The following is a 144,179-nucleotide window of genomic DNA, read 5'->3' as shown; positions in this document are numbered from 1 at the left end:
TAAAGAGGGAAGAAGTTGGAGATTGGCAACCTTACCATGTAATTGATTGACTTAGAGTTGAGTCAAAGTTGTGCTAGGTGGATTGTTCCAAAATTGTCTGCTTCGGTCACAAATATCCATGGTTGTTAGGAGGAACTATAGAAATTTCGGACACGACTATTTCCTAGGCTTACTGGACAAAGGGGAAAAATATAGATGATCCACGAAGGTCCATCTAAAAATGTCCAATTGGGGGGCAGCTGGGTAGCTCAATGGATTGAGAGCTAGGCCTAGAGACAGGAGGTCCTAGGTTCAAATCTAGCCTCAGACACTTCCCAGCTGTGTGACCCTGGGCAAGTCACTTGACCCCCATTGCCTAGTCCTTACTACTCTTCTGCCTTGGAGTCAGTACGCAGTATTGACTCCAAGACCTGTGATTGGGAAAATCACCTTGAAGATTGATATAATATTAATTTATGGTCACCAAGGAATTTACTTATGAAATCCCTAAAATGAAACACTCAAGTCAGAATGGAGTTTATGGTGGTTTAATCACAACGGGAGTAAGAAGGAAGGAGAGGGAGAGGAGGAGAGAGAGGGAAAGGGAAAAAGGTTAACTCAACCTTCTGGCAGAGCCAGAGGGAGTTTAGGCCCGAAAGGCCAAGGTGGCGAAGAGAATCAGTCCTTGACTCACGTGACAGATCTGAAGGAAAGTTGTCTGTGGGCCTCCTCCCTGCTCAAGCTCCTAGCAGGGATTGGCCCCTAGCTCTGTCCCCAGGAAGTGAGCAAACTCCGGAGGCTGTTCTCTACGTCACTTCCTCTGCCTCACAAGTGCCAATGATGGCTCAAGCTTGGCTTAGGACGGCCCATGTGGGCAGTTAGTTATTTCTGCTTTGTCATTGCCTAGCACATGCCGGGTGTGCACAATTTTTGGTGCTAGACCAAGCAAGATGGAGATTTAAAAATGACAGAGGGAAGGGAAGGGTTTTAAAAAATAATAATAATAAAATAAAAATGTCCAATTGTTTACTGACTCTATTAGTTATGTATTTGGACTGTTTAAGTCAAGATTCTGTAGTTCATCCTAACCACTCTACCTAACCCATCTGGGTTTTTGTTCTGGCCCCAACCCTGGCTCTCCCTTACCATATAGGCCATCTGGTTCACTGAAAAAGGATATAATTCCACTACAGACATCATTATATACCTAGAAAGGTGAAGGGATTTGCAATATACTAGCTCATGAACTTGGGCAAATCCCTTCACGTTTTAGCACCCCTACCCCAGTGATGGACTTGCAAAAGTGCATGAATAAGAGTCACTCATTAAATCAAGGAGTTGCAATTGATTAACATCTACATAGATCCACTGGAATATGACCTTCACTCAGAGATATGCTGGTGAATATTTAATGACTATCTCTCCAGGAAAAACAGTAACAACAGGGAAAAACAAAACTAGAAGCACCACCTAATTTATGGTTAACTACATTGTTAGCCTTCTCTCTATCACTTTCTTAAGTCTCAACAATCAATGAAACAGTAAATCAAGCCCTGATTTTGTAGCATTTCTGAGGAGTTCACACTGCAAATTAAACAATGTGTTGGAGTTGAGGGGACTTTGGGCAGATGAGTCAAGTTGTCTTTCCTTCAGGCTCCTCGGGGAACCGGCAGTAGGTGCTCCTTTCTGAACCAGGCTACTCTAGTTCCTGACTTCAGGACAGAGGTACACTCTTATCTACTGGTCAAATCAGTCATTTTTTGCTTCCATCAACTTAACTCCTTATCTCCCAGCTCTTAAGTATGCTTCAACAATCAACTCTATCCAACTCATTTTTAGAAGTTTTGGAAAACATTTCATGAAACCAGTATAAGAATGCAAACATCAATATCTATCCCTTTGGTGTCTCAACACAATTCAAGTTCCAGGTCGAACAGGAGCAGTACCAGTTGTCCCTGGGGATCCAGGAGCTTTACCTCTCTGGAACACACCCTACTGCATATAAAATGTGTTGATTGTAAATGATCTCAAAGGTCCCTTTCAGGTCTGCCATTCTAGATCTATACCATTCTGGCCTTGGATACAATAATTTTTATTTTCTCCTACACTCAGGTTCATAATTTCCATAGCGAGACAAAAAAAATGCTTCATAAAGAATTCCAGAAAAAAATTTACCAACAAGGGAAAATCCTAAAAAATAATCATATTAATAGTTGCATTTATGCAGTGCTTTGATGTTTGCAAAGTACTCCAGATGCTATCATTTGCTCTTTACAACGATTACTCCCATTTAACATTGAAACTACTGAGTTTGAGAGAGTGACTTGCTCATGATCATGCAGGAAGTAAATGCCACAGGTAAGATTTGAATAATGGCCTTGTACTTTACGTAATGTTTTAGTGATATTGGTTTGTGGAAAATTTTCTGCTTTTATTTAATGGCCAATGATTGCCTTATGCATCTATTGGCCAAGATAGTCCATCAAGATTCAGGATGTAAGGGGGCAGCAGGGTGGTTCAGTGGATTGATAGCCAGGCTCAAAGATGGGTTCAAATGTGACCTCAGGCTCTTCTTAGCTGTGTGACCCTGGGCAAGTCACTTAACCTCCACTGCCTAGCCCTTACTGCTCTTCTGCCTTAGAACCAATAGAACCAACCAATATTGTTCTAAGACAGAAGGTAAGGGTTTAAAAAAAAGAAAAAATTCAGGATGAAAATTTATCTTAATAAATCTTGATCATAAAGTTCATGTTCTGGGAAATGGTCTCATGCTAAGGAGTGAGCACATTTCTCCTGAGATGATGGATACCACTGATTGGCCAGAGAGCTCTGCCATGCACTGTAAAAAGAAAGAAGTCTTGGATCCAGTGGTGCTTCTTTTGCCTCCATGATAGGTGCTATTGAGAATGTAATAAGGACTCACAGGCTCCTGTCTATAGGTCTGGAAAACACCCTGGAGGTGCATTTTAATGCTTTAGCTACCAAGTTCTTTGTGAAATTGCCTAAAGGGAAGGAAGATTGCCCTTGGACTTGATGAGAGTAGAAAGCAGATGTTTCCAATCAAGAATTGTTTCATAGGATCATAGAGACATCAGAAGCCAGCTAGTCCAACCCTTTCATTTTTCAAATGGGGAAACTGAGGCTAAAACAATTTACACAGTCTGCCCAAGTTGGCACAGATCCTATATAGTAGAGATGGGATTTGAACTCAGTTCCTCAAATGCCAAATCCAATGTACTTTCTATCCCACAGCTACCTCCCCTTTATTAGACACTCCTGATGGGGCTGTAATATTTTCTTTCCCTCCTAACCTAGCTCTCTGCTCCCAGCCCAACTTCCAGTCCTGAAGCACTGGTAAGATCTCACTGATTTAAAAGCAAGATTCAAAGCAGGTGGAAGAGCTATTAAAAATGAAGGCTCAAGCAAGCGTTGGGGCCAGGAGAAGGATCATTGAGAATTCCTAGTAAAACTTTACAATTTCCTTATTCCTCTCTCTTCTCCATCTCTCCATGAAGCCCATATATCTGTGGGGGCGTTGTGGATGATTGCTCTTCTATGGGGAAACCTATTAGACTTCCCCAGTGGGAAGGCTGCTCCGGCCTACAGAAGGACCTTTCTATCCTCATTAGAGCCTGGCCCCAGCTACTGCACTCCCCTGCCCCAGGCTGCTAATTGTGCAGGGGAATCCAAGGGAATGTTTAGCAACACAGAGAAAGACTCCAAGCCGCCCTGACTATCCCATCCAATGCCAAGAGTCTTCCACAAGTGGCTTGGTTGAGAAGAGAGAAACCAGTTAGTTCAAAGATGGGCTAACTTTAGCTGCCTCCAGTTTACTAGTTACTGGCTTTGCACTTGCTGGGCCATACATGCTTGTAGGATCCCCGGTTGTTGGACCTTTCCTGTGTATTGACTTAGCAGAGTGCAAACATGTTAAAAGTTCACTCTCTCCTTTATAGGAGTCTATAAAAAAGCTCTTAAACCGAAGTCATAGAGTTTCAATGAGACAAACGAATGAGCGGCTCCCCGAAGCCATCCTTTCCAAAGACTCAGCCCAGTAGGTGTGAGCAGTTTTAAGATGTTGCTTCAGCTTGAAGACTTGGTTTGGCTGTGGGGCTGCTGGCAGTGGGCTCTGGCCACCAGGAGGCAGGATGGGAGGTCCAGGGAGGTGTGAAGGAGCTGCCTCTGTGCAATGGCAAGGCAGGGCATGGTGAGCTCATGGAGAGAGCCCCAGCTGGCCTGAAGCATGGGTGGACTAGGTACTTTGTCACCTTCAAGGTATGATGAAGGCTTCTTGCCTCAGCATAAGAATTTTTACATAGTGGCATAGTGGAGAGAGACGAGGACTTAGAGCTAGAAAGCCTGGGGTTCAAATCTGATCCCTGACACGAAAGTAGCTTTAAAATCTGCACAATCTCAGACAAGTCATCAAGCCTCTTGGTACTCTCCTGGGAAACTCTCTAAGGCAACAAACGTGTCCATTTACATTGGGAGAGGGAGTTCCCTCATCAGGATGGTGACACAGTCAGATTTATACTTTAGGAAAATCACCTGCACAGAGAAATGAAGTTTGGGTTGGAAGAAGAGAGGCTCAAGGCACAGAAGCCAGCTTAAAGGCTGATTCAGAAATGCAAGCAAGAAGTAATAAAGGCCTGGTGTAGGTCTGAACATGGTGGCCCTGAGTCATACTTCCTTTAAACACAACCACCTCTGGAAGAGGACATCTGCTCATTTACTTATTAGGACAGAACAAAACAGCAGAAGAGTATTAGCATCTTAGGGGACTTTCCTGTCCACTGGGGAAAAAAGGTACTAGGAAGGAGACTCCTTAAAAAGACAAATTTGGTCTATACCACCATTTCACCTGGGTGCTGTAGTGGTCTCCACAGGTTTACAGAAAGCATATGAGCCAGCATTTCCCAGGATGGAGTTACAGAAGACAGTTCTTGGAATTATGGATCTTATTTACGGGTCTAGTTTATATTTCAAAGGAGCCTCGATATTTTGACCATTATGGTGTATGTGGAAGTCAATGATATCCTGGAAAGAATATTTAATTTGGAATCAGAGGACCTAAGTACAAATTCCAATTCTGTCACTCTCTGTGTGACCTGAGTCAATCCACTTCATGTACACTTATGTATACACGCATACAAAGGATCATAGAGGTTATCTATTATTATTAAATTTTTATTTAATATTATTTTATAGAATTATTTTTATTTTATAATATTTATAGTATTATTTCATATTAATAATATTGCATTGATCAATGCTTAATATTAAATTAACAAATAAACTTATATTAATCAATATTATTATAATTCTAATCTCATTTTATAGATGAAGAAACTGAGCTCCAGAGAAGTCCTACAACTTGCCTTTAGTCACACAGGTAATTAAATTGCAAGGCTGGAATTTGAAGATAGGTCCTTTTAATTCAAATCCAGAATTTTTTTCATTATTTTCTCTTCTTTCTTAGTGTCCATTCCAACTTTGCTTAATTAATGACTTGGTATAGTGCCAATGATACCTATTCTAAATAATGTGAATTAATTTATTTTACATTAGAAAATATAATAATAATTGTATTTATATATCTCTTTAAGGTTTACAAAGTATTTAGATGTACAATCTCATTTAATCCTCACAGAAATCCTGGGAAGTAGGTTCTATTATCCCCATTTTATAGATAAGAAAACTGAAGCTGAGACAGGGTAAGTAATTTACATAAGTCACATACTAAGTGTCTGAAGCAGGATTCAAACTCATGTCTTCCTAACTCCAAGTCTATTCACTCCATCATTTAGATGCAGGAAGACAAAAAAAGTAAGACATAAGTAAGACATAAAATTAATTTCAGCACCTGGGAGACAGGAAAGAGATTTTGGTAGTAAGGAAATCTAAGTCAATAACTAGTTAAGTGACCCTTCTGGCACTTCCAATGGAAAGAAGGGTGGATCTGGTGCCAGAGCTACTTTTGTTTTTGTTTTTATACCCGTACCTTCCACCTAAGCACAAATACTACATATTGGTTACAAAGCAGAAAAGCAGCAAGGGCTAGGCAATGGGGGTTAAGTGACTTGCCTAAGGTCTCACAGCTGGGAAGTGTCTGGGTACCTGGTTTTGAATCCTGTCTTGGTCACTTTCTGCCCATGTGCATTTGGACAAATCCTTTACCCTCTTGGTAATTTCCTTCTCTGTAAAATGAGGTAGGAGGGAAGTAAGGAATGGGGATAGATAGATAGATAGATAGATAGATAGATAGATAGATAGATAGATAGATTGATAGAGTGCCAACTGTCAAGCATTGGGCTAAATGTTTCTTACACATATTATCTCATTTGGTAATGGTGGATTGGACTATATGACTCCTAATGTCCCCTCTGACTCATATCTATAATCCTAGCTCATCTAGTCAGAATGGATGAGGGAGATGCTTCCTTGGCAGGGTAACCCTTGGAGCCAGCTGTGTCTGAGCACTTCTGTCTCATTCCTTTCCTGGATCCCAACGATCAAAGAGCACTTTCATTTCTTGGAGGCTGGTCTCCCAGTGTTTCAAAGTGAGGTTTTCCATTCTGATCAGGGACCAGTGAATGAAAAGAATGCTACATGGTCCTTAGTGAGAAGAAGCAAAGAGGGTATGAGTATGGCCATCCCACCAATTAAAAAAAATGTATTCAAGCAATACAAAAATGTAAGTGGAAAGAAGGGCCAGGAAACAATTGAAACTTGAATGTTACAAAATTATAAAAACCAATATTGTTCCCAAAGAGAACATTTGAGAAGAAAACTCTGTTAATACCCCCATCTCTTCCATCCCTGGCCTAGCTTTACAGAGGTAATACTTCATGAGTGTACACACACTGAACCTCTATAGATTTTTTTTTACTTCTTGTGTGTATCCTTTTATTTATGTGTTAATATTATAGAAGTATAAAACAATATATTTCATCACGGCTGTCCTTATGTGTCGATGATGTTGAGAACACCTGTATTGTATAGTGCCTGTGGGACACAGAGCAAGCAGGGAATCTAGATTCCTCCCCAAACTGGTGCTTGAGAATAACCCTGCATGGTGAGCAATAAACATGAAGCAGAATGAACCCAAATCCAGGTTTCACTATACTGGAATTATGTGCTATTTATGCAGAATCTAAGCTTTCTGAAACTTCTCTAAGACCACATCTGTACTTCACAATATCCAAAGCCTCTTTTCTCAGCCACATAGTCAGTACATATTTGCTGAACACTCACTATGTGGAGTTTTACTGGATTGTTGTTGGGTTTTTTGTTTGTTTGTTTGTTTGTTTGTTTTGGTTCTCATTCTTTTTTTCTCTTAAGAAAATATTATTTTGCAGCTTTTCTTGTAAATGATAATCATAGACAAAAGAATGTGATAAAGTTCCTCTTCCTGCATGGTTGCAACCACATCCTTATCTTAGGATGCTGTACAAATGCATTATTAGATTATTAGATATAAGATTGGATTTAGTTCTCCCTTGATTGAAACAATGGAGGTACTTAGCTCTTCCTTTATTGTGAAGATTAAATTGTAATCCCCTGTCTATTTTTAAATTCTAATCCCCAAGGTGTAAACCCAGTACTAAAAGTAGATCTACCCATTTTAACCACAAAAAGGTATAAACTAACTACAAAAAGGTGAGAACTGACCACAAAAAGTTATGAACACCCATTTCATACATTGAGTGGGAGGTCTGTGACCCACCTGTGAAACAGTGGGCAGTCCTGGAGAAGAGTGTCTGCTGTGATTGGTAGATGTAAAATTTAGGGAAGGTGACACAAGAGAAAAAGATCTTTAAATAGTGGAAAGCAGAGACACACAGGATCATCCTTGATCAGTCACTTGGGCTTAGAGTGAAGATCATCAGTCACTTGGAGTTGGACTGGAAGACAGTCACTCGGACTTGGAGTGAAGACAGTAACTCAGAACTGGAGGAAAGAGAGACGCTTGAGGAGAGACTGGAAGACAGACACTCAGACTTGGAGTGAAGATATTTGGCTGTGGAACTGGACCCCTGGAGGAGCTTGTGCAGGAAACTCAGACTGCTTTCCTTTTAGACAGTCACCTTGGTAAGTGTAAAGGCTGACTTAGTTCCTTACCTTTCTGAAGGTGTGAACCTCCTAGAAAGGCCCATCATCCTTTCCCCTGACTGGTGTTATAGAATTTCTAAATGGTTCCAAGGAAGCCAGAGCTCGTTCTCTCTCTCTCTCTCTCTCTCTCTCTCTCTCTCTCTCTCTCTCTCTCTCTCTCTCTCTCTCTCTCTCTCTCTCTCTCTCTCTCTCTCTCTCTCTTTTGTAAAATAAACTACCACAAATTTCATTTACTTGAGTGATTCATTTTGAGATTTAGTAATTAAATCCCTGGCAACCACCAATCAAATATTTCAGTCCAAACTATAAATTTAACATATTTGGCAACCATGAAGGGACTTTTTGAGGTGCTCCTGATACACCTACTGCATTTAGAGAGCCAATAGAGTCACATTTTGCATCTGGTTTGGTTACCAAGACTGACCTAGAGGCTTCAGTGTCTAATAGACAATCATAGTATGAATTCCCCACCTTTAAGGTGACATAAGGGATTGGGGATGTACAGAGATAATTGGTATTAAAATATCAGGGTCTGGAAAATCAAAGGTTTCATTCTTTGGTTCCAAGGCCCTTCTCCCCGCCCCCCATCACACCATCAGAAAGATGATTGGGCAGTTTTCTGGGATTCTCCATGCTGATGGGGATTTTTACCCTGGGTGTAGCATGGACAAGCTCCATTTTTTATATATTGTTTGGTATTTTGTTGTGTATGTTCTTTTGTCTCAGTTTGAGCACTGTCATTCTTATTTTAATTATGATTCCTATCATTATCATAATTATTTCTATTACTCCTAAAGTTGTGATTTCTATGATCATTATTATAGTCATTTCTATAGTTATTATTTCTAAAGTTGTTATTATTTCTTTTTTCCCATAGCCAGTTCTTATAGACCATCACTACATGGCCTCTTTTTCCACAGTAAAAGCATGTTATTGATTTATCTGTGGATTCCTGCAAAGGGGTTATTGTCTCTCCATGATTTTTCAGTTTTCTTTTTAACATATCAATTTCTTTCTGTAAGTCTTCCACTGATTTACTGTTTTCCCCATGTTTTTTTGTATGGCCCTTATAAATGTAGACTGCTACTCCTCTCAATTCTTTGAGGTCCATAGAGTCCCAGTTCGGGCAGCTAGTTTTAAAGTAGTCTTTTACCACTGAACAACAATTCTTAACAAATTGTCTACATATTTTTCTACTGTTTCTTTCTCTAGATCAGGGGTTCTCAACCTCTCAATTTGTAGCAATGAGAATACATAATGCATATCAGGTATTTACATTTCTAATCATAACTGTAGCAAAATTACAGTTTTGAAGTAGACACCAAAATAATTTTTTGGTTTGGGGTCACTGCAACATGAGGAACTGTATTGGGGGGCCATGGCATTAGAAAGGTTGAGAACCACTGCTCTAGATAGATCAAAGTCCATATATATGTTCCCCACATCAGTAAGTCTGTCCATAAACTGGGAGGGAGTCTCATCTATTTCTTGTTTGGTGCTTTCGAATTTAGACCATGAATGTGGTTTATCAGAGCACGCTCTCATGGTTGTCAATAATGCTTCTCTGGCCTGGTATAGTTTTGTATAATCTGGTTCAACATTGGGGTTCCAATGTGGATTTTCCATTGGCCAATAATTTGCTCCCCTACCTTGCTTCTGATTAGCCAAAGAGATGACTTTATTTTTCTCTCTGTTTGTCAGAAATTTTTCTAATAAATGTTCGATATCTATCCAAGTGAGGTCAAAAGTTTTGAATATGTTCTCCAATCTTTTTATAATTAACATTGGATCTTCCTCGATTGAGGGAAGGTCTTCCTTGAATTTATTTAAATCCTCAGGACTGAAAGGTGTATGTTGTCTTATAGATACCAAGTTCCCATTTTTATTGAAAGTTGGAATTTCCCTTAAAGGGAATAAACTTCTATCTGAATTTTCTCATGTTTCTGTCTCTAGGCTTCTTGCTCCATTTTCAATGGGGTAGGTAAGAGAAGGGGAAGGGGTGGGCAAACTGAGGGGGGGAGGTTGTGGGCTCATAGTGCCAGAAGGATGAGAATTAGGAGCAGTATGGGAAATAAATTGGGCAGGGTGGGAAAAAGGGGAAAAGGAAGAAGGGGAAGGGCCTGGGGGGGGGGAGGGTGCAGAGGAGGCAGGGCAGGAGGCATGGGGAGGAGGAGGGGTTATGGTAGAGGGGGTACAGTAGTCAGCATGGGTTGGGGGAGGACTGGATTGGGTAGTAGGAGTAAGTTGTGTATGGAAGGGGATAGTTTGCAAACTAGGAGCCATACTGTGTAGAGCAGGGTGGGACAGAGATTCTGATAATGAGGAAGTTTGGAGAGATAAGTCACTCCTACTCTGGGGTGGTTTTAAATTCATTTCATTGTTTTTTTATAAAAGCCATGATCTCCCCCAAACTTTCCTCTATAAACTCAAGTTGAGTTTTTAGTTCCACATTTTGTTGAGTAGTAGAAGAAACAATTGGTTGGTTTGACTGGGAAATGGGTTTTTCAAGGGGAGACTGACATAATTCTCCTATCTGATTCTCTAGCTTATGTATGGTATTTTCCAGGTTTCTCTTAGAGAAAAATAGATACGATATTACAGTTCCAAAAATTAAAATCACAACCAGGAACAGTGTGGAGTATAGCCATTGCCATACATTCTCTGGGATTATGAAATAGATAAAGAACAATGTTTGTCCAATTTTGGTTATTTTACTGAAAAGCCAGTTGTTAATTAAGTTGTATTCTGGCTCTAACCACATTTTTATGGGTTGGGTGTGGTCCTTTTAAAAGTTTTAATCCAATTAACTCTTCTGGGTGAAAGGGCAGAGGGATATAAGGCTAAAACTTTAATACAATCACTCTCTCTAGCAGAGCTCCTTTCTCCAGTTTTTTATCACAGCTAGTTAGATTAAAACAGCTGTGTTCTTTCTAATTTAAGGGGGAAAAAAGAAAAAAATTGAAATTACCTCTACAGCTGATCAAAATAAGCTATTAAAAAGTTGACTTAGGGATAGTCACAGTAAAAGAAAAGTTTAGGAAAGTTCAGAAGATTGAGGGTATTTTGTCACAACTGATGTTGTCAGCCAAATATGTTAAATTTATAGTTTGAATTGAAATATTTGATTGGTGGTTGCCAGGGATTACATCCTCAGTGACAAATTATTTCCTTGTTATACATTTTCATCCTTTTAGAATTATTTCATTATAAAATGAATAATCATTTAAAACAAACTTCCAAATAAAACAAATAGGATTTTTAAAAATGAAGTTATACCTGGCTCAAAATATCAGATCATTATGGTCCTGAATTCTTTGTTTTGGAGAACTTCCAAGTTAACACAGATGATCTGAGCTTATCTCTTTTTTTAGGCATGTATTATCTGTGTAACTTTAGCCAACATTTCTCCCCTGTCTAAGACTCACTATATACTCATCTTTCCAATGAGGAGGTTGGACCAGATGGATTCTTGAGTCACATCTGCACCTGGAACTAGGTTCTTATTAATTTATTAACACCTATAGTCTTAGAGAGTTACCATGGGACAATGAGAGTTTAATCAGTTTTTTTCATGACCAGCCTGTGTCAGAGACAGAAGTAAGACTTCTGTCTTCCTTACACCAGGTTTGACTCTCAGCCCAATCTGATACAATGCATTATTTTCATTTAAGAAAAAAAATCAACTCTATTACCACCAATAAAATTTGACAAGAAAGTGACTTTTGCTTACATCATCATTCTTATTATTGTTTGATAGTTATTTTAGTCATATCCAAATCTTCATAACCCCACTGGTTTTCTTGGCAAAGAAACCAAAGTAGTTTATCATTTTCTTCTACAGATCATTTTATAAATGAGGAAACTGAGGCAAGAAGGGTTAATTGAATTTCTCAGGGTCACACAGTTGGGAAATATCAAGGCCAGATGTGAACTCAGGAAGATGAGTTTTGCTGACTCCAGTACTGGCATTCTATCCACTAAGAAACATAGCTAAACTTTGTTTACATATTCCCAAATTATTATTTCTACTTTGTATTTTTTCAGATTTTTTTTTTTTGCTAAGGCAATTTGGTATGACGAATAGAGCACTGGCTTTAGAACTAAGAAAATATGGGTTCAAATAGGATGTTGGATAAATGATTTCTCTTCATATTCACTTAGTCTATGGGTTGCAGATCTAAATTGGTAAAAGGAAAATGTTTTCTTCCTCATCTAGAAGCTTTCTTTGACAATGAAGATTTGAATCCAGTTCTTATTCCTTATTTTTTGTGTGATGTGATGCAAATGCTTATTTAGTGATACCTCCAGCTTAGACATATTTCTACAAAGTCTGGATACAAGTTCCTTTAAAGAAGCTAATTTTCTTTTAACACCTGTAAGGTCTTCAATATCCTCATTGTATTTTTCTCTTCACATTTGCTTCTTTTTGAGTAGGTCTATGAACACCAGATGACATAGTTTATTATCAGGATATTTTTATAATCCTTCTATTTCTTTTTAGAGATTCAAAGTCAATAAATACATCTTCGCTTCAGAGCATTGCCCATTTTTATGTGAAGAAAATTTCTGGATCAGCTATTTCACTCCTTACTATCACTGTGATAAGAGAAAGGGTTTGGTGGGAAAGCAATATTAGCTCAGAATTCTTGCCAACATACTTTAGAATACCTTTCCTTACTGACCTTACTATTCTTCATTGAACAAAATCCAAAGCATTTTTTACTGAGAAATGTCCAGTGTCCAGACAGAGGAAGGCAGAAACGAACAAATTCATCAGGTCAAATTCAAATGAATTTAAATTCAAAGAAACATGATAAAGATAACAAATTGATAAAAGATTTAGTGAATCAATTTAGTATCTGATCAAATCGTGCCAACTTACCTTTGCTATAAAATTTAAAATACATATTATTTTTAATAACTTTTGTAACTTAAAGATAGATTCACTATATAAGTAGTATTAGTTTTCTCTATTTTTCTCTGTTCAATGTTTAATGATATCTAGTACATTCACAGAGTGGTTCACATTAAGGATGATTTGGAGAAGATGGCATCTTACCATTTGGGAGGGGCTCAGGAGATGCTTCTAGGAGAAGTGTGATGACATATAAGAGAAGCACTTTGGAGAGATAGAATGTGGAGCATGACTAGTCATTTTGTCATTGGTTCCAGTTAACTAACCATGTGATAAAGAAGGAAATCTTCAATTAGCTACAGGATCATTTACAAAGACCTCCAATTTCCTTGTTTTCACTCTGATCAGCAGTTGAGAAGTCTGTGAAGGGTAAAGGGAGTGAAGGCTATGATCTTGTGAGTTAAGTCCAGAAAAGTCTTTAGTATCTTATCATTCCAAAGTTTGTTTCTAGTTGATGTCAACAGCTCCAAGTATGAAGAGAACGAGAATGGAGTCTTCCTCAGCATCCCTTCGTTCTCACACTTGGCTTTCACACATCACCTTCCCTTGCTCTTTTGGTTATTCTCTTGAGTTCTGTGTTTGGGCATCAAATTTTCTGTTCAGGTCCAGTCTTTTCTTTACAAATGCTTTGAAGTCTTCTATTTTATTAAATGACCATACTTTTCCCTATAAGAATATAGTCGGTTTTGATGGGTAGTTGATTCTTGTTCCCTTGATTTATGGAATATCATATTCCATGCCTTTCAGTCCTTCAGTGTAGATGCAGCCAGATCCTGTGTTATTCTAACTGTAGTTCCATGGTATCTGAATGACTTCTTCTTAGCAGCTTGTAATATTTTTTCCTTGGCCTGGTAATTCTTGAATTTGGCTATAACATGCCTGGGTGTTGTCATTTGGGGATTAAATACAGGAAGTGATATGTGGATTCTTTCAATCGTGACTTTTCTCTCTTGATCTAGATCTTGATCTTGATCTAGAATGTTGAGGCAGTTTTCTTGGATAATTTCCTGTAGAATGATGTCCAGGCTTTTTTTCTTTTGTTATGATCTTCTGGTAGACCAATGATTCTTAAGTTGCTTCTCCTGGGCCGGTTTTCTAAATCTTCTGTTTTGTAGATGAAGTGTTTCATATTTTTCTCAATTTTTTCATTCTTTTGATTTTGTTTTATAGTTTCCTGCTGCTTTGTGAAGTCATTTGCTTCTAGTTGTTAGTTTCTAGTTTTTGAAGACTGAATTTCATTCCTGGCTTTTTGGTCATCCTTCTCCTTCATCTTTCATCTTCTTTGCCTCATTTTCTAGCTGATTAATTTTGGCTTTCAAGACACTATTTTCTGTTTCCAGATGATTTATTTTGCTTTTTAAGTTCTTTTCCCAGTTGTCTTCAGCCTCTCTTAATTGTTTTTTGAATTGTATTTTGATTTCTTCCAAACCCTGTGTCCAATTTGCTGGAGTTTCTATGCTTTTGCTTGGTGTTCCTTGATCCTCCTCTGTTCCATTTGCTCTTTGTTCATTGCCTGGCTAGAAGCTGTCAATTGTAATTTCTTTTTTCTTTTTCTGTTGTTTACTCATATTTTTCCCTTCTTTCCCCCCTGTAGTTGCCTGTAGTCTTGCTCCTCTCATTTTGTGCTGGATCTGTGAGTTTGTACTGTTCTGTCCTGAAGGGGCTTCTTCTCTGTTCTGCTATTTGATCAGGTTGGTCTGATCTTCCCTGGCTGACAGCAGAAGCTGAAAAGGTGAACCTCTATAGATATTGATCATTTTTCTCTTCATTTTTATTCTTTGCTCTACAAGAGATGACTCTCTGGGATGGGAGAAGGATACAAGATAAAATTTTGGTATTTAAAAGCAAAATAAATCAATGATTTCTATTTTAAGGTATACAGTATTACACAACAAACCTAGGAATAATATTTATACCACCTACTGTAAGGAAAACTCTTTGTAACTGTGATGAGCTATATAAATGTCAGATAGGGGTGGAATGGGGGACAGAGACTGGATCCATGATTTCATGAATAAGAGAAACTCCTTGGTTTAGAAGCTCTAATTACCTATCTAAGACTATTATCTCACATATAGTTTATAACCTATGTAGTTTTAGAGAGTTGCTTAGGGCACTGAAATATTAAATAACTTGTTCATGACCAATGGCATAACTTAGCTGTCATAAATTTTAAGAGAGCTTGACAAAAGGGGTACCATCTACCTCTTATTTTGGAATGCTATTAGGGAGCTAAAAGAAGATAAGAGAAATTGTAGGCTGAAAAAGTCAATTGAATAAAATTACAAAAAATCAATATATATTATAAGGAAATAAAATGACATTTAAGTGATAACAGAAGGACTTCATTTTATGTGATCAACACATCTGAGTACCCTTCCTGGAAGTTGAAAAATAGCTAAGAGTGAACCCCATTAGTTAATAACTATTTCTTATGCAAACATACCTATACATTTTACAATTTTTCTTAGGTTTGTCACTATTCTCGTACTTTGAGGCTATTATTAATAATTAAATAGTATTAATGAAACAAAGAGAAACACTGCTCTGATGAAGACATGACCTGTTAAAAATGAGAATTCCAGACAATGACTGAGGCAGGAGCTAATGTGTGATGCAAAACAATGCCATGGCTCCCACTAATGGAGTGAAAATGAGTGTAATTGGGTAGGCTGCTGTAAGACTTTATACCAGTTGAGCAAATGGCACAGATTTAGCAATTATTTTTTTAAAATTTATTTTATGGGGTTTTTTCCTGCTTTTGGTTTTTTTTTTTGATTGCTAGTTGTATATACCTGAGTTCACATATGTTGGCTTTGCATAAATCAAGGTCCTACAATGTTATTATTTATGCATTCTGATTAAGTAGTTGGTACAAAGAATCCTGTGTAATTAATCAAGTTTAACTTATAATTTAAGGCCCTGAATATAGATAGTCACTATATGGTAACTTCAAAAAAATTTTTTATCTTTGCATCCTTGTTATTTAACATAGGACCTTAAACATATTAGGTGCCTTTAATAAATGTTGAATTGAAGTTGTTTTGCTAATTTATTAATGCTGAAGACCAGCTTTGCCTATAGAGAAAAAGGGAAGATGATTTGAAGAAGCTGAATGTCAGCTGTATCTAAAGGTATTTTTACTGGTGCTTTTTTGGTGGCTTTTTTTTTTGGTTGTTTGTTTTTGGTGGCCTCTGGAATTGTTATCTCTGGTAGAGATTTATACCTAGGCACCAGAGGGCAGAATGAGAACAGAGAGTGTATATTCCATGGAAGAAAGTTTCATCTTACTATAAGGAAGAACTTTCTGACAATTGGTGCTTCTCAGTAATAGAAAAGGTTGATAGTGAGCTTCCTGGTACTGGCAATGTCTAAGGGGAGCCTGGTTAACACTATGTCAAGAATAGACAGAGGAGATTCCCACCTTATGTTGGGAGATCAGACTTATTTGGTTCTTTTTCCAGCTCTGAGATTCAGCATTTTATAATTATGAGAATCTTAATTAATTTCTGCTTGATGAAATCCTGGATAGGTCAGCTTTCACTTTTCTCCTTCATTTCCATGGGTAACAAAAAGAGAGGGATTTTCAAATTATTGTTTTACAAATAATATTTTTAGTTGATAGAATGGGAGGTATTAAAACCTAAGAGAGCACAGAGACTTAGTGAATTCGGTTGTTCTTACTGAGCATTCCATGTGGAAATCGAGCTTGGATCCATGGCAGAAATGATAGAACAATTTTAGGCACAAGTATACTGGAGTTAGCTCTAACCAGTTCAGGAGAGCTGATGGTTAGATTTTGTGTGAACATTTATACTTTTGATTTATTATTTTACTGATTGTCTAGACTTAAAAGGGTGGCCTCAGACACTTCCTAGCTATGTGACCTTGGGCAAGTCACTTAACCCCCATTGCCTTTTAAAAAAAAGATAAAAGGGTGTTGTACAACAACAGAAAGAATCTTATTTGGAAGTAGAGCTACTAATTAAGACCACACAATCACTATCAATTGTTATTGTCTCAATACTTAAGTTAGATCATGGCCTGCTGAGTTTGGGATTGGGGAACAGGGAAGGATGGGCCTAGAACAGTAGGGCCTACAGTGGGGAAAGTCCTGAATTGAAGGAGAGAAGGGATTAGAGCCTTTGTGGGCTGAAAAGTGTCAATGAGGATAGGGCCTAGACTCATGATATGATATAAAGATTTCTCAGATGAGAAATTCCTTCTACCAATGCAAATTAGCTCGTTCTTTGTACCTTATAGCCTAAGAGAGTTGCCCAGAATACTAAGAGGTTAAGACACACTGTTATGATGCTTTTTTCTCTGGGTGGAAAGTGGGAAGTTGGTGGGAAGCAGGACAATGCCCAAGACCAATGTTTTCAATTTATATCTTTAGCTAGGACTGATCATACTGCTATAGCTGGCAAAACTTCTGTCCTTTCCTGTGATAGTCTAGAGCTAGAGAGAAGAAAAGACCAAATCCATTGGCTCACCTCTCATTGCAACTAAATTTAGTTTGGCACAGAGAAATCAGCTTTCTTCTCTATTGGGCTACCCAGAGAAAGTATATATCTGGGGTAGCCTGTTTTCCAGTATTCCCAGCTAAGCTGCAGACAGACAGATAGACAGAGGGAGAGAGGAGAGACAGAGACTGAGAGAGAGGGAGAGAGAGGAAAAAAGGGTAAGAGAGAGGGGGAAGAGAGGACAGAGAGAGAGAGAGAGAGAGAGAGAGAGAGAGAGAGAGAGAGAGAGAGAGAGAGAGAGAGAGAGGTGGAAGAGGAGGAGGAGATAACCTGGGGGTAGAGGCTGGCTTTGCTGTGTGGGGTATGGAGTGTGTGGGGATTTGGATGAGGAGGCAACTGGGGTAAAACGTATCTCAGACATGGGGCACTCGTTTCTTCCAGTTGTTTGGATTTGCCCATAATTAAATCCTGGTGGAGCTGTCAGTGGCTGTTGACAAATATATTACAAGCACATTGAGTTAAGTGAAAGTTACTTAAAATTAATCCCGCCCTTACACAATATTCCTATTTTCCCTTCAGAAGAATGTGTTGGGCAGCCCGAGTACAATTTCTGTCAAGGTTCTGAGAGACAGAACCACCTAAAGGTGGAAATTTGCAAATCAGGCTCCTGTAGAACCTAATGAGAAGCTGCAAAGGTTTCAATTATCCTCCCCAGCCTCTCTCTTTGCAGCCTGACTGACAGCTAATTACGCTGGTGCCATTTTTTGGCAGTGGAATTTAATCTCCCAGATGGTAAAGCAAATCAATTTGCCCATCCACTGCAGCTGAGCCTACTTGGGCTCAGTTTTAATTTATTCTCCTAAGCCTAAGAAGACCAGTCATTTCGAGTACAAAAATATCATATTTCTCCCACTTAGCCTGGGCAGTGGAAACATGGGGCTAGAATGGTCGGGGATGGACAGTAAAGGCCATAGGAGGTTATCAAGGCTGGCCATGGTGATGGCTAGTGGTGGTATCCTCAGTGAGGCCTTGGGGAAGGCTCCAGGGAAGGCCAATGTCACTAAGGGGCAGGCTGCTGGAATAATGGTTACACATGAGTCAGAGAGGCATTAAGTCGGATTCTAAGGAAGAGCAAAGTAAATCTCTAAAGGACATAAGACAGAAAGGAATTGGTGGCAATTTCCAAATCTTTGAGCCTGCCACCTCCCAGCAGGGATGTAAATTCAATCCTCTCCCTACCTGCATTCTTTGGGCCTAGCAATTATGCTACCACTGTGACATATTTGAGCACTACAACTTTTGTTATGGGAATGTTATGGAGGAACAGGGTATTTTTACTCTGAGACTTGAATTCCCTCAGTCCTTTTCTTCTTTCTGTTAAGTCTGGGACCCACTGGCTGCAAATCATCTGTAACACTCTCTCATGCAAGGCTGTCTTGCTACTGATATGAGAACAGCCTTCCTTCCCCTTAGGTGTAGGTCAAATCAGGTCATCAAGCATTCATTAAATGTGTACTATGGGCCAGGCACTAGGCCAAGTTTTAGGGATACAAAGAAAAGCAAGAACAGTCCCTGGGGTAACAAGGACACTTGGGGACATTGTTAACAGAAGTATTATTCATCTGAAGCTCTTTGCACCCTTGTCTGGTCAGGCCAGTTCATTTCCAAATGGGCCAAAGCAATATTCATGGAGTTTAGGTTGTGATTCCACAAAATCACAGAACCTCACACTCGGAGGTAACTCCAAGGCTTTCTAGTCTAACCTCTCTCTGTTTGAGAATTGCCTCTATGACATCCCAAATAAATGGCCTTCCGTCTTTCACTTCCACTGATGTTCCAGTGAGGGTCCACAACTTCTTGAGATGATTCCTCGATTTGGGGACAGATCTAATGATTAGAATTTTTTTCTTTCTCCTTTACCTTGAGGTCTGCCTCTATACAACTTTCAATCATTCACCTAATTCTGCCCTCTGAGACCAAACAGAAAAAAGTTAATCTCTCTTCTATGTGAGAGTTCTTCAAAAGCTTAAAGACAATTATGACATGCCACCCAAGTTTTCTTATTCCCCAGCTAAATATCCCCAGTTCCTTCAACTAATCCTCTCTGGCATTTCTAATTTCCTCACAGTGTCTGGCTTATCAACAGTTTTCTTAAAAAGGGGCACAGAACTAAATAGAATTCTCTAGCGTGGTCTTATCAGGGAAATCTACTAATCTTAATGAGTTACCTAGAGCACAGGAAGCTAAATGATTTGCTCAGGTACATAACTAGCATGTACAAAAGGTAGAAATTGAGTGCACATGGCTTCAAAGCAAGTTTAACCACTACACCAAACTGTATAAATAGATAAGAGATGGAGATATTTTAGGCATCAATATTGATATTCATGTGTGAAGATGGGATTAACTCTCCATTTATTCTTTAGATTTTAGCCACCAGGAATGTATACACCCCCACTTAATCCTTAAGTGGGGTTGGGGAGGGGATCCCCTTAAGAGGGGATGGGAGGAGATCCATGTGTGCTAGTGAGTGACAAATCAAAAATAACTGACTTCCCCCTGGGCAGTCTGAAGCAAAGTTAAAGCTGCCATTGGTCCATGTAAAGTGGACCAAAGGCACAGGAAGTGATGCAAAGAACTGTCTTTAAATATGGTGGCAACTTCCTGCAAGAGGTTCTTCCCCTTTGAATTTGGCCTTGAGGAGCTCAGGCTTGAGATTTCAGACTGCTTCCCTTTGGACCGACATGTGGGTGAGTGAAAAAGGCTGATTCGCTTTCCTTGGCTTTTCTGGAGGCACCAGCCTCTGGTGGAGCCTCTGAAGCCCTGCCTAGTTTGGACCAGACCAGAGTAGTTCTCTGTTCTCTCTCACTGTTCTCTCTCTCTCTCTCTCTCTCTCTCTCTCTCTCTCTCTCTCTCTCTCTCTCTCTCTCTCTCTCTCTCTCTCTCACTTTCCTTACTTCCACTCTCTCTATTTGTAAACTACCATAAAAGTCATTCTGAATTGAGTAATTCATTTGGAATTAAGTAATTAATTCCTGGTGGCCATACTTTTAAATATTCCGTCCAACCATAATTTTACCTTTACACATATTCATGTATAATTTTCATTTCCATTGTCCTGGTCATCTGTTAGCATTGTCCTAAAGACACTTCTAGTGACTCCACAGAAGATGAGTCTGCATCTCAATTTGTTGTTGTTTAGTCATTTTTTCTTGACTCCTCCCAACCCCATTTGGGGTTTTCTTGGCAAAGATATCAGAATGTTTGCAAATTGCAGACTTTAATATGCAATACCTGAAATAATCCTTATATCCTATCCCAGGCTAGAGTTTAGAGAGCCCAGAAGAAAAGAGATCTTCAATATGGAGCCATGGTTTGGAGGGAAGGTATTCCCAAGAATCTTCTCAAAAAACCTCACCAGCTGGAGTCAGGGAAAAATATTATTAAATATTCGGTCCAACATGTCTTACTAAGCAGCAGAGAAGTAGATAAATGAGAACTTGTACTGTGGGACTTGTGTATAGGTAGGTTCCTGTGATATTATTTTGATGCCAAAGACAATCCACACAGGTTATAAAAAGAAAAAAAGATGATCACAAACTATCCCATATAGAGCTAGCTTTCTTTTTTATTCTTTTCTTTTTCTACTTTTTTTACTCTTCTTTTTCTTCTCTTTTCTCCCAATCTATTTCCTTTCCTTTTTGCCTCTTCCTTTGCTTGTCCTTGTCCTTCCCCTTCTCTTCTTTCCCACCATCTTTTTCCCCCTCCCTCCTTCCTTTCCTTCTTTCTTTCTTTTCTTGCCTAGATGGTATTTCTTTTCTTTCCTTAGATAACTACCACAGTGGTATATAGTCCAGAAAAAAGATAACCCATATCCAAATATAAGTATAGGTTTTCCTTTCACTTTTTCCCCAAACCTTTATCTTAGAATCAATACTGTATATTGGTTCTAAAACAGAAGAGCTGTAAGGGCTAATCAAAAAAGAAGGCTAAGTAATTTGCCCAGGGTCACAGAGCTAGGAAGTATTAAGATCAGATTTGAACCCAGGACCTCCTGGCTCTAGTCCTGGTTCTCAATCCACAGAGCCACTTAGCTGCCTCCTTTCCTTCCACTCTTAAGAAAGTCTGAATGTTAAAAATGCCAACTTTGCAAACTAGAATCCACAACTTTGGTGTTTATTAGCCCTGGAGAAAACTGGAATTTATTTAATTCCTTCCCTCCCTACTTTCCTTCTCCTTCCTGCCCTTCTTCATTCTGTCTTGTAAAATTATATTTCTGTTGATAACTAAATGCAGGTGGGATCCAGTAGTGGAGTCTGGCCATGAATGTGATGGAGTAATTTTATAAGATAAACAAATCACATGGATGGACAACCCAGAAGGTGAAAGAATTCTGGTAGGAGCTGGACTGGAAAATAAGGCAGATCTAAAGTTACACATGTCAGGATGCATCTGAGAGACTGCTGACTCATGGCTCTCACATGGTGCAGAATTCATTCTATCCTCATTTAATGTCTAATCATAAATACAAAAAGGAAATTTGACCACTTAACATCAGCCTGGAAATGTCTTCCTGGCTCAGCCCCTCAACCTGGGCCTTTTTGGTCTCTTGCCTTGACACCTTTGCTCAGTTTTTCCCACTCCTCTCCATTATCCAAATCAGATTTCAAATATTCTCTCAAATTTTTCCTGACTAATCCAGCCCTTCCTCTTTTCTCTGAGTTTACAGAACTTACCTATGCCACTCATTTAGTATGATTTCCTCTAACTTCACTTTCAAACTATTTCTGTGTGTTTCTCATCTGCAAAATACTTGCTTTATTTATTTCCCTATGATTTGAGGAAAATTTCATAACCTTAAAATGCTCTGTAAGTAAAGCTGATCATGAATATTAATAATCATTTTGTGTGTGTGGATCCATTATTAGAGAGGATACCCTCTGAAAGCAGGAATCTTGCCATGTATAAAGCTCCAATTAGAAGACACTCAGTAATGCCTGTGTCTTTAAAAGATAAGATGCTACTTTTCTTCCTTCAGGACAGTAGTTCTTAGTCATAGAATCTGTATTGGCAACAGTTATCCAGCTTATCAAACTTAGACGTTATCGAGGCCAGGTGCTTCTCTGGGTCAAGTTGACACCAAAGAAGGAAATGTTGCTTCTCTGATTAAATCATAGCCAGAACGTATTAGTTAAGATAAATTAAGGGAGGTAACAGAGACAACCAACTTTTACCCAGATAATTTAGGGTAAAAAAGACCTTGCCATTACAGGAAAAAGTATTATTGATATCTGATATTTATTTATTCCTTTAAGGGTTATAAAATATTTAGCATATAACATTTTATCCTCACAATGGAGTAGAAATAGGTACTACAGGCATTATTCTCCTCAGTTTGTAGGTAGGAAAGTTGAAATTGGAGATAAGTCAATGGTCACGTAGCTATTATCAAAGGCAGAATTGAAACCCAGATTTCTCTCAGTTCCAAGTACATCTTTTGATTCTTTCCCCCCAGTATTATCCAGATGAACTGATTACCTCATCAATTCTGTTCTTCAGAGTATAGTGTAACCCATAGCCTGTAGGACTTTCATTCACGAGGCAAACTTTCTACAATCTGGATTCTAATCCTCTCTACCTCTTGCACTTAGATATGATTGTAAAGCAAAAATAGGCACCTACTATGGCATTAAACCTCTGTAGAGTTCAGTAACAATCTACATGCTGTATGTCTATTTCCTGACTGTTCATTTGGATGTGGCATTACATACAACCTGCCATAGGCACATTGGCACAAGTTATTCTTTTGAATGCACAGGATTTTTTCCTTCCCCATCCAATTCAAATGACTTTTGTGGTATATTTCTTTGGTATGAGTTAGTCTCCTAGCTAGAAAAAAATATCTATGTATGAGAATTTCCTTGCAGTGGTGTAGGTTTGTTGTTGTTGTTGTTTTTATAGGGAAGAAATATTTTTCTCAAACCCTCAGCCATAAATCAGGTAACTGTGTTTGACTCATTTTGGCAAATAATTCTAATTGCTATGTAGAGATCAGCATGGAATACAGGCAAGACTACTGGATTTGGAGTTGAAAACCTGGATTTTAATCCTCTATACCACTAACTACCTGTAAAGCATTTGGCCTCTGTGGGTCAGAGTTTCTTAATTTGGCTGGCATTTACAATCCGTCCCAAATCTAAATCTGTGATCCTGAGTACAGACTCTAATAGACAGAAATGCTTACAATTTAGGATCGCAGATTTAGAACAGGCAGGAATCCTAGAGACCTTCTAGTTCAACCCCACATATTACAGATGAAGAAGGTGAGGTCAGAGGGCTTGTCCATGCTCACACAGGTTGCAAGGGGTGATTCAAACAACTATCTTCTGGCACTCAGTTCTGAACACCATTTTCTTTAAAAAGTATGCTACAGACGAGAGAATCCATCTTCACACCTGGAGTAAATATACTTTATTTTGCATTTTCCTGAAACTTCAGAGATATTCTGGTAATTATGGTCAATAATTAATGAAAACTTCACTGGATCCACACAATTTATGCCTTTGTGTGAACACATGGACAAATCATTGATTTTCCAGTCCTTTTAGCGACATCTAGTGGAATCTTTGCAAAATACAGATTTTGTTTTGCTCAGAAGATTGCCATGTCATTCCAGGATGACATTGACCTCAGACCTAACTATACATTTTCAAACTAAGTTTTAGAAATCCTGTTCAGTCCAATCCCTCCCCCCACCAACTGGCAAAATTATATTGATTAGATTCCTAAAAAGTCATTTCATCTGCCCAATTGTTGGCTGCACAAAAGTAACATCTAATTGGTTGAAGTTTTTGTCATCTGAAAACTACATCTTAATAAAGAATAGGGAAAAATCTGAAGGTTTGGTACCAGGGTTACAAAGCTTAGACACAAAGAAACCCCAGCAGAGACCATGGAAAAACAACGAATGTGTCTAATAGTACTAAACTGGCTACTTAAAGAACGACTCAGTAAGCTGCATTTCTAGTTTGAACATGAAGTCAAAATGCTACACTTGGTTAGTTGTTTTGGGAAGGAAACTGCCAGAGCTGGGTGAATCCCTAAAGATTATCTAGTCCAAAGCCCTTATATTAAACAAAATGTAATTTTTAAGAGTCCTAGTTATTGGTGAATTTTTACCTATCCGGGGGTGTAGCTGTTTGTTACATGAACAGAATAAAAAGAGGCTGGAAAGGACCTCAGAGCCTCCAGACCAACTCTTTCATTTTACAAAAGTGAGAGATTTAAGTGGCAAGATTACAAAGGTGTAGTTAAGGGGCAAAGCTGGGAGAACATGTATTCCAGGCTAGGTTAGGGCAGGACAAAGAGGCCTGGGTTTAAAAAAAATAACTGTTGTTGCGTGGTTCTTTAATTGTGACCTTTGTGTCGCCATGGACCAGAGACGCCAGGCCATCCTATCCTACAACTATCTCCTGAAGTCTATCCAAACTCATGCTCATTGTTTCCATGACACCATCTACTCATCTCATTCTCTGCCAACCTTTTTTCCTTTTGTTTTTAATATCTCCCAACATCAGGATCTTTTCCAATGAAAAACAAATAATAGAAGCAATAAAACTGTTCCAAGAGTTTTTTTTTTCAAATTCAAGCATTCATTATTATTTTTATAAAATATTCTAATGGACATGAAAATAGGGTTTTTTTGAGGGGGGCAGGGTTGAGGGTACAAAACTGAGATTTTTTTGAGAATACTCTCTTGATGAGTATTCATATTCTCTTACCAATACATTTTAGCAACTGCTCTTCAATTTGCAGCTTTGGAGAGTTGCCTAAACGTCTGAGAAGTCTGAGAAGTTCAACTTGCCCAGTGTTAAAAAATGTGTATGGGCCAGGGGCAAGACTTGAAGCCCAACCTTCTGGATATGGACAGTAACTCTACATTAGAAGTATCAAAAAGGCAACCCAGTACTGCCCCAGCCAGATCAAAATGTAATTGGAAAATATTTAACAAAATAAATAAAAATACTAGAGAACATCGATAATATGATGGTTTTAATGATTCTCCAAGTCAACATGGAGCAAGGATCTTTATATATACTGTTTAGTGGCCCCTCTTTCTAATTAATTTGATATCACTGCTCTAAACTGCCTCTCAGCTGAAAATTATACTATACACCTTTTATGAAGTCACATGCCAAAGGGTTCCTTCACATACATGATCAGGATGAGGTATAATATGCAGCTAAGACAAGAGTCCATCCTCTGATCATGCAGGTGGAATGTGAGCTTCAGTGCCCGAAGATGTGAATGATAATGAACAGACCACTCTGGGACCTGAGGTAGGAAAAGGGAATTTAACTCTGCACACTCCATTTCTCTATACAAGCAAGATCTGAGCTGTCCTAGAGCCATCCATCCTTTCCAAGTTGTAATGGGAAAAGGACAGAGATAGGATAAGATTTAAGAAAAGTGGAGGGCTATCTTTAATGCATAGGCTAGGAACTCAAGGGAAAGGATTTTGGCAGGCAGAAGGCAGAGGAGGAACAGTTTGGAAGTGACAACTGCTAGAGTTGTCCTGGTAGGAAACTTGGCTCTTCCTGTCCGGAAAGGTGGAAGAAAGGCAGCTTGTCAGAGCTTAGCTACCTCAACCTGATTGTGGAGAAGGAAAAACCCCTAAATCATCTTTGGAGGTACTCTTGTTTGACTGGGGATCATCTAGAAAAGGATCTGGCCATACCTGCTGTGCTTTCCAGAAGGTTTTTATCTAAAAATCCTGGCAGATCAGCTTTGAGGTTTTTACCTCAGGGGTCAGACCCCCTGGGGTGGACTTGGTTGTTTGAAAGCAATCAAAACAGGTTTTGGAGACAGCTTTTGAACCAAATCTAACCAACTACTGAGGGTCATAGACAGGTAGCTTAGTCAGCTTTTGGAGAGCACTTAGATAGAAATAGGGAGCTGGTAAGTTAACTAGAAGACCAGAAGGCTCCCTCTTGTGAGGGACATAGAGGGTTATTGGGTGAATAGCTAGATCTCTTAGAGTTAAGGACTCCTTATTCTGATCCTCAGTTTGTATCCCCTCTTATAATAAAAGAGATACTGATTTTATACATCAATTGTCTCCAAGGTGTTTGTGCAACTGGCCCAGTGAGAGAAAGTGATTCTGCTTGACACTCTAACTAACTGGAGGTTAGAATACCTGGAGATCGCAGCTTGAGTATTCAGGGGACCCTAAGTGAAAAGTACTCTATCCCCTTTGGGTCTCTTTCTCCCTTACAGTTTTTTTTACAGCCACTGTGAGAAGTAAGCCATGACTCTCTCTGATATAGTTACCCAAAAACACACGAGGCACAGAAACAGTTTAACATTTTACTAAATCAATTCACACAAATTCCAAATTGCAAATATAATTAAGGACAACAGGCTTCTCTTTTTTCCCCATTTCCAGATCCATCATTAAGACAATAAGTAAACAGAAATTAGATGTGATTTTTTTTTCTTTTTGTTGTTGTTTTAGGAAAAAAATGAGAACAATGTGATGAGAAGGAAACGTCACGCAATGTAGGATTACGTACCACAACACAGTTACAAAATAGGGCTTCCTGGTTTCTTCCACATGTAAAAGACAATGTACTTCCCACTACTGTCTGCATCAATCCGGTTTTCATTAAAATAAAACTATAAAATCTCCTAGATTACACTAACCTCATAAAAGGGCTGAAACAGTGCATTAACAGCAGTAACGCCAACTATCAGTGCTAACATAAAAACATTTTAGAAGGTCAAAAAAAATTAACCCGAAAAACAAACAACAACAAAAAAACATTTCCCTAGATGAGCAAAATTGAAAATAAAGGGAGTTGCCTCACAATTAGGAGTTAAGGACTTTTTTTTTTCCTTTTTAATTTTAAATTGGAGAAAGGGACCAAGTGAGTTTGGGCTGCTTCTGTAGTTCCTTCAACTCAGTTAGCATCTAGTTTTGCCATTTCCTGCACATATATCCCTATACTCTCACTGTCAAAGAGCACGAAATAAACCGTTTTGATTGACGAGGACATCGTGGATACAAAGTAGCTGGAGATGGCTCTCAGGATCAGCTGTGCTGCCGTCTGTTTGGGGAAACCATTTCTGTAGAGGGAGAAAGCACACCAGTTAGCTTATGATTATCCCAAACCCAGGGGGTAGTGTTGGGGTCAAAAGTAGCAGCTGCTGCTCCTGTCTCCCAGTGGCTAGTTATATATATGTCCTCTGGGCTGTCCTCTCAGCTCTGACCCTCTGATTAATGGTCCAATAGGCTATGATGTCATTTTTTCATACTGTTTCATGCAAAGGTGCCAGACTAAGATCTGAAACACCAGGGCTAGACCATTTACTTCTGCCTCCTATACTTGGCCCCTACCTACAGTAGGCACTCTGTTTGCTGAATAAATGGGATAGAAAATGAACAGTGATGATGTAAGTGCTGCTCCTCCAAAAAAGTCTAGACTTTATCCTATTATTTACCAAAGGGACATTGAAGTGATTTAGAACCTTCTAGATACAGAGTGTGAAGGGCTATTTAATCCAAACTTTCTGTTTTATAAATAAATAATTGGTCTAGAGAGGAAGCACTTTGCCTCAGATCACACAGGTCCTAAGTAGCAGAACCAGGATTCTAACTCAAGACGTCTGCAAACGTTTGCTCTATTTCCATTATACCACACTAGTCTCTTATGGCTCCCTAAATAGAGTCCAGATGCCCAGAAATAGAAGTATTGGAAGCCTGTGATTCCAAAAGCACAGGGATTTCTGGTAGGGGAATTCCCTCTATAAATGCAAATACCTGAATCACAGAGTTTAAGTGACTTGCTTGGGGTCACAGAGCTTCTGCAGGATTGGAAGCAGGATACAATCTTAGATCTAACTTCAAGCCCTGAAGTCTACTCAGTAAGTCATAGCCTCTATTACACCACTACCATACCTATACAGAATACTATTAGGCATACATCTCAATGATATTATATATTTACATGTACAAGGCCAACTCAGGTCTTGAAGGATCTATGCATTCGCGAACTCTAAAACAACCTAAATGCCTAATCTCAGGGTATATCATTCAATTCTTAACACAAAAGTCCTTTTAATTCAATTTAATTTTTAGCAAAATAAACATACTCCATAGAGCATGTTCAAGAGTGGTAGAGCAGAAGCACAGAACAGGAAAGGCTGGAAGCCACAAGCCTACACCCTGTGGATGGGTGAGTCTCTGTGCATTTTTTCAAATGCCATTCACAAGTACAAGGACCTGAAACAGAACGGGTAGACAATTTGGCTCCTAATTCACCAACGCCTGATTTTTGTCTCAATGGGGACCTTCTTAGAGTGGAGCATCTTTGAATTACTCCTACTGGCATGTGCCAAGATGGACTGAAAATTAAGATGTTAGCTTCCCAGGTAATTTGTTCTTCTACATGTGTTCTGTGTATGACTCATATACCAAGGTAACTAAAATCATAGTTGGGCAAGAATCCTATCATAAAAGGTGGAGGACAAAAACAGATTTAAACATAAATCCTGTTAGGGTCAAGCTGACCGAGTATTGGGAGAAAAAGCTAAATGGACGTGCCAGAAGAAAACAGGGATGACAATTTTAATGACACCTAGGCAAGCCATCCTAGGGTCTGCAGATAACTTTCTCTTTAGTGCCTACTCCTCACACTTTTCTCCCTGGTCTCCTAGCAGTAACTAGCATTTTTAGTACCATGCCAAATAGTAATGGTGACAGCGTACATCCTTGTTCACTCCTGATTAGGAAACGTCCAGTTTCTTCATTTATTCAGCAAGTACTTGATAAATACTACTATAACTGTACCTTGAAAGGCATCAGACCCATTCATGTGGGAAAAGGCCAGATGAGGAAATTCCCTGTACCAATGCAGGTTGTCACCTCCTCTTCAACTTAAGTCTTAAAAAGTGCCCAGGACGCCAAGGGCTCAAATTAATTTGCTCAGGGTCATGTAGCTAGGATTTAGTAGAGGCAGGATTTGAACCAGATCTCAGATGTCTTATAGGCATTGGGGATACAAAGACAAAAAAGGAAATAATACCTATCCTCAAAAAGCCTATATTCTATTGCAATGCCAATAATGCCAGACCTTGCTTTTCCTCATATTAAGGCAAGCTATTTTCATCCCTATGCTTTTTATTTTAACAAATATGTCTCCTGACCCTTTCAAAGTAACTATCCCTCCTTCCTTCCCCCTCCTCCCCTATCCCAATTTGGTCTTGGAAGTTACATTTACTTTGTATATCTTTTCTATTTATTTATCTGTGTACACATTGCTTCCCTCAAGCAGGATAGAAGTTCCTCAAGAGCTGAAAATGTTTCCATTTCTAGTACCCAGAACAGTGCCTGGCATACCATAATTACTTATTTGTTGAATTACACTGAATGCCAATTATCTAATCTAGGCCTGGTTTTCATGTGTTCAACTGCAAATACATGTTTATATGCCTGGAGTCAGGAAGACCTGAGTTTGAATCTGACCTCTGACACTTACTAGCTATGTGAGTCTTGGCAAATCACTTAACCTAGGTCTCAGTTTATTCAACTCTTAAATGGGAATAACAATAGTCTGTAGGTTACCTAGGGCTATAGTGAAGATAAAATGAGATAATTTGTAACAAAGGCTAGCATGATTCCTGGCACATAATAGGCGCTCTATAAATGCTTATTTCCTTCTCTCCCTTTCCTTCTGTGACACTCAGGATGATGGTTGACTTTTCTGTAAAACGCTGCGGGAGAGCATAGGCTTAGTGCAATCAGTCCCAAATGGGTTGTATGTGACTAAAGCTTTGATTATCTTCTAACACATCAAAATCTGTATATCCAAAAAGTGTTGGAGAATCTCCTTGAGGGCAGGTCCTATTTTCTTTTATTCTCTGAATTCTCCAATATTCAGGCGCAAGTGCTTGCCACAGAGGGAGAGAAGCTAGGCCAGTGATTTCATTGATATGGGGAGATCTCTCTCCCCAGGCAATAGCTTCTCTGCTGCTTCTAGTCCTAGAGAGCTGCCTTGGGCACTAACTTACCCACGGTCACACAGCTAGTATGTTTCAGAAGACAGATTGGAGCCCAGGTCTTCTTGATTCCAATGCCTCCTCTCTTACCACTATGATACCTCTTTTGGGTCTAGCATATAGTAGAGGCAAAAATAAATGTTGAACTTTTTCCTTATGATGTTCCCTGTGGGGGTGGCTAGGGAGCATAGTAGATAAAGTGCCAGGCCTGGAGTTGGAAGGACCTGGGTTCAAATCTGGCCTCAGACACTTCCTAGCAGTATAAAACCTGGGCAAGTCACTTAATCCCAACTGGTTAGCCCTTAATGCTCATCTGCTTAGCCCTTACTGCTCTTTGTCACAGATATTTACTATCCATTCTAAGACAGAAGTTAAGGGTTAAAAAACCACCACCACCAACAAAAAACGATGTACACTCGGAAGACTGTGAACTCATTCCAAAAAATGCTGCTACAGCCCAAAACATTTTTGGACTCCCCTTTAGGGACTCATACATTCATTCATAACTAGTTGGCAAGTCCTCTCATTTATTAGTAGTTTTACTTCCATGTTAGACTGAAACCCTTATTACAAGCATACTGGACTTGGCTAACTCCTTTTTTGGCTTTTGACTTTTGGGCTTTTGACTATATCCAGAAATCAAATCCAGCCACAAAGGAGAAATATTTGCCACTACGGAAGATTCAAAAGCCTGAGTTCCAGACCCTGATGGCAGTTCCCAAAAGGAAGCAGCATTGCTGGATTAAGAAGTATGTCATCTCCCAAGAGAACTACTTTGAAGAGAATGGTGCTCATTTGGATGGAGAAGCTATGGCAGATTTTGAAAAGGAACACCACTCCTGACTGGGGCAATGCAGCATGGGGCAGCAGGGAGAATGCTGGTTTTGGAGTCAGAAGTCTTGGGTTTGAATCCTGGCTCTGTTACCTGTGTGTCTGTTTTCTGAGAGGTTTGGATAGGTGACTTCCATGGCTCCTCCCAACCCTCAATCTATGATTCTATAATTATGACACAGAGAAGGTAATACAGAGAAGTCCTAGAAAGCCAAGTGGGGAAACTAATTGGCATATACCATGAGCTAGTATTCTGGGGATGGAAAAGACATATCCAGAAATAGGATAGCAATGATTTCTTTTTTTCCTTTCACTAGATACCCATTTCTGCTCAAGTATTTCCAGGCATGTATACTATAACAGCCTAATTTTAACCAAATGGGAAAAAAGATGATACATTCAATTCCTGCCTCATTTTAACATGAGATAATGCAAATCACTTTAAATTTAGAAAGGTAAAGTTTGTGACATATATCTAAGTCAGCCCAATTATCTACTTTCCCTGGGATTTCTTTTCTCCATTTTGTCATTTAAACATAGCCTCAAGCTTTTAACTTTAAAGATACTACCATATGTGATGGTAGGAATCCAATGCAAAAGATTCATCCTGAGTGTAGGTTTCAGTAGTAAGCAATGGCAGAGGTTAGGAAAAGGTTGCATGTAGCTAAGCTCTCTGTCACAGAATCATCATTTTGGAGTTGGATGGGACCTTCAAGGTTCTCCAGTCTAACCATCTCATTTTATAGGAACAAAATGAGGCCTAAAAAGAAGAAATGATTTGTCCAAAACCACAGAGATAATGAATAAGCAGAGTTGGAACTTGACTCCTGGATTCTGATTCCAAATTGGGCTCTCTTTCTCCTGTCCCATAGTGCCTCCTCTCATTTCCATGGACTGTCCATAGCTGAGGACTTGGCAGAATCACAGCAGATCTACATAGACCACTCCTGAGCTAAGCTAAAGTAGGCATGGGGGTAGGATGGGTGGTGCTGAGGGTCAGGTAGAGACCATTTGGATAAGAGATCATTTAAATGTCACACAAAGAATGAAAGATTATTTTCATGCTGTAAGTACAGCTGCTGCTTGGAGTACCTGATCAGGTTACAATGATTCCATTAATTTTCCCAGCTGTGAGAACAACCCAAGGAGAGCGGGCTAGTAGGGAGTGGGAAGCCTTCCCAGGACTACAGACATAAATGGACCAACTAGCAGCCAAGTAACTCTAGAAACACATGCCTGAAGAGAAAACTGTTCACTGTGGGAGTCAGTCTGGGTTCCTGTTGAGTCTCAAAATACCTCCTTGATTAAGGGGGAAACTGTTGGCTGTGACTTCAGTGCCCAGCAGGGGCCTTGGCTGATGGGAGAACAGGATTTCACCCCATTATGCCCTGGTTTATTTGGTTTTCCCTGATACACTCGGCTTTTAAAAGGGTGTGTGGTTCTCACTATAGCAGGAGGGCCATCTAGATTTTTAATTCATCTGGCATATGCCATCGTATAGGACAGAAAAAAAAAAAGCCAAATAACACAGCAAGCTTTCATTAAGTGCCCATGTATACACCAGGCACTGTGGACAAAAACTGCAGTCCTTCCTGCCTTCAAGAAGCTTCCATTCTACTGGAGGAGATCCTAGAAAAAACAAATGTCTATGTCCCATCATCACCTGGGCCACCTACTATTATGCATTATTCTCTAATATCTCAGTTCTCCATGCTGCAGGTTCTTCATAAATGTTTGTTGAAAAAACAGATGATCTTGTGTCTCATTTCCTCCATAGTGGAGAGAGTGCTGGATTTGGAATCATAGGACTTTGGTTCAAATCTCAACTTTGTCACTCTCCGTGTGGCCTTGGGCAAATCATTTAACCTCTACAGGAACTGTATTCCTGATCTATGATGAGCTCAATGGCATTAGGGTCTTAAATTTATGATCTGGTAAACCAAGCTGTGTTTCTCTAAGTAGGAGCTAGGTTATCTGTTTCTTTAGCTTGATACAATGGCAAGTCTATAGCAAGTGCTTAGGGGCTCCCTAATAACTGTATAGTGTCATAGCTAGGTAACTTGACCCTCAGCCTCACTGCTTCTCAAGCACCAGTCCAACCAAATTAGGACTTTAGGAACTGAATGTCTGGCATCATTTTGTCTATGTAGACCTCGCCCAAGAGATGATGTTTGGATATTCACATAAAATAGGAATAGGCTTATTTTCTCTTCCTATACATTAAGTCTAATCTCTAACAGACCCTCAACTCAGTATTTATAATGGTGTCTGCCTCAAGCCACTAGAAAAGACTCAGAGCAGAGAGGAGGAGATAGGAGAGATGCAGCCAGGCCTGTACTATCTGTGTTTACTTTGCACTGTAAGCCTTTGAAATATATCTGTTTCTGAGGTCTGACAGCAACAGGACAGTGGATACTGGAGAAACTCTTGCTCAGGTAAGAAGGCAGAAGAGGTCCATTGTATCTACGAACTAAACTTATGAAGATTTTCTGTTCCCTGTGTGTACATGTGTATGGATATGGATACATGCATGACATAGTAAGTAAACATTGTAATAGTCTGCCACAAGGAAACATATGACCTCTTTCACAGGCCATTGGTAAATGAATGTTAATAAGGATTTATTAACTGAAAAGTGTCATGTTGGTTTTTCTGAAATGTGTTCCAAGGTGTCTACCACTTTCACAGTACATACACATTTCTCTCTTTCTGCCCAACATGATCTTTATGACAAGAACAAATTCTTCTCACCCTTCCAGGCCGGTGGCACTGAGGTCTAGAAGAATGGCACATATTTTCAAAGAGGGACAACAGAAAGGAATAACTTGTACAGTGTTTTCAGTTCATGAGGACTTTCCTGCCAGGCAAGAATTAAGTTCTATTTGTGGTCATTTCTCCAAGAATTTTTTCTTTTCTCAAAAACTAAATTCAATTTAATCCAACAAGTATTTCTTTCTTCTTCTTTTTTTAAAAACCCTCATCTTCTGTCTTAGAATAAATACTATGTATTGGTTCCAAGGCAGAAGAGTAGTAAGGGCTAGGCAATGGGGGTTAAGTGACTTGCCCAGGGTCACACAGCTGGGAAGTGTCTGAGGCCAGATTTGAAATCAGGACCTCCAGTCTCTAAGCCTGGCTCTCAATCTACAGAGCCACCCAGCTGCTCCCCTCAGCAAGCATTTCTTAACCACCTATGTGCCAGGAATTATGCTAGGTGAGGAGGAATCAAAGACAAAAGCAAAAACAGTTTTCTCAAGGATTTTACTTTGTCCTGGAAGGAAACAAACACTTATAAGTGAGGGTGGTATTTGATCTAAGCCTTGAAATGAGTTAAGTGTTCCCAGACGAAGACATGTGGGGAGTGATCTGTTCATTAAAAAATGGAGGTGAACTGAATAAGGTACTTTGCCTAAAACTGTTCATCAACATGCTAAGAAGAGAATCCTCTTCCTCTTCTTATTGCAGTCATTCCAATTGTATATAAAATGAGGATGCTAATGCTAATGCATCACAGGGTTGTGGTAAGGTTCCAATCACATGTATGTATAGCACTTGACAAATTCTAGAGAAGAATCCCTAATCTGGGGCCTGTGAACTGGTTTTCTGAATATTTTGAATACTTTTTCAATATGACTGGTATACTTTTTAAAAACATTACTCTGAGAAGGGACTTAAGACTTCACCAAATTGCCAGAGGGGCCTATGATGTAAAAAAAAAATTAAGAAAAAGGAAGGAAGGAAGGAAGGAAGGAAGGAAGGAAGGAAGGAAGGAAGGAAGGAAGGAAGGAAGGAAGGAAGGAAGGAAGGAAGGAAGGAAGGAAGGAAGGAAGGAAGGGAAGGAAGGGAAGGAAGGGAAGGAAGGGAAGGAAGGGAAGAAGGAGAAGAAGGAGGAGAAGGAGGAGAAGGAGGAGAAGGAGGAGAAGGAGGAGAAGAAGGAGAAGAAGGAGAAGAAGGAGAAGGAAAGAAAGAAGGAAAGAAGGAAAGAAAGGAAGAAAGGAAGAAAGGAAGAAAGGAAGAAAGGAAGAAAGGAAGAAAGGAAGGAAGAAAGAAAGAAAGAAAGAAAGAAAGAAAGAAAGAAAGAAAGAAAGAAAGAAAGAAAGAAAGAAAGAAAGAAAGAAAGAAAGAAAGAAAGAAAGAAAGAAAGAAAGAAAGAAAGAAAGAAAGAAAGAAAGAAAGAAAGAAGGAAAGGAAGGAAGGAAGGAAGGAAGGAAGGAAGGAAGGAAGGAAGGAAGGAAGGAAGGAAGGAAGGAAGGAAGGAAGGAAGGAAGGAAGGAAGGAAGGAAGGAAGGAAGGAAGGAAGGGAGGGAGGGAGGGAGGGAGGGAGGGAGGGAGGGAGGGAGGGAGGGAGGGAGGGAGGAAGGGAGGAAGGGAGGGAGGGAGGGAGAAAGCAAGGAAGTGCCTGAGATTCAAGGCGAAGAGTACCGGGTTCTAATCCCAGCTTTGAGCATCTGGTCTTCAGTTTTCTTCTCTCTACAGAAACAGTTTTAGATTAATGATTTCCAAAGCCCTTAAATTATGGAGCAATGATACTTATGCATTACCCTCAGGCCACAAACCCTCTTATTTATTTCTTCACTTTGTAAGTGGTTCTTAGATGGCAGAAATAGATAAGAGATATAAAAATAATAGCTTTCTTCCCCACAGAGGCACTGTAGCCCAGTGGATAAGAGTCCAGTTTGGGTGTCCAGAAATCTTGGGCTCAAATTCTGCCTACTCTGAGTGACATGGACAAGTCACAACCTTTCAGTGCATCAGACAACATTCTAAGGCTATGTTACAATGACAACAACAAAACCAAGAGTTGTTATTGTTATCATATACATATATATCATATTGTAAACATTATATGTCATGTTATATATAATACATAATAATTAATATATAATGGCTATCACTTATATATCTCTTTAAGGCTTGCAAAGTGCTTTACATGCTATCTCAATTGATCTCCATAAGAACCCTGTGTGGTAATTACTATTATTTATCTCCATTTTACAGATAAGAAAACAGAGGCTAACAGATTAATGACCTGCTGAGGCTCACACAACTAGTTGTTGAATCAGGATTTGAACTCAAGTCTTTCTGACTCCTATCATGGCAAAGTTGTACATCAGTGGAGTTTCCATAGGAATCATAAATCCAAATAAAAAAGTAACCAAAAAACTCTTCTAGCTTCATTTTTCTATTCCCAGATCTATCAAAAGTATGTCACTGAATGTCATCCTGCCTGATTTGGTCCTCATTTTCAGTGCTGTCAGAGCTACTGAGGTTATTCATTACACTGATTTTATCCTGGAGATATAGTCACTGACACAGATATTCGGAGACCAGGGTGTATACCATGATCTATTCCTGCCTTCCTGCCATTTCCTCGAGTATAGCTGAGTGGAGGCAATTAGAAACATTTTCCATAAGTCTTGACTGTTTAGGAGATGGACAGGACTAAAAAGTCTAAGTAAAGAAATAAGTAGCTGTGTTGCCTCTGCTGCTCTTCCAAATGGACCATGCACCTGCCACCATTCCTACATTTTGGAAATACCTTCAACAGTGTCCTGGCCTGGCTCTGATATTTGGGTGAATTTGAAGCTACTTTTAAGATATTCACAATTTTCATGAAAGGGTGCCTTTCTTAGCAATAAAACAAAGAACCTGCTTTGAAAGGGGAGTTCCTTAAGCAGAGAGTTGTTCTGTTAAATACCCTCAGGTTCCTTGAGTTCCCAACAGTGACAGTAGGTAGGGTCTCATCCCACAAATTCCCACCCCAGCGCTTACTGCTAGTTCATTATCTCCCATTTTACCCTATGATTTTTCCTCTATGACCTCTTTTTTATTTTTCTTTAATGTGTTTGTCTTCTAGGCTCAAATGCCAAAGGCACAAGGGAGGGGCCTATTAGTTATAACCCTAAGTTTATAAGGTGAAGGAATTCCAGTGTTTCCTCCTGCCACCCAGTCTCTGCCTGCTCAAACAGTTTGGATACCTACCATGCAAATGACTGTGGAGCCTGCACTTGCCAAATGAAAAGAAGAATAGAACCCTAAACTGGCTTTGTCTCAGAACTCATAAATTCAAGAAAAGTTCATACAAAATCCCCTAAATAGAAGAGAGCAAATTGATTCTGTGTTTTTCTCCTCGGAGACCGTGTGCACCTTCTTCTTAATGTCAACCAGAACCCAAGAAAGCTTTGCATGGAGTGGAGGCTCAAATATTGTGGTCTAACAGGCTGGAAACAGAATGTCTAGTTGCCAAAGGTAGTTTCCTGCATCCTACATTACAATGTTGGATTTTATTTAACCAAAGAACATTTAAAAAGAAATCATCTGAGGCAAATGTCCAGTACAGAATAGACACTGATTGTATGTAGTATTGTGATTGTTACAGTTGCTGGAGGCTGAGGATATCAAAATACTGTTATATGAGATTGCCATCGCCAGGTCTTTCCTTTAGCATGCTGGACTTAATTTTTTTTTAAGTCCCAACATGACTTTTATGCTGGAGACACTGAATGCCACAAACAAGCCCTTTTTATTTCCCCTCCTAAAACCCAACATGATTTATTTGAACAGCTTTGGTGTAATCCCATTCTTGAGTCATGAAAGGGAATGAAACTGTTTACATGGCTTTATAAGGTGATGTCTGCTTGACAGATGTCTTTAACAGAACAGCTGTGCACATGTGGTGCCTTCGGCACTTGCAGATCTTAAAAGTTTTTCAATTTATTATTTTTTTAAATGTTTTACTCCATGAAAAATGTAAATATGCTTACAAAAACAGATGCATTTTTATAGGAATTAATCTTCATAATTCAATTAAAAGCTTTTTCAATAGCTAAAGGAAAAAAATACTGCTACCAATAAAGAATAATATGGCCTCTCACTTCTGGAACACCTTTTATCAGAGTATATCAAAGTGCATTATAAATGCTAATTAACTAAGCCTCATAATACTTCTATGAGGAAGGTAAACCATATTAACCTCACTTACCAATAAATAAACCAAGGGACAGAGAGGTTGACTCATTTATCAAAGGTAACACAGTGATTCAGTGCTAAAGAACAGACTTTAGAGGCACAGCTTACTTTCCTACAAGACTGCTTTGTGGAAAGTGGTTCCCAATTTACTCTGGGCCTGGGCTAACATTACATGTAATAAATCTTCTTAATTGCAAATAAAGTGTATTCTACCAGGAACTCATTGACTACCTCCTATCTTATAAAAGGCAGTCACTTTTCTGTTCATTTGAAAGGACCTCTGAATGTAGTAATATTAGCATCCATCTGTTAATTTTAGATAATGCTCAGTTAGGTAATGTTGATATTTTTCAATATGTATAAAGCAAAATAGCCTATTGGAAAAAGTATAGTACAATGTCAACATACAACAGGCAGCCCATTAGACTGGGTAAAGCAGTAGTTCTTATGTTAGAGAGGGTCTTGGCCTAAACTCTCCTCATCTACAAAAGAAGACGATTGGATTAAGTGACCTATACCTTGAGGTCCCCAAGTCCTACAGATGATGCTTCCACCATCTATCCCGAAAATATCATGCGATTAGTAAATATAGTTAGCTTTCAATTTTGTCCTGAGCAGAGAATCCCTGCACTGCACTACTGGGCCCTGACCCAAGACAATGACTCTATGGTCATTGAGGGAGACTTCAAGAAAAAGAATTGAATCAGAAAGTCTCTAGTCTGACCCTCTCCAATTCAAACTCCTCAGCTCGGTGTTTAAAGCCCTTTACAATCAGACTTCAACCTATCTTTTGAGCTGTCTTTCACTTTGCAAATTCTATCACCTAGCCAGACTTGACTACTCGTGGTCCTCAATTTTATCCTTCCCATTTTCCATCTCTGTGCCTTTGAGGATGCTGCCCTCATATCTCCATCTACTAAAAATCCTTCTCATTTTCAAGGTCCAGCACAGGTATCACTTCCTTCATAGTCTTTCCCAATCCCTTCCCGATCCTTCCCCCATTAGAAGTGACCCTTCCTTAAATCTCCCAGGCTTCTATTTAATCTCTCCTTTATGTTTATAGAAACCTTATTTACATTATCATTACATGTACATGTCCCAAATCTCAACTAGATTGGAAAAGTTCCTGGAAGACCAGGACCATGTCTTATTTTATCTTTCTATTCTCAGTACCCAGGACAGGGTTCAGATATAAGGACCAAGTAATTATTTATTCAATGAAATGGAACAAAATTGAATTATTTAAATTTTCACATATCTTATCTTTTCAACTAGACCGAAGGAGGTTTAAGACCTAACCTTACTCATTATTAGTCTCTCAATAATTGAATAAATGAATGTGTTACCCAAGAATCATCTTTTGGTACAGATTATTTACACTAGTGGGCTCTCTTACCGTCCACTGCCAATTGATGGAAATGCAATTGATTTCAGTTTCCTGTCATCTGCCAAGGCCAAACAGTTCTTCACTGTCTTTTCCAGAAGCTCTTCACACTTGTCAGAGCCCCATATTGGACTGTTACAGTGGATCACAAACTTGGCAGGCAAGCCATGGCCTGCACTGACAGCCGCTAGTGGGAAAAAAGAACCCAGACTGTTAGACCCCATCCCCATGCAAATAAAAAAGCAGTTTACGTGTGTTTATGAAGTCAACAACAACAAAGCCCTAAATTTAAAACAACTGCTGAAATGGTACACTGGAAAGACTGCTACAACTAGAATTTAAAAGAAATGGATTTTAATCCTGGACTACTAGAAGTAGCCTTGGATCAGTCATTCTCTGGTCTAATTACTTCATCAATGGAAGGGAGATGATAAATTCCCTTACAGACCTGTTAAGAAAGTCAAATGAGATAATGCACGGGAAGGGGCTTTGTACTTACCAATTATATTAGTTCTTTGAAATCAGAAATGTGAGGAGGGGACAGGAGCACTTTTCATGTACTTGCACTTGTAACCTGAGTTCCCATGGTGGTAAAACATATGTTTAGCTACAGTCATTTCCAACCAGAACTGCCCAGTCCAGACCTAGTCTTTGGCATTCATGATCCACTGAGCTACTTACAGCTACTGCGATAAAGAATAGTTACTCAGGGGCAACCATGCTTAACTGAATATGCCAAACTAACAACCTCTTAGTACTCAAAGTGTTCATACTCACTGGTTCCTTTTTCTGCCAATGGGTTCACTTGAAAAATCATTAGGTGTGATCTATAAATCTCCCTGATATGTCAATCCAGATACATTAGGAAAACCACCTTTGCTTAAGAGTCTAGCCAAGTATCCTAATGTCCTTTCTTCAATGGCTTTGTTAGGTATGGTCTTCATAGTCCATATGACTAAAAGACTTAGTTTCAGACAGTGTGCTTTGGGTAGGATCATTTTATTTTAACAGAAGATGGGACAAAGTCATGTTTCAATTAAGAATGCTCCTTTCTCATTTTACTAATCATGAAGAATCCTCTCCTAAAGATATAAGAAATGACATCTGGGTGATATGATATTAAATGAGTAAATAAATGACTATAAAAAAGGGAAATGTACAGAAGCTTAATGATGTTTTTATAGTGAAGTGTCTATACACGAAGTGCTTAATTATATTGGCTAACCCTGACTTATGATCACCCAGAATCCCATTGTCTAAAAGTCACCGATAAAGACTCTATCCCAGCAGTCCTGCCCTAATTTGACCAGGAGTTGTAGTTTTCCATTCTTATGTGTGGATTTTGGTGCTTGAGGCACTGGTAGGAAAAGGAAAGCTCTATGAGGCAGAGTCTCTATTCTTGAAGTTTTATGGAATTGGACCTAAAAACCTGTAGGAACAATGTCTAGAATGGTGGATGAATTTAATGATATGAGTGGTACCATTTTTCATCTATCTTATGGGTTTAAAGTGTTTTTTTGTAAAGGAACTCGAGAAGCAAATTGGCATATAAAGCATTATTTCCATTTCTATTATGTTCTGAGATCCAGACAACTGACAAATAACCTTCTGGTACATAATAAGTTATTGGCTCATTCTCAAACTGTTTCATACAATGTGAGTGTTCTCCCAATTTGTTTGCAAGATCCAAAGGCAAAGACCATGTCTTCTACTGCTCTGGGAACCATAATTCTAGTTTGTCACTTTCCCTCTTTAGGCCTTAGCTTTCTACTGTATAAAAGGGGTTAAATCTCATCATCTCTAGGATCCTATCCAATGGAAACTCTGTCCTCAACTTAACCTTTGTGTCTTTGTATAAGAATTTTCAGTAGGGTAATTAAGAACTTCATGAGGCCCAACATAGGGTCTTATTTTCCTCCAGCAATAAAAGGGTGGAACCAAATCCATGGTCCTATATGACTGACTAGAAGGCATAAGGAACTGGCACTATCAGAAATAGCAAAGACCACAGGTTTCCTGGACAAAAGAGAAGTAGGGCCTGGTTGCACCTGGTTTGCTAGTACCAGAGCTATCTTTTAATATACATTTCATATCCAGTAACTTGGGTGACATTGTACTATGCCACCAACCAAATGGACTGAAGTTTGTACTGATCTGTATGACCCACTGAAATTTTCTTCCAACTTCATATTTTTAACTTGCCTGGAGAGTGGATATATATATATATATATATCCACTATAAGGATCAGAAAACAAACCCTTCCCCCTAAATTTTTAAGCAGTTAATGAAAAGTTTTTGCCTGTATTTAATGTCATGTTCCAAGATAAACCCTTCCCATTTCCTTTCTTTCAGAAAGGAGTTTAACTTGCAAATCATAACTGACATATTTATATTTTCTGATTATAAATACAGATGGCTGAATGAGGATTATTAATTTGCAACACTTATCAGCAACTTTACAGATGGTTTAAATATTGCCTTTTGTAATTTATCAGAGCTTATGTTTGCAGTGTTCTTTTCCTAGTTTTGAAACTCCATTTAATGGAGTCTGAGTTCTACAAAACCTGATGAACTGTTTTAAGCAAACCACATTTTTAAAGACTGATTGATGGATTCTAAGTTGACCTACTACAATAAAATCCTATTTTACAAAATAACAGCCCTTCAGTTCACTCCACTGTATTGATGGGATAGATGTCATTTTCATTTTGAGCTTATAAATTAATCAAGCAGGATGGCTTCCATAAGAGTGTTTCATAAGGATTAAATGATGGTACACTCCAGAAATGTGCCCAGATGGAGCAAGAACCAAACCCGGAAATTGCCAGTGTTGCTTTAGTCTCACCTCCAGCGATGTCCAACGGACCATTCTTTTTTCGAAGTTCTAACACTGCTTCCACAAATTCCTTGCCACCTTTCTTCTCCAGGGTATTCCCTAAATGAGGATAGCATCTGGTTAGAATCTAAGCCTTGTCTCTTGAGTTCACACAAGCATGGTAGCATGTCAAGCTGCCATGCCATTTACAAAATGATTTAACTCATTTAATTTTGGAAGGACTGCAAAATAGGAACTAAATGTTAGTTGTGTTAATGTAAAACTTCAAAGCCATTCCCAGACAGCCAATGGACACCTTACTCATTGCCTTCCTGTCTCTGTTATGCCTTGACTCAGATGTCAGTGAGTCTAATTCTGACTGGTCTTGAAAGTTCCCAATTCATCAGGAGGCCAAGAGAATCAGGTTCTTTTTGAATGGGCCTATTTTTTTTTTTTTTGGTCAAAAAGAAGCTGGATGGGGCTAAAAACTAAACCCAAAGTCTTGTTTCCACTTGGGCTTCTCTGAGAAAGACCAAAGTCTCTCCATTGTCATCCTTCCTTTAAAAAAAATGCTATCTACAAAGAATCTTATTCTCCCACCAAACATCCAACTTTTTTTCTGTGACTGAACCTAAAACAAAAGGAGAGTATCCTGATGAAAGGAGGGTTTCAGGCAACTTATGGCCACCAATTAGTTCTTATTTTGCAGTTCTGTCATCATAAGCAAATACAAAAATGGCCCCAGACAAGATTTTAAAGGTTATATTAATGATCCCCAATCATCATATGTAAATATGAGCAAAGAAAGAAACAGAGCTTTAAAATATAAGGATTTTTTTTGCATTCTCAGCACTTAGCACAGTCTCAGGCACCTAGAAGGTACTTGAAAAATGCTTGGTGATGGGCTGGAATGATTATTTTGTTTCTAACAATTCAGGCCCAACACACAAAAATACATTAAATAAAAATACATTCGTCCATTTATTTGATAAAGATCAATTGTGAAAACACTGTAATACAAAGAGTCCTGGGTTCAAATCCCGACTCTTCCACTAACTTTGAACAAATCATTTCTCCTATCTGGGCCTCAGTTACCATATTTATGAAGAGAGGAAGATTAAAATAGGTATTTTATGATATCCCAACTTTAATCTAGTACCTTATGCTCCAACACTCCTATTGAGAGAATATTGTTCTAAGTGGAGAAAAAAAGCTCATGACATAATTAAATATTTAGAACTGGACCATGGCATTGTTCCAATGGACAACTGGCAAACACAATGTATTTTTGTCACTGAACATTTCTGAAAGAATAGCATTTGACCTTTTTTTTAAAAAGCTCTGATTCTTGTTTTGCACATCTTAAAGTTACTTTCCTGAAATGAGGCTGAAGTGCCCCCTCTTAAGCTACTTACTTATGTTTTTATTTGGGAAAAAAATCATGATATACAGAATATAAGTTTGTGGTGATTTGAGGCACTGGAAATGAATTATTCCAAATTTGGAAAAACAAGGCTTGAATATTTTAAAGAAATCTGCCTTATTCACATGGAGTTCACATCCCAAAAATGGGTAGCCTGCATGGGTGAAAAACTCCCACCATGGATGAAAAAAATAAAGCCAAATGGCTTCTGAACAAACAGAATTTGGGGTTAAGGCTATAGTTAAGTCTGCAGAGTCCAGTCCTAGAAGTCTGAAAGTATTGAAGTAAATACTGAAAGGATGATAATCAGACCCCATTCAAATCTCCCTAAAGCAGAGATATTAAGGTATAAACCAGGTCCTTGGGCTGACTTTCAGAGAGAATGTTATTCTTAAGATTCTTTATGTGGAATACATCCTCTCCCAACACACTACTAAGCCCAAAGGGCAGGAATTCTGGTTAGCATGGGATACCTGCGTAAGGCAGCAATGAATAAACATCTACATAGTACAGGTCTGAAATGACCAGAGATTTGAGGCAAGACCAATATAGTGCTGAAAAATGCAAACCATAGCCTTAATTCTCCATTTGCTAACATCAAAATGATTATATCACTGTTTCACATCAGATAATAACATATGCAAATTGTATTGCAAAGCTTAAAACACTACATAAATGTGAGCCATTATCATTATTATAGAATAGAGCTACCTTCATCATACACTGCCGCTTGATTTGAGGGGAGATGAAATATTCTAGATTAAACAAAATTATAATAATTCTCTAATAATTAAACTAATAACTAGAATGAAATGGTAATTCTAGCCTAGAAAATATTAATAGTATTAAAATAAGTCCTTTTCTACAACTATTACTTAGGTAGATATGACTTATTACCAATATTCCATTTAATTAAAAGTATACTTTTAAAATTAGTCAATTGGCCTATTTTTTTAATTGGAAAGGAAACCAAAATTAAACTTGTCTTGGATTAAGTCATAGTGAAATCTAAACTCTACCTAAAATTGGGGACACAAAACCAAGGACCACTTTGATCCTATATGCATACTATGTATAAATATATATATATATATATATATATAGCAATGTATGCATGAAATAGATGTGCATTTGTATTTTTTAATAAAATAAAGACATTTTTCCTCCATATAGTCAAAATTCTTAACAAAGAACATTGGCTTCTTTAGTCTAATATCAGGGTTAATGGAAAAGCAATTGGCTTATTTTTCTCCCAAGCATTAACTATGTGTTACTCTCATGAGAATAAGAGCATTATCTCATGCTTACAAAGCAGGCATAATAAGTATTACAGTGCTTAGAACAGCCTAAGCAAGAATTTTGGCTTAGATGACTTGAGGCTATATGCCTGTAGTAAATTTCACTGTTAGAAAGAACTTTAGGTGATCAAAGTTAATCATTGGAAGCTAAGCACTCGTGCAGGTTCATTTCTTCTTCCAGCAGTCATGGGACCTGAGAATTTTATTATTAATGGTGAGAAATTAGATTGTAAGACAGGGGTTTCTTTGACTCTTACACAGACTCACTTCAAAGCAGACACTAGACCCAAATGGGGAATAAGTTTAGGTGAGGTTTGGTTGAGATAAAGTATGGATCTGGTTTGGTTATGGTTTAAACTAGTCCACCAAGCATTACTTCTATAAACAGCTCGATGTTGGCATATTCTAATTCTTGTCCTGTTATTAATTAACTGTTTGACTACTGGCAAGTCTCAATTTCTCTGGGCCTATTTCCTCATTTGTCCAATTGTGAGACCTAACTATTGCATGTGAAGATACTCAGAAAAAACAGAAAACTATGCAGTGTAAAGTATCTATGCCATCCTTCTTTTGACATTATTTCAATTAATCATTCAAGAAAATGGATTCCATTAAGGATTATAAGGTGTATTAAGTTTTTGTGTCATTCGGCTGCTTAGGTGCTACATCATTCTGTGCAGTAGTATCAACAAAGAATGTAGGGAATTCTTGTCTTCCCTAAGTTTGTTTGAAATTGTCGCCTTTGGGGGAAAAATTGAACAATCTCATTCTCACTGGGTCCCTTCAGCCTTTGAACCAAGAGACTAGAACTGAAAGGAGGTCTCAGAACAACTGGTAGTTCAGAAGGTTGTCTTCTGGGTCCAAAGCGTATTTAATAGTACCATGTGGCTGGAGATCCAGTCTTTGGGTACAAGTTAAAGGAACCTGGCTGGTCACTATGAACTGAGTATATAACTCTCAAATTTAAATATATATATATATATATATATATATATATATATATATATATATATATATATATGTGTGTGTGTGTGTGCATATATATATATATATTTGTAATTCATAAAATGAGCTTTTCTTGCTCATTACCTTTCCATTTGGTCAAGTTAAGAGGGTTCTCTGACTTAGGAAGTCTGAACCTCCCTTTTGACACTTGGATTTCAGTTTATTTTAGTTGTCTACATTAGGATTTAATTTTGGCAAAAGAGCTTCAACTAACACTATCTCTGTTTAATATTTTTCTTCCTAGATGCTGCCTAATAAACCAGGATCTATGGGAGTAAATCATATTATGGAAAAATGACCAATGGAGACATTCTAGAAATACTATGCTTTCTTTAGTAATAGTGAACAAAACAGAATAGCCATAGTAATTTGGGGGCAATGTTAATTATTTCTGAAGGTCTCGTCACCCTTAGGCATCTTTAATGTAACCTGGCATTTAGGGGGCTCATAATCTTCATTTTTAGCATTCTGGGGTCTTCAATCTGGCATTTTTTTATATTTCTACATGATATATTGTATTAGCATATGTGTATTGGTACCACACTACAAGACAATTTGAGGCACTTATAAAACTAACAAGAATTTTAGAGTTGAAAGGGATCCTAAAGATCTTTTATTCGAACCCCTTGGAACCAATCAACAACTCTTCCAACACCTGGAAAAGTACTTGGCACATAAAAGATGCTTAATAAACAGTTCCTGATTGAGTAATTAAATTAGCAAGTAAGAAGAAAGACTTCTAAAAAGTATTTGGAGAGGGTTAAATATATAGTAACATCAATTAATCAACTAACAAATATTTATCAATGAGGCAAGTACTAGGGATATAAACAGAAAATTATTAATATTTTTTCAGTAATGTTCCATATATTGGGAAATACCTGTGTATTACTACACAAAAACTATGCATTTAATTTTGATTCTTTCACTTCTTGTGAAGTCTGCATCTTCATCATATTAAAATAGCTTGTCAGATTAGTAAAGGGTTTATGGAGGATAAAAATGAGTCAATTCTGTGATGAAAACAAACTTTTGTGTAGAAAAATTCACTATTATATTCTGAAATCAGTCTGAAAGTTTTAATCAGTTTGCGAAAAGGTCCTGATGGCCTCCGTTTACCAAATAGTCAGCCTAAAGATCTTTTAGGTCTTTAGGTTCCCAGATAATTTAAGGGCTCATGCGATAGGATCCCAGCAGGTAACAATTATGGGTGGGGAACACTTGCAAAAGTTTAAGGGGAGACAAAGTCAGATTTCTCAACCAGAAACATCCATTTGATGACTCTTAATGTCCCATCACAACTGGTCTTTTTGCCTTTTACAATGAGCCTAAGGAATGTAGTTTAGAGCTATGCTCAGGGAGACTTCGAAGGAATGGTATTTCATTTTTAAGACCCTGTGAGTCAGGACTGCTGGAAGTGCAAAATGAATGCAGCCCTGCATAGCTATCGGAACGATCAAGCTTTTGTGGCTGACGGCCCATGCACACACACAAACTCCGCAGCACTGGGCTTTCCATTACCTACTTCACCACCGATGTAGAAGTCAGAGTTTGTCGGGTGAACGACAGCATCACTGTCGATCGTGGCAATATCAGCCTGTACAACTTGCAACTATAACAGGTAAACAAATGTAGATCAACTGGGTTGGACTGAGACCCATGCATAGGCTGTACATTCACTAACGCACCAATGGAAGTGTGGACCTACCTGGTGGATTCCAAAGTATGAGCCAAAACAGTAATCCAAGATGTGTGTACACGTGTAGGTGGGGGTGAGAGGAGGAGGGATATCAAATGTGACATGTTTCAATTAAATGTTTTGAATGACAGGTCTGAAAAAATCACATGAGATCATTTCCAAAGTTTTTTTTTTTTAAATGGCTAACACCCCTTTCACTTTGCAGAAGCCTATAAAACTGGTACCCCGCTAAGAAGGATACTAAAATATGGCATGTTTTTTTTTTTTAATTGCAGATCATCAGGCCAACCAAAATACCAAGTTTCTCCATTTTGTCAGCAGCAATAAACTCACAGGCCTTAATTTTTATCCTCGTGACATTTATTATCTTGTCTACCTTCAAGGCACCTCTTTTAAGCTGAGAAAACAGTATATTTGTAAATGGAGAACTAGTCATTTTCCCCTTTCTGTAGTGGAGTAGAACATACTTTTTCAAGCCTACCAATTCTTTAAGCCAATTTTGCTTCAATGCATTTTGCATTTTTAAGATATCATGCCATTGTCCCCCCCACCCTTTGGTTGTCTTTTCACTGAAGATAATATCTGGATGGGTTATGTGAAATACAAATTCTTGAAATGTATTTGTAAGTACCACAAACAAAACCAGAGAGGAGTGGAGACATTTTCACCCTCATAGGTTGTATGTTAGGTTGAGCAGAGGTGTTACTAATAGTCTATCACCATGAGAGTGAAGGTTAAGGTATATTTCCAAGCATGGAGATGATGTCTTGTGTGGTCAGTGGTGTCATGTGAGGTGCTGGTACAGATATTTTCTCTTCAAAAAGTAACAAGAATTATTCATTGACTAAATTAGTATCTTTGGACTTTGGTCTAGCTTCTGGGGGGCCCTCCTATGTGATTAATATTATTTTTTATTACTTTTTTGTTATTCTTACTTGTCTGTTTTGTATCCCCATAGGAGATGGTTAAACTCCTGCTCTCCTAGTGGGTTAGGTTGAGAGACTCACTATTTTATTTTTCTTTGTATCCTCGACATCTAAAGAGATGTCTTGAATATAATTTATTCCCTCTTAAACACTAGAGCATGCTCTGAGTAGGTGCCATTTTTTATTATACTGTTTTCCAATGTAAAAGACAATGTGATAAAGACAAAAAAATTTGCTGGGGAAATCAATTTGTTTGCTAATTAAAGCTAACATGACAATTTGTAGCCACATTATATCATTCCCTCTTACTCTTCAATTATTTTTAGGTTAAGTTTGACTATCATTTGGAATGGAGAAACTCTCATTTTGTTGTTACCTGAGTATTTCAGTCAGTTAAAAAAAAATCCCCCCTCCCCCATCCCAGGAAGCCAACAGTCAGTTTGATCATCATGGAAAAGAATTTAGACATACATGCATTTGCAACTGGGTAAGAAGATGCCAATCAGAGTCAATGAAATAATACTGAGTCCCTTACACCTGGACTAAGGTTGGTGTAAGCTGGACACAGCTAGATAGGCTCAAACATCAGCCTAAGATTTGAGAATTTGGATTAAACTATTTTACAAAAAAAGTTGTTCAAGAGGCTAAATTCTGGGTTCCATAGTTTTCCATCTGACAGCTGGTTGTGCCAAACCCATTCCCCCAATTACCTAGGTCATCTTTAAGGTCAATGTCAGCATTGGTAGGATTGATAATGGCCTCCACCTCAAAGCCGGCTAAATTACTGATTTCACTGTGAATAAGGTTCAGCTGAAAAGAAAAGCATGAGGTGGGAAATAACAGGACAGCTGGGAAGTCACAGAAAAGCTGCAGAGAAGTGAGCCTTGCAACACAGATGGAAGTAACAAATACTCAAAACAAAGTGCAGGCCACAAACAAGGTTGATGATGGGTGCAGGGATGAGGTGGAGAGGGTCAGTGCTCAAAATGAATCCATTTCAAACACAAGACTCAAATGCTACTCAGGATGCTGAAAAAAAAGGTTTTTTTAGGTTCCGGTCTAAGGAAGATAAAGTAATGAAGTGAATGTGGGAGGCCCAATTAAAGTCTAAACTACATTGGATATATATATACATATGTGTATATATATATATATATATATATATATATATATATATATATATCTTGGCAATGTTGGTCATCCCAGGGCTTCTGTTTGGGAAAATCACTATCACAAGATTCGAAATTTCTCCTCCCTATGAGAGCACAATGTTATTGAATTCCTGCCCACTCCCAGTGGCTTCATAGAACCAAGCTACCTTTGTCAGGGATGGAGTGGGCACTGCCATGTTACACAAAGCTATCATACATCTTTAGTGCTACTCCAGTCTGTTCTGACTCAGTCAGGAGGCCAGTGAGGAGGCTTTAATGATCTGTTGCTAAGAAACATCTAATTTCACCTGCCTATTCATCACCAGACTCCAGATTTCTCCAGGGAGGAGTCAAGGAGAAAGGAAAAATAGTCCCTCTTCAAGAAATAGTAATCTTAAAATTTGCCAAGCTCTTTGGGCACCACTGTCCTGACACCCAATAGACTTGTCCTCTAGGGTATTTCCTTCTGGAAAGTGTATTTCCACCCAATAAATCAGCTCTTTTATATTCTAGCTCACAACTGTCCTTTTATCATATCTCCATGGCAACACTGAGTATCTAAGTACGAGGGGAAATTTTACACTGTAAACTCAGCAACCAGTGGGGTGCTGGGAATTAATTAAGGTAGGGACCAATGGATGTTAGTCTCACATTTCCTTTCTATTGCTTTTTAGATAGGAATGTTCAAGTGGGACTTTTTTTTTTAATGCAAATGTTAACTCTTTGGCTTGGTATTTGAGGAACAAAACTTATGCCAAAGCCAAATAACAATGCCAGAGAAGGCTGCTAAGATACACACTAGCCAAGGTAATGATGAGAACTGTGAGCATCAGTTTACTTAAAGAAATGTAGCCTATCTTCCCCACCCCCACCGCCTCCTCCCAAGGAGAGAGCTGATACACTACTGGTAAGGAGTCTGCCCTTCCCAATTCATATTAGGAGCTGAAAGCTGGCAATAGGGCCAGCTGCTGCTTAGGCTTCAATCCTCTGAATTTATGGAGCCAAATATTTTATTGAAAACAAAACAAAACAAAAGCCCAGCACACTCCAAGCATCAGAAACATAAACCCAGGTTTATGATTCCCAGAAGTAGTCAACACATTCTCAAAATCAGGACCCTGTTTAGACTAAGAGTAATCCTTTCTTAGGAAGACAGTAGTGGAAACAAACTCTATGTAACTATGCCAGACAGACTCAGGGCAGGCCTAGCCATCTGACAGTGGGAATCATTTTTAATTACTAACTAGAGAGGTAGTGCACTAGCTTTCAGTTTAAACATTCAGTGGTTTAAGAACACTCTTACAAATAGCCTTGAATTGAGATCTTCAGATGTATTTCTTGGAACTCATGTGTGGTGATCTGGGTGGGGCTCAAATAAAGAATTGCAACCTGAGACTTCAGCTGCCCATAATCCTGGCTTTTGGGGAAAAAAACAACTGGTTTGGGATGATTTGCATTCATTCATTCATTCATTCATTCATTCATTCATTCATTCATTCATCAGAAGGATTCTTCCTGTGCATAGGAATAAATGGCATTAAAGAAAGTCAAAGTTAACACTTGTAAACTATGGGTCCACCAATTGGGTAGGAAATGTGGAAGCAATTTAATGGTCACTGTGCCTTAACACATGCATGACTGCGAACAAGAAATGGTTGTTTCCAAATGATATCATTTGAGTCTTGCAATCTGACAACATGCAAATGCTGTTTTAAAAAAAAAAAACCAAAAAACTCAAATTAAGCCAATACCAAAGAAACACTGTTTCAAGGTTGGGGAAAGGGAAGGAAAGAAGGGAAAAAGGAAAAGGGAAAGAAATACTTCATTTGGCATGGTATGGATGAGTGCACTTTTTACTATATCTATCACATTACTGCATTTTTGCATGTGTTTAAAACCATACATGCTTAAATCCTTAGAAATTCACACTTTTTTCCAGTTATATAAACTGTTCTGGTTTTGTGTTCAGAAATGCCTCATAGGAAAGCTGGTTATTTATGTAGGATCCAATTCAACCAAGCCATAAAATACCCTCCAGCCTTGGGCTGGTTTTGTCCTAGGGAGACTGACTCTGACTCCATTTAGTGGAATTGGATTCTCTGCTGAGAATATGGAGTAGAATGTGGGTAGAATCTTATATCCTGGCCTGGTAAAGGGACAGAAATTGCTCACTGAAGCCATGAGGCTCCACAGACAATTTATAGCTGTGGTGCAGAGATGTTAGTCTTTACATCTGGCCAACATGGGTGTCGAGTAGAGACACCAGACACCAGAGAAGAGCCATTATTCATTGCTATGGACCAGAACTGAGCTAAGTTTATCTAATGTACTCGGATGTTAGACCAAAGAGCATATACCTTAGAAGAAAACTTTTTTTTTGAGGGGTACGAGGGAGGAAAAATTAGATGAAAAGAGGTACAGGTACCTTGGTTAACTGGCACAATGTGTAGAAACAATGAAATTCAGCAGAGACAAGTGATACACCCAGGGAAGAACAGACAGTGCACAAAACAGGAAGGCAGTAGGCTAGGCATGGGCATGTATGATCAAGATCTCAATGCCGGCGCACATAACAGACCAGCCATGAGTCAGTCAGCCTTTCATTAAAAATGCAAATGTAGAAGGCAAAAATAAGAGAACTGAAGATAGAAAATGTCAGGCCACTTTCTGATTACCCTAGAAAGGACTTGAATGGACAATAATGGAAAGGCATAGACTCCCCCAGAAAGATACCTAGAGGAGAATAGGACTCGAAGGCAGTTTTAAATTATAACAAAGGAGAATTTAAGCTAAACACGAAGAATAATTTCCTGCCAATAAAAAACATGAAACATTGGAAAGGGGGACATGAAAATGTTGGCGTGTTCATAAAAAAATGATAGATTCTCATAGGTCAATCAGGACTAAAGTCACGTCTAAAGGATACCCTAGATGATCTATCAAAGTTGCTGCCAGTACAAAGAGTCCACAGTTTTCATTTTGATTGGTTCTAAACGACATTGACCTTGTTCCTGACCACCTCATAGCATTTGTCTTTACCATGCATTTCACCCTGGATTATTTTCAATTGAGCATGAGGATTTGTATTTTTTGGTATTGGTCTTATGTGTCTTTTTGTATCTTTGTGTGTATGTTGTGTGTGTGTGTGTGTATGTGTGTGTGTGTGTGTGTGTGTGTGTGTGTGTGTGTGAGAGAGAGAGAGAAAGAGTGAGAGAAAGAGAGCGAGAGAGAGACAGAGAGACATAGAGAGACAGAGAGAGAGACAGAGACAGAGAAGAGATTGACAGAAAAGAAAGAGACAGAAACAGAGAAAGACAGAGACAGAGACAGAGAACCCCAACTAGACCATAAGCTCCTTGAGGGGGAGGTACCATTTCTTATGCTTCTGCATCTAACATAGGGCTGGGTGGCAGACAGTTCAATAAAACATTAGTTGAAATGAATACTAAAACATTTGTAGACATAATGGTAAAATAGAATGATTTTTTTTATTAGTCTCTCCTCAATGTAGAAAACAGTGAGCTATTTTAAGTATCCTAGAGCTATCCAACATAGTGACAGAAAACTGCATTAAACTTTCTGTTCATTCAGAATCACATGGTCTTACTTAGAAATGATGACCATGCCCATTTGGAACAGACCTTGAAATAGCTTGTCGATTGAGCTCATGAGATGGTATCAGCAACACAGAGGTTTGAAGTTGCCATATGCATTACAGATTTGGCTACAATACATAGCAAAGTTTCATTTTTTCTTAATGCCCTTTGGAATATAAATGCAGATTTTATGAAAGGTGAATGATCAATAAAACATATTTGGAAGATATTGATAATCCTCTTCTGTAATTCTGGCTGAGTGCTAGTTTATCCTAATTCTTTCAGAAAGGGGAATCTAGATGAAATCAGCATGCTTTTTCTTCCTACATTATTCACATAAAGTAGAAATCCCAAAGGAAAAATCCAATCCTGTGGAGCTTTTGCTTTTCAATCCATTATGGGAAACAGGATTTTACTGTAGTGTTTGTTCATCTTGGTAGAGAAGTGGTTTCCTCAATGTGTGTCCGGGTTGGGAAGGTTGGTCACTCTTACTTTTCTGAGCTTCTTGTAAATAGACCTACTGGGATATCATAAAACATCCAATGGGCACCAAACCTTCATTGTTCATTGATGATGGAAATGCTGAGGCAATTCTGTCAATTTCACACTGGTATCTCCCTCATAAGAAGCTTTTACTTTGTTCTGTATGGACACAATAACCAAAAGTTCCCTGAAATGGAGTCACTGCAAATTGCAACTTTTGTCTGAGTTGGTTCAGGGAACTTGTGTCAAACATAAGAGACGAAATAGTCAGAGTTTCTGGAGGGGAACATATGGGCCTTTTCATAATCTAGAATGAAAAGAGTCTAGAACTATAAGAGAAAGATGAGGAGTTGAGGGTTCTGAGGCTGCTCCATGAACATCAGGAAGATTCGAAAGAAATGACACATCACTTCCTGGGCTGCTCTGAAGAAGTATTAACTCTACTAAGAAAATTATTAAATTAAATTTGCTATCATTTGACAGTAATTTATGGAAATCTAGGTTGGATGCTCTTTGGAGATGAAGCATAAGGTTTTAAAAGCTCTGGAAAGGGACTCTGTCTCTTAAGTAGCAATTGCATCAGAAACAACAAAACAAAGGCATAGAATTGGTTCAATATCACAGCATTGCCTTCTTTTTCACAATAGTTTTACAACGCAATATTTACATGCGTGTTAACTTAAACCATAATTAAAGCAATTTTTTGAAGAATTTAAATGTCTAGTACAACATTGTTAACAAAAACAATTAGCTTCTAGTCTCTGAAACTCATTTGCTTTTTCATGTAAGTAGCTCAGCAACCAAGATAGAGAACTATCACAACCAAATACCATCCTCCAGCCCAAACCTCTGGTTATGTGCAGCAGGCACCAGTTTTTCTCTTCACAAATGGGAAATCATGATATATGCTTGAAAAAATATGAATTGAACAGTACAGAGGACTACTGTACAAAAATTGTACTGATGTGAGATTTCTGAAATTTTTCCTAAAATGAAAATTAGCTTATGGGTTAAAATGGCGAAATTAAATTGCCCCAATTAAAAGGCAAACTAGCCCCAAAGTTGAGCATTTTAAATATTTAATAGTATTTTGGGATACAATGAAAATTATCTTTGTTTTATGGGAGGGAACATACAGTGTCACTTGACAAATGACTTGCAAAAATCAAATTCTATTAAATGTAAAATTCTCTCTCTGTACTCATAAGGGGTGAGAATGAAGCCCTTTTAAACTCTAAAAACAGCACCCTTTTAAAGTACCAGTGTCAGAGCAGAGAATACTCATAAAAACAACAAACTGTTATATGTTGTTTTACTTTATGGAATTATATTTAGGCAGTGGGCAAAGGAGGCATGATCTGAACCACAGAGTCAGTGTAACTTAGTGAGATGAAAACTGGATGTGGAGGAGTTGGGAATTTTGGGGTTCAAAACTTGGCTCTGACACTTGCTGGCTGTGTGAGCTTAAGTCACTTAATTACTCTGAGTTTCAGTGTCCTCACCTATAAAATGGGGATAATAATAAACTAGTTACACCTTACAGAGTTGAGAACAAAGTTCTTTGTGAAATGTAATGTGTCACATAAATGTTTTATTATACAAATCTAATAATGAGCTAATTAAAAAATGAAACCTTACCTTCCGTCTTAACATCAACACTGTGCACTGGTTCCAAGGTATAAGGGTGGGAAGGGCTAGACAATGGGAGTTAAGTGACTTTCCCAGGGTCACACAACTAGGGAAGTGTCTGAAAACAGATTTGAATCTGGGACCTTCTGCTTTGAGGACTGGCCCTCATCCACTGAGGCATCTAACTACCCCAACTGAGCTAATTTTTAAGAAGGCTGTATTTTATCTTTGTTGGATTTTACGTATATTTAGTTCCTATGTTTAGTGTACATAGAAACAAGTGGTAAATATTTTTTCCCCATGCCGAGCAGCCTTTATTTTAAAACTGTTATCTAATGTAGTTGAAACACAATTAATTCTATGAAAACTACTGAAGTAGAACTCAGTAACTGCTCCCAACTTTAAAATGCTAGAGAATAATTTTGCAGCACACTCAAAGCATTGAATGAAATATTTGCTGAGAGGCTCAAGAGTTAAGTTGCAAACATTTAGTCTTAACATTGTATTATTTGCTTGTGTGAAACTTATTTCAGGAATGTACTGAATTCCTAGTGTGGAAACTCCCTCTACCAATGCAGAACAACAACTGTTCTGCAACTTAAGAAGTCTTAAAAAGGCTGCCTAGAGCATTGAGAAATTAAATGACTTGCTTAGGGTCAACCAGTATGTGTCAAAGGCTGAAATTAAACCTATCTTTTTACTTTGAGACTAGCACTACAACCTGATGCCTTTCTTATAGAGGTTTACGGATTCCAAATTTGGATGAAAGTGTTCTGCTATAAGGAATACTGGCACTAACTTCAACTGCCTATCTCCTAAAGAGTCCATAATTCTTAACTGAAAAGCAAATTAAAAGGACAAGGACTTTCCTTCAAAGGATTAAATAGCAAAACAGGGAGATTGATTTCATTGTTATACTCTTAACATGACTTCTCATATTTTCCCCACTTCCTAAGTAACATTGGATTAAATGTCTTCAAGCAGTTTAAATGGTGACAGCACAAGTTACAGGCTTGCCATGCATTGTCTGGCTGCTCTGACCCCCTGAAAACTGTTGTGTGGTTGGCATTAGCTAGTTTTGCCTGTTTGAAGAATCCTCTTCTCATAGCAAAGAAATTTCTATGGAGCCTGGTAATGAAACATAAATAAGAAGGAAGAATAAATTTAAATGACTCATGTACAAGTCCCACTTCTTTCCATCTTAATCTTCAGCAGACTTTTGAATGGATGAATAATAAATCTATTTACATGGGAAAAGAAATGCCTTATTCTCTTATATGTACTGAAGCCTACCTATGCTCAGAAAAAAAAAGTGGATTAGGTTGAGTTTGCTATTAAGCATAAAGCACTTGGTTCTTAAGTAAATGTGAAGACCTAGTCCCTTCATCCAAGGAGCTTACAAAAGAAAGGAAGGAGATAGGCAAGGCAGAGTCTTAGTTTCTTTATGACGTATATAGGAATTGGGGGAAGGGGAAGGAGAATTTCTCCTTACTATTCATACACATACAGAATTTCTATTTAGCTATATGGGAAGCATTTTTTCCCCCTGTTCATCAAAGCAGGGTGAGGAATTCTGACAAAAAGCAGGAATGGAGGTTAGCTATTAAGTAGCAGAGATGGGAGCAAGCAGAAGAGGCTGTGGGGACAAGCTGCCAGAGAGCAAGGAAGGGGATCTGGGGGTTCGGGGAGTAGAACACTAAGGGCTCTATGTCTTCATGTACTTAAAAGGTTACCAGGTCTGGGAAATTCCATCTCAGCCAAAGAACTTAGTATAAGCTGCATGGCTTGGATTGGGGCTTAAACTGCAGCACTTTTCACCCCTTATTTCAATCAAAGTAATCTGTATGAGTCACATTAATCTGGAATCTACTGCCCAAAGAACAAGCAAAAGGATATAAAACTATACCCAGTCAGTTGACTTTCTTACTTTGTGCAATTAAAAACATAATGAATAGAAAATATGAAGTAAAATTTTCAAACCCCCATACCTTAAAATATCAAACTTGTATTGTTTTTACCCCCAAAAAAGAATGTTAAAAACACCAATAGCATTTCAAAAACAGAAGCTGTTCTGATTACTTTTAATAACACTAAGCATAAAACTACAAAAAGAAACTTGATACAACCTGATTATAGAAAAAACAGGAAGAATTCAAAGGACAAATCTCAGTGACATGATTGAAAAGACTGCATCACTTAATGATGCACATATAACCTCACAATGAAAGTTAACAAATATGTCAAAATAATAGCTTTTTTTAAAGGTCTAATTCAAATCTTAAATTGTACCATTTAAATTTTCCAGAAAGGAAATGATTTGAATATAATATCTAATTCTTTTTCATCCACTCTATTTTTTTTAAAGGCAATGTTCATAACCATTATGTTTTTGTTTTTTGGTATTTTTATTTGCAATAAAAATAAATTCTCTTTATAAAACTGTGGTGTCTTTTGCAGAGTTGCACCACTACAATAACTGAAAATATATTGTCCAAGGTTAAAGAATAAATGATAAAGATTTTTTTTAATTGACGTCAGTAAGTGAAAACTGCTCTAGTGTACTCTTTAGGTCAGAAAAACCACTATATTAAAAAATGAAAGTGATATTCTCCCATATGTGGTTTAGTGACCAGCTTTTCCCTTGCTTTTTGCCAAGGAAAAGGTTTCAGTATCTGGCTAATTTCAGTCTACTTTTTTGGACAGAGTTCCACCTGTAGGAGGAAGCTCATATGATCTGCTGGCCACATTATATCCATAACAGCTTCTCAATCCCTTATATTTGAAATGTCCTTACTCTCCTTATCTCTAAAGCATCCTAGCCACCTAAAACATATTTTTACTATTCCTACTAATATTTCCAAGTCCTCCTCCTTTCCTCAGTGTTTTCCCAAAAGATGTGACACCTTTGGTCCTCTGGGACCTAATCTAGCGCTTCCTCAATCATGGGGGTATCTTAGGGCCCCAGAGCTCCTCAAAGAGGACCAGGTCACACCTCCAAAAGTTTCCAGCCTTCACAGAGGAAGGCATTGTATGCATGAATGCATGTGCGTGCGCGTGCGCGCGCGCATGTGTGTGTGTGTGTGTGTGTGTGCGTGTGTGTGTGTGTGTGTGTGTGTGAGAGAGAGAGAGAGAGAATCTTCAGAGTTTGTCCAACAGCTCATTCAATTTTGGAAAGTGCTAACATACCTTTTGGCCGAGGAAGAGGCTTTTGGTGGAGAGGACGGTGAATCCATCAGCAGGAGTGCCCTCTGTTGTGCTATCTGCACTGGCTGCTTTGCTGACTTCTCCCTGCTTCTTCTTGCATAAATAGAGTTGATTAGTTTAAATGTGCAAATGGGAAGGTTCTCATTTAACGGACATTTGTCTGCTGAGGTTGGGATATAGCATTTCACTGCAAAATCAAGAGAACAATGTAAAACATCTAATCATGGGTTTATATTTAGAGCTGAACAGATCTTATGGTTTCTGTAGTTCAACACCCCTCATTTTGCTGAGGAGGAACTGAGGTTAGATACTACACAGGTAAAAAGTAGCAGAGCTGGAATTAGGACCTGGATTTTTTTATTTTAAATTCATATGATTCCCTCTATGATTCTGACATGCTGCTATTGATGCTCCAAGCATGGCTCAAGAACAAGTGCTCCTTCTTCCCTCTATCAGGTACCCTGGGTCTCCAATACACACCCTCATCCCTCCTTCCTCTCATCAAAATCCACTCTTAGGAAAGTATGTGATAAATTCCTTCATTCAAAGGTGTAACTGGCTGGCAGCTTAAACGATACCTCTCCCTAGTATTTGCATTTTCACAAAATCTTGAGCTAAAGGAATGAATCTGGTAGGATTTTAGGAATTAAGAGACTTCATAAAGGTGTTTTTGTTTTGTTTTGTTTTTAGTGTGCTCACAGACCTTCCCGGCAACCCAGAACTAATATACAGTTTGCCTTATTTTATGGCAATGTCTATACTTCAATTTTGAGCCAAAATCCATCATTTGCCCATGATCTCCCTCATCAGTGTCTCACTGAGTAATGTACTCTTTTGTGAATTCTAGTTGGGATGTTTTAACAGTGCTCAGCAAAAACAAGTGAGGTAGGGTTGGGGTCTTTACTCCAACAGAATGGTCCTTGGACCCCTAAATGTCTGAGTCAACAATCTAGATATGAATTATTTACTTGCTCATTTGTTCCTTTAAGGACTCAATTAGCACACAATTCCCTATAACAGGGATAGGTCATGAGGGGTTCAATTGAGTACAGCATCCAAGACAACTGTTTTTAACATGTATCAAGTGAATCTCATGTATCTCATTGAATTTTAATCAAAGAAATAACTTCTCAGGTTATTTTTTGCCTCTTTTACACTCTGTTTAGCACATTTAACTTGGAGTTGAGCAAATCCAGTTGATGGCATTTGAGCCCAGCATGGATGACAGTGAATGTTATTATCAGAAAATAGAACTATAGAATTTAAGGCTGAAAGGGCACTCAAGAGATAAACCGAGGAAATTGAGGCCTAAAGGTTAAAGGATCTTGGAGATCAACTTGCTCAACATCACACAGGTAGTAAGTGTAAACCTAGGATTTAAATTCAGGCGTCCAAACTCCAAATCAATTTTTCTGTCCACATAATGGACAGCACTGTAGTTCTAAAAGAGTAGGTTCCTTTTTGTTCACCATCTTTGCAATCAAGTAGGAAGGGGAGATAGTGGTATGCTGGAAAGGAAACTTTGACCTTCATGTCAAAGAAATGAGTCTGAATTCTGCCATTTACTACTTATGTGACCTTGAACACTGAAGGTCTGTAGGCCTCAGAATAAAGAGGTTGTACTAGATGACCTCTAAGGTTCCTTAGAGCACTGGACCTAGAGTTCAAAATCTGGACTCTGATACTAGCTGTGTGGCCTAAATCAAGTCACATAACCACAATTTGTCTCAGTTTCCTCACCAGCATTATTGAGGATTCAATTTAAATTAAATATATATAAGGAACTGAGCACAGTGCTCAGCACATAGCAGATGCTTAATACTTGTTTTTCTATTTTCTTCCTTCTTTCAACTTGAGTTCTATGATCCTATGAAGAATAAGTGACTTTGAAGCACATTCCAAATTCTGTTTCTACTCCCCAAATGTTTAGCTGGCTTATGGTCCCGATTCACATGCTTAAGAAGCAAAAGTATCCCTATTCTTCATTCTTTCTGTTGAATGGCAAGCAGTGTTTAAGTTAACCTCAGGTGTCATTCATGTGGGAAGTTGACTCCTGAATAAAACTTTACCAAAGTGTAGGCAGCAAAAGTACTGAAACACTGGCAGCTTTTCAAGTCATTTCTTTTTCTTGTCATCTTCAAGTAAACATTAATCACTTAAATATATGGTTGAAATACTTATACCTCCAATAGAATGACTATACTATACAATGCAAATAGCTGGTTTTTTATGCTGAATGAAGGGAAAGATTCTGAATGAAAACCACCTTTGCCCTAATTTCTGGCTAAAAAACCTTTTCACAATACTAGATTATCAATTTCTTAAGAATAATCTGAACATGACTATTCATAGAGGGACTAGATCTATGATTTCACTGGGATAGGGAACTCCTTTCAATGTAGGCAACACCTTTTCTGCAACTTAAAGTACTAGAGAACTGCCTCTACTACTCTGAGGTTAAATGACTTACTGACTGGTCATCTGTAATTATGTTTCAGGAGTAGTACCTGAACCTTGATCTTTCCAACTTGTCCTAGATCTATTTGTGTTAACATACCCATATTCACACACAGACACACCTACACATATGATACACACACACACACACAAATAGAATGGTACTTAAATTCAAAGGCAATTATAAAAATAGAGTATTTGAAACTAACCAAATGGAAATATATTATCTTTATATTTTAACAGATTCAGCTGTTAGACTTGAGTTTTTAAACAAATTTTAATGAAACAATTGAAAAAAAGCATGGTATATATATGTTGGTATTCAAGATTTGATTTTGACACTTGATATGGAGTAATGCCCTTTTCCTTCAAGTGTTTGGGAATGTTAGGAGGCATTCCAAGTATCCTTTGACAAGGTATTTTAGGAACAGGAAGAGTGGAGAAACAGGGCTTTCCACTGATTTCTGGGAGCTAACACCACAATTCACATTAAACAAATGTTTGGAAAATTAGCTGTTCACAGCTCCAATTTCAATTCCCCTCAGGGTTTAACGTTTGCCAAATACTGGTACAGTAAGCAGACAATGTGCTTTATTGTGTAGAAGAAAAACAGACCACCATTACAGACTTCCTGCTTTTGTAATCAAGGAAAAAGTAGAATTTTGGGGTGATCATTTGTATGTGGTTATTAGAAATTCTGAGTTCTAAATATAGCTCCACCAAGAAACATTCCCCATCACCTCTTTTCTCCCCTGCCCCACTCTGCAAAGAAAACATGCCTGGATTTGGAAGGTCTAAAAGTTGAAAAAGGCAGTGGAGAAAATACATAAATAAATAAAATACCTGAAGGTCAAAAGAGAGGGTCTAGGAATGACCAAAGGGTAGATTCTGAAACACAATGAAGAGCCAGAGATTTTATTTAGCTTTTCAGACAGCTCCCTCCAGGACTCAGGATCTAAGAGCGTTCACTCTGGACTAAACATGCAGCAGGGTATAAAGGTATGAATACAAAAAATGAAATTGTTGTGCAGCACTCAGACCAGTTGCTCAACCATAGCCCCCAAAGGTGATAGGATGCTCTTAAGTGAGTGGTCAGAGCTGGGAAATATCTCAAAGAGTGGATCCTTCTCATAAGCTTCAGAATGGATCCACCTGTTGTGTGTGTGTGTGTGTGTGTGTGTGTGTGTGTGTGTGTGTGTTTAATCATTTCAACTGCATATTTGGGAAGGGAAAAAGAAACAGTTCAATCTGCTAATTTTACAGTTTGCAAGAACAAGTATGGAACATTCCATGGAATCCCTGAGTAGCCCTGAACCACCTACAGGACTTCTGAGGGAAGTGGAATTCAAGTCTGGAAATAACTTCTAGTGAGTTATTCAATATTGAGTTTCCCTTTCAAAAGGCTTGGGGCAATTCTCTGGTGGTCTGGGAAAGATTTTTTGAACTGTTTTATGGGAAGTACCTCATTGCCCTGAAAGAAATGAGGTTTGGATGGAAGAAATTTCTCCAAGTTTACTTTGACTCCACTCAGAGACATTAGCAAATTCTATCGGAAATGTAGTCTCTGTAGACAAAAGAGGCAAGCCAATGCAGTGGTTAGCAAGCTAGTCTTAGAGTAAGGAAGAGGCAGACTCTAGTCTTGCCTCTGGCATATATGGAACAGAATGGAAAAGCACTCAAATGCTTCCTAGATGCTGGCACTGGAAATGCAAATAGAATACTTGGTCTTGAGTAGTTCACATTCTAACTGGAAGAGATAACAAACAAAGGAGGATTCATTTTCAGTTCACTGAAGACAGAGGGCAAGGACGTAATTAGAAAAGACAAGTAGTAAAGAAGATGGTCCTGAAGACCTTGGAAAATAATGTCAGGGCAGATGATCCTCTACCAAGATATTGGATTCAAGGAATAGAATGGACTGGGGCTCTGGCACACCTCTAGCAGTCAGGGAGATACACGCTCAAACATACACATACTCACACACACCCCTTTCAGGTTTCTAAACAACTTTCTAAAACTATAAGTTAAAGAAGCATTACTATTCTCCATTTCCAACACAGGACCAATCCCACCTCAATACTACCAACCCCTCTAAAATAATAACAAAATAGGCAAAATGAGGTTATTGGTTGCAAGCTAGCCTTTACAGTAGGGGAAAAAAAGTTCAAGTCCTGCTGTTAACACACTCCGACTGGTCAAGTCACTTAATAAGCTTCTGGGGGCTGCATTTTCCTTATTTGTAAAATGAGACAAGTTGGAGCAAATGACCTCTAGGAACCCTTCCTATTCCAGGCCTATGATCCTACAGTTAAACTGGGAGACAAAGACTAAAGGTTTTATGATACCCCAGGTAAAACCAAGTTGTGCTTATCAGAAAGATCCAGTAGTGATACAATTTTTTTCTAAGAAAAAGTCTTTAACTGATATGCTATAGAAGGGAAGGCAGCTCATTCATTTATTTATAAATGCTTACCTTTTGTCTAAGTAACTGTAAGACAAAAAGAGTATGGACTAGGCAATCAGGGTTAAGTGATTTGCCCAGGATCACACAGCTAGACTTCAAGACTTCCAGACTCTAGGCCTGGTATTCTCTTTATTCATTGTGCCACCTAGCTGCCCTAATAGCAGCTCATTTAACGCTATAATTCCTCTTCTATCATCAACCAGGTTTCCACAGGACCTTATTCTAGATGGAATTAGAAAGCCCTTCCGAATTGGTAGATACTAAAATAGGTTACCAATCTTGGTTCCAGGAAGCAGATGATTCTAGTGGCCCCTCTAATTCTGCCATTCATCTTCTAGGATCCCCTTCAGTTCTGACATTCTGTGAGTTTGTATATATATATGCCTCCATGGTTTAGAAAATTAAAATTTGTCCATTTGGTGAATTTTGAAATGGTGTTAATAGTGTTAGTTTTATATTATTTTTCATACTTACTAGTAGTATAAGGAAGTATATTATAGTTAATAGAGAGCCAGTCTACAAGTTAGGAATATCAAATTTCAAATTCATCTGACACATACTGACTGAGTAATCTTGTATCAGTTATTTATTCTCAGTGTTCTAGGCAACTCTCCAAGACTATAAATTGTAAAGAAGCTCCCAAAATGAATCAAGTTTTATCTGAACTGAAAACTGAAAAAAGTTTTATCACCTGAGAGTTCTTGTACCAATACAATCACAGGTCCAGGCCCTATCCCATAATAGTTCTGCTCATCTACTTAGAGGCAGTGTGCAACATAAGGCAGAGGACCTAATTTCAGGCCCATGTTCTGTTAGTTACTGTGTGACTTTCAGGAAGTCATTTAACTTTTCTGGGTCTCAGTTCCACATTTGTAAAATGAATGGCAGGGTGGATAGATAGGGAGAGGTTAGACCAAATGGCCTTCAAGATCCTTTCCAGCTCTAAATCTATGAAGGGTGAATGATGAGCTTATAAACACAATTCTCTCCTGTCATGTAGAGGTACCAGAAGCAGAATATGGCACATACTGCCAATTGTTTTGTAATAAATTTTGCTTAATTGCTTCCTAATTAGAAGGAATATAAAAAAATAAAAGGTATCTATAAAACACTTAAAAAAAAGATTTACCAAGAGAAATTGAGAGAACAAATTTTTCAAAACAATGGATAGCTGGTGGTCCTAGAGTATTTTTACTGGCCAAAGAAGAGATAGGAGGTAGAATGAATGCTTCTTAAGGTCTCTTTCAGCTCAAGTGTTATTAAAAATACATCTAATGAGGCAAAGAAAAAAGTTTCACCTTTACCCTTGAGGTCTCTTGATTTAAATTGGAAGTCTTGGCCACAATTCACAGATATATAGAAAAACAGGACAAATGTGCTTATAGTCCAGTTTCAACTACACCTCTGGTTTCAGGTCAAAACCAAGCATGTCAATGTTTCATGAGGAATCAGTTTGATCCATTTCCTCATGGAAAAAAGATTGCTACAAGTAGTCTTACAACCAAAGGACAGATTTGTAGAAACTTTCTCATGCTCACATATTGCCCAACTAAGAAAAAATATCACTACAATTAAAAGAAAATGTAATCTCTATATTTTAGAAGATAAAGCAGAAGTTTGTTCATAAAAGCAAAGAATTACCCACCCAACCCAACCCACTCCCCAATAACCATTAGGCTCCTATCTTATCCTCTGAGCAGGACTACATAGTGCTAAATGTCTGGGCAACACTTGTGTTTTTCTCATCAATGCTAGAGTAATAACATTTCAATGAAGAAAACATCTGGGACATTTGGGAATGCTCCCATTTGCTGGAAGATATAAAGTCACCGCAATGAGTTATGACAACTAGGGAAAAGTTATTTTTCAAGGGGCCAACATATTCCTTTGAAAGCAAAATTTTCCCATTGATTAATCAACCAGTATCCTTTCTTCTAAGGTGTATATTTAAATTTTGAGAAATGTAGATTGCTTGAGAGAAAACTCATGATCAGCCATAGTCCTAGGCAGATGTATATATGGGAACATAAGAATGCTCAGTTCAGTTGGCCCATAGGCTATCTGACCCATTTTTCAGTATCTGACAGTAACACAAAGGGACAGGATATGAGGGGGTTTGGCTGTCCTACCTGACACAAACCATGAGGGTTAGAGAGATGATGGGCTTTTTAGAAGACATATACCATTGTATCAGTCACAAATGTGTCCAATTCCTTAAATCCATTTTTACTTCCTACCTCTAACAGCTCTAGGGGGTAACAACTGCCAAATTAGTCACTATACAAAGCAGGACTTCCTTTTATTGCCTAGATTTATTTCATTCAAGATTCAGAAAAGACTCCCTCATCCTACAGGATATACAGAGAGTTTAAGTGCACTATGATGTTGAATCCCTAAGTGCCTTGCACAGGCAATGGGCTTAATAAATGCTAGTTCACTTGAATTGGATTCTAAGCCTGAGGTCTCCTATGGTAGCCTGACAGAAACAGTGTACCTTAGATTTCCTGGGTCCTTTCTTGCCTCCTGCTTTCTTTGACACAGGTTTCTTCTGAGATGGAGATTTGGCCTTTTTGGCTGGAGGTGGGGTAATGATGGCTTCCAGTTTGCCTTTGGATCCTCTCTTCTTTGCTAGCAATTCTGGGTGGATATTTGGTAAAACACCTCCACTGGCGATGGTGACCCCCTTTAACAGCTGTCAGCAAACCAGAGTAGCACATTATAAATCAATATCCCAGGCCTGCTCAATGATAGCTTTTTCATACTGAAGCTAATCATCTAGAATCTGGGAAGGTCAGAACAGGGAACTTAAGGGTCACCCGAAATTGGGATGTAGAAAGGAAAAGGTCCTCTGACTAAGCTGGGGCAAGAAGATAAGTTTTCTGATTTAAAGAAAAAAAAAAAAAGCTTTTTCCCCCAGTGGACCTCTCCATCAAGGAACCTATATCATGTATTCCTAAACTGTGGACAGGAAGTTTTACTACATGACCTTTAAGATTCCTTCCAATTCTGAGATTCTAAGGACTCATTTTCAATAGATGCCACACTTCCCCCCACTGTCATACACAAGGATTCAAGCACTGAAAAAAGAATGAATTTTTCATCCACTTCTTCTGTGTTCTTTGCACTTATATAGTACTTTTCCTCCTTCAAACTGTACATACCTTGTTTCACTCCAGATCAGAGGGGCTGATAAATGATTAATAACCAGCTCTCCAAAAAAAAAAGGTATACATGACACAATTTTAAGATTAATCTTCATTATTAACACTTTCTCCATTATTTTCTTAAGACTAGACAATAAGCAAAACAATAGTCAAACCCTGATTTGTATCACTGGCCAATTTCTGAGGTGTAAATGTTCACATGGAACTCTTAATAGGCTCTCACAAGCAGGTATGTGACACCTGCAAATGCCAATGGTCCAGAGCCTCTCCTCTCCCATTTTGTGTAATCAAGAGAAATTTAAAATTAACATGAGACATGAATTGCCATGTATGGAATACAACTTTTGCCCTTGTGTTTCACTAGGAGAGAGAATTTATAATAACAATGGTTCTATTCCTTCAAGAACCCTATACTGTACTCCTACTTGAATAGTTCATTGTAGAGTGGTGGTGATACTGAGTTCTCTAAGTCTTTGTCAGAGGAGCACAAGCTTTAGTCAGCTAAAAAGAATCTGAGTGAGAGCTACTTGACAAACTGCACATTTCTATTGCCTAAGGACCAGACCAGCTAAGTCCTGAGAGGCTTATTAGCAGGTAGACTGTAGCAGAGGTATAAACTCATGGCTCCTCCCAAATGCTCAGAATCAGCTTAACATGTAACTGGGAAATGTTAAACAAAATAAATAAAAACACAATACAATAAAGCTAATGTTAATTTGTGGTTTTAGAAGTCAAAATGCAGCCCACATCACTACAGGTAAAATGGTTTTTCAACTAAAGCATCTCTTGAAAACAATCATTAAAAAGAATTAGCCCTGGCCAGTAGGCTATGAGGTTCTAGGTAAATGAAAGAGACATCAAAGAGGTGGTCATCCCTGATGCTAACTCCATTCTTCAGGGATTTGGAGGAAGGAGAGGCTGATAAGGTTATTCTAAATCTCTAAAAAATTGGACTATTTGCTAGAACTTTTGATTGAATGAAAGAACTTCCAAAGTGATCAACCACCTGAAATCTACCTAAGACATGTCCATGGCACAGGCTATTTTGTGCTCCTACCTGGTTTAATTCCTCATCATTGGCCACAGCCAAAAGGATGTGTCGAGGAGTGACTCTTCCCTTCTTGTTGTCTCTTGCTGCATTTCCAGCCAGTTCCAAAATTTCTGCTGTGGATGGGGAGAGGGAGAAAAATTTAGCTCTTGGTTAGTATCACAGTTAGTTAGTTAGATCTCTCTGTGTCATATATCATAACTTCCTCTTTTAGATACTGCAACTTAGCCACCAATTATCTAACTCAATGTGGTAATGTGAGAAAATTATCTTCCAGAACCTTGCTATATGAAGCAATACTATGGATAGTGATGCCTCATAGAATGGTACTTCCTCAAGTACCAATTCAATCACTAGTTTCTTCCCCTTTCTAAGTCCCAGTTTTCTTCTCTGTGAAATGAAGGCCTTAAATTAGATGAGGTTGAGGACTCTTGTCTAAGGCAGTAACAAATCCAGGCTCATTTACAGTCAGGAGACATGGGGGTTCACATTTATGACCCTGGTTAAAGCACTTAATCTCCCTATGCTTCAGCTTTCTCATCTGTTCATGGAGGGAATGATAATATTTATAATATTTCAGGTTAATATAATGACTAAATAAGATGCTCATATAAGGCATTTTATAAACACCATAAGTAATTAAAAAATGAAATAATAATAAAAAAGTTATAAGCACCGTAAGTAAACATCAGCTAATTTTATAGTCAACATGATATGATGGAAAGGATACTGGATTGGATGCATGAGATAATAAAGTGTTTTGTAAATATTTAAGTGCTGCCTAAATGTCAGCAATTATTAATGTTATCTCAGATCTAACCCTTACTAGCTGGATAACTCTATGCACACTCCTTCCTTCAGTTTTAGCTTCTTTGTCTATAAAAAAGGAGTGCTGAAGCATGCACTATTTACCTACATCATATAAGGAAAGTATTTTGTAGACCTAAATATGTGACCAAACTGAATTACTAGCAGGATATTATTATTCTAGGACTCTCCATCTGCTAAAATCTGTGACAACCTTCTTGAAGGCCAGAATTACTAATGCCTTCTCACTTCAAAGGACACACTGTTAATGAGATCAGTCAATGATCTGAATACTATGACACAAAGGACATAGAGACTAGACCAGTGAGGCTATAAAGCTTCAGAATAGTTTCCGAAGAAGGATCCATACATGAGTGCAGTTCCCAAAGCACATCATCATCATTAAAATTTACCGTGAACAGTGCACCAAGGTTTGCAAAGCACTATCCATACTGTCCTCATTTACCACTCACAACAATCCTGTGGGGTAAGAACTATAAGTATTATTATTCCCATTTTACAGATGAGAAAACTGAGGCTGAGAGTGATTAAGTGACTTTCGGGGGGAGGGGGGGTTTACCCACCAATATGAGGCAGGGGGTGATATGTGATGCTGAGAGACCCTTCTCTTGCTCACTCTCTATATTTCAGTTAGTGAGCATGAATTGAGTGAACATGTCTGAGAAAATCAAACTCAGAAGTTTTAACATTCTTATCCCAAGAACCTCTAAAGCTTAGACCATTTCTTGTCTTGGATATGAGAGATTTTAAAATGAGAGATACTGATCAGATAAGATATACCCCTGAGCATGAGATTTCTTCTTCTAGCATCAATAGAATCACAGAACATTGGATTTGGAAGGTACCTGAGAGATAATCGATTTTATTCTCCGTATTTCACAACAGATGAGAAACTCAAATCTCCAAATGATAAAAACGACCTGTTCTTGTTCACAAAGGAACTGAGACTTGAAACCAGGTCTCCTTAATTTCACCATCTAGAGCCCTTCTCAAGAATGTTATTACCTACTACTCACCTTTCTAAGCATTGTGTTTTAACGAAATTGCTTTCCTCCCCAATCCTTAAACCCACGTAGAGAACTTTTACACTGAGCTCAAGCCATTACTCAGCAGAAATGCACCCCCCCCCGCCCCCACCACTACGCCGCACCTATCCAAAACTAGCCATTTTTCAAGATTTGGTTTACATAGCTCCTATTTCCTTATTTCTCTCTAGTCCATGGTGATCCTTAATACTTCCAACTTCCTCTAATACCTACTTCTTAGGCTATGTTTTTGGCCTATAATTATGTTATGTCTTGTTTGTGATATCCATTTGTTTAAAAAAAATGTCTTTTTAAAAATGTTTTTGGATTTTTGTGTTTTATTTCCCTAACTAGTTTATGAGCTCCTTAAAGGCAGGGACTCCAATATTTATAACTAATGGCCTTGCTCACCTCAGTGCTCAGCATGGACTCTGATGCCTTGTACACAGAAAGTACTCAATAAAAATCTGTTCATTCAAATGAATTCAACAAATACTTTACTTAGTACCTACTTACTAGATGCAAGTCACTGTGATGCATACTAGAGTTGAAGATGAAAAACAACACAATCTCTGCTTTTGAGAGAATTTAAATTCCATTGGTGAATATAACCCCTGCACAGACTAGCTAGTAAGGTAATCTGAGCAGCAAGAGAGCATTTACAAAACCATTAACTGATCATGTATAATATCACTGACTTAGACACAGAAGGACCTCAGAGGCCGCTAGTTCAACCCACTCATTTTACCACTTAAGAAACAATAGCAGATAGGTTAAGTTGTAACTGAATGGCAAGCACAGCCTTTGTGTGCATAATATAGAACTTAACTGAGACTGAGGTCTTTTGGCCTATATTTTCCAGAGAAATTATTGCATATGATGACAATAAAGGAAATGATCTTTATAAACATATTATTACCATAATGACAACTGTTTATTAAATACATATCTATTGTTTTATAAGTATCTGTTACTTACTGCTTTTTAGAAGTCATATTAGCTATGCTGACTGGCCTTTTCCTGTGTACCTGATTTAAGAGCTGTCTTCAGAGAGACACCATCTACAAGGTAATTGAACCAAATTTATGATCAGTCCTAGGATAACTTAGCTTTTTGAAGAGATTCTCAGTCACGTCAAGGTCTGTCACTAAGTTTATTCTCATTGAACTTAGAAAAGATTAACTGTGTTTACTGGTCCAAGCTAAGTAAAAACTGCATATAATTCTTAATTCTTTAGCTCTCAAAAGCTAATAAGCAGAAAAAGAGAGACAGGCAGGTAGGTAGCCAGACAGACAGAAAGATAGAAGGGAAAGAGAGGATACCAAAGAGACCTAAGGTAACTAAATACAGGAGGGGCTAGAGAGTCTACCCCTCCACCATTGAAATTATTTTTCTACTTGCATTCTACTTTATAAAAGCCACTAGCTTTTTTTTTTTTAAACCCTTACCTTCCATCTTGGAATCAATACTGTGTATTGGTTCCAAGGCAGAAGAGTATTAAGGGTTAGGCAATGGGGGTTAAGTGACTTGCCCAGGGTCACATAGCTGGGAAGTGTCTGAGGCCAGATTTGAACCTAGGATACCTAGTTCCAGATACCTAGGGTGTTTAGGAATAAATGGCAATTTCCTTCCTTCTACAGAGCCATAACTAGGAATCTTCCTAAATGGCTAGAAATATATTTTATTTTTATGTCTTTATTTTATTTTAATAACAAATTTCCACATAAATTTTCCAAAGTTATATGATTCATGTTGTTTCCCTCCACCACCATCCTGGAGTTTACAGCAAATCGATATGGGTTATACATGTATTATTATGCAAAACATATAGAAATATATTCTTAACTATATCTTTGTCACTTGAAGGAGAGTGTAGCAATAAAACTAAAAACAAAACTGAAAAGTGAATGCCCATCAACTGGGCAAGTATTTGTGGTTTATTAATTAAGTAGGATTATACAGGGCCCTAAGAAACAAAAAACATGAATTCAGAGAAACGTAGGAAGATTTTACAAATTAATGCCAAGCAAAGAAAATAGAACCAGAAGGTCAATATGACTGACTATACAATAATGTAAATGATGTACAAGAAGTAGTAAAACTCAGTTCAAAAACTAATATTGAACTCAGAAGTCAGATGATAAAAGACAACTTTTTTCCTTTCAACAGAGGTGGGAAATATGGGTTCAGAATGTTGCATATTCTATAAGATTACCATACATCTTGGTTTTGTTTGACTTTCTTAATTACAAGGAAAAGATTTATTGCATATGTATTTGTCAGGGTGGGGTGGAAGGCTAAAACCAGGAAACTATAATGTAAAAAGCAAAATGTACTACTAATAAAACTTTTTTTGGAAAAAACAAGAAACTTAAGTAAAACCTACCTCATGGGTTTATGGATCAAATGAAATAATTTATGTAAAATGCTTTGCAAACCTTTAAGTGCTATATGTTACCTCATTATTAGTTCCAGCCTTATTTTATGTGATTTCCCTGGATACCACCAAACTGTGCTATTTTCTATACCCTGAACACACTCTGTGCTATATGTAATTCTTTACTCATATGTTTCTCTTTTCCTAAAGTTCTTCCTCCCTTTTATCAGCTGAATTCCTGACTATCCTTTAAAACCCAATTCAAATGTTATTTGTTCTATGAAGGTAGCTATTCTTAATCCCTCTGATTGTTGATAAACTCTTTCCTTGGGTTTCAGAGATGTTCACCCTTTTAATGAGACTATACAATCATTAAGTTCTACTCTAAACTCCATTAGGGCAGAATCAGATCTGATTTAAACTCTGTATTCCTGACATAGAGTACCAAGTATTTGCACAGAAAAATTTGAGATGCTTACTGTATGAATGAATGAATGAATGTTCATTCATCCCATTAAATGAAAGAAATGTTAGGTTACCTGTTTACAGAGATTTGCTTCTGAATCACTAAGAAGTTGTTCACAGTCAAGAGAGCAAGTTTCCCACAAGATGAAGTAGAAGGAATAGTGGATTTTCAGCCCAAGGACCTGGGTTCAAATCTTAGATCTTCCTTTTATTACCTATTGACCTTGGGCAAAGTCATTTAATTTCTTTGTGTCTCACCTTGGATCCTAAATGAACTGTGAATGTTGGGCAGCACAGTATAACAAAACATTGGATTTGAAATCAATTAAAATTCTAGCCTTGATAGACAGACCGATAGACAGATAGATAGATATAGATAAGCTAAATTATGACCTTAGACAAGTCACAAAGTCACTTCCCCTGTATGGACCTCAGTTTTTTCATCTATAAAATTAATAAGTTGTACTAGATCAGAGGTTTTTAATACAGGCCCTATACACTTAAAAAAAATTCCTTTGGATAATTACTTTCTTGGTGATCCTCTGATCTTATGAATATGTATGACCTAAGAAAAAGACCTGCTCCAGGAGAATAAAACAAAAAACCATGATGGAATCCGATATGGGAGTTGTACTTAATAGGCAAGGAATAAAGAACATCACAGAAATAAAATGAGATAAAAATGAAAGTTTGTATCATGATTCCCCTTTTCTGGCAGAGGCAAAAAGCTTTTGAAAGTCTCTTTCAGTATATGGTTACATTAGAGTAGCTGTAAAATGACAGAAGTCAACCAAAAGTGTAAGAGAGATCTACATGTTTTGTGTTCTTGATTTGTCATAGTTCACATTTCTGAACCACCTTAATGGTTACAAATTGCTTTCCTTATAAAAGTCCTATGAGGTGGATAGCCTGAGGATCATCATTGTCATTCCAAAAATGAGGAAATCAAGTTCAAAAATAATAATCTGTCTGGGCCACAAAGCTAATAAATGTCCAAGTCTCCTAATTCCAACCAAGTCTTTTGCATCCACCAATCATTTTAAGTATTTATTTTTGTGTTAAGTAGAGAAAGACATGACTCCATTATCACAAGGTCATTTTAAGTATCTCCCTTTTTGTTAAGTAGAGGATGATGTAACTGCTCCATTTAGCAGGACATAAAGGGCAATAGTTCTGATCACTCAACCAATTTCAGTCTATCAGTAATTATCAGATATGCTGAAACTAAATCAAAGTTTGCTGGCCAGATCAATTTTTACTATATTTCTTTTCCACTCATCAAGCAAAACAGCAATTACACAAACTTACTTGTTTCCATGACAGAGGTGTCTCACTCAGTTCAGGCATAATTTGCCAGACACTGAAACAAAATACCACAATAGCTTTCAAACTGGGGTCAATAAGCAAGAATTAGGCAAATTGCAAGGTGGGTCTCAAGTATTACTAGGATCTGTCAAATGGCCCTGGTTAAGAGATACTTTGTGAAGGTTTTCCTATTGGGTAGTAATCATCTCTCCTCTTTCTCTTTCTTTTCTTGCATCTTTCCTTGATGTGGTTGACTACATAGGTACCTGGAAGATTTGGGTACCAATATGTTCAGGATCTCATCAGCATAGTTAAGTTAGGTGGTAGGTGTGGTAGAGAACTGGAGTCAAGAAGATATGAATAGAAATTCTACTTCAAACACTTTTACTCTGTGACCCCAGGCAAGTCACTTAATCTCTCCCAGCTTCAGTTTTCTGCTCTGTAAAATAAGGGAATTGGACTCAATGGCTTCAAAAATCTTTTCTATCCCCTAATCTGTGATGCTCTGATTCTGCATATGAATAGGCTAACAGGTCATTTCATAGCTAAAAATCTGAACAAAGTAACAGGGATATGTGGGGAAGGAGGAAGGACAGGGGAGCATTTCACCACAGATGATTGATGTATTTGTTCATCATACAAAAAAAAATGTTGCTCTCACAGAAAGCAGGTCTGCTAAATACTGTTCCTTCAGCAGGAAATTCAGTTTGAAGTTATGGTTTTCTAATAGCCGTTTAGAGAAGTTGAGGTATCCTACTTTCTTTCCTGTCTGGTAAACAGCATGAGGGGGTTCCCTGTAAGAGGATGCAAAGAGGGGGAGCTGTGGCTGTTGAAAGTGTTAGAGAAGAAAGGAATTTATAGGGTAAATTAGAGAAGAAAGGTTTGTTTTTTTTTCTCTTCCCTTTTTACCCTGTTACTCTAATGCAAAAAACTAATAGGTTCCAATACTTATAGGGCCAATGTAACCATGACTAGAGAAAGTTGAGCCTAGAATTGAAAAGGACAGGTATGAACAGTTGGATTTTTTTCATTTTCATCTGGATAGGGAAGTGATAAAGGTAAGAAAAGACAGTTCAATGGTTTGAAGAGGGACAACCTGGGATCCAGGGATAATCCTTATTTTCTTGTTTCTGTACTTCCTGCCCAATTACCTTATTGCTGAAACTTCAGCAGCCTCAGTTATCCTACCAAGGAAATACAATGATGTTTACTTAATAGTGATGTTCAAAATTCTGGACAACACAAGTGGATATAGATATTCTAAAAGAAGGAGTAGGAAAGTGATTATCAAAGCAGAAGACTTTGCATGTGGGCTATCCAAATTCTGGTCCACTTTCCCAAAATTGAGGGAAAACCCAAGCTCCTTTCCAAGTTTGTTATGTCCAAGACTTCTTTCTCCCACTGCTTCACAGATATCTTACACTATAAATTCACATGGTTCTAGGTCTTGATGTTGGAGAAAGATTTAGGATGAGAGGACCTAGGCTCAAAAAAGATAATCCTATTCTGCTGATTAGCTGTATGGTCTTGACAAGCAAATCTCTATTCTTCTATAGGCCTGTTTTTAAAAGAGGGCTTATACCTGGGAATTCATTTATTCACCTCTCATTAGCACACATCATCAACAAACACACTTATTCCAGATCTTCCCTTGATTTCTCAAAATCCCAATTCCATTTCCATTCTCTTCCCTTCATTCTTGAAAAATGGCCTTGACTTCTCTTTTACTAAAAAATGGAGGCAATCTAATATAAGCTCCCATACCTACCACATGCACTTTTCTCTTACACATATTTATATCCCCTATACCTATTCCCTAACTACACTACAATTTCAGAATAAGATATGGACTTCTTTCTAACCTAACTCTTACCCTTATGCCCTAGGCTTCATTCTTGACTGCTAAAGGATACTGATCCCATATTTTTCTCCTTTTTTCCAATTTCTTCCACCTTTTTCCAATAGCTTCTTTCTGCCTTGTATAGTAATGAAGAACTTGCCTTAGAATGATAAACACTAGAGTTCAAGTACTACCTCTACTATTTGTTATCATTGTGATTTTGAGCAAGTCCTTAATAGGCCTTAATTTCTCCTTTCAATAACCATTTAGTTATTTAGCTGAGAAAAGCTTGCTAGCCTTGTTATGCACAGAATGATACATTTAGAGCTGAAAGCAGCTTTTGAGACCACTGAGTACAATCTGCTCATTTTACAGATCAGGAAACTGAGGCTGAAAGAAGTTAAGTGACTTGCCCAGTGACACTTCCTGTTCTAACATACTATTTAGTCCTGCCACATAGTGTAACTGAAAAAAAGTACTGTACTAGGTTTGGTATCATAAGTTTTGCATTCTAATTCCAGCTCCACCATTTACTATTGTAATCTTGGGAAAACTTAAATCTTCTCCATCTGTTTGTTAGCTCATACAAAATGAAGCAGTTAGATTAAATAATCTCTTAAATTGTTCCCAAGTTTCATTCTTCTCTTTCCTTTCACCAAAAAAATTGATCACTTGCTCTTTTTCTAACTCCTGATCATCCAAAAAGCAGAGGAAGAACAAAAAATCCAGGACTCCAAAATAAATGGAACCATTGCCATGGGCTATTGTGAACTTTGTCCAGCCAATATTGCTCCCTTCATAGGGAGCTGCATATCATTCTATGATACAATCCAAAATGGAACCCAAAAATCAAACAATACAAAATGGAGTCCAAACAAAGGCAACAAGGATTGTCAGGGTAGTAAACAGGCACACTCCCTATCACTTCTTCCCTTCCACGTGAATTTGAAAATTCCTTTATGTGATATGAGGACTACACAAAGGGAGTACTCGTGGTTATCCTCTGGATGTTTATAACTGTTTACTCAGACACTTTTCTTCTCCAGATGGACAGTTGCTATAGCAACCCCTTCATCAAGGGACACACAAGACACAGTACCCCAAGACACACCTTTTCAAAATCATACTCCACGCCCATCCCCTCCTCCCCCTATATGGATGGCTACACGTTTCACAATGGCAAGGGAAAATGAGCACAAAGACCCCAAACAAAATAAACCCCTAAACATCTGCCATCCTTTCTAAGTTTCTAACACAGTCTTCTTCCACACTCTTTAGGAAAAAAAAGCCCTAAAAATGCTTCCCTGGTAAAAGACAAGGCAGCAAATGGCCTATAACTAAGTGAAAAAAGGAGATGCCAAATGCTGGCAGCCAGAGCATGATACAATAATTCCCTTCTCATTCCTGGAGGGCAGTGTGAAGTCCAAGAGGGAGAAGGGGGAGTGGGGATAAAAAAGCAGTGGGGAGGGGGAAAGAGAGAAAGAGGTAATAAGACAATGGGACAGAAAGGTAGGAGAGAAAGGGAAAAGGGGTGAAGGAAGAAAGGTGAGAGGGAAAGAACAAAAGAGAGAAGGAAAGGGGAAAAAGAAAAGAGGGAGACAAATTACAGAGAAGAGGAAGAGTTAGGAGAAAAGGAGGAGAGCATCAAAATAAAGAGATATGGACAAAGAAGTCAAAGGAAAAGAGAAATACAAAATACAAATAAAAGCAGCAAAGAAGGCTTTGTTTTTCTGCAAATGGGTAAGCCCTTCCTTTTTCAGCTCTAACAAGACACAAGGTCATGGAGACTTTAGGCACCAAGCTGTACACTAAATTATTAACAGCCAAATTCTGCTCCCCAAAATGACTCTACATACCATTTGCATCAACTCTACCAAAACCTTGGTGATTTTCAGCAGGAGGTGCACTGTTTTGCATTAAATCAGAACCAAAACTTGAACTGAGCCCAACTCTTTCAGGGGAAGGTTTTCCTAAGTTAATTTGTTTTGGGGAAGGTTTTGTGCATATCTGAATTTCCTGACTGTAGCTGGATTAAGGGAAAAGAAAATCTCAGGAGCCAAGAATACCCTGGGATTCACAGCTCAAAAGGCAGACTGACAAAATGGATAGTTTGAAAACCACCTCAACTTTTGGATACAGACTGGGAAGGAATTCCTAGGTGTCACAAGTGACTCTTCTTGGTACAAAAGGAATCTGAATTTAAGAACCAAGGAAACCAAGAGGAAAGTAACAGAAGAAAAGACCAAAAAAAAAAAAAAAAAGGACCCCTTATGTGGCTTACAATCAAATTCACTGCTGCCTTTGTTGGGTCATTTCTGATCCACAGACAAAAAAAAAAAAATCCTATTTTAAAAAAAGCATACCATGAGGGGGTAGCTAGTTAGTTCAGAGGATTGAGAATCAGGCCTAGAGACAGGAGGTTCTAGGATCAAATCTGGTCTCAGACACTTCCTAGCTGTGTGACCCTGGGCAAGTCACTTAAACCCTGTTGCTTAGCCCTCACTATTCTTCTGCCTTATTGGTTCTAAGATGGAAAGTAAGGGTTTAAAAAAAAAAAAAAAGCCCACCATGAATTTATCAGAACCTGGAGGGAAGTCTCAGGGGCATAAAAAGGAAGGGCAAGTTTACTAATTACAAAAGTTGCAGCTGAATAGCAAGACAGATTGAAAAGATGAGAAATTCTCTTCCATCTCATCAATTCTTATTTCCAAAACATCTTAGATTTAGCCAGCTCACTTTCTCAGTTTCTCCAGCTTTAAAATCCACATTGGACCAAGCTCACCCACACTTCATGACCTTCCAGCTGCATCATTTGCAGTGACCCCAGGCCTAGGAGACAAGGCATCCTTTTCTCTCCCCAGAGCAGCAATCTTGACAGATTCCTCAACAGTCTAAATGTCCCTCATTGAACATGATATTTTAAAGGCTGTTCTGACAAAATTCCTGTAGCCTTGAATAACAGTGTGATTTGGCAGCCTTTTCAGCCCCTAACCAGCTGTCAGAATGTGAGTACCTTTGACAGGTCTACTTTTCGAGTTCATCCAGAGACCAAAGGCTTAGGTTTGGGTTGGTTTTTTTTAATTTTTTTTTAATTTCTTGAACTAAACCATATCTGTTGTATTGAAGCCTTTTGTCTATCTTCCCTTTAGGGAGATGAAGTCATGGCTTGCAGAATTAGGCACATAACAACTAACAGGTGATGTGTTGAGACCAAGCCAAATTTTTAAATGCAGACCTTCCAATAGGAAAAAGTCAGGGGCCTTTTCAGAGCTGTTTGAAGAGACTCATATAACAAAAGAGAAATTGAAAATAACATCTCAAAATCAAAGAAAAGCAAAGGCTGTTGTAATCCCAAGGAGAAAACAGGCATTTGCTATAAAGCCAACAACATGACACGGTATCTGTTTATTGTATTTCTTCAAGTTAATCAACCTTCCATCAGCAGTTTATTGAGTTCAGAATTGTTTTACACAATTCCGGAAGGTTTTAACCCAATCCACCCCAATCTGAGAAAGACCATAGAGTTTCCTTCTCTCCCGAGTCTTCTCCAATCCCCTCGGACTCTCCCAAATCTTAGTAGTTAAAGTTAAATCTATATGCATTCCTGTACTTGCACCTCATCTGAGACCCCTCCAAACCTGTTGTCATAAGAGCTTATGTATATAAAACATATAAAGGCTTATAAAATTATACAGATATATATATGTATGCATGAAGGTTTATAAAGTTCTACACATATACACAAACATAAAAAACCTCATTTGAATCCTTACAATAACTCCATGAGCATTGTTGTATTATTATTATCATCCCCATTTACCTAGTTGTCAATGCTCAAAGTCATCCAACCCTCAGGACTCTCACACACAATATTCTATTCTCTGGGTTATATCCTGGACTTGGATTTTCACTGCAGGAAGAAATTATTTATTCTGTAGAAGAGCACTGGATATTCAGAGTGCAAGCTCCCCAAAGATAAGGCATTTTTACTCTTGCCTTTGTATTCCTAAAAGGTGCACAGCACATAGCATGTAGTAGACCTGGCATGGGACATTGTACCTCCAAATTATATAAGGGTTTCAGGGAACTGTAAGCAGGAAAATTCCTTTGTTCCCTTACATTCTTGTGACTACTAACCCAAAACATCTGATAACTCCATAAGACCCTGAGAGGATTATCCTTCTTGGATTGTCCTTTAGATTTGAGATGGACATAGAGATACACCTCCAAGCTATGCCTTGATACCATTGGGTTGCATCTAAGTTGTATCTGTCCCCTAAACTCTGAGGGTCACTCCCTACGTCTTCAGGCAAACCTCCCCCACTTGGTGCTTCAGTGCATACGACTCTGAAGTTACATCTTCACTGTTGTAAAAAGTAGAAAGACCAGAATGGATGCCCTCTAGGAGGCAGCTTCCCATCTATGCTGTCCTCCTGTCTGGATTCAACATTACTTCTAAATTAATAAATTTCTCTTTTTATAAGCAAAATTTTGGAGTCTTGCACTCTTGCAAAGGTTATCCTTCCCAAACCCTGAGGGTTCACCTCAAGTTCCCCCACAATAGACCCGTAACAAATGCTAGCCATCTGAATGACTGGACTTGGGAGTCACTCAGAATATTGTCTTCCCTTATTAGAATGCAAGCTCTCTGCAGGGAGAGTTTGTCTTTTTTTAAATTTGGATTTGTATTCTCAAGATGGCAAAGTACCCAGAACAATGCTCGCTCTATCTATCTATCTATCTATCTATCTATCTATCTATCTATCTATCTATCTATCTATCTGATTGGAAAGGCATAGAATAACATGATAATCCCTTTCTGTAAATAAAGTCTCTGAAAACAATGTATGTTCACCTAACTAGTAAAGCTTAGGCATAAAGGTAAGAGAATAGAATACATCAGATGTTAAACATGTAGCATTAGCATACCTGGAATCAAATTAAAATGTAGTTGGAAAATATTTAACAAGATAAATAAAAATACAATAAAATACATAGATAATGTCAGTACATAGCCTCTAGGGATTCTTATATACAATTTAGTGGCCCCCATTTCTATTTTTAATATATACCACTGGACTAGATAACCTCCCCTCATTCTGTCTACCCACAGAACCAAAGAATTCTAAGTAACTGAGTGAATTTGAAAATTTCATATTAAATTTCAAAGACCAAATTGGAGTGTCCCCAATTTACAAATGAGATCCTAGTCACATCAATATTTCTTCATGACAGTTCACTGCTCTTTTATCAGGAAATTATTCTTGTGTTTTGATTCTTTGAAGTGAAATATTAGGGTTTTGTTTTGATTTTTTATACCTAGTCTAAATTCCCCACACTTCAACTGAAACATGTTTTTTTCTTGTTCTATCCTTGGTGGGGTTAATGAGCCCATAACACTGTAATAGACTAATAAGTACTTTAAAAGGTATAAATATGCCAGTATTACTAACAAAGATAATAACTTTTAAGTGAAAAATAGCCAAATTACACACACACACACACACACACACAAATTCCTTTCTTGTATCCTAAAAGTGGAGAATCTCAGAGATAAAAGAGAGCTCAGAGATCATAGAGTCTAGTGGTTCTCAAACTTTTCCACAGCCCAAGAACTAGTTTAAACAAGACTTTGGCAGACTTCTTAATGTAAAATCCTCTAAAATTATTATTTTAATTCACTTAACAAACAACAAAAGGTTCATAAAAAAAAACCACAAGGTGTTGAAGAGTTCCTTACAGCAGTTTGAGAAACACTAATTTACTCCAATGCCCTTATTTTATAAATGAGGAACTATGATCCAGAGAGATTGAGGCTTGGCTAAAATGCAACCCAGGTCCTAATCAGCAGAATCAAAATTCAAACTCAGTTTTGCTGTGACTCTGACTTAAGCATTTCTTCCTCTGTACCACATGTCATACAATGAATGACTAGCAGAGTGGCAATGAGAATTTGTATCTCCTGTCTGCTTATAAGAAACCTTTCTAGGGGGCAGCTGGGTAGCTCAGTGGATTGAGAACTAGGCCTAGAGTCGGGAGGTCCTAGGTTCAAATCTGGCCTCAGCCACTTCCCAGCTGTGTGACCCTGGGCAAGTCACTTGACCCCCATTGCCTAGCCCTTACCACAATACACAGTATTGGCTCCAAGACAGAAGGTATGGGTTAAAAAAAAAACAAACAAAAAAAACCTTTCTTACTTCTCTCATTTACACATTCATTTTGACATAAATCAGTAAAGGCTCTGTAGCAAACATAAGATGTAACCACAAGAATGCCCCCAAATGCACTCTACTGAAAGTTTACAAAGGTTGGCAGACCTGATTTTCCAGCACACATATGTATATGCTATATATATGTATACATACGAGAAAGAGCAAGAAAGACAGAGAGAGAGGGAGAGAGAAAGAGACATAGAGATACAGAGAGACTTTCACTGTGGGAGAAGGAAGGAGAGCAAGAGACAAACTGATGTTTCCTCCCCCTGATAGTTTACACTTTGCTGTTACACTTAACAGTTTTCATATGTTTGAAAAAATGCACTTGAACCTGATTAACCTAAGTGCTGCCAGACATGACTTGATTGAACGCAGAGTGTATGTCTTGGCCCAGCAGGCTCGTTATTCCTTAGCACTGGGGTCTTGGTTTTTAGTCCCTGACCTTCTTCTGCATTTGCCAAGTTTGCATTTGTGAAGAGAGAGTAAGAGCTGACAGGTGTCAGCTGCCAATCATTGGCTAGTGCCCACCCTACATTTGCTGAGGCAGCAAATGCCAGCACCATTAGTAAAGAAAAGGAATGGAGGAGGTGACTTCATCATCACCAGCTGGTTTGAGGAAAGAATCTTTGAGCTCTGGTCATTTGGGAGGTCTCTGTTGTCCCTAAGAATCACTTTTTTCTTTCAAAGGCTCTAAACTCATTTGAAAGGAAGTGGTTAATTTGTATATTTGTCTAAAAATACCAAGTTACAATATTTTGCCATTAATTCATCTCAGAAGGGAGAGGCAGGTATAATACAAAGATCTACTAAAAACTGATACCAATCAGGGATAATTCATAAAATGTCACTGAAAAAGAAGCAGCCCTTCTCATTACAACTTCACAAGTTCTAAGAGACAGAGATCACATCTTTACTTCCTTCATTAAACACTTGGTCTTATCCTCCCCATCCACCTGGTTCCTTGCAGTAGACTGACCACATGTTCCTTCACTCTCTTTGAAACAAAACATTTGAATCTCATTTCCTTCTCGTTCTTCTAGGGCTTTATTCTGAAGCACTGAGAATTTAGTGAATAAGAAAAGCAGTTTCTGAGACTGACTAATCCAAAAATGTGACTTCTCTCCACTTGTCTGGATCAAGAGAATCTGTGGGGTAGGAATTTAGTACCCCTGTCCCAGTCTATTGCCTCCCAATAATTAGAGGTAAAAAGGAGATGGATTTTTAAAAATGTTTCTCCTGGCCACAACCTATCCGGCACCATTAGATTAATCTTAATAAAATATGATTTTCAGCAGAGTGATAGAGAACATTTTGTCCTGCCATGTCATTTTACAGTTGAGGAAATTGAGGATTTTATAGGCTGAATGCCTTGCTCAAGGTAACATGGGTACTAAGTGAAAGTGTCAGGATTCAAACTGCAGTCCCAGTCCTTTTTTGAAACTCCCAATAGAGACCAAGTGCAATGTCCCACACCATCCCCAAGACTGTTTTGCCCTGCCTCCACACATTGCCCCCATACCCCAGACATGGGAGGAAACCAGCACTCCCATTGGGCTGCTGGGCAGAGGGTCAGGTGATAAGAGGGATAGGGGAGTGGCCCCAGTTCTCTGCTCCCCTCCAGCTCTGCACCAGCCACACTGTGACCTATGCTCCCCTCAAGCCCAGCTCCTCTCCAACCCGACCATGGGAATCACTTTTGCCACGGACTCAACAGGCTGCCATCTGTGCCGCACACTTATATTGGTACATCAACTGGATATGGAAAAGACCTGTCTGAATCCTGGATCTATCACATTACTATTCATGAGACTCACCCTCTCAAAACCTCAATTTCCTCATCTTTAAAATGAGATTAGATCTAAGGTCCCTTCAACCACTAAATCCTATGATCCATTTTTAAAAGAGTACTACTAGAAGCTTTTTTAAAATTCTCTAAATCCTATGATTCAAGCTAAACTCAAAGTTCCCTGCTCCTTACTTTAATACCTGACCATTACACAAAGGACTGTATTTTGAGAATCAAAAGACACTTGGCTCAGAGTCTCAGTAGTGTTAAATTATTTGCCCATGGTCATGTAATGGCCACCAGAAGTAGGATCTGAAACCAATCCCATGTCTCCAAGTCAATACTCTCTTAATTTCTATTATCAATTCCAAGACACCTCAAATTAGGAAGATACCAAAGAATAGGAAGCCAGTCTACATCACAGGATCATAGTTGGAAAGGGCTTTAGAAGCCATCTAGCCAGCTACCTTGTTTCACACAAGGAAACTGAGGCACAGAGAGATTAATTGGCTTGCCTAAAGACACAGACAATAAATGGCAGGATTAGAATTAAGAGTCCAGGTTCTCTTGATTTCTAAACCCAGAATACTTTCCATCAAACTAAAAACTGCCAGAGGCACAGAGAGAATAGTGACTTGCCCGTGATGACAAACTTAATATGTGTTAGAGGCAGGTCTTTATGACTCCAAAGCCAACTGTCCATCCACTATATGTCCAGCCATCAACAATTAGGTAATGGAGGGTGAAGGTATGTTTTCACCAACTTATTTTAGTTGACAAATTAAGAAGACTTATTTTCTAACTGCCATTTAGTAGTTAATATCCAGACATATGGACCAACAAATAAATTGTTAACCAAGGACTAACCTTGACTAATAATTACCTCAGGGGCAATAAATAAGAATTTCAATCAGAATATGAAGCTAAATGTCTCTAGAATGATTTTGGTGGTTATAATTTTCCTAGACTTCCCAGGTAGTGAGTATAGGCAGGGTATTATTATCAGTGTTGTTGTTATCTAATTAGTAAAGTTATAATTTGATTGAGATACTGGAATAAGAAGTTGTTCTAAGAGAGGGAAAAAAAGAGGGTGGAGGAAAAAAAACTCCAAAATATTTTTTTCCCTGACTTCACTACTGTGCCTTCTCAGAAACCCAAGGCAAAGTTATAAACTTGTATCGTTGGTAGCCATCAGTCAGATACTTAATTGATAATATTACAGGTGTGTGGAGAAAACAGCACTTTGCGCCATACAAACAATATTGCTATTATATGCTTGTTCTCCTCTCTCCCTGGTGAGGCAGAGAAACCAATATTTGAAGGCACAGGAAATAGTGGAAGAGAAAGAAAAAAGAGGGAAAAGGAAATTTTATACCCTATTGATATACTTACCAAAATATTACTAATAGTTATCTGTTTTTCTATTTTATCCACCTACTAAAGAGTGAATTCTAAGAGAGCAGGAATCCTTACGTTGGCTCCCAAATTCTGGGAACCATGCTTTACAAATCAGTGAAAGCTTACTTAATGTTTGCTAAATGAATGGATAAATGGATGGATGGAGGAAAAGGAAGGAAGAAAAGGAGAGGAGAAAAGGAAATGAGGAAGAAAAGGACAAATGACGCAAGGAAGGGAAAGAGAAGGAAGAGAAGAAAAAGAAAGAGATGGTAAAAGAAAAAAGGAAGGAAGAAAGGAGAAAGAGAAAATAAGAAAGTTATTTTATGCAACTTGGCAGATCTAGAGAAGGTTGAGTATTAAACTCCTGACAAACAAGAGGCCAGATAGAAAAAGATATTTTTTTTCTTAAGAACTATGATTAATATTTCCTTTAGGACTGGTCCCCTCTGCTATATGTATTTATAGGCTAAACCTTGGGTTTTGCTTTCCTAATATGTTATTATGATTTAAATAGCTAGGGAGAGATGATAATAAATATATTTTATTAGTTGTTGATATTTTGATGGAACAATAGTTGGAAAGATCATTCACAAAACTCTTGCTGGTTTCTTTTCTCCTCTCCATAGGGAACTTGGTCTCTCAAAACAAATTGTAATAATAATCTTCAATGATTCAAGGCACTTGGGAGATTTTTAAAAGTGTAGAACTCTCCCCAAACCTTATACCCTAGTGAATACCATACACCCACCTGAGATAATGCTATTATAATCCAAATGGATTGTTCTGCCCTTGGCTACCTTATTGCCTGAATAAATATTGCCCAATTCATGCTGCCCTTGCAGAAAGAAAGACTTGTCTCTTGAAACATTTAAGATAACTGGCTGTTTTTCCAGCAGCTACCACCTGTTTTATGACTTAGCCTGGACAAACTTTCTGCTTTTTTGGAATAATATCATGAATAATAATCACCACCACATCCAATAACAGAAGCTATTGTCTAAAACATGATCTCTTTTGCGAAGAAAAAGACATATAGATGCCATATTCACAGTGTGTGGAACTTACATAGCACCTATTACCTCATCCTCCTCAGCTATCCATTCTTCTATATTCTCAAAAACAGAGAGAAAACTTTAACCATGAGTAATGTGGCTCACACAAGGTCACATGATGAACAATCTCTAGGATAACTGGAAATTTCATCTTCCCAACTTCCAAAACCCCCCAAAATGAGAGTTTTTCTATTGGATCAAGAATTTTTCAGGTCAGGATTCAATGTCTGACAGGAAGCAGGGAGGGATCATCTTGGGGAGGGCATAAGAATCCTTTCTGATGTAGACTATACAGATTAGGGATCATGGGAACAAGCAAGATTATTTATAAGGAAACTTAAAACTAATCCAGCCTCTTCATTGTACAGATGAGGAAACTGAGGTCCAGAAAGGTGAAATGATCTGCCTATAGTTACATAGTGGCAGAGCAGGGACTCCTCTGATTCCAAATCAAGTGCTTTTTCCAGCCTATCCTATGAGCTCCAATGTGTCTGACACTGCTTTCCTTAAATTCTTGGATAACAGGCTAATTCCAAATTATTATTGTAACACTTTTTTGAATCTGAGCATCTATTTCCATCAGAAGACAAAGAAAACATCAAGTAAATATACTTGAAGAGTATACATTTCAGTTGACACATGTCCTCCAAATGCTACAGTTAATCTCCCCAACCACTAAACGAAACACCTGAAATTTCTTACTGAGATCTGGCTTGCCAAACAAGGCTACATATCCAAAATGGTTTTGTCTGGATATAAAATTCATAAGCCTAGATAATGAGACCACAGCAGCCTTGGGGCCTTATAGAATCAAGATTAAGTTTTCCAGAAGGAGGTACATGTTCAAAGTAATGAATATTGCTGCTGAACTCCAAGCATTTTTTAAATTTAAGTTAATTTATTTATTTAATTTAGAACATTATTCCTTGGTTACAAGAATTATATTATTTTCCCCCTCAACTCCCCCCCCACAGCCAACATGCAATTCCATTGGGTATTCCATGTGTCCTTGATCAAAACCTATTTTCTTATTGTTGGTATTTGCATTAGGCTATATCCCCAACCATATCCCCTTGACCCATGTATTGAAGCAATTGTTTTTCTTTGGTGTTTCTACTCCCACAGTTTTCCCTCTGAATTTGGAGAGTATTTTTTCTCATAGATCACTCCAAGTTGTTCAGGATCACTGCATTGCCACTAATGGAGAAGTCTATTACATTCAACTGTACCACAGTGTATTGGTCTCTGTGTACAATGTTTTCCTGGTTCTGCTCCTCTCACTCTGCATCAATTCCTGGAGGTTGTTCCAGTTCCCATGGAATTCCTCCACTTTATTATTCTTTTGACACAATAGTATTCCATCACCAACCTATGCCACAATTTGTTCAGCCATTCCCCAACTGAAGGGCATCCCCCCATTTTCTAATTTTTTTGCCACCACAATGAGTGCAGCTATGAATATTCTTGTTCAAGTCTTTTTCCTTATTATCTCTTTGGGGTACAAACCCAGCAGTGCTATGGCTGGATCAAAGAGTAGGCAGTCTTTCAGTGCCCTTTGGACATAGTTTCAAATTGCCCTCCAGAATGGTTGGATTAATTCACAACTCCACCAGCAATGCATTAATGTCCCTACTTTGCCACATGCCCTCCAGCATTCATTACTTTCCTTTGCTGTCATGTTAGCCAATCTGCTAGGGGTGAGGTGATACCTCAGAGTTGTTTTGATTTGCATCTCTCTGATTATAAGAAATGTAGAACACTTTTGCATGTGCTTATTAATAGTTTTGATTTCTTTGTCTGAAAAATGCCTATTCGTGTCCCTTGCCCATTTATCAATTGGAGAATGGCTTGATTTTTTGTACAATTGGTTTATCTCTTTATAAATTTGAATAATTAAACCTCTGTCAGAGGTTTTTGTTATGAAGATTGTTTCCCAATTGATTGCTTCCCTTCTAATTTTGGTGCATTGGTTTTATTTGTACAAAAACTTTTTAATTTGATGTAATCAAAATTATTTATTTTACATTTTGTGGTTTCTTCTAGCTTTTGCTTGGTTTTAAGGTCCTTCCTTTACCAAAGGTCTGACATGTATACTATTCTGTGTCCACATAATTTGTTTATTGTTTCCTTCTTTATATTCAGGTCATTCGCCCATTCTGAGTTTATCTTGGTGTAGGGTGTGAAATGTTGATCCAAACCTAATCTCTCCCATACTGTCTTCCAATTTTCCAGGCAGTTTTTATCACATACTGGATTTTGGTCTCAAAGCTGGGATCTCTGGGTTTATCATAGACTGTCTTGCTGAGGCCAAGCATTTCTAAGCACAAGAGTCCTGTGAGTAGCAACACTTCCCAGACCACCATTCCTGCTCTGAGACCAGCCGTCACAAATATTATCCAGGAAAGCAACTCTTGTGGAGAAGAGTTGAGCCATCCCTTTTAACTGCCACCCACAAGGAAGGCAAGTCAGCCTAACTGAAAGAAGATATCCTGAGAGAAAGAGAGGGGATGAAAATTTAAGGACAAATCAGATCACCACCATCACCACCTTAAACATGGTTTCCTCTCATACCTAGATGGAGATATTGCATAATCCTAAACCCCAGATCCTTAATAATAGTAACACTACCTAATAGTAATGATGCCTACAGACATCATCCTGGGAATTTCCCCCAATGGAGACCTAGCAACTTCTCTTGTATGCTATGGCCACAGCTACTGAAGACACAACAGCCTTGGCAATGTCAAATGATCCAACAACATAAAATTATAAAATTTTATAATGGAAATGACATTAAGACAGCAGAGTACTAGGAATAAATATAGGCAGGTTCCTAAAACATAACCCCTTCCACTTAGATCTAGAAAAGGTACCAGACTGAGTGCTAATGTGGAAATGTAAGGGGGAAAAAAACATAGTAAATTACATTTCTAGCCCAGGTCAGCATACTGGCAGAATGATTTCTGGACCCTAGAGATGGATTCTGGCCAGGAGGGCACTGCATAAAGAAAGAACTGTAGCTGTGCACCAGGGCAAAAACGTCTAGACCTAGACCAGACAGTAAGAATATACTGAAGAATTCAACCTTTGCTGGCTGTGGAAAAGTCACAAACTGATAATTCAGTCATAGATCAGGTTATAGATCATATGGACTAAGAGGGAACCTGCACCTAGATGTGCCATTTCAGAAAGCCCTAGGCTGTGTACTAAGCTAGGAACAAGTTCAAAATCAAACAGAAGCTCTGTGGTTCTGACTCTAGGAAATGAACAGGGTTTTGGTTCCAGAAGCTTTGCAATGGGACAGATGGGGTCCCAGTTCAATTTTGTTACTCAATACCAGCTTCCAGTTAGTTAGCTGATAATGGCTGAGACCTGAGATAATCCAAAAAAAGTGTTGCTAAGACCCACACCCAGATCAGGAACTTGGAGAATTCAGACTAGGAAGGTACTGCTTAGACTAGACTTTGCCCTATATGACATCACTTTGGAAATATTGAAAATTTACAGGTCCCTAGCATAAGATGACCCTGAGACCCTGAAATACTACAACACTCGATATCCTAAAAAGATAGCACTGCAACCTAAGATGATACAAAGCTTAGCCCATTCTATGTAGAAGTATGCAAAGCCCAACAAAATCACAAAGCAGAATAAGCAAAATAATAATAATCCTACCATAAAGAACTACTTAACAAGTACACTCAAGATACAAACCCAGAAGAAAATATATGATTTCAAAATATCTCCAAGAAAAATTCCAAGAAAAACACTGCTTGAATTAATTCAACTAGAATACACCAGTTATCTCCTGAAAGAAACTCTAAAATGAAAACTCTAAAGCCTAAATACAGAGTTTTCAGGTCAAAGAAAAAAATTGCAAGCAGCAAAAGAAAGAAAATTAAAATACCAAGGAGCCAGTCAGACTCATACAACATTTAGCAAACACCACTACAGAGGAGTGGAGAGTTTGGAATATGATATAGTACAGAAGGCAAAAGATAATAGGCTAACAACCAATAATAACTTAACCAGAAAAACTGAGTATGATACTGCAGGAGGTAGGAGGAAGGCAGGAAGAGAACTTTAATAAAATAGAGGTCTTCCAATTATTCTTGATAAAATGACCAGAGCTAAATAGAAAGTTTGAAATATAAACAGAGAAATCAAGAGAAGCATTAAAAAAGTGAACATGAGCAAACAGTCATGAATGACCTTGGTTTGTAACTGATAAACTATTTACATTCTAACAGAGGGAAATGATACATGTATCCCCTTAGAACTCTGTAATCATCAAGATATACATAGTATAATTAGAGAATCCAAGAGTTGTTCTGTTATATTTTGATGATCTTAAAATAACAGAAGGGGGTAGAAAAGGTGAGGAAGTTATCTCACATAATTGGAGTAGAAATTTCTATAAACGAAGAAGAAAGGGTTGGTGACACTTAAACCTATCTTTTATCAGATCTGGACAAAGGAAAGAAGAAAACATACACAGAGCTACAAAAGATACATTTCACTCAGCAGGTAAACCAGCAGAAAATTAGAGAAGAGAAAAGGGAGAATAAAAGAGTAAATTAAGGGAGGGATCAGTTTTAAGCAAAATAAACTCTAAAGAGAGTGGTAATCAAAGAGGGGCTTAAAAAAATAAATAACAACCTGTAAGTGGGCTAGAAGCAGGTGAACAGAAGCAAATTATACCACACCTTGAAAAATGATGCTGAGCACACTCCTCTCTCACCACTCTCTTCTTTATAAAAAAGGTGGCAGGAAACAGAAGTAAAAGTGTAAGAGAACAGAACGGAAAGAAATATACAATTAACAATAAATGTAAAGGTCAGTAGGATGAATGCATCTCTTAACTAGAAGAGAACGGAATGGATTAGAAAAAAAAATCTAGTAATATGTTGTTTATAAAAAATACCCTTGAAACAAAAAAGATATTCACAGAGTTACAGACCTGGAGCAAAGTCTACTGTGCTTCTGCTAAAGCAAAACAGGCAAGGATAGCTACCTGTGTGAAGGATCTCTGAGAAGGCAGGTTACAAAAATTTGGTCTGGTTTTGTGATAAAAAAAAAAAAAGAAATAGTATAAACAATAAGCAGCTGTGAATCCAAGAGTAACAATTCACCAGAGAGAAAATGAGGGGCATAAGCTAGGCTGAAGAGTCCTGAATCACCTTACTTCTACAATGGAATCAATGGTCTTAGTATGTGGAGGAACACAGCAACAACCAACTTGGAAATCACTAACATAAATATACTTCTTTGTTTTAAGGTACGGTTCTAGGAGTAGTCCAGAGACATTTGGGAAATGACAATTATATTAAAAACAAAGCATCAATAAAACATTTTAAAAATAATTGTTAGAGATAAGTAACAATTTTCTCCTAATAGCCAAAGAAAAATTAAAAATCAACTCATCTCCCCACATATGTCCCATATGGCCTTCCATTTGCCTAATTTCTACTCCATTTTAATTCCTCTTCACTGCCTTGAATATAAAAGCAGGATGTCTCTAGGGAAAATATAACTGGCAGAAAATATCACTCTTGTATGTCAATTATAATCAAGGAAGCACTGTTGGATCACTATGCTATTCTATGTGAGGCATTCAAGGAACTTACAACCTACTTGGGGAGAAAATTATACAGATATCAGAATCCTCTTGAAGTGTTCCAGCTTGTCAATATCCATTCTAAAATGAGGGACAAATATTCCAGTTGTATACTAACCAAGTCAATAAAAAGTAAAAATACCAACTCCCTCATTCTGAATCTTATGTCTCAATGCAGCCTAATTTCACATTTAGCTTTTTAAGGCATAATGTAATACAAATGATACCTATTGAGCTTACAGTCTTTTGCATATGTCCTGTTATTATAGCACAATTTCTATCCTTGTGAAGTCAAATCCTTAATTCAAATGTAGAAATTAAAATTTGTCCCTATTAACATTTAAATATTTTTTAATGCATCCCTCATTCTAGACTGTTGGCATTGCTTTGGATCCTGATTCTATTATCCATTTAGATATTACTCTCAGCTTCAGTAACCTATAAATCTGATCAGCATGTGATCCCATGAAATTCTGTTGAATAGTAGAAGCATCAAGGACAAGTCTCTAGATTACTACACTAGAGAACACTCTCTAAATTGGTATTGGCCCATTAATAACTACTCTTTGGGTTTGGATGATTAACAAATTCTAAATTCACCTAATTATCCTGTCATTTAGTTCATAAAAAAGCTGGAAATCTTGTCCACTAACATAGATGAAAGATACTTTGCTAAAATCTAAGGATGGGGGGCAGCTGAGTGGCTCAGTGGATTGAGAGTCAGGCCTAGAGTCAGGAGATCCTAGGTTCAAATCTGGCCTCAGACACTTCCCAGCAGTGTGACCCTGGGCAAGCCACTTAACCCCCATTGCCTAGCCCTTACCACTCTTCTGCCTTGGAACCAATACATAGTATTGATTCTAAGACGGAAGGTAAAGACTTTTAAAAAAATGAATAAATAAATAAGTAAAATAAAATAAAATCTAAGTATAAATAGCTATACTTATCTACTGTGTGTGTGTGAAAACTCTATTAAAAAAGGAAATAAATGTAGAAGACTGGCATCACCTACTTTTTATGAGTCCATGAAGGTTCCTATTGATCATTTTTTATTTTAAAAAAATGCTCAGAAAAATCATTTTAATAGTGCATAATTTTTCCAAGAATTAAAGTAAAATCCAACTCCAATAATATAACACCACCTCTTTTCTTCAAGATTTTTTAAAGATCACTAACAGCAGTTTGTTAATTACAACCCCTAATTCTTTCAGAGTCTTGGGTTGTATTCCTAATCTTGGAAACTCATGTCACCTTTAAGGGCAGCAACATTTCTGGTTAACCATTTTTATCTATTCGTCTGGGTCTCAAGATCATCTCCCACAGTAAAGAAATAATTGCCAACAGAGATGAACACATTATCTGTACTCTACACATTTGTATGATGCTTTGCAGTTTACTCAGTGCTTTCACATAAATTATCTCATTTGATCTTAATAGTACCCTTTGAGATAAATGGGGCAAAGATAATTTTTCCCATTTTAAGAAAGGAAGAACAAGAAACTCGGATAAACTGTGATTCTTCCAAATTCACAAAACTGGAAATAGTTCATTAAGAATGTGAACCAGTAAATGTATTGGACTGCAAACTCAATTTAAGCCAACAACATGATATGGCAGCCAAAAAAGCAAATTCAATTTTAGGCCTATTTAAGAGTCTCATAGTATCCAGAAATAAGGAGGTGATACTCATACACCACCTTCAGTATTATGTGGTCATTTCTTTTAGGAAGACTAATGATGAACGGGAGGATGTCCAGAGAAAGATAACCAGGATAATAAAGAACTCTAAGATCAAATCATACAAGTATTAGTTGAAGGAACTGGAGACATTCATCCTAGAAAAGATAAGGCTTAAAGAAGGGCATGATAGCAACTTTAAAGCATTTGATGAGCAACCATATGAAGAGGAAGAGGGACTAAATTTGTTCTTAACCATAGATGGTAGAATTAGGGGTTATGAATGGAAGTTCAGAGGGAGATTTAAATCAGATCAGAAGGAAAAACTTTCTAACAAGGAGAGCTATCTCAAAGTGGAATTAAGGTCTCAAGAGGGCAGGCTATCTCCCCTTCACTGGATTTATTCACACAAAGATTAGAAGACTCCAGCTAAGTATGCTGCAAGGAGGAATCTTGTTCAAGGATATTTCTGAATAGATAGTTGGAGTTCATCCAGGTCCTGAAGGATGGTTAGGATTTGGAGGGGCAATGAAAAGGAAACGCTGGGGGACAGAGACAGGAAAAGGAATCTATGGGAGCTGGCTACTACCCCACAGTGAACTCAGGGATAGTGCTTGTTCCAGGGTGGGAGATGATTTGAGATAAAAGAAAAGGAAGATATACAAAACTAAGGTGTCTGTGTCTATATCAAATTTCTGAAAGTGCCCGAACTCTGTAGGTGTTCAGTCCTAAGAGCCCCAAATATTCATAGTCCTAAAACCTTCTCACTCTGACTTTGCAGCTTGAATTTTTAATACCTTTAGTGAATTGGGGAACAAATTTTGTGATTCTATTTTGAGCTTAGCAGATATGTCACAAAGGCAGTTTTAGAACCATTGTGCTCTAAGATTATACAAGTTAGATTGGACAAGGTTTCTATCACCTACACGGAGAGCCTAGAATCAATTGGTAAAAGTATAATACACACTAACATATGGCATAATTGATCAATCACTGTACTTGGAATCAGATCAACTTGGTTTTGAATCATATCTTAGCTTACTTGTGTGACCCTAGGCAATTAATCCCTCTGAGCCTTAGTTTCCTCATGTACTACAATAGTAGCACCTACCTCAGAGGGTCATTGTAAAGATATCACACAAACTTTCCTCTAAAGTCTTCCTCTGATATTTTATTGTGAGGCAGAGGTGACCTTTGTAACTTGAAAGATGTAGGCAAATGACAGATTAGCTTAGTGAAGTACTTACGGATTTGATGTAAAAAACTGGCAGCTCTGCTGTTCATAAGAGCTATCTGGGTCTCAGTTTCCTCTTACGTAAAACAAGAGGAAAGGATTAGATGATCATTAAATTCCTTCTATATCTAAGAGATTTATACCAAGTGATGAATTTTTTGGCCATGGCAACTCATTTACTATTATATAGAGGTTACAAAATAAAAAATTTACAAAAATGAAGAAAGTATTCATCCCAATGAAAGATAAAAATGTGCCAACACAAATATATAAATACATACACATTGAGAGATGATAAATTAGAGAACTGGTTCTTAAGTCAGAAAGACCTAAGTTTGAGTATCACCTCAAATATATATTGGCTATGTGACCCTGGACAAGTCAACTTAAATTCTAAGATCCCTAGGAAGCTCTCTAAAACTATAAATTTCAAAAAAGGGGCCAATCCACATTGTTAGATGAAGGTAGAATAGAATCATAGGTATCATCCAAAATATATACATAGAGAAAGATATACATATGTATAAAAACATACAGAAATGTATAAAAACATAAATACAAACATGCCATATTAAAACATTCATGGAGTCAAAAAAACTTTGGAGTTGGAAGATCTTAGGGATCCTTTAATCCAACCCTTTCATTTTACAGATGAAAAAATTCAGATTTATTCAAGGTTGAGTAATAAGTAGCAGGCCTGGGATTTGAACCCAAGTTCTCTGACTCCAAATTTAGCATTCTTCCTACCATACTATGTCTCTCTTCATCTCCTTTATTTTATTTCTTCTCCTCTCTGAAGTTACAATGACTTTGTGGCACAATCAAGACTAGATTCCATGTATCTTCACTCCTATTCCAATGGTCTTAATCATAGAAGTCCAATGATGTCCCCATTCTGCTTCTTGGCTCTAGTTCAGCAGTATTCAGTGAACAAACATTTAGGAAAGACTGGGGTGATTAGGATCTGGAGGTAGTAAATTTATCCAGGACCTCTGGTTCCTTCAGCTAACATCAGAGCCAAATACCATATCTTCCACCCCTAAGTTCTCTGAGCCTGGGGGATCTACTTCCTTTCCCAAGGTCAGAAGCCCCAGAAATGATTTATGTTCACTGAAACAAGTAACCATATAAGCAGGATGTGCTGACAAGAGAATTCTCTCATGCCTCAGATCTGAGAAGAGTGGTGTAGCTGAAAAACTGATGGAAAAAGGACAACATTTGATCCATGTTAAAGAAGTCAAGGAAACTGAAATGCAGAATAAAGAAGATCATTTTATTAGTTTAGACCAGACTTCAAGGTATATTTTATATGACTGTCCCTTTCCTCTGTGTTTATACTGCAAAATGAAATCAGGCTCCAAAGGATTCCTTATCCAGTTTGTCAAGTGGCTGGAAGATCACCCAAGGGACATCTATTGTTCACTGGGTCAAGAATCAGCTGTGTAAAAATACATGTTACTCAGGTCAATTAAATACAGACAGCTGCAGAAAAGACTTCTGCTATCTAAGGATACCAGGTTCCTATTAAGGAAGTCCTGTGTTCAGTAGTTAATAAAAGAGAGAAGACAAGGAAGGTGGATTGGGATTTAGGAAAAATCACAGGAAGAACAAACAGAAATAAAGGGAAGAGGGAAACTAAGCTGAAGATAGAAGATGTGTTCAATACATTTACAGTGAAGACAAAAAACAAGTCCAAAAATGAGAATTAGATTCCAACCTCAAATATATGGTGTGGGAAATATGCAAAAGGCAGACTTTTTTTTTTCCAGCAAATAGACTGAGGCTTAATACATAAGCACGGATCCCAACATAGTAAAAAGTAGTCCATTTGGAGGGGCATATACTTATTCTATTGCTGATGTCATAGTTCATTTCTAGGCTCAACTTTGGGAACTGTCTTCAAAGCACATCATAGATCATTAGAATTGCAAGTTGCTTTGGAGATCCCTCATTTTGTACCTGAGAAAACTGAAGACCAAAGTGCCCAAGGTCATACTGGCAGGAAGTGTTGAAGCCAAATTCTAACTCTGATCCTTTGGCTTCAAATTCAGCAGTCAAATTACTATGACTCACTGCTCCCTAAATCCTTTAATCGTGTCCAACTGGACTGAAACATACCTGCTATTTCTTCCCCCTATTCCTTTTGCTCACATAGGTTCCTAGTCTAGGACTCCTCTCTGCCTATCCAAACTCTATCTATTGTTTAAGCTCTCACATGATACCTTCCTTAGTTCTCTTATTCAATAATGGCCTTTCCCCTCAGATCTCACAAAGTGCTATGTTTATACCTTTCTAATGCAGTTATCATAACTTCTCTTAGTTCAGAGTAATTTGGGGAATTATACAATATCATTATTTACATGGATATATGTATTATCTCCCTGAGAGGGCAGGAGCTATGATTTGGTTAAACTATGTACATTTGTCTGTACTTGGAACAATTCTCTGCACATTGTAGATGCTTACTAAATATTTGGAAAATGAGAGAATGGGATGGCAGAAGCCTTAGGTTTTGGAATTCAATTCTAAATTTGGCCCAGCCAAGTCAAGGTAGCCTCCTGGAGATTCATGGAGGGGAAACTCTACCAGTTTCTCCCATGTTCTGACCTGGATTCTGACTTGAGTGTCTAGCAACTGCTGCTCCATACTAGTGGTTGTTTCAAGTCTCACTCTTCAGACACATGCCCACATTGAGAGCTACACTAGTGCAGGGATGGCATCTGTACAATGTTTTCAAATCTACTGGAGTGAATCTGATTTGTGGAAGCAGCTAAAAGTCACTCAAAACCTACAACTGCTAAATGAAGTATGTGATAGGGCTAGTAACAGCATGTTTAGGTTAAAAACAAGTCCAGATGTAGTCTAAACTCTGAAAGGAGTCTGAACCCCCTGCCCCCTCCCCCAAACAGTGGTATTCATTTGGATATACGAGTTTTGGTCTTTTTTTTTTATTTTAATAACAAATTTCCACATAATTTGGTCTTTATTTTTAAAATGTCATGTAGCTATATAATCATACCTCATTTGGTCCCTCTGTTAAAAGTCTCACACTGATTAGCCACACCTTGAATGAATGTGTGCATGCAAAGAGATAGACTAAAACCTGCCTCTTTAGAGCTTTGGTTTTCCCCTACAACTTGGCAATCTGACTTCCCCAACCATCCCATTTCTCACAAACTAACCTATAATGTCCAGGTTAGGTAAATGAATTAGAGAAATATGGAATATTAGAGCTGCAAAGGACCTTAGAAATCATCTAGTCCACATTCCCATTCCCAATCTCTCCTACTCCTCATTTTACAGATAAAGAAAAAGGCCCAAGGAGCTTACGTGACTTGTCCAAAACCAAATCTATCACTCTTTGTACTGTATCCCATTGCCTCCAACACCATATCCCTTTCAGTTTCAGATTTTTATATCCTAGTGACATAAAACTGTAGATTTTGAACTGGAAGAGACAACAGAGATCATCTGGTCAAATCCCCTCATAATCGATTGAGGAAACTAAGGCCCAAAGAAGAGAAGGGATTTGCCCAAGATCACATAGGAGAGGAAGAAAGATGGGATGGAAATCCAGAACATTTGACCATAAATGCAGAGTGATTTTCTCTACTTACCTCTTCTCTCTATTTTCCTGACTGTATCCATTCTTTGATCTACAAGGGTCCTTGATGACTGAACCAATACTTTGGCTTTGGATGGATTCAATTTAGCATTTATTTCCATATTATTAAAATTAACTCCCAAGTCTTTGTGTAAGCACTCTAGACTATTAGTTACTCAAAGGTCATTCCCCTTTATAACTCCTAACACAGTACTAGACACAGAGTAGGCACTTATGAAACATAAAATACTTTGCTGAATTCGTGAACTCATTAGTTTGGTACTATATCAAATAGGCAAATCACAACCCTTATCTGTCTTCTATCTTTTGTGATTCTTATCAATGCCTTCCTATAAATCTTCCATTAAGGATCAAGCCAATCACCTTGTAGCAGGAAGGCTGCCTGTCCATCAGCTCTCTCTCATTCTGGTTTCTTTTCATATCAGGAATGCCCTTTGTATCCCTTATGGCTTAGTGTACCTATGATCAAAATGGAGAAGATCTCACACATAGTTCAAGTCCTGTCTCTGACACATACTGACTGTGGCCTGAACAAGAACTTCTAGGCATCTAAGACTTTCCATGTGAGGTTTTGTTGGCAAAGATACTGGAATGGTTTGCCACTTCCCTTTCCAGTTCATTTTGTAGATGAGGAAACTGAGGCAAATGGGATTAAGTGACTTTTCCAAAGTCACAAAGGTAGTAATATCTGAGGCCAGGTTTAAACCCAGAAAGAGAAACTTTCCTGACTCTAGGCCCAGCACTCTATACACTGAGCCACCTAGCCACCTCACTATCTCTATACAACTTCTTATATATACAAGTTGCCACTGGTAATATGCTTTACCTTGCTTAAACCCAATTTGTAAATTTTTTTGCTTTTTAATTATTTATAATGTTATTTATCCCAAGATCATGGTATTCTTTGAGTAACAAATATATAGCAACATCTGAAGACCATCAGTGTTAAAAGAATGCTGGACTTTCTTGTGAAGCAACAAATTCAAGTCACTGAGGTTTATGTAGTTTCCAAAAGAACTTGTCCAGATCTCCTTGAGAAACAGACAATAATGCAAAGAAGCAGTCAAAAAAATGTGATCTTGGGCTACATGGAAAAGCACATTGTTAGGACAAAGGAAGTAATAAAGTGATACCAGTGTGGTTACATGGAGTGATAGATTTGGACTCAAAGGATTTGAGTTCTGATCTTTACTCTGGTATTGATAGAAAGGTGATAAAAGGTGATCCACTAAAGGAGGTAAACCATTTGGTAAACCACTTTAGTATCTTTGCCAAGAAAACCCAATAAACAATATTAAAATAATAAAAGAGATGACATTGGAAGATGAGTCCCTCAGGTTGGAAAGTGTCCAATATGCTACTGGAGAAGAGAAGAAGATAAATACAAGTAGCTTTAGTATTAATTAAGGAGTTGGGCTAAAGCTGAAAGGAAACCCAGCTTCAGATATGTCTGGTGATGAAAAAAATCAAGTGCAACAAAGATCAATATTGCATAGGGATTTGGAATTTAAGATTTATAAACCAAGGTAAGCTGAATGTGATCAAACAGGAGAGAGAAAATTTAAACACTGGCATTTTGCATGTCAATGAACTTAAATGGACAGAAATGGATGGATTTAATTCAGGTGATCACTCAATATATATGTGTGTATATATATATATATGTATCTATATATATAGAGAGAGAGTAATATTTATTGGGAAAGATGAGGGGATTGGAAAAACAGGGGATAATGGAAGGTTTGTAGCAAGGAATGGAGGAGTTTAAGGGAGAAAGGGAATATTGCTGCTGGTGAGGCAAAGGTGAGAGATGCCCTCTGCTGAGAGGTTGCAGCAGGGGTCCGATAAGAACCGTTTGTTGTTGAATGACTGAACTGATGTTCAGCTCCCTCTATGCCCAGAAAAGATAGTCCACTTATCTGACTGCAATATTCCAACAAGAGAAATTTTAATAACCAGTTGGATTGGAGAGATATCAGGGAAAAGGAGAAGAGGGAGGTCCCTAAATAAGGTTGGAGTCTCTCCCAGCTTTGGAGCTGAGGCCAGGCCTCACAGGCTGGTGGAGGGTTTCTCCCACTCCCATCTATATCTGTACTGGTTTTGTCAATCTCAGAATCTTAGCAGTAGATAGAAAGCAACAAGAACAGTTCTAACCTTCAGAGCTGATTGGGTCCGTGTCTTCAGGCTGAACCGAGTAGAGGCACTCCTAATCCAGACTGGGAAGTCTGGCAGGAAGGAAGTGCTAGTCACAAGACCCAACTGCCACTCCCAGTTGCCCCTTCCCCCACCATCAGTCTTGACAATTTCCTCTCTATGGATATTCCCACTGCTGCTTATTCCAACACAGTGGCAGAAAGTTCAGAACTTGTTGTTGTTTCCTTTCCACAATATATACACATACATATACATATATATGTTACTGGGGGCAAGAATCCCTTAGAAGAAATATAGTACTTAAAGAAATAAATTCAGACTATTCACTAGAAGATCAAATACTGAATCTAAGGCTTAAACACTTTGGCCATGTCATGAGAATACAGGACTCAATGGAAAAGATCCTGAAAGATTGAAGTCAAAAGGAAAAGGCAATGGCAGAGGATGAAAAGGATGGATAGTGTCATGGAAACAACATGGAAATTAACTTGGACAGAGATAGTGGAAGTTAGAAGGGCCTGGTCCATGGTGTTGAGAAGAGTCAGGTCCATGGGGTTGAGAAGAGTCAGACATGACTAACTGAATCACCACAAGTGGTATTTACATTGTGACCTTGAGCTATACCTCCATTTTTGAGCCTCTAGGTTCCCTTCCAGTTCTGAATCTATATTCCTATAATGCTCTTATTATATTCTGCTCTGATCAGGACAAGTTTGAGAATTTCCAGACAACTACCTAGCTGAGTAAGGAAGGAACTAAAGAGATTCAGCCTAGAAAAGAGAAGACTTAGGTGGGGACATAATAGCACTTCAAAGGCAGAAGAGGAGTTGCTTTGTTCAGTTCTAAAAGAAAAATGGTGGCAATTACTGAGATACTTAATTTAAAGAAAAACTTCTTAATAATTCTGTTCCCAAGTGAAATGGGTTGCCTCTGAAAATCCTGTGCTTCCCCTTGTGAGAGGTCTTCAGGTAAAGGCTGATAATCACTCACTGAACTTATCACAGAGGGGATTCTTGTTGAGGTACAAATTAGACTAAATGTTCTCTGAAATTCCTTCAAACACAAAAATGTATGATTCTCTTTCTGCTAACCATCCCTCTCCCCATTATTAATTGTAAGCATCTGTTCAAGACATGCATCTTGAAGGACTAACTTAATCAGCTGTCAGTCAGGTCGCATGTCATGAACTGTCTGCCCAAGCTATCTATCTAATTAGTGCTTACTGAATGATAACAATTAGCATAATTAATACTTACCCTTATGCAGTGCTATGTGGTTCCAAAGGGCTTTATCCACCTTATCTCACCAAAGCCTCACAACAATCAGGGTTGGTAGTAGTAGCACCATTTTACAAATGGTAAAGTTGACACTAAGAAGGAAAGTAACTGGCCCAAGATAATATTTTTAATAAAATGCTATAGCTGGGGGCTTGAGTCCTGATTCCAAGTTCAGTGTTCTTTCAACTACAACACACTAAAATAAATGCTCCCTTTCCTTAAACATTTTTGAAGCATATCACAAAAAATGGAGTCAGAAAGTCCAAATCTGGCTTCAGACACTTACTAGCTGTAACCCTGGACAAATCACATAAGCTCTATCTGCCTTAATCCACTGGAGACAGAAATGACAAACCTTTTCTTTGTCAAGAAAACCCCATGGGCAGCAGTCACCAGAGTGCTATACTTTGCTACTGGTGTGATCCCGAAGAGCGGGACACAAATGAAGGACTGAACAACAAAGTATCTCCGAGGGGCATACAGAGCAGGAAGAGAGACCAGAGACTCAGTAAAAGTCACCACCAAGGCTAGACTCTTAAACTTAAGGTGTCATCTCAATTGTCCCTGCTCACCCACAGTAAGCCTGAACCTTGTTTTTCTGGATTAACAAGGACATGGAAAAGCAATAAAGCTTGTAAATTATGTGAGAAAGGTACAGGTGCCACTGAGGCATTAAGAGAATAGCAAGATCCCATAATGTGACAGAGAGAAATGGGAACAGTGCATGGTACAGGAAGGGATCATATTCCATGGGGAAAGGGTCTGGGAAAAATCTGAGAGGTTATGGTTCAGCAGGACTCTAGAGCCATCTGCATGAGAATATCTGGAACGGTATGTTCTGGTCACCAGACACAGGTTCCCTCCAGATGTTTTCTTTTCTTTTTAAGTAAGATGGATGATTCGCATAGTCATACCAAAGGAGAAACAGATGCCCAGCCTCAAATTACAGAACAACAAATAGAGCCCATAGCCCACAATGCTCCCCCTCCCAACAGAACTGAAGAGAAACCTTTCCCAGGAAAAGTCTTTTAACCATGTTGCCCAGCATCCCTAGCTCTTAAAGAAGTATCCTTTTCATTCCTCCCCTTTTTTCTAGGGACTTACATCTACTTTACTGGCAATTGTTCATAGAATCAGAATCATACAGAGCTGAAAGGGGCCTTGGAGGTCATCAAGTTCAACTCATTTCATCTTAAAAATGGAGAAATAAAGCAGAGAGGATACGTGATTTGCACAAATCATACAGGTAGTAAATAGCAGAACTATTATTTGAACCAGTTCCTACAAGCACCACCATTTTCTTTGTGGCCAGGCTTCAAGGAGGTGCTTGATCGACCTGTATTTATCCCAACGACAATTTGAAGAACTGCACTAAAAACGCATGGATTTCACTGAGTTGCCTCCAACTGGTGCTAGCTGAGTGAGAGAAGTGAGAGAATGAATTCACTTGTGGGAGGCAGACTTACTGGGAAGAGAACATGAAGTACTAGGAAAAATATCAGACTGAGCATTATAAGACCTATACTTGAGTCCCAAGTCTGCCAATGCCTGAGAGGTGTGTGATATTATTACACAAATCACTTCCTCTTTCTAGGCCTGTTCCCATTTTTGTAAAATGAGGAAGTTGGACTAGATTATCTCTAAGCTCCCTCTCAGCTCTAACATTTTGTGGTCTAAGGTCCCTTCCAGCTATAACATTCTATAATCTTCAATAGCCAGAGCACCTTTCTTAACAACAATTCTCTGGATGCTTTAACGAGGGACAGTCTCAGTCCTGATAATATGTGTTCATATGTGAAGTGGTATTGCAGAGTTCAAATCTTGCTTCTGATGCTGGCTTCCTGTGTGACTGTGAGAAAGTAATTTAACTTCCCCAAGACTCAGTTTCCTCATCTATAAAATACAGGGGTTGAACTAGATGTCTTCCGAGATCCCTCAAAACTCTACATATCTGATCTTGTGATCCAACTCATGTGGTATGAATTTTATACACATCCAATTGGTGCAGACAGATCAGAAGCAAACTGTATTACTGGCTTACTGTGCAAAGAGAATAAGAAAGGTCATTCATCTGTGTTCTATTTCCTTAACTCCTCTAATTGCTTTCTTTCCCTAATATAGCCTTGAAAGGCTCACAAAAAAACTGTTTGATGATTAAAAATCCAGAACTTCACCAAAGCCTATTGCTATCAGGTTTGTAATACTTGGAAGGAGAAGAGGAGAGTAAAGGGAAGAAGAGGAATTTCCTAAATTAAATTAAATTAAACAAGGCAGAAGAGCAATAAGGGCTAGGCATGAACCCAGGTCATTCTGACCCCATCACATTGCCACTCTATGGAGTATGCTCAGATTTCCCCAATACCTTTAACCAATGATAAGACTTCCAGCACCAACACAGTCTATGTGACCACATAGGCAAGTCACTTGACTTGTCTGGACCTCCGTAAAATGAGGCTGACTTCTAAAGTTTCTTCTAGTCCTGAATCTATAACACTCCTTTTTTCTTTTTAAAGAAGATAATTTGAGCCAAAACTTGATAAACAAGCTGTTTAGAAACAGCAGTCTACTAAATTCAAATCTGATCTCAGACACTTCCTAGCTGTGTGACCCTGGGCAAGTCATTTAATCCTTTACCTAGCCCTTATCATTCTTCTGCCTTGGATCCAATACATAGTACTGATTCTAAGTCTTATCAATGGCACGAACCCAAATTAAAGAATGGAATTTTTCGTCTTTTTTTAACTGACCCTGAGTGCTCTCAATCTCAGTTCTGCTGTTTAAAACATGATTTCTCATTGCCCACCTTCTTGTCTGACACAGTCAAGATCTGCCTTCTCATGAGTTAGAAACCCTACCTGCAGCATTCACCTCCTCAGGCAGGAGCAGGATGGCCCAGCTGACCACTGCCCCCCTCTAGGATCTCCTCCCCAAACCTTAATTTTATTAGTATCATACCTTCTGGTCTGTCACCACAAAGCCTGACTGAGAAATAATTAGTAAGAGGTAATATTCACAGTAGGCTTTAAAGTTTGCACTGAGCTAAACACACATTATCTCATTTGAGTCTCACGGTAACACAATGATGTAGTTGCTACAGAAATTATTTCTCTCATTTTACAGATCGTGAAACTGAGGCTCAGAGAGTTTAAGTAATGTAATAAGTAATGCAGTTACTGAATGACTAAAGCAGGACATGAACTCAGGTCTTACCTGATTCTGAGTACAACATTCAATTCTCTCCCATTCACTTTAGACAGAGGCTGCAATGCTAGGAGGCCTATCAGTTACCTCTCTGGGCTTCTATTTCCTCATCCGTAAAATAAAGAGTATTGGACTAGATGGCACTAGGCAGTAAACACAGTGCCAGGCCTGGAGTTCAGGAAGACCTGAGTTCAAATCCAGTCTTAAGACATTTTCTAGCTGTAAAATCCCAGGCAAGGCACTTAACATCTGTTGCCTCAGTTTCCTCAACTGTAAAAAGAGGATGATAAAGTTATTAGGTTATTAAGTTATGATAGGTTATTGAAAAATGAAATACTAAGTGTAAAGCTCTTAACACAGTGCCTAGCATATAGCAGTTGCTAAAATGCTACTTATTTTAACTACTATTATTGTAGTTTTGCAGAAAATGTATCAGTGGGGAAAGCACCATATTTGGCATCAAGAGTTCAAATGCCAGGTGTGCCGCCATTTAACTTAGGCAGCCCACTCTACAAGTGGATGACTAACATTTTTGCTCATTAAGGGAAGAGAATGATCCTTAAGGGGGGGGGGGGGGGGCCTTTCACTATGCTTGACAAAAAATAGTGCAGGCAAGAAAAAAGTTGGCCACATGGTAGAGTAAAGCTTCAAAAATGTTTTTTGCATTCATGATGCCTGTGCACTCTCTCCCTCCCTCCCTTCCATCCCCCCTTTTCTCTGTCTCTTCATCTCCCTCTCCTTTCTCCCACCTTTTTTTTCACTTTTTTAGTTAAGTATTTTTGTCAGTTTTCTCCCACCTTTTTCTCTGTGTCTCTCCCTCCCCATAAGTTTCATGGAAGTAATGGGTGAGTTTTAAAGGCAACAACCCTTAAAGTCTAACTTGAGAGCTGAACTCCTCTATGAAGCTTTCTTTGATATTACCTTCTCCCCACTCCAATTTCATAAAGCAGTGGGATCCTAGAAAGAATTATGGACTTCATATCAGAAGGGGCATGGCTTTGATTCCTGCCTCCAATACCTACTGGCTGTGTGACTATGGGCAAGTGTGACTCTCTGAGTCTGTTTCCTTCATTTCTAAATGGGGATAATATCTATATCTTTCTCATAAGGCTGCTGTACAGGTCAAATGAGATGTGTGTATTGTGCTATTTAAGTACCAGCTATTTTTCTTCTTTTGTGCTTTTCTCTAATGTACTCAAGTTAAAATATGTTACAACTATGTATCTTTCCCTGTTAAGATTATAAAATCCATGAAGGAATTGCTTATTTAAACCTTGTGTCTCCTCTAACACTAATTCTGCATAATCTAAGTGCTTCATATTTGTTTTAAAAAGGAATATGTTTCATCCTTACTTATTTCAGTGCTGCCCTTCCTTCAAAATGACACCTTTATCACGAAACCTTCTCTAAACACACCAATAGGAAGTGACCTCTTCCTCCAATATAGTCCTAAAGCTCTTGTTGTCTTTATCATTCATATGGCACATGCCAATGCTGTCTCATAGCTTATTTATCTGTGTTCATGCCTTCAGCCCTCCCCATCATTCCAATTATACCAAGAGTTCATTGAAGATAATGACTGGGTCTCATTCTTTTGTGTCCTCCCACAGGCCTTTGCAAATAGTAGATACTCAATATTTGTTGAAAAAAAGTGTTCTCACTGAAGCAAAAATTAAATGACACTGGAATGACAAAACAGAGAGGGAACTTAAAACACTAATCTCTCTGAGCCTCTTTCCTGATCTGTAAGATGGAGGGGTTGGATTAGATGATCTCAAAGCTACCTTCCAATTCTAAATCTATGATTCTGTCATTCAGGTAAGGGAATTAAAATTGTAAGCTTGAAGATGAATCATCACCCTCTTTAACATAGGATTCCAATATCCCACTAGAAAAAGATAAAAGAATAGATGATGATTCAATTCTAAATGTCAAAAACCTATTCATTAAAAACTGAACTGTCTCCATCCACAAGATCTGCTGCCTTTCAGAACTAGGACCCCAACTATGCCTAAAAGAAGCAAAGCACTAAATGGTAACTGACCAATGAGATCTAACACTACATGGAGTCATTCTTGGTCCCCCACTTTTTTAGTACTCCTCATCTACCCAAATTTACTTTATATCTATTCTGTAAATGTAGACTTTGCATATAGTTTATTATAATAATAACTAATAGCTAACAGGGCACCTTAAAGTTTGCAAAGTGCTTGACACAAAGTATCTCATTCAATCTGTAACAGACCTCTAAGGTAGGTGTTATTATTATCCCCATTTTCAGAAGGAGAAGGGTGAACTAGGGGACTTGTGGATTATTACAACTATTACAGACAAATCTGATGCATTGTTTGATTTGGCAGAACTGGATTTTTTTCTCTTTTCATTCTTTGTGAGAAAGGATGGCTCTCTGAGTAGAAGGAAGGATATGTTCAGAAGGGAAAATGATATAAAGAAAATGTAAAAAAAAAAAGATTTATCAAAACAATTTGGTACTGGCTAAAAGACAGAAAGGAGGATCAGTGGAATAGACTCGGGGTAAGTGACCTCAGCAAGACAGTATACGACAAACTCAAGAGAACCCAGCTTTTGGGATAAAAATGCACTATTTCATAAAAACTGCTGGGAAAATTGGAGGACAGTGTGGGAAAGATTGGGTTTAGATCAACACCTCACACCCTACACCAAGATAAATTCAAAATGGGTGAATGACTTGAACATAAAGAAGGAAACTATAAGAAAATTAGGCAAACACAGAATAGTATACATGTCAGACCTTTGGGAAGGGAAAGGCTTTAAAACCAAGCAAGACTTAGAAAGAGTCACAAAATGCAAAATAAATAATTTGGAATACATCAAATTAAAAAGTTTTTGTACAAACAAAACCAATGTAACTAAAATCAGAAGGAAAACAACAAATTGGGAAGCAATCTTCATAAAAACCTCTGACAAAGGTTTAATTACTCAAATTTACAAAGAGCTAAATCAATTGTACAAAAAATCAAGCCATTCACCAATTGATAAATGGGTGAGGGACATGAACAGGCAGTTCTCAGACAAAGAAATCAAAACTATTAATAAGCACATGAAAAAGTGCTCTACATCTCTTATAATCAGAGAGATGCAAATCAAAGCAACTCTGAGGTATCACCTCACACCTAGCAGACTGGCTAACATGACAGCTATGGAAAGTAATGAATGCTGGAGGGCATGTGGCAAAGTAGGGACATTAATGCATTGCTGGTGGAGTTGTGAATTGATCCAACCATTCTGGAGGGCAATTTGGAACTATGCCCAAAGGGTGATAAAAGACTGTCTGCCCTTTGATCCAGCCATAGCACTGCTGGGTTGTGTACCCCAAAGAGATAATAAGGAAAAGACTTGAACAAGAATATTCATAGCTGCACTCATTGTGGTGGCAAAAAATTAGAAAATGGGGGGATGCCCTTCAGTTGGGGAATGGCTGAACAAATTGTGGCATAGGTTGGTGATGGAATACTATTGTGTCAAAAGAATAATAAAGTGGAAGAATTCAATGGGAACTGGAACAACCTCCAGGAAGTGATGCAGAATGAAAGGAGCAGAACCAAGAAATCATTATACACAGAGACTGATACACTGTGGTACAATCGAAGGTAATGCACTTCTCCATTAGTGGCAATGCAGTGTCCCTGAACAATCTGCAGGGATCTAAAAAACACTATCCACAAGCAGAGGATAAACTGTGAGAGTAAAAACACCGAAGAAAAGCAACTGCTTGAGGTGGAGGGGATATGACTGAGGAGAGACTCTAAATGAACACTCTAAAGCAAATACCAACAACACGGAAATGGGTTCAAGTCAAGAACACATGTGATAACCCAGTGGAATCATGCGCTGGCTATGGGAGAGGTGGTGGGAGGGGGAGGGGGAAGGAAAAGAAAATGATTTTTGTTTCCAATGAATAATGTTTGGAAATGACCAAATAAAATAATGTTAAAAAAAAAGATTTAAGATGCTTTTTTTAATTGAAGTGAATCAACAGTATGATGTGGGATAAAAAGAACTCTAACACTAATCTAAAAATAGTGTTTAGAGTATTGTCTTGGAGTTAGGAGCCCTAGGTTTTCATTCTAGACCTCTTATTAATTTGCTTTGTGATCCTGAGCCAAGTCCCTTACCATCTCTGAGAATGAGTTTCTTCTGCAGTAAAATGAAAGGATCACATAATCTATTACATGATCTTGAAGGTCCCAAGAGCAATCATCTTTGATTTAAAACTTGATGGTTTTCAAAATATTTGCACATTTGAGAATATGTGCCTTTCACAACAACCCTGTGAGGGAGGAATGGCAGTATTTCTTTTTTTCCCTTGCCTGTAATTTCATCAGGTTAAAGAGTTCCTGATCAATTAACTTCTTTTGTCAACAAAGATCAATATCTGATATAGAACTTACCATCTTAGAAAGTCCAAGGTCATATTTAGTATGTGTCAAAGATCTTCTTAACCCCAAGGTTAGTCCTCTACCCACCATCCTAGTTTGTTTCTACACCAAACAAAAATAATTGCCCCCATTTAACAGGTGAGAAAATGGAAGTTCAGAGTATGGACAATCTTGAAAAGTAATGGATTCCTCATCACTGGATGTATTTGAACAGACCATCCAGGTGTTCAGTTGTGTTCAACTCTTCATAATACCATTTAGGGTTTTCTTGGCAGAAATATTGGAGTAGTTTGCTATTTCCTTCTCTAGCTCATTTTTACAGATGAGGAAACTGAACCAAATATAGTTAAGGGACTTGCTCAGGGTCTGGGACTAGATTTGAACATAGGAAGAAGAATCTTCCTAACTTCAGGCCAGGTACTCTATCCAATGTGCCAGATCCTAAAGCATACAGGATGCCCCTATTAAAGAAAGCCAAAAGGGATGACTCTCTGACCATTTCCGGATTCCCAACCCACTCTTGTTTCCACTATATTATCTATCTCTAGAGGATCTCAGTCACTCATTGTTCAGCATTTTATTTATGAATTGGCTTGTACTAGCATATGCCATTTTTTTCCTTCTTATTTTCCAAGTGCCAACAGTAGTAGTAGTGGGACAACAAAAACCTAAATCTCATCTTGTTGAGTCTAATATTTTAATAAACATTCAATCAATATTTATTATCATTCCTATTAAAGTTCCTCTTCTGTGCAAAATATAATCAACATCCTTTGAAGTCTAAAAGATTGTGGTTCAAGTTCTACCTCTGACACGCATAGGTCAGGACAAGTCACTTAACCTCTATGTTCCCCTGGCAAATCTCTAAATGCTGAATTGTACAATAGCTGCTCATCTGCACTAGCAGATTAGAGTTCTCCACAGTAATGAAATCATAGGTCTAGACCAAAAATAATTTTTGTAAAATACAAAAAGGACAAAAATTAAACAATCCTTGACCTTGAGTAGTTTAAAATTTACTATTGGAATTCTATAATTCTCTCCTCTAAAGATGCTATTCAAGATAGTCATCTTTTCACTTTGCTATCCAGACCAGAGACCATGGCTTGGGGGCTTTAACTCTTTCATCTTTAAACTCAACTGACCTAACTGATAAATGTCCCACATGGTCTACTACTTCAGGAAGACCTCAATCATGCTTTATTTTCCACTCCTCACAATCTTCTGACCCCACACTTGTGTTCTCTCTCTCCCCCACTCCTTCTGAAACAGTCTATATTTTATCAATCTCCTCCACCACAGTCCTACTCAATATAAGGATAACTTTCCATCCATAAAAAGCCCTCCCTGACCAACACTCCCCTATATGTGTTGTCTCATCTTATTAGAAGGTAAAGGCAGAGACTATCTTTGCTTTGGTGTTTATGTCCAAAAGGCTCAGCATAGTGTTTGGCATGTAAAAAGTGTTTTAACAAATGCTTTTTCTTTCATTCATTCATTCATTCATTCATTCATTCATAAATAAACTTGTAACCTCCAATTTCTCACAGAATAATCTTCCTAATCCACTGATGGGACCAAGACATTTTTCATCTAGAACCTAGAACTACGTCTTCTTGGCTATGGTATCATATTCTAGCATCCAACGCCCTCTACAATCAAACTCTACTTTGCTTCACTTACTCCAAACCTTACTTGACTTTTTCAATCATTACACCCGGCTCAGGTGCCAACTCCTCCACAAAACCTTCTGAGATTCTAATTCCCTATTAACACACGTTCAATTATTCTATTCATCCTTAAATTTTCTTAAATGACTTTGTCTATATCTCTTCTTTGTGGTGACCACATACTCCTTTGTAAAATCCTTGTTTTGTACATGTCTTATCCACCACATAAACTGCTCGAGGACAGAGACTGCCATTTTTTCATTTGAATCCCCAGGGTGTGTACAGGGTCTCACAAATACAAAGTGATTAATAATTGTTAATTAAATTGCATTCTTTTTCAGTTATCCCAATATCTCTTCTACTTTACATACATGGTCTGTCCCCAAACAATCCCTCTTACCCCCTGCACTTATCCCTTTCTCTCTCTGTACCTTTATTCGTGTTACCTCAACCTGAAATATCCTTCTCCTCTTTTTCTATGCCAATCCATATAATCCCCATCCATCCAGGCTGAGCTCAACATCCACCTCCTCCTGCAAACCTTCTATAAATTCTCTAGCCCACATTGATCTCCCCCTTTCCTGAACCTTAGTCTATTTCCCATTTTAGCATTTATTAACATGTACGTCTTATTCCCTGATTATTTCTTTGTACATGAATTCTATCTTCCTTGTCAGACTAGAAACTTTTTGAGGATAGGATTGAAGCTTTTTCTTCTCCCTGGTATTCTTCCCCCTGCCCCAATGAAGTCCCATAGGCACACAGCAGATGTCATGTGAATGCTTCTTGGATTCACATCCAAGTTAAGTCAGACTCACCAGTCAGATATTCCAGCACAGCAGCCATGTACACTGGAGCACCCACCCCAATCCTGTACTTGGGGTGTCCTTTCTTAATGTATCGCAACATCCGTCCCACAGGGAAGATGACTCCAGCCTTTGCTGACCGGGAGGTTTTGGTGGACTTCTTCTTCCCACCCCGACTTGACATCTTGTTTTTCCTGGATGTGAAACAGCACACTACAAAGGCAAAAGAAAAAGCAATTAGATCACCCATTCCAATTCTAAGTTCATCTAGAATAGGGCATACATGCATAGTCTACCTCATGTCAGCTCTACCAAGTCAGTGGATTTAGTTCTTCAGCATTGTCTGAAAACACTCAAGTCCTCTTTATTCTCTTAGAATGAATTTGCCTCCTCCTCCTTTAAATAATGATTCTACTTTCCACATCTGACACTGTGACATCCGTTTACTTTATTTGCCATTCCATTTAAATATTACTATGAAAATGATGTGACTGTCCTAAAGTGCCTATATACTATATACTTATAAAAGAAATTGGATTTCTTAGCTAGGTTCTTTATGCTCTACATTGAATCATTGTACTTACACAGAACTAAAACCCAGGGCTTAGCTATTTACTGACCATACAGATTTTGAAGCTACTACACTGGCACAGGGAATGACTGAGTCTTAAAACTCAGAACAAGCTTTATGTATATGGTTCTAAGTAACAAGGTTCTAAGTAACTGCCAAGGTCTCTGAAATTTAATTTATGGTTACCCTGGACTTGAAAGTTCATTCAAACACTTCCTGAGTCTAATCTTGGCCTAACTGAGAGAGAAGTAGTAGCCAGGTCCTCTAACCTGTTAAAGGTGATGCTGAGCAATCAAGTTGGCAGGGAGAGAAAACAAAGTGAGAGAAGACAGCAAAAGTGATAGTTAATATTACTATACTTATATAAAGAGATACAGTGTGATTCAGGGGAAAGAGAGCTACATTTGGTGTCCAAAGTACTGGGTTCAAATTCTGGGTGGAATAGGTTATAAGCTATGATGAAGTTAGGAATGATTTCATTTCTGTCTCTATCACCCCTACCTGGCCTAGTTCCTAGAGTAGATTCTTAATAAGTGTTTGTTAAATGAATGAATGTAATTTCAGTAGTAGATAGGATGCTCGACTTGAAGTCAGGAAGACCTGGCTTCAAACCCCAGTTTTGAAACAGTGGCTGTTTGATTCTGGACAAGTACATAATCTCTGCAAGCCTCAGTTTCCTCTTCTATAAAATAAGAGAGTTGGACTTAATGGAACCTTCCAACTCCAAATCTATGATCCCATTTTGCCAAAGGGCTCATATTTTGTGAATAATATCAATTTTCTTAAAGCACTAGGTTTGCTGAACCAGTTTGATAGCACAAGGAAGTGGGTTGGGTGTAAATAAAAGCATTTCACTTTACAATTCACAGAATATTTTCTTCAAAATAATTCTTTGAAAAAATAGGTAGTTCAGATAATAGATCAGATAGCAGATCACTGACTGCCTATTGAAAGCTCATCTCTCTCTGTTCCATTTCTTAATCTACGAAATGGAGCTAACATCATTAAATAAGCCTCAGTCATCAGTCCAGAGGGCCGTCTCCCTATAATTAATTCAGCTCATTGAAGGCCATGGAAATATTAGTATTTATAAAAACACTCAGTATAGTCTCATGAACAGCACTACCAGGTACACTCTGTTCACTGCAGCAGGCATTTTCCAATGATGCAACATATTTTATATCTACCTTAATATTTCATTCTTCCCCCTTGGGACTCCAATGTCCCTTGAGAAGCCTGGTTCAAATGTCAATAAGCTCAATTCCTAGAAAAACCAGAGCTCCATGGCAAATACAACAAGAGCTAAAGCATCTCAGGCCTTGGTTAAGAATCAATCCTCGAGGAAGCCACCCAGGGAGAGGAGCTTTCTTCCTTGAAATACATCTATCCATCCATCCACCACAAGATGGCTGTCCCCTAAGTACAAAAAAAAAAAAAGCAGAAGCAGGATTTACTGTCAGAAAGTCAGTCCTCACAATTATAAACCTTGCTTATTTTAATGAGAATGTTTCTATTTAGTGTCTATGATGTCTATCAGTATATGTCTCACTTCTTTATAATAATGAGGTCTAAGTACACTGTAAATTATCTTCACTACCACCTAACACAGAACTTTCAATGACAAGTCACAGGATTTAGAGTTCCTGGAAATCTAGTCCAAATCCCTCATTTTAAAAATGAGGAAACCGAAGTTCAGAGAAGTTAGGTACACACAAGTTACAAAGTCAGGGTCACAAAGGAAATATGGTACTAAACAGGCTGCAACTTGGGCTACCAACCTCACAGGGCTGCTGTGAAGAATGCTTAATAAAAACGTTTGCTGAATGAAGGGGACTTAAAATATTCCCTTCTTCTAGGTGCCTCTGCCCACTTAAAGCAGGAAATGTGTGGTTCGCAAATTGTCTTAAAGATCCTAACTTGGTTTTGAATAACCATTTTGCTACCTTCTGTGCAGTGTTACTACAAATATTTCTTAGAACCATAAGTCCAACTAGAAATTTTTCACTAAGCCTATGAATATCCGTCATACACTGCTCTAGTAATTTTTAAAATGGGTAGGTATTTTTGTGTTTTAAATAGAAGCATATGGAAGTGATAAATATTTCTTCAAATGAGTTCAGTTCCCGTTTTTATTTGAACATGTGACTTTAACTCTATATCCTTCAATGTCCCCTGGGGCATAGCCCACCTTGGGCAGTCAGTCGTAGCTGCTGTCAGTAGCTCTTGGCTAATTACAACTAGAGGAGAGTATGACCTCTGCTCAGGGAAGGAACAATAAGACTTCTGTGCTTGACATGCTCTGAAGTACATCTTGTTCCCTAGAATTAAAGTTCTTTGTCCCATTCTGTACTCAGGCATTCACAGGATCCGTTTCCAGCAGCTTGCCCTGAAAAACTGAATCGCCCCAACTTTACACTTACACCTGGTCTAGGGAGGGGCCAAACTGCCTGTCAAGCCTGATATATAGCAAACTAGAGATGTGTGGGCCAGAACAAAGGCGAACCTATATAGATGGTATACATATAAATAGTTATATGTATTTCAGACTTTTGGAAACTTGTTTTTAATTGCATACACGTTTTCAATCTCTTTGTGAGTAGATTTTGCCAACAGTTCCCAACTAGGTATAAGATAAGAGTTAAGAGGTTCAAAGTTCATGCCCCTGTTCAACAAAGGAAGACAGTAAACATTTGTCTTCCAGGATTTTCAAATATGATTGCAATTTCATTGCAAACTCAACTGCAAATGTACTTCAGATTAAGGCCTTGCAAATGAAATAGCCTTTTTCAGACCTCCCAATTTGGGGTTTGGAAACTATAACATCAATAATTATAGATGAATAAGGACATTAGAGATTTGAGGGTTTGTATACCACGTATCTGAGTTTCAGAGAAACGGATCACCCCTCCCCAGAAGATGGATGTATAAATTAAGGAGGTTGGATTATGGAACTTTTTCTTCTAATGGGGCATCCCCTTGTCATGAATGAGATTCAGTGCTGACTCTGTTCCCTCCCTCTCTCTTTTTGTTTTAATAAACCCTTACCTTCCGTCTTGGAATCAATACTGTCTGTGTATTGGTTCCAAGGCAGAAGAGTGGTAAGGGCTAGGCAATGGGAGTCAAGTGACTTGCCCAGGGTCACACAGCTGGGAAGTGTCTGAGGCCAAATCTGAACCTAGGACCTCCCGTCTCTAGGCCTGGCTCTCAATCCACTGAGCTCCTCAGCTGCCCCTCCTCTCTCTCTCTTGCATGTAGAGCTGTCATCTTTCTAATTCACTTGCTCTCTCTTCATCCTAATTTCTTTTCCTTGAAGCTGGGCCTCTAGGACACCAAGCCAGCAATCAATCTAGGAAGAAAAGTTCTTCTGACTTTTAATCAGCTGAGGTTCTTAACCTGGGGTATATTAATTTTTTTAATTTTGATAATTTTATTCCACTATGTAATTGATTTCTTTTGTGATACTATGTGTCTTAATTTATACATTTAAAAACATTCTGCCAAAGGACCCATGTAAATTTAGTATAGAACAACGGGCTGATATAACAACCTTTTAACTCCTTTCAATTTAGCATAATATTTTAAAAAACAGCATTTGGAGTTATTTTTTATGCTTAGTCTCCTCTACATTCATTTCATTCAGTGATTTTTAAAACCAAACTGGTGATACAACTGGAGAAGTCACCTGTCTGACCAGCTTGCCATGTTCCTGTCCATGTTAGCAATATAGTATCTTGCAATGACCCTTACTTAACAGTCATGTTTCATAGCAAAATAATCCTAAAATATGTTCTTTTTAGATTAGGATGTTAGATATCTTCCTTTAAACTGAGACACAAATAAAGGCAGTGTTTTCACCTTTCTGTAATTTTTAATGTCTTTCTTTATGCATGTTTTCTTTTTTACCTTCAAGACTAGCTTAATAATTTTGTATAGATTCCCCCCTCCCCTCTCTTAACTGCTAACTTGTATAAAATCAGAAAGGTCTCTTAAGGTTCCTTCCAGCTTTAACATTCTTTGCATTTAAAACACCAGGTAGTGCCTTCTCTGCCAAAAATTACCTTGTATTTATATAGCATGGATGTTGTATATACTTGTGTACATACATATTCTTTCCCTCTAATAGACTATAAGTCCCTTGAGGAGAAGAATTGTTCTGTTTTGGTCTTTGCAACGGCAGTGCCTAACAAAGTTCTGGGCACATAGTAGATATTTTAAAAAGAATTAGTCATTATGGAAGAGTAACTAAAGTATATATCCTAGCTTCAGAATAATCTAAACACAAATTGACAGTATCCTTGATGAAAGTATTAAACAAACACAGGCAGACTTCCCCAGATAACTCTGAAGAGGCATGAATGCTCTCAGGTTGAGCAAAATGGTTTCAGACCAGCTATGGCTGTTGAGAGCTAAATGCCCATAGAGAATATACATGTAATACTAGATATATAGAAGGAACAAATCAAATTCATCAATTGCCTTCAGCTTTTTAGAGAATCAGTGAACTCCAACTACAAATGCTCAGAGAGTTGACCCACATTAAATAGTTAGGGGACTTCAGCATTGTGTCAGGCAGAGAACACCAGAAGCAGCAGTAACTTTTGGAGAGGTTCTCTCTTTCTCTCTTTGGACTTAAACACAAAGGTAAGTCTGGCCTACTCTACTCATAAGTCTCTGAGTCAACTCAATGAGATGGAAGCGTTTCAATAATTTACTCTTAATTCATCTAATGCTCTTGCCTTGCTGACAGGAGAGAGACAAGGGAACTGAAGGTATGTAAGTACACAGTCAGTACTCACAAAATCTAGCATGCCTTTGGTGCACTGAAGTTACACAGGAGAACCAAAGTTAGCACAGAGTAATAGCAATAATAATTATTATTATTACTATTGATCTTGATTTAAAAGATTATAAAGCACTTTATATGTATGATTTCATATGACCCTATAAGTTAGGCACTCATTTTATATAAGAGGAAACTAAGGCTGTGGAAAGTAAAAAGATGACAGAGCTCATGGGTCAGATAAGGAAAAAAAGCTATGTTCTGCCATTCCCACCAAGATGCTGAGATCAGTTTGGATGATTTATGTAAAGTAAAAAAAAAAATCATACCATCATCAAAAGAGAAGAATAAGACCAGAAACCAGTAGAACTAGCATGGTTTCCAAGGTAATCAAGAACCTGGCCCTAGCCCACCCATCTAACCGACTATTCTCCAACCCTGCATCTCACTTCTCCACATGTCAGTCTTAGTCCTACTCTGTTGTTACCCTTCTCTAAGATCTTCCTTTTCCCCCACAGCCTCTCTGAATTCTACCCATCCTTGAAGTCCAATTCCAACCTTTCCTACTGTAAGAAGGCTTCCCTGACTCCTCTATATTGAAGTTGAGTCCCCAGAAATCAACTCAATTAACTTGGTACAGAAGTCATGACAGTTACTCCAGCAGTAGATTCAACAGTCTTGTATCACTCATTTTTCTCATGTTAACCTTCTCTCCACTGAAACAGGTACCTCCCTAACTTAGACTCTCATCGACTCTCATCTGGACTATTGTGCTGGTCTAACTGTTCTTCATGCCTCAGTCCATCCTCCAGAGAGATGAGTGGTATTTATAAAGCACAGTGACAATGTCACTCCTCTGCTCAATAAGTAAACTCCAATAGGGAGCCATTGGAATTGCCTGTTGTTTCTAGAATCAAAGGTAAACTCTTTAGTTTGGCATTTGAAGCCCTTCACAACCTAACTCCATCCTACCTTTCTAGTCTTATATTACTCTCCTTCATGCACTGTAAGTCCAGCCAAACTGTCCTTCTTACTTGCTCCTCATGTGATATTCCATCTCCAGTCTCCATGCACTGGCTGTCCCCCCTCTGCCTAGAATGCAAACTTTATCCCTTCTACTTCTTAAAGACTCTCTAGTTTCTTTCAAAGTTCAGTTCAAGCACCCACTACTAAATTAAGTTCTTCCTAATCCCCCCAGCTGTGAATTCCTCTCTGGTCTCATATTGCCCTTTATTTTATGTATGTCTCATATATATTTATAACCCCCTTAATAGAACATAAGTTCAAAGACAGAGACTCTTCCATTTTTGTCTTTATACCCTCCCTAATACAGTGCCTACCATATTTCTTAATAAATACTCATTGACTTATTGTGTTTCCAACAAAAATATGAAACCCTGGAGGGAAAAAGTCTTCTTTTGGGTCCCCTGCATCATTGATCTGAAACTAGACACACAGTAGGTGCTCAAAAGAATGCCTTTTATTTCAATACTTCAGAATATCCATGACATTATGAGTATGGGCACTCCCTCCACTGATACTGATCATAGCCCCTTGACACAGACTTTGAGCTAGAAGGGAACTTAAAATATAACTGAATCTAACCTCCTCATTTTACGATGAAGAAACGGAGTCCCAGAGATGTGAAATGACTTTCCCAAATAACCGAAGTCCTATGACAACAAATCCACTGCTCTTTCCACTGTCCTACAATACCTTGATAGATAAACTAATCTTCACCAGTTTTTAGTAGGTTCTCTGCAAAACAATTCCCCACCTTGTAGCCAGCCCTGATGAAGATGAATAGATAAGTGATTTAGATTTAGAGTCAGGAAGACTCGAGATTGAATCCTACCTCATACATTTACTATAACCCCAGTCTCAGTTTCCTCATTTGCAAAATGGGGCTAATGGCACCTACTTCACAGGGTTTTTGTAAAGCTTTCTGTAAACCGTCAGGGATAGAAGGAAGCCCAAAGTTATTTGCCAGTGAATTACCCTAAGCAAGTTGTTTAAAAAATGTCTCATCTTTCAAATACATAGACTACTTACAGGACTTCCTGCCCCTGGGTCTCTGAAGGACACAGCCTATTTGGAGAAGAGGCTCTTCTGCATGCCTAGAATGTTCAGCCTCTAAGAACTTTTGGCTCCTTCCAAAGTTCAGCTCAAGGGCTCCCTCTTTCAAGGAGACTGTCCTGAGTATCTCAGACATGAGTGCATTTATTACTGTTTTTATTTTGTAAATATCTTACATTTACTTATCTGTGAACACGATGCATTCTCCTAGTAGATCAATAGTTCCTGGGTAGTTCAGGCTGGCCCTCTTTTTTTGTTTCCCCTTGACTGGTGTAAACCTCAAAATTTCTTAGACTTATAAATGTTGGAAAATTTCACCATTGGGAAATTTCATACTTGAAAAATTTCCTATTGATAGTGGATCTTGGCTATTGGAATGTGAACCCCATTGGCATGAGAGTTTCCTCCTCCTCCCTTCTTAAGATTACTTTAGGACAGAAACCTTTTGCTGAACAATGGAAAGGACTTTGACCTATGCTTAAGCATAGAACAGGAATTTCTTTGAGTCATGATTGATTTTAGAATTGATACAATGGAGATACTTGGAATCAATCTCCACCCTACTCAGTCCTAACAGGATTGAGGAAGGGCTGCAGCATAGATCAAAATTTAATTATTCCAATCTCTACCCTACTCAGGTTAACAAGATTTAGGAAGGGCTGTAGCAAAGGATCAAAGATTTAATTATTTGAAAATATGACCTTCAACAGACATGTGCAAAGCCAGAGACCTCTGGGCGGTCCTGGGTTAAGCTAGAGCCTCCATTGGCACAGGGAAATTGATGGACAGTGATTGGTAGATGTGAGAACTGAGGGGAGGGAACTTGGATGTTTTCCTTAGAGATAGAGGGGTCTGAAGACTCAGGGTGGTTGGTTGAGGGTTTTGTATGAGTGGTTGGAGTGTGCTCTGAGAAGCTTGCTCTGAAGGAAGCTGAAGGTGGGGGCCTCTGAGACTGTTTCTCCATTTTGGTCACGTGAGTAATAGGGACTGATCTCTTTTCTTTGCCCAGCTATCTAAGGGCTTGGGCCTTTTGGCCCAGCCTAAACAGAAGGGGTATTTAAGCCCTATTCCCTTCTCTCCCTCTCTCTCTACCTCTAATTCCTTTCTTCCTCCTGTCTGTAATTAAACTCTAAAAAAGGCTGACAGCTGACTTGAGTTTTCATTTAGGAATTACATAGCTGAATTCCTTGGCAACCTTAAATTAATATATATCAGTCTTTTAAAGTGATTTCCTTGTCACACTGGGCACATAGTAGGACTTTAATAAATGCATGTAGCCTGACTGATAAATCACAAAATTTAAAACTGGAAGGGCTCTTAAACATTATCTTCTAGTCCTACCCTATCATGATGGAAGTGAAGCTTAGAGAAGTTAAATAATTTGCCCAAAGGTATTAAGTATCAGAACTGGAATTTGCACTGCTTACCTCACGGGGCTATTGCAAAGACAGTGCTTTATTATCACAGTCACTCAATTACCTATATAAATGGAACAAGAAAATAATAATAATAGCTAACATTTTACATAGCAATTACTACATGCCAATATAATTATTATCATCTATAACTCTCTTCCATCTGATTTCCTTTCCTACTTTTGGGAATACATACCCATTCCAAACAATGCTATGTGTGTGACTTGTTCAGGACACCATCATGAGAAAGACTCATCCTGCTCACACTAGAGGCCATTAATATAGCAATTCCAATCCCAAGGTTCATTGCAACTTTCCTCCAGAGAGTTCAAAGTGTCTCATTTACATACTCTTCTCAGATATTTATAAGAGAGGTGAGTAGGCCAAAGATTATTTTTTCCTCATCTGTTATAATTCATAAAGCTGGAAGCCCACAGAAGCTAAGAAACTTATCAAACAGCCAATAGCTCAGTCAGAATGGGACCCAGATATCCTGATTCCCCAGCAATGTGGAAAACTAAAAGTCCTAAAGTGATCTCCAAATAAGCATCTTTGCATATCTTTTCAAAGTTTCTCTCTGCAGAAAGCCATATAAATGTTTGGGTTTTTTTTTTGTTTTTTTTTCAGGCTTGCTAATTTAACTCCTTGATTCAACAGACCTAAGAACAAAGTAGGAAGAAGCAAATAATCAAGCCAATTACAAAATGGGTTAAGGATATATTATAAAGTATTTTTTATTAGCTAAATAATTAATGCTTGTACATTTAACACAAATAAATGTATTGATTAGGGTCTGACTGGTGACAGCTATTTAAAAGTAATTACATCCCACTATAAGGATGACAGATTCTGTAAGATTAGTGCTCAGATCAAAGCTATGTTGTCACAGGATAATGATCTCATGGAGCTGGATAAATGCCCACTTTCTACACAAGCATTTGTCACCCTCCCATCAACTTCAATCACCAAGGCCAATCTGAGACACTTAATTCTGGAGCATGAGACAGTAATCCTGTTACAACATTCCCTTCCATTTATTCCCATCATACAAAATGATTAACCGTGTCACTGTTGTCACTCCCAAGAGGCATAGGATACAGTACAATAACCATCACTCACTGGGCTAGGGTTAAAAAGTGTCACTCTGATTGGCTTAAAATAGGGGCCTACTCTAGTTTTCCAGCCAGTCAAGAATGTCATTTGTCCCCATTCATGCACACACTGCTCTGAAAGCATACTGCACTAGATTAAGTATCCTACAGTCAACTCTCCACAATCCTTTGGAAGCAAACCATGAAGTGCAACAGGTGAACCTAACACATATATAATCCAAACACTCAGTTATTTTATCATTTTGAATATTGTTTGTAACTTTACTTGCTATACATTTGTTTTCCTAATTTGTTCATTTGGGATTTAAAACTAACCTACTATGATTTATTGAGCATTAGCCAATTGACAAGGAGCTTCAATTTCCCTTGGAAAATAGAAAGGATAACACCAATGTAGACCACCCAAGCCATGTTTACTTGCTTAAAGGACTTTTCATCAAATTTTAATATCCAGTAGAGAAATAAAAAACCTTCTAGTCCTCATTTTCATTCTCACCACCAACCACTCCAAATCAGGTTCCCTTTAGACTCTGAATAGTTCTGTGGCTCTAGCCTATGCTTTCTTAAATTCATTCTCCAAATAGTCACCAAAGATATTTTCCCATTGAATTACTTTGATCATGACACTTCTCTACTTAAAAGCCTTTGGGGACTCCCCAATGACTAGTGAATAAAGTCTTGAACCTGACTTACTCCAAACTAACTTTCCAACTTGATTAAATATGACTCCCTTTCAGTCTATAATCCAACCAAATAAGATATTCTTTTACCCATCCTCTTTCTGCCTTCCCCCATCTTTACATATTTAACCTTATTCCTAATGTCTAGAATGGATCTTCTTCTCCCATCAATTCCATCTTTCGAAGTTCCCATCTTACTTCAAGTCCCAAGCTGACTTCGGATGTCACCTCCTCCATGATTACCTTTCAAGGTGGAAGTGATCCTTCTCTCCTTAAATCACTTATAGCACTCTGACTGGATCTCTCTTTTGTATTCATTATTCTCTTTGGGGCCAAACTCATGTACTATCTTTCTCCATCCCATTTGTTAGATTATATATGGTCTCTTATCACTAGACCCAAGCACAAAGCCTTGCACATGCTGGTTGCTGGTTGCATTACATTAAGACACATGCTTCATTCACAAAGTGATTTCCTCACTCACTCCATCCAGTCCACAAGCTCCTTCCATTTGGGACGGGTGTATCCCAAAACAGAATGGGAAAACATCCACTCTAATAGAAACCCATCAAATAAAAGCTCCCAGGAACAGCGAAGTGGTTCTGTGAAAATCATTCCCCAACAATAGTACAATTCCAAGGTTCTTGCTTACTAAAAGATTCTTATGAGCCATTTGCACAGAGCAGTGGCGCTTCCTTCTATCAGCCAAGAAAGGTGTAAACTTGTTAATCTATGTAGAGAAAACACTGGCTTTAGGAAACAAGCTGGAAGATACTTCACAGGCCATGTAATACAACGCGCTCATTTTACAGATGAGAAAACTGAGGCACAGAGAGGTGATTTGTCCAAAATCACACAAATCCTGAGAGGCAAAGATGGGTTTTGAACCTCTGTCCTCTAAATTCAAATCTATTGCTAATTCACAGTACCAACAGCCTCAGTGAAACCAGGATGATAAGGGAAACACAAGAAGAACACATAAGTGGGTAAAATATATGGTCACCAAAGCTCCTTTTCTTTCAGGGTTTTAGAGAGGCCCTTTGAACTAAACAATAAACGGTTACCCTACAATCTCCACAGCTGTTTGCTCTAACCACCAGCCCCAGACAAAAGACTAATAATCTCCTGAGGCAGCTACAACAATATCAAAAGTGATCAAGTTATTGCTGGGGGCTTATTTTGGGGTTTTCCTTTTGGCTTTTGTAAAGCAACTGCTTGGTGGCAGTGGTGGAGCGGGAAAAAAAAATGAACTAGCCTTATGGCAAGATGACTTGCAAAGCCAAGTTCTTTTGTAGGCAGCATTGGAAGAATATTTTTAAATTCTCCCCTATTTAGGACCTCTTTAGACATGACTAAGTAAGTGGGTATACCATGAACCCAACCTTATCAATTATCTGTTAAAATAGCTACCAGACAATACAATGATCCAGGACAATTCAGACGGATTTATGACAAAGAATGCTATCCATCTCTTGAGAAAGAACTGTTGGAGTCAGAATGAAGATGAAATCATACAAGTTTTTACTTGTTTATTTGGGTTTATGTTTTGGGATTTGGGTCTTATGATTACTCACAAAAATGAATAATATGTTTTGCATGATAATACATGTATAACATATCAAATCACCTGCTAGCACCAGGAAGGGCAAGGGAAGGGAGGGTCAAAGATTAAGTTCAATCATATAACTTGGGAAAACTTTTGTTGAAATTTGTTATTACATGTGATTGGTAAAAAATAAAAACATATATTAGGAAAAGAATTAATTCTGAAAAAAATAAAATAGCTGCCAGAAAGTCAAGTGTGTCTACATGCTGAAGCATAATTTGTACATTAAAGTTACATAGGTGAGAATGAACCTTAGAAACTATCTAGTCTAATTCATAACCAGAACAAAAGTCCTTTCTTATCATATCCCTACAAAAGGTCATACAGTCTTTGCCTGCAGACCTTTTAAGGGAGAGGAAATTCAATAAATAAACAGGAATCCATTTTTGGCAACTTTAATTGTTAGGAAGTTATTCCTTTCATGGAGCCAAAATCTGCTTCTCTATAATTTCTACCCATTTCCCCTAATTCTGCTGTTTGGGACCACCTTAAACATGATAGTCCTCTAAATACTGATGACAACTATCATTTCTACCCTGAAGTTTCTTCTTCTCCAAGCTACATATCCCCATTCCCTTCAACTAATCCTCATTTTCAATGATCTCAGGACCCTCCACCATCCAGGTTACTTCAGATCTTCTCAAAATCTTTCCTAAAACTGGCCACCCAGAACCAAACAGGATGCTCCATAAATGGGCTAAATAGGAAGAACACAGTGGGGCTCTCATAATTTCTAGACTTCTTTTTTAATGCAACCTAAGATTTCATTTTTGTTTTCTGGCAAATGTATTACTGCTGATACATGATGAGCTTACCATCCACTAAAAACCCTCAGATACTTTTTTAAAGAATGACTGCTATCTTGCCATATTTACTACTAATAATAACTCATATTTAAGGCAGCTAGATGGTACAGTTGGTACCACTGGGCATGGAATCAAGAAGACCTTCATTCAAATCCTTCCTCAGACACTGTATTAATTAACCATGGGCTAGTCATAACCTATCTCAGTCCCCTCCCAGAAAGCTCACTTGTAAAATAAAAGGAGGTTCAACTCCCAAAGCCCCTTCCAGGTCTAAATCTATTACATTATTCAACAGTGCTTTAAAGTTTTATAAAACATTTTCCCTCCAATAACCTTGTGACAAACATAAATTTTGCCTAATGTCACAAAGATGTTTCAAAGATTAAATGAGGTAATATAAGTGAAAGAACTATGAAAACTACAGAGTGCAAAGCTCTGTACACATGTGAGAGGTTATTATGGTCACTTCAGTTTTTATTAAAAAATCATGACTTTTTTCATTACATCATTTATCCAAGGCAAGGCTAAAAGTCAAGATCTAGGCTATATGGTCCTTTTGTGCCACTGACTTGCTATTTGATCTTGGACATGCACAGTGCCTGGCAAATAGTAGGTGCTTAAAAAAATGCTTGTTAGTTCATTGATAAGTCCTTTATCCCCCTTCCCTCAACTGATCATCATAGAGTATAACTTCAAGAAAACTCATCACCCTTGTTACTCTTCTCTGGACACTCTCCTGCCTGTCAATAACCTTCCTAAAATGTAACACTTAGAGCTAAAAACAGTTATAAAAGACACAAAGTCCCTAAGGACTGGAAGTTTCATTTCCATTTCTTCCTGTCTGGCACACAGTAGGAACTTAAGAATACTAGCTAAATGAAAAGAACTATATTATCTAAGATGGAATTCATTTGGAAGTACCATAGGATGATAGATTTAGAGCTGGAAGGGTCCTCATAGATTGTCCTCCCCTTTTATAAGGGGAAAAAAACTTAATGACTAACCTCAAATCTAGCACTTTTCCCACCATACTGGTACATGTTCTAAGCACTGTAAATTTCTTTAGATGAAATTAGCTTTTTTGGCTGTCATGTATATTGATTGCCACTGGGATTGGAATTCATTAAAATCCTCAGTTTAGTGGGCTCAAATCTGGCCTCAGATATTTCCTAGCTGTGTGACCCTGGGCAAATCACTTAACCCTAGGGACCTATTTGAAACAATAACAACAACCTTCAGTGTGTGTTTGTTTTGGGGAACTGGACAATTTCTGAGGTCTGAAAATTAAAAGTCTCAGTGTCCAACCTCATCCTGGTATAATCTCATGCTTTCTCTACCCTTCATCTCCAACACTATGTTGAGCAATTTTTAATACTAGTACTAATTGTGTCACTGAGTGGTGAAATGGACAGTGTTGCACTTGGAATCAGGAAGACCTCATTTCAAAAACGTTGCCTTGAAATCTCCCTATGTGGTCTGGGGCAAAGCAATCAACTTCTTGGTTTGTTTCTTCATCTATAAAATGGGTATAATAACAGCACCTACCTCATGTGGTTGTTGTGAAGATTAAATGAGAGAATATTAGTAAAGTCCTTTGTAAACCTTAGGGTATTATATAAATGTTAAATACTACTACTATTATTAAATTGGTTAAGAATGAAAACCCAGATTTTTGGAGGTTATGGAAGTATGTGACTAACTGCAAAACAGAGAGAAAAATCTTTAAAATTTTTAAACTTTAAACCTTAAAAACTTTAAAATCCTTAGTGTTTTTTAAGTAAAAAATGTTTTTCTAAAGAGGAATTATAACTTTCCCATGAAATTTGGAAGGTACAACAAACTAAAATTGGTTTAGCTTTCTATAGAATAGTACCAATTCTGGGAAATCAGAGGTGCTCATTTCTGGTTTAGTTATACCCTGGACAGTAAATTAATGTTTGCTTCTATAATCAAATCAATAAAGGTGGGCCCCAGTTGGCAAAATTTAAGCTCCAAAGCTGTGAATGAGTACTCCACAAAAGTAAAGTCTTTAAAGAAAGCCTAATCTTAAAAGGGAAGGAAGCACCTTGAACTGTAAAACCTCAAACTATGAGGGCAAGGAAGGGAAACTATCAAGACCCTATAATTTTCTATTCTTATAGGAGGTTTATGGCATCATTAAAATCTTACAAGTTTTTCGAAATAAGTGCAAGTGTTGGACTTGTCTTACTTGCTCTTCATTATCTACTTGGTCTCTTGAAATAAAACATTTTAACAATTATATATATATATAAGGAATGAAGTTGTAATCTGAGTTTTCTTTATGTAATAGAGGGAGTAATGGCATATTAAGGAAAAGGGAATAAACTCAGAACAATGGTGGTCAGGTGAGATAACAGGCAACATCCCAACATCCCTTCCAATTTCCCCTCCCCTCCCCCCAAGAAAAGAGAGACAAGCCTTACAATTCCAAGCCTACAAAGGATCAAAGAAGGGCTTAGAGGTCATCTATTCTAGCCCCCTTCATTTTAAACATGAGGAAACCAAGTCCCAAAGGGCAGGGATATATGCCTAAGATCACATAGGGCAGTGTAAGAGTCAGATATCAACCCAGTTCTTTAGACTCCAAATCCATCACTTTATCAAGCTGGTACAGAAGGAAAATATATGCCCTTCTGGGAATTACCTTTGAGCAAAAAAAAATTTTTTTAACTGTAAACAGAAGAAACACACCAAAACTAATGAACATGGAGTACTAGCCGTCCCCAAACCCCTTCGGTACTGTAACCCATCATTCCCTAATGAGAGGAGGCTTGTCCAGACATCATCTCCAGGTACCAACTGGGTCAATTCGGTTCAATCCTCAGCCCCAAATTAAAGAGGACCCTTGCCAGGGCAGCTCCTCCAGCTTCTTCCCCCAAGGTGGCCTCAGGGGAAGTAATGACAGGATTCGTAAAGGCCATGGCAAAAATCCCCATAAATGCACGTCTGTCTACCTACCAAGGCCTGCTTCTCTAACCTCATTTTCTCTTCTTGTATTGTTCTGGGGACCTAGGTGCCCCTCTCCTTCCCAAACATCTCCTTCTTTCTCCCACCTTCTCTCACACCTCCGGGGCGCCACGTTGCTGCTGCATCTTCCAAGTGCAACTTTGGATACCTTTAACACAAGACTCCCAAACGTCGCCCTTGGTCCAGATTTGGCCAAGTCTCTAGGAAGGGGTGGAGGGGGGATGGGAGGAGTCCTTTTCTTAACCTCTTACCAGTGTCTGCACCTCCCTTCAAGGAGCGACTGGAATGGGACTTGCCATCGCCGCCCCCACCCCCCAACCCCTGCCTACCACTCCATCCAATGGTCCGGGTTCCCCAGAAGGGCGGGAACAGCCCTGGGAGGCTCCGCCGGCTTAAGGGCCCGGGGAGGGAGTGGGGGCGAGCGAGAGGAGGGCAGCAGCAGCGTCAGGGATAGGATGCTTGCTTTTTTTTTTTCTTCCAAAGGAAGTTGGTTTCCGGGTTTATTTTTAAGAATTAAGAAGCTGTCGGCCCCGCAAGCTTGCATACAAGAAAGGAGAGAAGAAAGCAAAGCGATCTCTTTAAAGGAATCAAAGGAAGGGGAGGCGGAGAAATTGAGGAAGAAACAAACGAAATCTTCCTTCCTTCTTTCTTTTCTCTCTCGCTATTCAGGCAGCTGGAGCAGGTTCCCCCCCACCCCCACCCCGGGGCCCGGAGCAGCCTCCCTCCCCACCCCACCCCCAGCCTGCACCGAGCCAGACGGAAAGGGATACAATGTATCTGGGGCGGCCCGGGCCGCCGGGAGCGAGAATTCTCAATGGAAAGCCGGGCGCTCCACCGGGCCGCCCGCCAGCCCTGGGGGTCGGAGACTGCAGCTCCCGGAGTGAACAAGCGCACTGCCCCAGAGGAGCGGGAAAGACCTGCCCCCCCCCCCCCACCTCCGCCTGCCGATCACTTACGAAGCAGCTCCCAAGCAGCTGGAGCAGCAGCAATATGTCTCCTGCTTCAGTCGCTTTCTCTCTTTCTCTAGGCGCTCGCTCGCTCGCTCGCTCGCTCGCTCTCCCGTCTCTTCCCCCCACCTCCCTCTTGCTGGTTCGCGCGCGCTCTCTCCCCTCACTCTCCCCTCTCTCTCCGTTCAGCTGCCGTGTGAACTGGAACCAGTCGGCAGTGTCTGTGTGATTGCCCACAATGCACCGCGAGCCTCTCGTCACATCCCTATCCTCGGCCCGTGTCCGGCCGGCAGCGGTCCTTCCCTTCCCCCTCTACCCCCCCCACCCCCACCCCCACCCCGTGCACGCGCTCTATATGCTCCTTCCTCCTCCAATGCGCGGGCTCGCGCGTTCAGGTACGAGCGCGTCCCAAAGGCAATCCTGTAGTGGCGGAACCCTTGCGTCCAGCTGCCTAGAAGCCCGGGGCCTCGGAACTCTCTGCTGGAGAAGCCGGCCTCTTGTCCCCTGCGAATTCGAGCTCCGGTCCCGCAAGGCTAGCGGGCCTTCTCTTCTTCCCACCCGCCGGGTTGCTGCTTCCCAGTTCAATTCGAAAGAAACATTAGAAAAAGCCTGCTGTTTGCTAGGCAGGGAAGTGATAACGCTCTCAGGAAACAAAAGGCTCACACAGAAAACAATCTCTGCCCTCAAGGAGCTTGCATTCTTCAGAGTGGGGATAACTTGTCCCTTAGGTTTGCTGAAGATATGCTCTGCTTTGCTTGTTGGGGTTGGAGAGATTCATTCCTTCTCCTTTCTCCCAACTCTTCCCCTGAACCTGCAGACACAGCATTCAGGCCCTCCTTGGTGCTTCTCCCGAATAATCTCTCAGGCTATTTTAGCGAGAGCCCTTTGAAAAAAGACTGGATTGTGGAAGTCTGGTGGGCAAAGTAGAAAACTCACATCGCTTCTGAGCCTTCTTTGAAAAAAAAAAAAAAGCATTTAACTGATAGGGACCAAAGCAGGAGAAAGACTTGGAAATAGACTACCTGATTATCAATTCTCACAACCCCAGGTAGAGGAGGATGATACCAGAGTAACCATCTAGTTCCAGTCCTTTGTTTTGTAGACGAGGAAGCAAACCCAGAACAAAGAAAGAAGTTGCTAGCCTGTAGCAGGTTGGTATTCAATCACAGATCCTCTTGATTCCAAATTCAACACTCCTTCCACTACACCACAATGGAAGAGGTCCTTAACTGAAGCACAGACTGACCATGTCAGGTTACTTTATAAATGGAAAAAAGGAAATAGAAGAAATCACTCTTCCCTGTGATTTTCAGATTCATAAAAAAGGCTGAGGAATCAATTCTGAAGATGTATGAAAGGAAAGAGGACAACATATATACTTGAAAAGCCCTTGTGTGAGTACTAAGACCACTGACTTTGTTGGTTAGGGAACTCAGAATGAAAAGGTTTTTTCCATGAATGAGTTGCTTGGTGCATTTAAAAGTTAAGCTATTTACCCGGGGTCATACAGCCCACATTTAACCCCAGTCTTCCAAACTAGGAAGCCAGTTCTCTATCATTCTAGGCTGTTCTACCTCACATTATCACCCTAATAGGGCAATCCAGGAAAGGCCAATAATTACTGACCTAAATGCCTTTCCCATCTCTACAAAATCTTAGTGTAAAAAATAGATACTTAGATTATAGCACTTAAGAATATGAGAGGAAAACAGACTTTCACAAATGATATTCCACAACAGAACACATCTTTATAGGCACATAATTAACTGGAGGACACAAAGAATACAAGATCCTAATGTATTTGTTTTTTATTGACTATAAAAAAGCATTTGACTTGGCAATATATCACCGTAAAGGCTTTCTTCCAACAGTGTTTTCCTTTCATGTATTAAAATCATATAACTCCTTGAGAGATGTAACAACAGATAACTTTGTTTTCCACTCTGATTATTAATATCAAGGGAGGCATAAAAGGAAGAAATGTAGATTTGACAAAGATATTTCCTATTGTCATGAAATAAAGTACCAGTTAAGAGGAATTTCCTATAGATGGTGAGATCCCCCAAGATGCTTCTGTTTGTAAGTGATATTATACAGATTACATCAAGCACTAGATACAGCAGAGTTTTCTAATGAGATATATAATTGCTTAAAAGAATTTGGCCTAACTTCTTACATGAAAAATCAAATAGATAAAGAATATAGAGATCATAATATGAAGTAGAATAGGCGATTCACAGAATTGGTCTATTATAAATAAAAATTAATTTTGGAGGCTTTATACTAAATATATAAATATTTATTAGTAAACAAAGTAAAACAAAAAGTTCCCCTTATGCCACTGCTAGTCAGAGATAGCAAAATAAGATGAGGACTCAGAGAAAGAGCCACTCCAGAGAGAGTCAGAGCAGAGACAGGAACAAAAGCAAAAAGGACAACTTGGCTTTTCAAACCTACTTTTCAAACCTAAGCTTCTCCCTCTGATCCTTCTATTGGCCAACAACTTTTCATATGTCATGCCAGCTGGCTTCCGTGATCATCGCATCAGGCCTGCATCAGACCTTCAGACATGTGACCGATTCCTATGTTGAGTATTTCCCCCATGAAAGTCCCATAGATATTCAATTCACAGAGGTCTATCAGTACATATGTTTTGGTAGTAACTGTGGTTGGACACCGAATTTGGCCTAGAAGTATAAAGAAGGAGAAAAATAGACTGGATCATCTTTTGGAATTGTGCAGAATTTTTAATGACTTGAACACTTTCCAGGAAACAGATATCTTTTTTTGACATCAATATTCTTTCCATGATTCTATATTTGGCCATGCCTGTCACAATTATTGAAGAATTAAAGTTTCAGATTATCTCAAGGATAATGGAGAGGTACTTGGTAGAAATGAATAGGCTATAACACTACCAGTGCCAAATTGCTCACGTAAAGTGACAAAAAAGGACATCAAATAGTAATATGATTGGAAAAGGAGATGGGTTGAGAATGAGTGGGGAATGACCTGATAGATAATCTACTATGTGCACATACAATGTAAAGAGGTCCTTGGTACACCAGGAGGTATACTTGAGGATTTATGGGAAAGAATAGATAAAACAGGAAGAAATGTGGCAAAAGTTTCCCTTCTCAGGTCTCCAAAGAAGGGGTACCTAACCTTTTGTCAGAGATGTAGAAAAGAATATAGAGATCTACAGAAATGAATTGAACTAAATGGTAACTTCTGCCTAACCCAGACATTCTGCAAAAAGTGCTTTTACATCTACTATCATATTTAATTTTCACAATCGTCCTATGAGGTAAATAGACTATTAAATATTTCTTATATGAAATGTTCTAAACACCATCCCCTCCTATCTCTAAATATTGAAATTCTACCCATTTTTCCAGGTCTAGACAACTACCTGTTTTCCCCTAAATAGAAGTGATTTCTCCCTCCCCTAAGCTAATAATCTTTTCTTTGGATCTCTTCTCACCATATTCCATTCTGTATTATATCTATATATTTATTTCTGTCTATATCTTACCTCCTCTACTAGACTGCAAATTCTTTTAGGGTAGAGACTATGTCTAATTTATCTTTTTTATCTCTTCCAGTACTTATTAAACACTTAATGATTGTTGAATGAATAAATGATTGAATTGATGAACTTCCTTGTTATTTTCACATTAATCAGGAATGCCTCGCTAACTTTTTATTTTGTTTCATTTCTGCTTTTTCTCTCTTTTTTGATATATTCATTATTCTTCAAAAGACTGTCTTTTGACAGTTTCATGTTTCCTTCACTGATTACTAGTTTTTATTGGGTTGTTATCTATAAATGATATGTTTAGTTTTTGCATTTATTTATAATTTTGTTATGTCCTAGAACACAACTGGTTTTTAAAAATAGTATCATGCTGAGAATTATTTATATCCTTTAATTTCATATTCCAAAATCTCCAGAAGGCTTTCTAACCTTGTTTTCCCAACAATCTCTAAAGTTCTATATTTTCCTTCTTGTTTTGCTTTTTTTCCAGTTTTAAAGAATTTTTTAAATGTCCTATAGTTATCATTACTATTAAAACTTTTCCACAATTCCATTAGCTTTTCCTTTCAGAATGTAGAAACTATCATTTAGTGCATATATATTTAATAATGTTGTTTTTAACAGTTTATGGTGCCTTCAAGCATTATATGGTTTTCCTACTTATCTTTCTTGACATTATCTACTTTTATTAATGCCTTATCTGAAGTCCTAAATGGAATTCTTTTTTGGATTTTATGAAGCACAATAAATTTTTCCAGTAATTCTTTTTTATTTTGTACATCTTCATGATTTTTAAAATGTTGTATATAGAAAATTATTGTTGATTTTTGTTTTCTCATCAATTCAACCATTCCCATTTGTTTTAATAAAACAAAATTTTTTCACTTAAGGTTTATAATTTATATAATTATTATTATTTTACTTTTATATATTTTATAATTTATTATATGACATATATAACTATACATCATTATATAAATATTATATTATATGTTATTTAAGATTATAATTATTTGTACTTTATTAAATTCCACAGTGTTAAATTTAAAATCATCAAGACACTTCGATTTGTTTCTCTTATATGTATCTGATCATCATTATGTCTTACAGATACTTTCTCCTACCCCCTTCTCCTACTCTGTTCTAATTCATTTTTTTGTCTTATCCTTTTCTGCTACAGAACCTTCCCTGCCACCTAAGAAACTACTTTTTCTTAATTTGAATAATATTCAAGTTTCTTAATTTGAATAATATTCATTGTTAGTGCCTCTTTCTAAGAAATAATAATTTAATTATTTCTTTTTGTCCTTCTCGGTTACTTGAAATTCTAATTTATCATTCATGAATTTTGTGTTTAAGCATTCTTTCTATGATTCTCACACAAAGTTGAAATCTGGAAAACAAAAGCTTTGATCCTTACTCTAACCCAACTGAATTCAATTTCAAATCTCTCTCAAGCCTTCCTTCTCTCCCCTGCCCCCTTTTTGCATTTCCTCTTCTCTTGTCTCCTTTTCTTACTCTCACACATTTTTAAAAGGAGTCATTTTAATTAATGATGGAGGCATTATGGCATGGTGGAAAGAGCTCTGCCTCCACAGTCAATGGACCTGGTTTGAGTCTGATCTCTTTCATTCACTCTTTAAGAACACATCATTCCTCTTTCTGAGTTTATCAGCACTCATTTGTCCATATTCCATTTCAGTTGCATCTCTGATTCCTCCTTTCTTGGGATAGAAGTCAGTACTAGGAAAGATTACTCCTCCCTGGAGAAGTGCCTATTTTTGAAATGAACTTGTCACAAGGCCACAACAGTTTTTCTTCCTTCCACACCCTGGGGAATTCACTACAATAAAATGTTTTCCCTCTTCTCTCTTACCTCCATGCCCTTTCCTAGATCTCCCAAAGACTCCAGGCTGGGCAAGAGACAAAAACAAAAAGCCACACTCTTCTCTCCTTTAAATCCTAGACTTGATAAAAATGCTTTCTCAGATTTACCCCTTGTATCTCTTCTTGTTCCAAAGACCATCTGTGCCTTTCCTACCGCAAATATTCCATATTGAGAGAACATTTTTCTAGTGCAAGGAATGCATCTTCAATTTTTTCTTTTGACAAACCACTTTGTAGCTTTTCCATAGATACTTTTTTGTTGTCTTGCTGCTCCTAGGAAAATGTATTTACTAAAAAAAAAATAAAAAAAGACAAAAATAATAGCTTTCTTTAGCTTTAGAAATATAGAATCACAGAATCTGAGAGTTGGAAAGAACCATAGTAGCCTTCTAGTTCAACCTATATGCAAAAAGAGGCTTACTATAATATACCTGGGAAGTGGTTGATTAGCCTTTGCTTGAAGCTGTACAAAAAAGGTTAACCCACCACCTCTAGAGGTAGCCCATTCTACTTTTAAACAGCACTATTTGTTAGGAAGATTTTGGGGTGTTTTTTTTTGGCATCAGGCCTAAATCAATCTCTATAATTTCCATTCATTGTTCTAGGGCCCCCTGGGTCAAAATATAGCAAGTCTAATTACTCTTCCAAATGACAGCCCTTCAAATATTTGAAACTAGCTATCATATCATACCTCTAATGATATACTGGAGCCAGCTTGCACCTCCTTATTGCTAGAAATGCAGTCTCTCTTAAGAGTTCAAATTAGCAGGGACACCTGGGAGGCTCAGTGGATTGAGAGCTAGGCCTAAAGATGGGAGCTCCTGGGTTCAAATTTGGCCTCAGACACTTCCTAGCTGTGTAACCCTAGTCATGTCACTTAACCCCCATTGCCTATCCCTTCCTGACCTGCCTTAGAACCAATTGGTTCTAAGACAGAAGGTGAAGGTTTATGGGAAAAAAAAAAGTTTAAATTAGCTCTTTAAAAATCATATCACACTGCTGACTCACTTTGTGGTCCACCAAAACTACCAGACTATTTAAAAAATTTTTTTAATTTAGAGTATTTTTCCATGGTTACATGATTTGTGATTCCTCCCTCTTCCCAAAGCTACAAGCAGTTCCACTGGGTTATACATGTATCACTGTTAAAAACCTATTTCCATGTTATTCATATCTGGAGTAGAGCAATCCTTTAACATCAAAACCCCAATCATATCCCTATTGCACTACATGATCAATCACATATTTTTCTAACGCATTTCTGTTCTCACAATTATTTCTCTGGATGTGGATAGCATTCTTTCTCATAAGTTCCTCTGGATTGTCCTGGGTCATTGCATTACTGCTGGTAGAAAAGTCTATTACATTTGATTGTGTCATAATGTATCTGTTCTGTGCAATGTTCTCCTGTTCTTTTCCTTTTACTCTGCATCAGTTCCTGGAGGTCTTTCCAGTTCACATGGAATTCCTCCTGTTCATTATTCCTTTCAGCACAATAACATTCCAGCATCAACATATACCACATTTTATTGAGTCATTCCCCAATCGATGGACACAACCTCATTTTCCAATTTTTCGCCACCACAAAGAGCACAGCTATAAATATTTTTGTACAAGTCTTTTTCCTTATTATCCCCTTGGGGCACAAACCCAACAGTGGTATAGCTCAATCAAAGGGTAGGCAGTCTTTTAAAGCCCTTTGTGCATAGTTCCAGTTTGCCATCCAGAATGGTTGGACCAATTCACAACTCCATCAGCAGTGTTTTAGTGTCCCAATTTTGCCACATCCCCTCCAACATTTATCAATTTCCTTTGCTGCCATATTGGCCAGTCTGCTAGGTGTAAGAATTTTAATTTGCATTTTTCTAATCAGGAGAGATTTAGAGCCATTTTTTTCATGTGCTTATTGATAATTTTGATTCCATTCTGTGAAAACTGACTATTTATGTCCCTTGGCCAATTGTTGATTGATAAATGGCTTGGGTTTTTTTTTTTCCTACAATTGACTTAGTTCCTTATATATTTGGGAAATTAAACCTTTGTCAGAGAGTTTTATTATAAAAATATTCTCCCAGTGTGTTGCTTTCCTTTAAATTTTGGTTGCATTGGTTTTGTTTGTATAAAAGCTTTCAAATTTGATATAATCAAAGTCATTCATTTTATATTTTGCAAATTCTGTTTCATTTTCTTGGGCTTAAATTCCTTCCTTTCCCACAGATATGACAATATACTATTCTATATTCACCTAATTTATTTATGATTTCACTCTTTATATTGAACTCATTTACCAATTTTAAATTTATATTGGAATAGGGTGTAAGATGTTGATTTAAACCTAATTTTTCCCATACTGTTTTCCCAGCAGTTTTTGTCAAATACTGAGTTCTTGTCCCCAAAGCTGGGGTCATTGTATTTATGGAACACTAGCTTACTGAGATAATTTACCACCAGTCTATTCCATTGATCCACACCTCTTTCTCTTAGCCAGTAACATATTGTTGTGATGATCACTGCTTTATAGTATGGTTTAAGATTTGGCACTGCTAGACTACCTTCCTTCACATTTTTTTTCATTATTTACTTTGATATTCTTGATCTTTTGTTCTTCTAGGTGAACTTTGTTATTTTTTCCTAATTCTATTAAAAAGTTTTTTGCTAGTTTGACAGGTATGGCACTGAATAAGTAGATTAATTTGGATAGTATTGTCATTTTTATTATATTAGCTCCATCCTACACAAGAGCAACTAATGTTATTCCAATTGTTAGATCTAGTTTTAATTGTGTGAAAAGTATTTTGTAGTTGTGTTCATTTAGTTCCTATGTTTGTCTTGGCAGATAGATTCCTAAATATTTTATATTGTCAAGAGTGATTTTAAATGGAGTTTCTCTTTCTAACTCTTGCTGCTGAGTTTTGTTGAAAATATATAGAAATGCTAATAATTTATGTGGGTTCATTTTGTATCCTGCAATTTTCCTAAAGTTGTTATTTCCACTAGTCTTTTAGTTGATTTTCTGGGGTTCTTTAAGTATACCATCATATCATCTGCAAAGAGTGATAGTTGAGTCTCCTTGTTGCCTACTTTAATCCCTTCAATTTCTTTTTCTTCTCTAATTGCTACTGCTAGCATTTCTAGAACAATGATAATGGGCATCCTTGTTTCACTCCTGATCTTATTGGGAAGGCTTCTAACTTGTCCCCATTGCAGATGATACTTGCTGATGGTTTTAAATATATACTGTTTATTATTTTTAGGAAAGGCCCTTCTAATTCTATTCTTTATAGTGTTTTCAATAGGAATGGATGTTGTATTTTGTCAAAGGCATTTTCTGCATCTACTGAGATAATCATGTGATTTCTGTTGGTTTGGTTCTTGATATAGTCAATTATGTGGATGGTTTTCCTAATATTGTACCATCCTTGCATTTCTGGTATGAATCCTACCTGGTCATAGTGAATAATCCTCGTGATAATTTCCTGGAGTCTTTTTGCTAGTATTCTATTTAAGATTTTTGGGTCCATGTTCATTAAGGAGATTGGTCTGTAGTTTTCTTTCTGTTTTTGACCTGCCTGGCTTCGTAATCAGCACCATTTGTGTCATAAAAAGGAATTTGGTAGAACTCCTTGCTTAGTTTGTAAAAAATTTGTATAGTACTGGGATTAGTTGTTCTTTAAATATTTGATAGAATTCACTTGTAAATTGACCCTGGAGATTTTTTTCTTAGGCAAATGGCTTGTTCCATTTCTTTTTCTAAGATAGTAATTTCTATTTTTGTAAATATTCACCCATTTCACCTAGATTGTCATATTTATTTCCATATAATTGAGTAATGTAATTTTTAATAATTACCTTAATTTACTCCTCATTAGAGGTGAGATCACCCTTTTCATCTTTGATACTGTTAATTTTATTCTCTTCTCTTTTTTATTAGATTAACTAGTACTTTATTTTATTTATTTTTTCAAAGTCCCAGTTCCTAGTCTTATTTATTAGTTTAATAGTTCTTTTCTTTCAATTTGATTAATTTCTCCTTTAATTTTAAGGATTTCCAATTTAGTTTTTATCTAGGGATTTTTAATTTCTTCTTTTTCTAATTTTTTTAAGTTGCAAGCCTAATTCATTGATTTCCTCCCTCTCTATTTTGTTGGTATAGGCACTCAGCAATAGAAATTTTCACCTGACTACTACTTTGGCTGTATCCCATAGGTTTTGATATGATCGCTCTTCCTTGTCATTCTCTTTAATGAAGTCTGTAATTGTTTCTATAATTTCTTCTTTGACCCACCAATTTTGAAGAATTAGATTATTTATTTTCTAATTAACTTTAATTTGCCTTTCTATGGACACTTGTTAATTATAATTTTTACCACATTATGATCTGAAAAAGTGGCATTTATTATTTCTCCTTTTCTGCATTTGTTTTCAATATTTCTATGCCCTAGTATATGGTTGATCTTTGTATATCTACCATGTACTGCTGAGAAGAAAGTATATTCCTTTTTATCCCTGTTCAGTTTTCTCCAGATATCTATTAACTCTAATTTTTTCTAGCATTTCATTTACTTCCCTTACCTCTTTCTTATTTATTTTTTGGTTCAGTTTATCTAGTTCTGAGAGGGGAAGGTTGAGATCCCCCACAAGTATGGTCTTAATATCTATTCTTCCTTGAGTTCCTTCAATTTTTCCTTTAGAAATCTACATGCCATACCATTTGGTGCATAAATGTTTAGTATTGGAATGATTTCATTGTTTGTAGTACCTTTTAGCAAAATGTAGTTTCCTTCCTTATCTTTTTTCATCAGATCGTTTTCTACTTTGACTTTGTATGGTTTCAATGCTGTTATTAAATTTATGTGTCACCCTGCCTTAAGTGTGTCTTTTGTAAACAACCTATAGTAGCATTCTGGTTTTTAATCAACTCTGTTATCTGCTTCTGTTTAATGGGTGAGTTCATCCCATTCATATTTAGTGTTATGATTATTAATTGTGTATTGCCCTATATAGTATTATCCCCTTTAGATCTTCTTCTCTTCCCTTTCACTCTCTTCCTCTTCACCAGTATTTTGCTTTTTGTCACTTCTTCAGTTCCCCCTCCCTTCAATTACTCTCCTTCTTCACTTGTCTTGTTCCCTTCCTACTTCTCTTTAGGGTGATAGAATTCTGTACTCCACTGAATATACTTATTTTTTCTTTCTGAACCAGTTACAATGAGAGTAAAGTTTAAGCATTGCCCATCACCACCCTTATCCTACCCTCTCTGTATTGATTTTTCTTGCCTATTTATGTTATATAAGTTACCCCATTCTATCTCTCCCTTCCCTTTTCTCTAAGTGCAACCTTATCTTTCATCCCTTGATTGATTTTTCATATGTCATTCATATGCATATAGATCATATTATACATATATATCATTCTGTATCATCACATTTACATATACATATCATCATATATCATCATATACATCATATCATAATGAGCTTACTTCTCCACCATATTTCTGAGTAAATTCCTTCCATCCTGTCTACCACTAAGAGTAATTATTGAGAATTACAGAAATCCTCTTTCCATGTAGACATTTTTATCTTAATGAGTCCCTTAAATTTTTTCTTTCTCATTTACCATTTTTGGCTACTCTTGTGTCTCATATTTGGCCTTCAAATTTTTTGTTTAGGTTTGGCTTATTCCTATGGAATGCTTGGAAATCTTTTATCTTCTTATTGAATGATCATTTTTTCCCTGAAAGAATTTATTGAGTTTTGCTGGATAGGTGACTCTGAGTTGTAAACCCAAATATTTTCCCTTCCTGAATATCATATTCCATGCCTTTTGATCCTCCAATGTAGAAGCCACTAGGTCTTGAGTGATCCTGATTGAAGCTCCAGGGTATTTGAGCGGTTTCTTTCAGTCTGCTTGAAGTATATTTTCTTGGCTTGGTGGCTCTTGAATTTAGCTATTATATTCCTAAAAGTTGTCAGTTGAGTATTTCTTTCTGAAGGTAATCTGTGAATTCTTTCAATTTCAATTTCATTTTCTTGTTCAAGGATCTCTGGGCAGCTTTTTTGATAATTTCTTGTAATATCATAGCCAAGATTATTTCATCATCATGGCTTTCAGGTAGTCCAATAATTCTCAGATTGTCTCTCCTAAATCTATTTTCTATGCCAGTTGATTTTTCAATAAAAATATTTCCTGGGACTTCCAGGTAAACATGGCTTCAATCTAGACATGAATTGCTTCCTCTCCCCCGGCACTGAATGAAATAGACTACCACAAAGGGGCATAAAAATCATCTTTGGAAGAACGGAGGGACTCTAAAGTAGGACACAGCAATGAAGGTACGTGGGGTTTGAGCATTTCCACACTATAAGAAGGAGAAAAATCTCACATATAAACGTGAGCTGAACTACCCTCCCCCACCTCACCTACAGAACCAGAGTACGGACCAGCGCACTCACTGGAGACAGTGAGTGAGTGAGTGAGGAACATCTCTGTAGTAACTGGGGGGGGGCACACCAGGGTCCTTGGGATCTAACGAGGACTGCCAGGGAACTACCTCTCAGAGCGGTTTCACAGGAGACCCCTGCACACTGGAGAGCGTGCAGACCATGGGGGCTCTTACAAACTGCAAATGCCGTGGAGACAATAGAAACTGCCTGAGGCAAAAGCTCCACTCCTCACTGTAGTGAGGGGGGACCATGCCAAGGTCCTTGGGAACTGACAAGGTCTACCAGGGAACTACCCCCCAGAGTGGTTTCACAGGAGACTCCTGCGCATGGGAGCGAAGAGACCACAGACCACATGGGCGGGTGGGCGCGCTAACAAACTGTGGAGACTGCTGTGGAAGAACCAGCCTGAGACAAAAGCACACAAACCCGCCCATCTCACTCAGACCTCTGACTACAAAGGAAAAAGAAAACCACTAAAGGGATGGCTCATAGTGCCCAAGATCAACCGTCCAAGAAAAAAGGGAAAAAAGTGACTATTGAAAACTTTTATGGAGGGAAAACCCAGGCTACAGAGGGAAAAGATGATGAAATTCAAACAAAATCAAAACATGCCCCCCAAAATGGAAATTATTCACAAGCTCTGGAAGAACTCAAAATGGAGCTCATCCAAAAGATGGAAATCTTCTGGCAAGAAAAATGGGAAAAATTTCAGAAAGAGGTCAACAGCCTGACAGACAAGAACTCGCAATTGGAGAAACAGCTGGAAGCCTCAAACAGCAGGGCAGACCAAACTGAAAAGCAAAACCAGTCCTTAAAGATCAGAATTAAGCAACTGGAAGACAATGATCTTGCAAAACAGCAAGAATTAATAAAGCAAAGTCAAAAAATTAATGAATTAGAAGAAAACATAAAATATCTCAATGGCAAGGTGACAGACCAGGAAAACAGAGGAAGGGGAGACAATTTGAGAATCATTGGTCTTCCTGAAAAACCAGAGATTAACAAAAATCTCGATGCCCTACTACAAGAAATCATCGAAGAGAATTGTCCTGATATTCTCAAACAAAGGGGCAAAATACAAATAGAAAGGGTTCATAGAACACCCTCTATACTAAATCCCCAACAGACAACCCCCAGGAATGTAATCGCCAAATTCAAGAGCTTCCAAGCTAAGGAGAAAATCTTACAAAAAGCTAAAAAGAGAAACTTCAGATACAGAGGAGCACCAATAAGGATTACACAAGACCTAGCAGTGGCCACACTAAAAGATGGCAAAGCCTGGAACATGATATTCAGAAAGGCAAGAGAACTGGGTCTTCAACCAAGAATCAGCTACCCATCAAAACTGACTATATATTTCCACAGGAAAGTATGGAGATTCAACAAAATAGAAGATTTCCAAATATTTGTAAAGAAAAGACAAGAACTCAGTGGAAAATTTGACATCCAAAACACAAAGAGCAAGAGAAACATGAAAAGGTAAATATGAAATAAAGGAAAAAGGAGAAAAGTGGTTTTTTTTTTTAATTTTATTGAAACTCTCTAATATAAGGGCTACAATTAGGTCAAATTATATATACTAACATATGGGGGAAATGTCATGTGTAACTTTTTAAAATTGTATGCATTAATAGAGTAATCAGAAGAATCACTCATGGGGAAAGATTGGGGCATTAACATGACTTGGAGGGAAAAAAACAAAAAGAAAGAAAAAGGGACAGGGCAATCAATGATGGTACTAAGATATACTTGAAGAAATAGAAATAAATTAAATAGAATAATCTTTGTGACACAAAGATACACATGGGAAGGGGAGGGGAATAATTGTCTTATAAGAAGGAGAGAAAAAGAGTGCTAATTGGTATTATTTAAACCTTACTCTCAGTGAAATCAACTCTGAGAGGGAAGAGCATCTAGATCCATTGGGATCTTGAATTCTATCTTACCCAACAGGGTAAGGGAGAAGGGAAAACTAAGGGGGGGAGGCGGGGGGCAGGAGTACAAAAAGGGAGGGAAGGAGAGGGGGGAAGGGGAAGGGAACAAAAAGGGAGTGGCCAGAAAGGGAAGCATAACAAGGGGGGGGGGGACTAGGGGGACTGATTAAAAGAAAAACACGGATTTAAAAGGTTATAGCAAAAGAAGAAAGATCAGAATTAGGAGAGGATATCAAAAAGCTGGGGAATTCACAAATGACAGTCATAACATTGAACATGAACAGGATGAACTCAACCATAAAACGTAGACAAATAGCAGAATGGATTAGAATCCAAAACTCTACCATATGTTGTCTTCAAGAAACACACATGAGGCGAGTAGATACTCACAAGGTCAAAATTGAAGATTGGAGTAAAGCCTATTGGGCCTCAACTGACAGAAAGAAGGCAGGAGTAGCAATCATGATATCTGAAAAAGCCAAAGCAAAAATAGACCTGATTAAAAGGGATAGGGAAGGTAATTATATTTTGTTAAAAGGGACTTTAGATAATGAGGAAATATCACTAATCAACATGTATGCAACAAATAATATAGCACCCAAATTTCTAATGGAGAAACTAGGAGAATTGAAGGATGAAATAGATAATAAAAATATACTAATGGGAGATCTGAACCAACCACTATCAAAGTTAGATAAATCAAATCAAAAAATAAATAAATAAAGAGGTAAAAGAGGTAAATGAAATCTTAGAAAAATTAGAGTTAATAGATATATGGATAAAAATAGATAGGGACAAAAAGGAATATACCTTCTTTTCAGCAGCACATGGCACATGTTTTGTGAATTAGATGTTTCATATTTTCCTCAATTTTTTCATTCTTTTGATTATTTTTTTATAGTTTCCTGCTGTCTTGTGGAGTTGCTTGCTTCTAATTGTTGTATTCTGGTTTTTAAAGGCTAAATTCCATACCTGACTTTTTGGTCATCCTTCTCCTTCTGTTTTTTCATCTCCTTTGTCTCATTTTCAAGCTGATTAATTTTGGCTTTCAAGACACTATTTTCTCATTTTAAGTTCAAGTGCTTCTGTTTGCAGATGACTTATCTTGCTTTTAAATTTCTTTTCCCAGTTGTCTTCATCCTCTCTTAATTGTGTTTTGGATTGCATTTTGAGTTCTTCCAAAGCCTGTGCCCAATTTGTTGGAGTTTCTGTGGTTTTGGGGGTTTTTGCTTGATGTTCCTTGATCTTCCTCTGTTACATTTGCCCTTTGTTCATTGCCTGGATAGAAGCTGTTGATTGTAACTTCTTTTTTCTTTTTCTGTTGTTTTCTCATATTTGCTCCTTCTTTCCC

General features: G+C 38.1%; 1 protein-coding gene across 4 annotated transcripts; it reads right to left on the bottom strand.

The window, feature by feature from the left end:
- Window positions 1–26,821: 26,821 nt before the first annotated feature.
- LOC100014238 (core histone macro-H2A.1) lies at window positions 26,822–129,170 on the bottom strand. 4 transcript variants are annotated; one of them, XM_001365207.5, is made up of 9 exons: window positions 129,033–129,170; window positions 112,055–112,255; window positions 68,079–68,185; window positions 66,352–66,549; window positions 58,919–59,029; window positions 49,584–49,683; window positions 42,553–42,642; window positions 39,719–39,893; window positions 26,822–27,594 (listed from the first exon to the last, which is right to left on the bottom strand). In XM_001365207.5, the coding sequence occupies exons 2-9, from the start codon at window positions 112,224–112,226 to the stop codon at window positions 27,429–27,431; spliced, it is 1,119 nt and encodes a 372-aa protein (XP_001365244.1). In that variant the 5' UTR covers window positions 112,227–112,255; window positions 129,033–129,170; the 3' UTR covers window positions 26,822–27,428. The 4 variants fall into 4 exon arrangements, with proteins under 4 accessions (XP_001365244.1, XP_001365186.1, XP_007473423.1 ...); XM_001365149.5 differs by lacking the exon at window positions 49,584–49,683 and adding an exon at window positions 47,770–47,860; XM_007473361.3 differs by having other exon boundaries at window positions 58,919–59,026.
- Between the last annotated feature and the right edge of the window lie 15,009 nt (window positions 129,171–144,179).

Source organism: Monodelphis domestica, chromosome 1 (assembly GCF_027887165.1).
Source record: "Monodelphis domestica isolate mMonDom1 chromosome 1, mMonDom1.pri, whole genome shotgun sequence".
Lineage (NCBI taxonomy): Eukaryota > Metazoa > Chordata > Mammalia > Didelphimorphia > Didelphidae > Monodelphis > Monodelphis domestica.
Note: the sequence above shows the minus strand (reverse complement) of the source record. Positions and strands in the feature narration are given on the sequence as shown.

Bases quoted from the DNA above. Each gene is read 5' to 3' on its own strand.
- LOC100014238 (XM_001365207.5), bottom strand. From the start codon at position 112,226: ATGTCAAGTCGGGGTGGGAAGAAGAAGTCCACCAAAACCTCCCGGTCA. The intron at 68,186-112,054 runs GTGAGTCTGACT...CCCCATCCACAG, and splicing joins TGTGCTGGAATATCTGACTG to CAGAAATTTTGGAACTGGCT. The intron at 27,595-39,718 runs GTAAGAGAGCCC...CTCCCTCTACAG, and splicing joins CCATCAATTGGCAGTGGACG to AAATGGTTTCCCCAAACAGA.